The 121,896-nt window shown below is 34.7% G+C and overlaps 2 protein-coding genes across 2 annotated transcripts; both read left to right on the top strand.

Moving 5' to 3' along the window:
* Positions 1–233: 233 nt before the first annotated feature.
* On the top strand, positions 234–40,425 carry LOC145318784 (diacylglycerol O-acyltransferase 1-like). Its single transcript, XM_080160343.1, has 23 exons — positions 234–383; positions 1,369–1,434; positions 2,218–2,266; positions 2,587–2,633; positions 4,914–4,985; positions 5,396–5,498; positions 6,561–6,649; positions 8,877–8,962; positions 9,674–9,743; positions 10,790–10,871; positions 16,568–16,623; positions 18,583–18,648; positions 19,180–19,226; positions 20,231–20,343; positions 21,354–21,427; positions 25,441–25,464; positions 26,822–26,896; positions 34,783–34,834; positions 35,413–35,509; positions 36,112–36,148; positions 37,721–37,785; positions 38,496–38,567; positions 39,893–40,425. Exons 1-23 carry the CDS (start codon positions 325–327, stop codon positions 39,940–39,942), a joined length of 1,551 nt encoding a protein of 516 aa, XP_080016469.1. The 5' UTR covers positions 234–324; the 3' UTR covers positions 39,943–40,425.
* Positions 40,426–47,872: 7,447 nt separating this feature from the next.
* On the top strand, positions 47,873–68,117 carry LOC145319936 (uncharacterized). The gene is made up of 6 exons (XM_080162338.1): positions 47,873–47,953; positions 63,209–63,302; positions 64,686–64,750; positions 65,814–65,895; positions 66,780–66,897; positions 67,954–68,117. The coding sequence occupies exons 4-6, from the start codon at positions 65,851–65,853 to the stop codon at positions 68,115–68,117; spliced, it is 327 nt and encodes a 108-aa protein (XP_080018464.1). The 5' UTR covers positions 47,873–47,953; positions 63,209–63,302; positions 64,686–64,750; positions 65,814–65,850.
* The last annotated feature ends 53,779 nt before the right edge of the window (positions 68,118–121,896 follow it).

The following is a 121,896-nucleotide window of genomic DNA, read 5'->3' as shown; positions in this document are numbered from 1 at the left end:
CGATTTAGGAAGCGTAGAATTGTAGCAACTCTATAATCGTTACCAGAAGTATCTGAGCCGTTACAATTCCCCTCATGGACCATTCCTTTTTTCTTCAACAAATATAATTCAGGATGGCTTAGAAACCGATAAATATCCGCTGGATTAGAACTGGTTCTAGGCCATACTGAATAATCTTGTATTGTATAGTTTTCTACGAATAATAAAACAAAAGTCATTAATATGATACCCATCCTCTACGGGGCCAACAAACAGAAATTAAACTTCCTCTTATTATCCGCGGAAAGCTGTCTATAATACGATAAGTAACTATTAGATGATAAAATGACGTCAGATGAGGGCAGCACAAGGTTTAGACTGCGTAGAACTAACTCTACTTCCAGGTAAATTGAATATTATTCACGCTTCTTTTAAAAGTACACATTTTTCACTTTTTTGGTTATTTCAAAAGAACATCAAATCTTCCTCCATCCTAAAACCCAACCAAAGCAGGAAATCATAAAGGTTAACATTTTTCCCATCCCAGGAATAACTCCACCCATTTTTTCAACAGATTTCAAAATCCAAATCTCCATGATTTATGATATTTCATGAGAGTTGATTAAATTTTCGACAAACTCTAGGGATCTTAAGGGATAGGACAATGGACGAAATATTTAGAAGCAAAATCACCCTTAAAGTAGATTTAAGGGGGGAGGCGGTTGTGACAGTTTTTGAAACCAAAACTAGAAGTGAAAGGATCTCAACTAAAAAAAGAGTTACAGCACTAAAATTTGGTATTACAGTTGCTTTTAAGAGGTACAATGTGGAACTTTGAAGAAACGGCAGCGGAACCGCCGCTATAGCCATTTTTTTTTGGCGGGAAACGATATGGTAGCGGTGGTTTCACCAACTTTTCTTCACAGTTCCACATTGTGCCTCTTTAAAGCGAATGTCATTCCAAATTTCAGTGCTGTAACTCTTTTTTGAAGTTGAATTCCTGTAGTTTTGGTTTCAAAAAGTGTCACAACCGCCTCCCTCCTTTATAGGTTGAAAAGTCTGGACAATGCTATTGTTTGGAACCAACTATTTAAAATCTAATAAAAGTACCCAAAGTTTTTAAAGCCAACAAATAAGTACTTTGAATACCATTGTAATTTACAGTCCAATGACAATGGCAAAGACAATGACAGTAGTAGAATAAATATGTGTATTCCTTATTTTTTGTCTAGAGTTCTTTTCAATAAGGAATACACATATTTAGTGAAAATTATCATTCTACTACTGTTTTTAAGCCTTAAAACTCATACCTATACAGAATTTTAGCACAACTTACCTCCCCCTTTATTTTCAATCTAGTACAGCCGTTTTCTAGATCTTATATTACAGGGCAGAGGATATAGTAACAGAAGATGCTAAAGTAAGAAAATCTCAACCTGACAAACCAATCCACAGGTGGCCATCCATTTTTTAAAAGTAGCACAGCTACTATACATTTAGGTTCGTCAATACGTTTGTTTGTTCGTCAGTCCATAACGCTATGGAGGAAATATGATAATTTTGGTTGCTATTTCAATTAGATTGCGGATTTTTTCCCAATATCCTTACAATAGTTTAAAAGGATCTTGTCCGTCTCTCTGTCTGTACCAAGGGATCTCGCTAATCACTGAACCGATTTGGTTCTCCTTTACTGCGTAGCTTATGATAGGTCCTAAGAAGGTTTATAGCTATTTTTGGGGAGGGTACCACCATCCTTCCATAGGGAATCGTTAAAAATAAAAAGATATAACGAGAGCCGCTTTGCAGATATTTTTGGTAAACAGCTGTTCTTAATTTATACTCAAAGAAAACATTTTACGTATCCCTTTGAGTCTTCTAGGGTCTTAGCGCGAGTTTGCTTTTTGGGTTATCCATTTAAGATACCCATTCCAGCAAGATGAATATCATGAAAATACTAGGGTTGGACCGGATATCCGGGCATCTTCAATATCCGGCAGGATACCGGTTATTGAAACTATCCGGATACCGGAAATCCGGCTCGTTTATAATATCGGATATCCGGTTACCCGGCCAGATGTCTAGTAATTTGCCGGATATCCGGCGTTGGACAGATATTCGGCCGGATAACGGATATCCGGCATTAGAAACAGCCAGATATCCGGTATCCGGCAAAAAAAGTATCAAGCCTAACCCTAAAAAATACAATAAATAACTATAGATATACTTACTAATCTTTAGTCCACGAGATTCCTTGATATCATGGGGTTCAAACTTCAACAATTTTGAGGTAATATGTTTTTATTAATTGCGAGGATACTCTATAACTCAAAGGTCTGTCCGTCCGTAAAAAATATATGTAAAAAAGGATGAACTCGGCTGCTAAATAAGGGTTAAGATAATAGGGTTCATCCAAAATTATAATAAACAAAATTATCACTTTATTTAGATTAATATTTACGTTGAAATAATTTTGACACTGCTAGTAAATACCAACCAATCAAAATTCTATAAATTTCTCTAAGGTTTTAAGATTACAAATGTGAGGATATAAGTGCAGGAAAATAATACATTTTGTCAGAATAATGATCTGTAAATAGGACGTTTTAGGGAATGGTAAACTGGGCCTTTCTACTTCTAGCTATTGGAGGATTCAGGTAAGTTTGCTAGTTGCGATCTTATTGTCCTTGTTTTAAAAGCTTTATGAGGAGGGGGGCAATTTCCCCAAATATCCTCTTTGGTTCGAACGCCACTGACCTAATCGTCCTCGGAAGCAATTTTTCAAAATATCAAATTAAACAAAATTTATTAAACTAAAAATGTAGTCAAATTGTTAAAAAAAATCATCATCCTAATATATAAAAGTAACAGAATGTTTGTATGTCTTGTCTATACCAAAGGATCTTTCCAACAGTTTAATTGATATGGTTCTCCTTTACATGGATCTTCAATGAAGGTTTATTGCTATTTTTGGGAGAGTGCCACAACCCCCCTCCCATCCACTCTTTTCCCCCCTTCTCAAGTGCCCCTAGAGAATTTGTTTAAAATATTTAAAAACCTTACCTTATTGTTGTTATTGCTTCGCTATTTAAGGACATAATTGTCCATGTTGTTAATGTAGACAGTTAGGAAAATTCAGCTGTGCTATTTTTTTGATAACGCTAAAAATATCTATTAAAAAGGATGACAACATCCATAAGTAGCGAAAGACAAAAAAATCATGGAATGGACAAACAGAAAAATGGAGATATAGAGCAAATATTCAGTTGTCATAACAAAAAACAGAAAGGGAGAGCAAGAAACCTACGAAACCTCTAAAAAAAAGGTCTTTTAAAGCATAAGCGACAGACAGACTGACAAAACAATGTATAGACTTTTTACTGAAAATTTTTCTTGCCGAGAAAATCACATTCCCTCATAGCGTTACGGACTGACTACCTGACGGACAAATTGAATACTAGAGTTGCTATGCTACTAAATCTTGATAAAAAAGTGTACTTTTCTCTTGTTGATTATTCATCTCATATAATTGAGCTTTTTAAGTAGCACAGCTACTCTAGGATTAGGATATGCCGTACTGTACGTCAGACGTACGTAAAAGTAAAGAATAAGGGGGGGCTGCAGTAATATTGAATATATCTATAATACAAAGTAGAATGATGTCTCTCTGTCCGTCCGTCTCTTAAGACCACTGAACCTATCAGATTATACTCTTCAGGAAATATACCTACTGGTCCTGTGGTGATTTTAGACTATTTTCTTGGGAAGTGGGACACCCCCAACCCCCCCAAAAAATAAAAAATTTTTTTTTAATTTCCTCTTGTGGCAAAGCCCCTAGAGGCTAGGGGCGAAGTTGCTAGGTGCTACACAAAGAAACACTGTTAAAACTTTTACTAATAAATGTAATCTATAAATAAGGGGTAATTTTGTTTATAATAGTTATTAGGGATTTATTGTTTTATTTTCAACTAGCGACTTCCTTCTACTTCAATTTTAGCTTTTTTTAAGGGCGATTTCTCTGGGCAGGGGCCGTGGTACCCTCCCCAAAAATATTTATCAATTTTTCGGTACAGCTAGACTCACAGACATCATGTTTTAGCGGTTACGGCCCTAGAGAACTTGAGGAGGAGGGGAGTTGAATTCGATAACCCAATTATTTAATTTAGATTTAAAAAGAGCGTTTTCTCCTGGAAGGTTGGTGATACCCTCCTCCAAAATAGTTATGAACCTTCCCAGGACTTAAGAAAAACTACTCTGTAAAGGAGAACCATATCCGTCGAGCGGTTAGCGAGATCCTTCAGTACAAAGAGACAGAGAGACATCCTATTAATTTATTATTAGGATTCTCCCATGTCTTGAGATATCTTAAAACATAAATATTAAATATATCTGATTTTTAAAAGCGAAGCTTTTCTATAATTAGGGTCGGTCCGTCCGTCCGTACGTCCGTAACGGATAGCTTTTTTCGTTAATTTAGGCATGTTAGAATTGTCCTATCGATTTCAAATTTTGCATGGTGATTCCTTTAATAGCTAGGTACGATTTAGAAAGCGTAGCAACTCTATAATCATTACCAAAATGTCCGTACGTCCGTTTAAAACATGTTAATTTTTTTACTTTTTAACAAAAAATTTTTATATGATCAAATAATCCGATTGATCTGATTTTTGGTATATTGATTCCTGGGAGAACAAAGTATAATGTTATAAGCGAAGCAACTCTATAATCAAGTCCTAAAAATGTAGGTATGTCCTTAATATTATCCTGTATAAAGCAGTTTTTCAACAAATTTAATTAGAATTTTGCTTCGACTCTTATATATTTATATTCTGATTATTTAGTTCTGACAATATATAAGTGTTAATATCCGTTTGTCCTACCGTTTCAGTGCTTCGCTTTTATGGATGTTGTCATCCTTGTTTTTATACATGTTTTAGGCTATTTCTGGAGAATCTGAATAAATATGGAATAAGAGTAAATCCTTCGGCTCTTGTAAACAACTTTGTAGAGTAAGTCAAATTTATTTTTCAGTATGGCTTCGAAACCGATTAACATCCGTAGGATTAGAACCGGTCAGTCTGAATTTCAATCCGAGATCATTCGTTACAGAGAGACAGTGATCCTGTTACTTTTATATCAGGATTAAATAGAACACATAAAAGTGCTATTCGTGAAACTATCACCTTTTAAAAGCAGGGCTACTCTATAATTTGAAATGTCTGTGTGTCCGTCCGTATGTCTGAAATGTTTTGGGAGAAATGTGATTTTCTCGGCTACTATTGAAAATAGATATCTGAAATTTTTAGGGATTTAATAAGAACACATTCTACATATTTCCATTAAGATATGCGTTTTGGTTTGGGTGCTAGATCGATGCCTAGATTTATAAAATTTTGTCATTTTTTTTTTATTTATTTAGAAGTGTAACAGATGAAAATGCGAGTTTTATATCATTTTATCTTCTCCTTTACACCAACGTGCCAATTCTTCTTATTCTACTCATTGAAAAATTAATAGCAAAGGTAAAAACTTAGTAGCGAAGCTAATATAAATAACTAGGATTATGTCTGTACGTCCAACGTTAATACACCAATGTATCTTTCTTCTTATTTTATTCATTGAAAAATTGATAGCAATGCAATGGTAAAATTTTATATATAGTAGCGAAGCTTTTATATAACTAGGAGCATGTCTGTACGTCAGACGAAATCCCAATCAGGCAAATTGATCCACGTGAATTGCGGGTCCGCTTGAAATATAGCATTCAAAACATTCAGCTGTGGGCAAAGCTTTACTAATCCTATAATATAAAGTAATAAGCTTTTTTTGTTTGTAGCGAAGGATCTCGCTAACCGCTAAACCGATATGGTTCTTCTTTACAGTGAAGTCTTTTATAGACTCTGAGATGGTTTTAGGCTATTTATTTTTTTTCAAATAGGTCTGGGTATGGTTCTATGCTATTTTTGTGCCCTCCGAATACAGTGCCCCTAGATGCTAGGGGCATAGCCGCTAGTAACATAAATCAGATAAGCTGTATCACATATCTTAATCATCACAAATGTTCTTGCAATTAAAAATTTTATTAGAAATAGCGACTGCGTCCCTAGCATCTAGGTAAACAGCCTTAAAACATCCTAACACCTCTCTAAACAGTACAACCGATTCTTACTCGAGTTTTCCGAAATCTTCAGCTTCAGACAAATAAGCTTAGATTTTTATAAAATAGGGTAATACTTTGTCACTTAAAATGTATTTTATTTAAAAATTGAAATATTTTCTATTCAATGGAACTCATTATAGATGTTGTTAAATATCCTAAGAGAAAGATTTCAACTAAAATGCGTTGTTAACTGAAGTTCAAGAATTAATACAATTATGTTAAATGGTTTTTAATTTTTGTAAATTCACTTAATTTAGATATATGACATCCTGTTACATCTTAAGTATAACATAAATGTATTAGAACCAGTTCTCAGCCATACAGAAAAATCATGTAAAGTATTACTTATACCTAAAATTAATACCCCAAACTCCAAATTAAAAATGCTTGGACGTGCTTGCATTTATTTCAAATCTACTTTTAGGATGTTATTGCCTGGAGGTTGGGTTGTTTCATCCATATGACAAATCTTCTGCTGATGCTCTTAATTCCTATCATTGTCATCAATGTCAGGTAAAAACCAGAGCTGGATCTTTAAATCATTTCAATGGTGCGCCAAATCGAAGTGCGCCGAATTTCAGCCAATCATAGCGCGGCATTTCGTAAAATGCTGTGCTCTTCTTGGTGGAAAGTTGGCTCACCCCGATTTGGCGCACCATTGAAATGATTTAAAGATCCAGCTCAGGGATGGGACAATGGGTAATTAATTTGTGAAAGGTCGTAAAAACTAGAAATATCCAGAAAATGCAAATTTTTATCTAAACCCCGAACAAACATATTATGCAAATCTGAATTTTCAAAATAGCAGCTTGATTATTCATTTAGGATGATTTTACAATAAATATGAAATGTAGATGCCTCTTTTGGTTACAAAATTCCACTGTTATTTTTTAATTAATCAGCACCAATGAAGCACAAGATCTCAAAAACAGCATTTTGGGTAAAAACTGGTGAACCAAAAAGATATGCAAATCCAAAACAAATCAATGGAAAAATGATTTTTTTGCACTTTTCTCCTGTTTTAAAGATTGATTCTGATAAATTAACAATTTTTTTAAGGGATTTATGCATTAATTATTATGAAATGTAGTATAAGGTAGAAATTAATGATTTTTTAAAATAAAAAATATTAGAAAGAAAGAAATTAGACTTCTATCACTTTAGAGGACAGTTGCTGACCTCCAGTCTTATGGATGAAGCTAAGTACATATTAAAAATAATAATTACTCCCAAAAGTATACAAAAATGATTTTTAATGTGTTAAAAAATCCATTTTAAAATCTTGATTTTAAGGAAGATGGCCTTTAAGATGCTCCTATGGGTAGTGATAATGAGCCAAATGTTAGCAAAGTGCATGACCATGATGACAACTTATATATTGAACTATGGTCCAATTTTTGTATCCATAGCAGCCTCCAGCAAAGCAGTATTAAAAAAGAAAAAAATTGCAATTTCAATTACTCCAATGCATAAGGTAAATACTGTCGTTTTTAGAAGATGTTTATACTTCTTGTCATCAGGCTCCATTGGAGATTGCTATGACCACAAAAAATGGTACATAGGTTGATAGACAAGTTGTTGTAATGGGCATGTACTTAGATAACATTTGGCTCACCATCATCACCAACAGGAGCATCTGAAAGGACATCATTCTCAAAATCAAGATTTTAAAATGTTTTTTATTAACACATTAAAAAGCATTTTTGTATACTTTTCAGGGTAATTTTTATTTTAAACATGTATTAGGCTACATCCATTAAACTGGAGGTCAGCGGCTGACCTCTAAAGTGATAGGGGTTGAATTTCTTTTTTTCGAATATTTCTTATTTTTAAAAATCATTAATTTCTACCTTATACTACATTTCATAATAATTAATGCATAAATCCCTTACAAAATTGTTAATTTATCAGAATCAATCTTTAAAACAAAAGAAAAGTGCAAAAAAATCGTTTTTTCATTGATTTGTTTTGGATTTGCATATCTTTTTGGTTCACCAGTTTGTACCCAAAATGCTGTTTTAGAGATCTTGTGCTTCATTGGTGCTGATTAATAAAAAATCAACGGTGGAAACTTGTAACAAAAGGATGCATCTAAATATTATATTTACAGTAAATTCGTCCCAAATGAATAATGAAGCTGCAATTCTGAAAATTCGGATTTGCCTATTTTTTTGGTTCGCAGTTTAATATATGGTCAGACAAACTAATACTAAACAAATGTAGCTATGCTTTCTACATAGTACTTTTATAGGAATCATCATAAAAATATTCCCTTATTAACGAGCTATTTTTTACGGATCAATATGCAAAACATATAATAGCTTAACCTAAAAAAATGCATATAGTTTTATTAAACAACGTGCGTCATACAATGTTATTTGTGCTGCTTTTAACCAAACCTAAATTTATGTTGTAGATCAGATAATATTGGAGTAATAACAGCAACCTATGTCACTGGAGTTTATTCTATTTAACCTAACCTAACTTTATGTTTCAGATCAGATAATATTGGAGTAATAACAGCAACCTATGTAAGTGGAGTATATTCTATTTAACCTAACCTAACTTTATGTTTTAGATCAGATAATATTGGAGTGATAACAGCAACCCATATGACTGAAGTATATTCTATTTAACCTAACCTAACTTTATGTTGTAGATCAGATAATATTGGCGTAATTACAGCAACTTATGTGAATGAAATATATTCTTTTTTACCTAACCTAACTTTATGTTTCAGATCAGATAATATTGGAGTAATAACAGCAACCTATGTTACTGGAGTTTATTCAGTTCTTTTCCTGAAAATGTGGTCTTATATTCAAGGTGAAACAAATTTACAAATAAACAAGGATGACAACATTCATAAGTAGGGAAGCACTAAAACTTGATGGAAGGACAAACAGAAAAACTGAATTATACAGAAGATGTTTAGTTGATAAAGGTGCAATAATTCTTAGAAATCACGAAACCTTTCTGAAACATTAATAAAAATATTTTAATTTCGTGTTTGCATGACCAACAGACAGACGGACAAAGTAAAATAAACACTTAATGCTCATTGATAATCGAATTTAACCAAAGCGTTACGGACGCACAGTCAAAGTGAATTATAAAGTAGCTTTGCTACTAAAAACAAAGCGAATAAATAACATTTCAAAAAATTTTTAATAATGTGAAAATAATTTATTCATTTTAAAACGGGCATCATAAGATAACACTTGTAGGGTGTCATCGTAACTATATAAAAGTAACAGTATATCTGTCTGTCTGTTTGCACCAAAGGATCTCGTTAACTGCTAAACAAAGATATTTCTCCTTTACATGGGCCATTGAAGGTTTGTACCATTGCATTTTGGGGTAGTGTGCCACCCACCTCTCAAGAGATATCGTCCCTCAAAAAAATCCCCTCTCCAAAAAATATCTTATTACTTTCTATTCTAAAACTCTAATAAAAAGTGGGATAAAGTCACCCCTTCCCTCCCTAGAGGCCTCTACGGGCGTAGCTACAAGTTTAAAATAAAATTCTAATTTTAGTGAATCATTGGTGCAGATGTAGCATAACTATCCTTGGACAGAAAAGAGCTAGACATACTTCTATTTACAGGTTAGTAAAGCCCTAATTGGGATTTTCCAGGCAGAAAGGGAGGGGACATTGGACTGTTAATTACACTGGTACCCAAAGTATTGTTTAAGCCTGCATTATATTGCAATATTATAAACTAGCGGCTACGCCCCTAGAGGCCTCTAGTGGCATTTAAATGTTTTTATTTTAAATATCTAATTTGAGAAATAATTTGTCTATGTTATCAGCTGTTAAATTCATGTCTCTACGCAGCGCGACTACGCTAGCGACACTATGCGGCGGAAATATTTCAATTTTTTCTCGATTTCATTGTGATTTCTCTTTGGAGGGTGGTGGTACTCTCCCCCAAAATAGTTATAAACCTTCCCGGGACCTATAAGAAGCTACCCTGTTCAGTGGTTAGCGAGACAAACACAGACAAACAGACAAACATCCTGTTACTTTAGTAGAAGGATAAGTTTTGCTTTGTAAATCCTTAAAATACAAATTAAATTAAATACCTTCTCAATAAATTGGACAATTAGAACACTGTAAAGGAACAATCCATCCACATTATTGGTTAAAACGTGTACATATTATGGTTAAAAAAAGCACTTACTTTTTTATTTCATCCACATATTTAAGCAAGTTAAAAGTTTGGGCTATCTTAGGCTTTTAGAAAATTGGAGTATCTTTAATATTTTACCATAAAAGGTATTGTTATGATAAATTATATTATTGAAAATATGTAATAGTGTAAATAAAAAACCTGAAACCCCTTTATTTCGTTTTTAATAGCGGATTTACTCTATAAATCACGTTGTCCGTCAGTCAGTCCGTAAATATGATTTTCTCAGCTGTTATTCATGATAGACGGCTGATATTTATTGTGAAGATTCCCTATACCAATGCTTATTTACTTTGTCCGTTGGTTTGTAAGTTATGCTTCAAATTATAGATATTATAAAATCCAGAAATATGTGAGAAAGGTTTCGTTATTCTTTTTAAAATGCTCTTTATATAGTCCGTATTCCTTTCTTTGTTCTAAGCTAATTACGTATGTTTTCATCCTTGTTTTTTTTATCCAGGCAAGCCTCTATGTTGATGGATAAGAACCTATTCCACGCATCTACCCCTCAAAATCTTGCCAAGGTTCAAGAACAGCCTCAGGTAAATATTTTTCTAGTATGGCTTCAAATCCGATTAATATCCTGTGGATTAGAATTGGTTCTCAGCCACACTAAAAATCATTTATCGTAGCATGTTACATCCAGTTTTCTACGCATATTAAAATATTCGCACCAATCTTGTTTGGCTGTGCTTTCTACATCTTGGGGCTAACAAAACTGGTTTTAATTTTAATTTTATAATTATAAATTTTAAATTATAAATATACACCATAAAGCTGTTTATAATACGATTCGATAAATAACTACATTATGTCAGTAATAGCGGATAAGCCCCCTAGAATCCTCTAGGGGCACTTGTGGTTTAATTTAAATTTAAAAAAGCAAAAGTATTTTTTTGTTGGGGGGGGGGGGGGTTATTAGTGCGATTTCACTTGGAGGTTGGAGATACTCTCCCCCAAAATAGTTAAAAACCTTCCCTGGACCTATAAGAAGCTTTATTGCAAAGGAGAACCATATTGGTTTGGTGGTTAGCGAGATCCTAAGCTACAGACAAAAAAAGCTTACTACTTTATATAATAGGATTAAGGCCATCATTTATTTTTTTTTCTTTAAACTAAAGTAAGAGGATGTCTTTCTGTATAGATGTACATATGTCAAAAATATCTTGTCAACAGTTGAAAGTCATTCAAAAATTTGAAGGGGAGTTTTACATATAAATATGATATAAATGCATTTTTGTTTATAAATTCTTTTTGTACACTATCAAAGGCTTTGATGCTATCCAAAAATAACCCCATAACAAACTTAGTATTTAAGATCATTAACTTTCCTTTCATTATAGTAAAGTAGCAGGAGGTTTTTCTTCCTGTATGTTTATTGAATAGAATCTTGTGAATGGCTTATTTGTTTTACTTGTATATGTAATTCGAATTTGGTTTGTAAATTTTTATTGTACACGATCAAATGCTTTCCTACTATCCAAAAATCAAACTTAAAATATTTATGGTTTTAAAATTATTTCCTTTTTTTTTGGCTTCTTCACCAGGGCAAAACTTGGTTGTTGATTTATTCAATTTAAGAATCTAACTCCGTTTTTAAGGTCATCAGTTACTTTCCTTTCTTATACTAAAGTAACAGGATGTCTTTCTTCCTGTTTGAATGCATGTTCAATAGGATCCTGTTGACAGCTGAAAGTCATTAAAAAAATTTTAGGAGAGTTTTACATATACATAACTATAATAAAAATGCAATTTTGTTTATAATTTCTTTTTGTACACTATCAAATGCTTTTTACTATTCAAAACTCTTCAAATATTTATTGTTTTAAAATCATTTCCTTTTTTTGGCCACTTCACCAGGGCAAAAGTTGGTTGTTGATTTATTCAAAAGTTTACTTTTCTATAAGTTTTGACTTGGAAGAATGATAAATGTATTTGTTTTACAATTTTGTTTCTTTTTAAAGTTAAACAAAACATGTATAAGTATGAAGAAGTAACCAATATTTTGATTATTAATTTTGTTAGATATTAAAGGCAATGCAATGTTATAAATCAATGGCTACTTTGACATCAATAAATTTTAAAATCATTTTACATAGGGATGTTTGAAGTGGTGGTGGTAGAATTTTTCTCTCCATTTTTAAATTTTAGTTTCAAAAAGAAAAAGTGAAAGATATATTTTTTTATTAAGGTAAACCCTCCCCCCCTTTCTTATTGATTTAAAAAGTTAAACAAAACGAGGATGATTATCTACATACTGAAGTAGAGTAGCAATGACAAGCAAACAATATTTTGATTATTTAGTATTAGATAGTAATGCCAATTAAAGGTTGCACGGTTAAGACACTGATCTAGTTTATGCATATCTTTTGTAGATTCTATCATTTTTCTACTATTAACAAGAGCCGCGCAATTTTAATTTTAAAAATATACACATTTTTGTACACTCTATAAATTAGTCATGATCCAAAAATAGGTAATTTGAAAAATCCGGTTTTAAAGGCATAATTTGTTGAAAATATCTAAATAACCAATGAAGAAATTAAGATATAGATTATTTATTTCTGTCAATAGCAAGTGGGTCAAATTGAGTAATATTTTTGTCCTATTAAAAAAACACCCTGTATATGTAGGGAGGGAGGGAGGGGACAATGCACTATAAATAGTACTGTCCCCGAAAGTAGTTTAAAATTCGTTCTGTCCTTTGTTAGTATAAAATTTAAATTAAATTTAAACAAAACAAAACAGTTTCAATTTGTGTTTTGTTAATAATGTACATGGACGAAAAAAATTGCTGATGATGAGGGCAGTTTTGCCCTCGAAACGTTGAATAAAGGGGGGAGGCGGATGTGCCACTTTTTGAAACAAAAACTAAAAGTCAAAGGAACTCAACTAAAAAAAAGAGTTACAGGTCTGAGATTTTGCATGGCAGTTGCTTTATAGGGTTACAATATGGAACAGTGAAGAAACGGCGGCGCAACCGCCGAATACCGCCGAGAAATTGCAAAAAAAAATCGTCGGGAAACGGCGGTTTTCGGCGGTTGCGCCGCCGTTTCTTCACAGTTCCATATTGTACCCCTATTAAGCAACTGCCATGCAAAATCTCAGACCTGTAACTCTTTTTAGTTGAGTTTTTTTGTTGACTTTTAGTTTTGGTTTCTAAAAGTGGCACATCCGCCTCCCCCCTTTAAAAGTTTGATGCCTTGAGTTTTTCATTCTGAGGATTTTACATGTTGGGTCCGTTAACCATTCGTCTTACTTTTTACTTTTCATAATACAATGTGTGTACGATAAATTGATCTACACATCTGATTATGATAGACATAATCACCTCCTTTGTAAATAAAAATCATTGGAGGGATTTCAATGTTCCTTCCCTCCCCAGGTACTAAATGTCCGTACAACACAAAATCTAGACACATAAATATTTTAGAGAGGTGTTCTTGCAAAAAAGCAAATTTTTTATAACAAGATAATGCCTACATAAAGACATGTTTTTTTTAAATTTCATTGGATATCGGTCCAAACATTTACATTTAATGTACATGCAAAAATCCATCAGTTTTAGATCATAATTTCTAAATAAACCAGGAAAAAAGCCTAAAACCGCCCCAAGATATTTATGAATCTTCCTTGAAAAGTGCAACCCATTCGAACCAGTAATTTTTTAGATCTTTAGCTTCAAACAAAAAAAACCTTACTACTTTTTATAAAAGGATTGTAAAAACTCCATTCTGCAGCAGAAGGAAGCTAGACTTTTAGAGAATCAATTTTGAAAATTAAACTTTAGGATACAAAGAATTTTCGTCAATTTTCCCTTTTAACAATAAAATTAGTTTTCCCAGGAATGTAATTTATTTTACACTGGTACTTTATGTAAACACTAGCGGCTAAGCCCCTAGAGGCCTCTAGTGGCACTTTAAATGTTTTTTTTTATATTTAAATATGTCTATGTTGCGTTTGACGTTTATGTTTCGTTGAACTCTCTTTGTTAAATCGAGAAACATAGTTTTTTTTTTATTTTTGTGATTTCTCTTGGGAGGGTGGTGGTACCCTCCCCCAAAATAGTTATAAACCTTCCCGGGACCTATGAGAATCTACCCTGTTAAGGAGAACCTGATCGGTTCAGCGGTTAGAGAGATCCTTCGGTACAAACAAACACACAGACACACAAACAGACATCCTGTTACTTTAGTATAAGGATTATCTCATTTGTAGGCTTAAAAAATGTGGGAACTTACATTAAATCCTGATTAGTTGGTACAAAATAGCAGTGCTCTAACTTTTAAACCAATAAACTTGAGAGGGATTGGGGAGGGGGTGTTTACATATTTCTCATTATTTCCCCTCGCCCTATTTTTCTGTCATACTTTTTTCTCCCACTACCGGCTACGCCCCTAGAAGCCTCTAGGGGCACTTAAGGTAGGAGGGGGAAAAGTTGACTTCATCCCATTTTAAATTTGAGTTTCAAAAGAGTGAAAAAAAATATTTTTTGAGGGAAGGGGGGTGAAGACACCCTCCCAAAAAATAGTTTGAAACCTTCTCAGGACCTATAAGAAGCTTCTCAGTAAATGAGAACAATATCAATTCAACGGTTAGCGTGATCCTTCGGGACAGACAAAAAACGCTTACTATATATAATAGGATTACAAAATCTTTTAGGACATCCTAGTTTTGATTTTAAAATAAATATTGTTAATTAAGAGTATATTTTATACTTTGTAGTAATTTCAGGGAGGGAGAGGACATTAGGCTGTTAATTACACTAATTCCCAAAGTTTTGTAATAACGTTTTCTTATTCGTTGGCTTTACAACTTTGGAGATTTTAGTGAATTTTATTTTTTGTTTCAATAAGTTCAGTGTTCAAACATTTCAACCACTAATTTTACTTTGCAGAAAAGGTAATATTGTGTACCATCATTGGTAATGTACATCAATTTATCGGCATTTGTCTTATCCCTTTAGATCCCTGGCTGTAATATGTATTGTAAAATATTACAAGCAGAATATTGGAAAATAAACAATGCAAGGATTGATGGATAGATAACTTGCTTAACGTCAGGGAGGTGTCATGTTCGAGTCTTAACCAAACTCAAATTTTCAAAATTGAAAAAAAAATTTCTAAGAGGATATTACCCAGATTAAAAATTTAACATGGACAGTTCGTTCATCAAATAGAAGGAGAGGGATGAGGTTAAGGGGGTGGATGAAGAGTGATAGTTATTTTAGCCAGCTACAAGTTTCACTTATTCACTTAGAATACAAGCTTATTTAGTAAAAGATCCAAGTATTAATAAATCCATTATTTTGACCCATAAACAGGGCAACTCAAAATCATGTTCAGTTTGGACTTCCATGAAAAGATCGTGCAATTATTTTTTTGGTTTTCTAACATGAATTAATAGAATACATTAATTAATTTTATGATTTTATTTTGATATTCGTGGAAAACTGGCAATAATGCAATGCTATAAATGAATTTTTAGTATGGCTGAGAATCTGTTCTAATCCAGCGGATATTAATTGGTTTTGAGCCATACTGGAAAGACAATTTTCAAATCATAAACCTGTCCTTATATCCATTGTACAGTTTATATCCTCTAAAACAACATCAATAATTTGCAGACTTGTATACAGGGATAGTAAGGGATAAGACAAATATAAATTAGAATAAAAAGGGAAAAGTAGGTTGTGGATAAAATCCGTAAACGTTGTGAGTTTTTAGTTAAAAACAGTAGTAGAACGATTAATATTTATGTTAACTTTAAGAAAATTTTTTTTTTTGTCTATAGTTCTTTTCAATATGTAATACACATATTTAGTGAATATTATCGTTCTACTACTACTTTTAAGCCTTAAAACATACACCTTTACGGATTTTACCCGCAACCTACTTTTGTCTTTTAAAAGAAATTAAAATGGGAATATTGAAATTTTTGGTTATGTTTTCTCTTAAATTTTCAACCAAAATATAAAAAACTCTGAAATAACAAGAAAGCTAGATCTTAAACCTCAATGTACAAAGTAGTTTTTGGGATCTTTAAGAACACAAAGACATTCTCTTATTTCTAATGTCTATAAACATATACATATATATTTTCTACAAAAAAGGAAAAAAGGTAAATCATTAATTCTAAGAAACTTCTTTTTCTGTAAAACCATACTATACATGTCTTTTCATAATGGTTTAGAACTGGTTTTTATCCAGTAGAAATATATAAATAAAAATATTTTTAGGAACCGGAAAAGATTGGAACCAAACCAGTAACTTGGCCTGATAATCTTTCCATAAGGTAAACAATAAATTTAATAAGTACAGATGTATAACCCAGACAAATACCTGGCCCCTGTCTTGGGAACCTATTTCGTCTGCTAGCAAATTACTTTATGCTCTTTTGTTGCGACTTGGCTGTATTAATATTAATGATGCTATTGGCTGATATTCAAAGACCCAATTGAAAGTCGGCAGAGGGTCCACGGGGTGGGGACATACAGTTATTCAACCACTTGTCTCTATTATTTTACTCTAAAAGGTAAACTAAAGGAATTTCATTCTTTAAAAATCATAATTTCATTAATTTTATAAAAAAATTATTGATGCTACTATCCATAAAAGCGAAGATTATTGTTTTAAAACTAACATTTATTTCCCTAATTCATGATAACCCTTATTATTTATTTTATATGTTTACTATTTAAGTTTAAGTTAAAGAGAAGCTACACTATAAAAGTTTTAACAATCCTATAATAGTTATTTGTCGCTTCGAATTACATAGACAGCTTTCCAAGGATGCCAAAATAGGATTAAAACCAGTTCGAACACAAAACTGGTATTAATCATGATTTTTTTAGTATGACTAAGAACCGTTTCTAATCCATCAAATTTTAATCGGTTTCGAAGCCATAATGAAAAATGTATCAAAGTCTCAATTGCATGAAATTTTTATATCTACCTACTTAAAATAAAAGTACAGGTTTAATGCAGAATCAGTTATGTTTCATGAACAAAACACGCTTTAAACACTTGACATTTAGTTATAATCAAATATACGTAATTTCAATAAAATTCTGCTAAAATTTATATAAAATAGTAATTTTAAAAACGGATTTAGAACACATTTAATCTAGTACATACTAAATTTATATAAAACAAGGATGACAACATCCATAAAAGCAATGCTCAGAAGCAGCAGGACAAACGAACATTAACACTTGTAGAGTGTCAGAACTGAATAAGCAGAATATGCTTAAATATGGGAAGAGTAAATGGAAAAATTATTTCCTTCATTAATCTACCCCTGTATTTTTAGTATAATATCCAAGTGATCTTAAGGAATAAGAGAATGGGCGATAAGTTGATGTACATTCTAACTGACTATATACAAAATTAAACCTTCTGCAGATTACAATTAATGGTTGAAACATTTGGACACTAAACTTAATGAATTAACCAATCAAAATTCAAGAAAAGTCCTCATATTTGATAAGCTAACAAATAAGAAAATGTTAATATAAAACTTTGGAGACTTCTGATATCAACAGCCCAATGTCCCCTTCCTCCCTCATTATTCAGAGATATACAACCCTCCAACCCTCTTCTATGAACTTAAGTTTTAGTATATTTTTTATCCATTAACCAATTTTATGCAATTTTAACGGATTTTTTTTTGCTATTTTCATTTAAAATTTTATCAAACTGATGAAACAAATTGATTACGAGATATATACTACGTCTGGTTTCCTCCAACCCTGTGCTATGAACTTAACTTTCAGTTTACTGTTATTTTTTATTCAAACTCTTGTATTGCTGTGCTACAAATTAACATAAATATTTAGGGATATATACTACTTCTGGTTTGCTCCAACCCTCTACTAGGAGCTCAACTTTCAGTTTACTGATCTTTTTTATTTAAACTATTGTATTAATCTACTATTTATTAACCTAATTATTTAGGGATATATACTACTTCTGGTTTGCCCCAACCCTCTGCTATGATCTCAACTTTCAGTTTACTGTTATTTTTTATCAAAACTATTGTATTGCTGTGCTGCTTATTAACCTTATTATTTAGGGATATATACTACTTCTGGTTTGCTCCAACCCTCTGCTATGATCTCAACTTTCAGTTTACTGTTATTTTACCCAGCCAAAGTTTCTGGCCATTGGATATTTTTAATTTGTTAACCAATTTATCAGATTTTTTGCTATTTTTGATACAAATTTCATCAAACTTATGGACCTAATTATTTAGGGATATATACTACTTCTGGTTTGCCCCAACCCTCTGCTATGAACTCAACTTCCCCAGATCTACAAGGTAGGAAACAGGATGACCCCATAAAGTCTGTGTTTTTTTTTAAATCAACATTTTTTTACCTTTTTCCTTTCACATTTTATTAATAATTAGTCTTTTAGAAATGAGAAAGTTTTTATCCCGCAGATTTAAAAAGAATACATATAAGGCACCTAATTTTCATACTAGAGAATACATTTTTCTTTTTACTTAATTCTTAAAGTGATTACATCAAACTGATAATTAGGTAAACTACATGAGGAGAATTGTACCCCCTCCCAACCCAAGTTAAATAAAACTTGTATTTGCACAAATTCACTTTAAAAAAAATACTTTTTCTGAATAAACAGCAGTTTGACATCAGAGTAGCATTTGATAGAACTAGTTAATCATAACATATATTATATGACTGTTTCCTTTTAACAAGAATGGCTTCTTACCAAACATGTGTAGCAATTAAACATGTATGACTGTAGGACTGACTGACGGACAGACAAAGGGAATTATATAGTATCTACATTCTTTTTAAAATCAAATAAATTCATTTTATTTCAGGGTTAGAAAGTTGTTTTTACTGAGAAGATTCATAGAACTAGTTGTTGGTAAAATTATTTACATACATTTTCAAAAGCATAGTTTTCTATAATTCGGATCTGTTCAAATATTCTGTTGTTTGAACTATATTATCGTAACCAGAAAGTCCGTAGTTCCATTTGAAATAAGTTGATTTTTTTTACAATTATCCTATTCATCTGATTTTTTAATAATGATTCATGAGACAAAAGGTACAATGTTATTAGCAAATTATCTCTGCAATTATATCATAAAAATGCAAGTATGTTCTTAAACAGTTTCCTGTATTTAAGCAATTTACATACAATTTAACAATTAATTTTTCTTTTACTCTGCTTACTAAATTCTGACATTCTACAAGTTTTGTAATCGTTTGTCCTACTGTCTGATATTAAAGCTTTGCTTTTATGGATGTTGTCATCCTTGTTTTTTTTCTGAAAGTGACAGTTCTATGTAAAATCATTTTAAAAATTCAGATGTATTTTCCCTTGAATCGAACAGTGGATCAAAGAAAAATCCCCATTCCACTATCCCTCCTTGGCTCTCCTAAGACTTTTTTCTTCAATGGATAGTAGTCAACTTTCAGGCATTTGCTTGATTCAAATACATATAGTTTTTACTCTTTCCAAAAATTTAGTATTCCTTCTAAATATTTAAACTATTGATTTAAATTAAATTATTAGTATTGCTTAGTACAACAATATATAATTCCAAGCATAGTAAAATCTTTTTAGGCATTTGTATGATTGAAATACATATTGTTTGAACTTTTTCCATCTATCTATACCAACCTAATTAAGTATCGTTCTACCTTTCAATCCATCAATTTATCTATCTACCCATCTATTTATTTATATTAGGTGTAAATATGAGAATAGCTTTAGTCCATCAATACATAGTTCTAAGCCCTGTAAACTCGATTTAGGCATTTGCTTTATTTAAATACACATAGTTTTAACTTTTTCAATCCATATATATACCTACCTATGTTTGGAAAATTCTAGCTTTCAATCTATCTATCTATCTATCTTAGGTGTAAATGTGAGCATAGCCATAGTCCAACAGTACATAATTCCAAGTGTTGTTAACTCTCTGGTCCCCTTTGCTAAAATGGAACTGGGAATAGCTTCTGAACGCCTTTTAAAGGTAAGAAATTTTTGATTTTCACAATTTCTATATTGCTGATAAAAATCATAAAACCATGATTGGTTTATATTAGCTTAAAATAATTAAATATTGGGGGCATGAGCTATATGAAACTCTTCCCCCAGTGCAGGGGCCCAGTCCCAATATTGTATTGGGTATTAAAAATCATTTGATATTTTGAATACAGAGCAGCAGCTTATTTCATATAAAACTATTAAAATCTTCCTTTTTGATGATTTCAATTAAATAAATTTTTATTGAAATTTCTGATAATTTTATTTTAATAGCATAATTATGGTAATTTCTAATTGAAGATAATTGTTTCAATTATTATTTTGATGTAGACTGGAATTTTATATTTAATTGTTTTAATTTTCTTCTATCGTGTGTTTTACGTCATTAAGAGTTATTAAATTTGAGAAGAAAAAAATATTTTACATGTTATAATTTTAATTTCAGAAACTAAATCTCATTAAATTTATCCTATTTAATGAATTTTTTGACTTTGCAATTAAAGGAAAACCTCATGATTCTGCTTTTACAAATCTATACATGAAATATAAACTTACTGCTCATTCTTTTATGACCTATATGTCTAAATCCTAAGTTAAGATTATATTTTTTCAATTGCCAAGTTTACAAAAAAAATAATCTTGTTATTGTTTTTCAGTTTTGACGAGATTTTTCATTAAGGCAGGAAACCGGTTCTAATCCTGCGGATATGAACCGGTTTTGAAGCCATACTGTAATATATAATATTCCAGGATTGATTCAAAACAAATTAATATCGGGGGGATTAGAACCGGTTTTCAGCCATACTGAAAAATTATGTCTAGCATTATATTATATCCAGTTTTCTATGAATATAAAAATGTACAATCTTTTAAAACCAATTTTTTTAACCTTGGGATGCCACAGAAAGCTATTTATATCATGAAACAAGAAATAACTATTTCCTGTACTGCAAATGCAAAGTTTACAAAAAACTAATCTTGTTAATATTATTTTAGTTGGCGTTACCAAATCATCTGCTATGGATGATTGGATTCTACCTGTTCTTCCATGCTACACTTAACACATTAGGAAAGAAAAATATACAATGAACCTTTCTTAATGTTTAAAGTAGTTTGGTGTATGTCTGTCTGTCTGTTTGTCAGATCAAAGTTATGCGTTTTAAGGCAAGGAGGGAGGGGACATTGGACTGTTAATTACACTAGTCCCCAAAGTTTTATAATAACGTTTTCTTACTGGCCGTCTTATTAACTTTGGATCTTTTTATTAATTTTAATTGGTTGGTTCATTAAGATGAGTGTCATAACGTTTCAACAACTAATTGTAATCTACAGACGGGCTAATTTTGTGTATCATCATTGGGGATGTACATCAATTTATCGATCATTGTCTTATCAATTTATATCCATGATTTTAGGGGAGCTTTATGTTAGGGTGGGTCGATTTTGGACATTTTTTTTCTGAGACCTAAGCGGGGATCTGCAAATGATTTATATGTGTATAATACACCTCTGGATTATTTAAAATTTATCCCAAGTCTTAAAACTGCTGACAACCAGGCGTTCAATTGTATAGCTATTTGTAAATGGTTATAAAAAATTTATTGAATCAGAACTATGGCTTTATGGTGCTCCCATGAAAGGCATTGAGGAGAAGAATCACGAACTTTTGACCGTTTAAAAAATCTCATTCCTAGCCTGAGAAAACCTCATAAAACCTGTACAAATTGGACAATTCTCAATAAACCTTTAAAAATGATGGTTTTTAAGTAATTTCTAAGGCTAGGAACAAGCATTTTTGAAACGGACAAAAGTTTCTGATTTTACTACTCAAGGCTTTTCGGAAATTCATTATTAAACTGGAGAAATGCACAAAAATATTTAGCCCTCTAGCACTAATAGCAACTGAGATAATAAGTGGAAAGGACTTGAATGTCGTCTTTGCATATTTTTTATTAATGAAATACATTTTTACGTGGTCGCATTCTAAATCTCAATTTTTTAAAATTCTTTTTCGGTCACCCATTTTATTTAAGTTAGTTTTATCTGTTGCACATATCCCCTCTTTGTCTAATTCCGATATGAACCCGCCCTACGTGTATGTTATTGTATTATCATTGCAATAGGGGTTGGGAGGGGGGGGGGGGGGGGGGAGTGGCAATTAGTACAAAACATGCTTTTTTTGTCATCCACCTTTCACTAAAAAATTACCAGAACCAACTGTTAGCTAAGATAAAGCTAACTACATTTAAATTTTTTTTTAAAGCTAAGCTTTTCTATAATTAGGGTCGGTCGGTCAGTCCGTCTGTCCGAAAGTCAGTCCATCCATAAGTCACATAAAATTAGCTCTTTTCGTTAATTTAAACAGGTTAGAATTGTCTTATCGATTCCAAACTTTGCATTATGATTCCTGTAGTAGTTACAATTTAGAAAGCGTTCAACTCTAAAATCGTTTCCATAATGTCCGTAGTACGTTCATTTTAAACATATTTATTTCTAACTTTTTTTACAACAAATTTTTATGTTATAAAAGTATCCGATTGATCTGATTTTTGGAATACTGATTCCTAGGACAACAAAGTTCAATGTTATAAGCAAAGCATCTCTATAATCAAGTCCTAAAAATGTAAGTGTGTCCTTAAACAATATCCTGTATTTAAACAGTTTTTCAACAAATTCACTTAAAAATTTGTTTCGAAATTGTATTCTGTTCATTAAGTTCTGACACTCTACAAGTGTTAATATCCGTTTGTCCTACCATACCAGAGCTTCGCTTTTTATGGATGTTGTCATCCTTGTTTTAGAAATGATTTGACTTACAATATTGTTTTTCTTTCTTTTCTCAAATCTTAGATATTTTTATATTTTTGTAGTATTCCTCCATCATTGAAATATTAAGCAATTTTATTTATCAAATATTTGTTTTAATTATGTATTATTGGATTTAGCAGTTTCATAGAACATGCAAATGCTAGATATTTTAGGTTTTATTGGTGTTTTCCCATAAAGCCCCTCTCTTTATTTTTTAAATGAATTAATTACCCCCCCCCCCCCTCCTTTAGACCCAACAGAGCATCCTGAAAATTTTCTTTTTAATTTACAAGATAATAAAATTAAAAATAAAGGAAATAGGCAAATATGAAAAAAAAATCAGTTAGACAAACACATTACACATCCTACTACTTTTTGAAAAGGCATAATAAAAGAAAGTTAAGAAAATTATATGATAAATCAATACAAACTTAACCAAAGGGGGAGGTAGGCTGTGCTTAAATTCCGTAAAGGTGTGAGTTTTAAGGCTTAAAAACATTAGTAGAACGATAAAATTTTTGATTATTTTTAATAACATTTTTTTGTCTATAGTTCTTTTCAATAAGGAATACACATATTTAGTGAATATTATCGTTCTACTACAAACTCACACCTTTACGGAATTTTAGTACAACCTACCTCCCCCTTTATAAATATAAAAATTGGTGAAAAAACATTCCTGGATATATTATATAGATTTTCTTGACGTGAACATAAATTTATTCTAATATATTCAAAATCCCAAAGAAGTATACGGATCAATATCTAAATTGAAAAAAAATAAAACAAACCTTTCAATGAAAAACTACTGAACACCTTTTTTAGTATCAAATCTACTCAAAATTTTGAGTATTTCCGTCAATACAATTTAAAAAAGTTATGCCAAAAAATATATCTTTCCTATTTATTAGAATATTTTAAAAATTATAATTGCCTAAAATTAATGAGGCTTGTACCATCCTTGGCAATTTAGGATTGACCTTAGGATTTACAAGCGTCTACTAGAGGCCGCTAGAGGCACTTACGGCGGGGGCAGTTTAATTTGATAATTTTTTTTTTTTTTGATTGGTTGGCTCCAAACTTGTAACGTCCTATATATCTTGAGAAGCAGTATCATTGGGGATGTATTTAATTTTTTCTCCATTGTCTTATCCCCTAAGTTTCTTGGAACGTATTTTCTTTACAATATTGCCAATTGGGTTGGGCTGGATACTTTTTTGGCCGGATACCGGCTACCGGATATCCGGATCATTTCAAATTAAGGATATCCAGTATCCGGGCAGATATCTGGCCAACGCCGGATATCAGACAAATTACCGGATATCCGGCATTAGAAAAATTTGCCGGGTATACGTTATCCGGATAGTTTAAATGTCCGTTATCCGGCCTGATATTGAAAAAGGGCCGGATATTCTTCCAAACCGGATATCCGGCCCAACCCTTATTGCCATCCCTCTATTCCTGACTTGATATTTTCTTCTTTTTCCATATTTGAAATTGATATTTTTACACTAAGCCAGACATAAGAAAGGTCTGCAACATTTTGGGGGCTTTCACACAAGGTGATTGTTAGGCACTGAACCCTTCCCCCCCCCCCAAAAAAAAAAAGAAAAAGAAAAAAAAGATTAATCCACGCAGGGGCCTAACCCTGTATGACTTCCCAGTGCCAATATAAACTAACCTAAACTGATCTGAAGTAATAGACAAATCAACTTAAACTAACCCACCCATGCGTTAAATTTTATTCAACAAGGATGACAACATCCATAAAAGCGAAGCTCTGAAACGGCAGTACAAAAGGGAATTAACACTTGTAGAGTGTCAGAACATACATGCTTTCTAAATTGTACCTTACTACTACAGGGATGACCATGCAAAATTTGAAATCGATAGGACAATTCTAACAAGCCTAAATTAACGAAAAAAAACTATCCGTCACGGACGTACGGACGGACGGACCGAAGGACCGACCCAAAATATAGAAAAGCGTCGCTTTTAAAAATAAGGAAGGGAAGGTGGGGGGAGGGGGGGAGTTACCTGTGCTCTACATATTGCTTTGTGTGAAATATGAAACATTTTGTCTAGATTTAAACATTTTCAAACATATAGAAAAATTATTGGGGGGATGGGGATATTACAAGTTAAGAAAAACTTGTTTGCCATTCTAAATGATGATTTAGAAGTGGCGTTCGGACAGTTGGTTATAGAGGGACTGCTAAAAATGTAAAATTTCAATTATTTCACTCATTATTTTGTATATTTTGTTTATTGTAGGCGAAATATTACAATTTGCAGACAGGTAATATGGTTTTGGATATGTTGCCATTTGTATTATTTACCTACAATAAGGGGGGGGGGGGGTTAATGCAACCATCTCGTAATCAGTGAGCAAATGGCACTTAGAATTCAAATTTCGATCAGAACTTTTGCATGAGTAATCTTTGGTAGGTCTATTTTCCCTAAATCGAACAAAAAGTTGGAAAAGTAACGGCTGGCGGCTCAGCCGTTGAGCCGTTTTTTTGCCTATTTTCAGGGTAAATCCATTATTAATTACGTAGGAATCAACTTTTTAAAACATATTTTTGGTTTAATTCATGTTAACTGATAGCAATAACCATTTTCAAAACTTCTAGTACCAACAGCTACCGTCATGAATCGTTTGATAGCGTTTTGAAGTGGAAAAGAGTATTATGTGGAGTTAGGTTTCGTGACTAATTTGCAATATAGATATCCAAAAAATGGGAAAACGGCTGAGCCACCAGCCGTTAGCCGTTACTTTTTCAACTTTTTGTTCGATTTAGGGAAAATAGACCTACCAAGGGTTACTCATGCAAAATTTCAGATGGAAATTCGAATTCTAAGTGCCATTTGCTCACTGATTACGAGATGGTTGCATTAAAACCCCCCCCTTGATATATTATTACTTGGATGTTTCACCAGTGATTCTCGCAGCTGGCTAAAATAACGATACCCCCAACCATCCCCTTTATACCATCCCCTTCCCTTCTACTTGGTAAACGAACTGGCCAATAAATGAGATCACATTAGGAAGCTAAATTTACAAATTTCACGTGCCAAGTATGTTGTATATCATTATATATTAATACGCTATGATGAAACTTAAAAAAATATATTATGACAGACTGACGGACCATGTAAGTTATATACAGGATGCTCTTTAGTAAGATTTAGTAAGATGTATACCTCATAAAAGAAATCAACAGTCTATGTTAAATAGGACTGACTGACAGACAAAGTTAATCAAAGAGTACAAATTCTAATACAAAGGGGGGGAGGCGGAAGTGCCACTTTTTGAAACTAAAACTAAAAGTCAACAAAGGAACTCAACTAAAAAAAGAGTTACAGGTCTGAGATTTTGCATGGCAGTTGCTTTATAGGGGTACAATATGGAACTGTGAAGAAACGGCGGCGCAACCGCTGAAAACCGCCGTTTCCCGCCGAATTTTTTTTTTGCAATTTCTCGGCGGTTTTCGGCGGTTGCGCCGCCGTTTCTTCACTGTTCCATATTGTAACCCTATAAAGCAACTGCCATGCAAAATCTCAGACCTGTAACTCTTTTTTTTTAGTTGAGTTCCTTTGACTTTTAGTTTTAGTTTCAAAAAGTGGCACATCCCCCTCCCCCCCCTTTTTTTTAGGGATTTTTACCATGATTGGTGGAATGCGGTGAACACGGCCAAATTCTGGAGCACTTGGAACCTTCCAGTTCACAGGTATCATCCGGAATCAATCCATTATTAATCCGGTAGTAATCCGTTATCAATCCGGTATCAATCCGTTATTAATCCGGTTAAAATCCGGCATATATCCGTTATTAATCAGGTATAAATCCGTTATCAATCCAATATTAATTCGTTAAGAATCCGGTATCAATCCAATATCAATCTGGTATTAATCTGGTATTAATCCGGTATAAATCCTGTATTAATCCAGCATCATTTTGGTAATAATCCGGTAAAAATCCAGTATAAATCCGTTATTAATTCGATACAAATCCGGTATAAATCCGGTAAAAAGTAACAGGTTGTTTTATATGTGTGTGTCTGTCTGTATCTCTGTACCGAAGGATTTTGGGCTGATATGGTTCTTCTTTACAATGTTGCTTTTCATAGATTCTAGGAGGGTTTATATCTATCTCATAAGAAAGCTTACCCTCTATCTCTCCCTCCATTTTTTCTATTTAAAATTTAAGTTGAGGGTCACTTTCCCCCCGGATTAGTGATATAGATGCTTATATCACTTACAACATTGTACTTTGTTGTTCAAGGAATCTTTTTCCATAAACCATATAAAAAGGATGATAATCATACATAAGTATTAAATTAATTTAAAATCAACATGTTTTAAATGGACTTATACATTTTCTGGTACCGATTATAAAGTTGTTACCCTTTCTAAAAAGTACCTAATTTTTACAGGATTCACCAAGTGAGGTCAGGCAGTGGGAAAGTTTAGATAAATTATTGATCAATACTAAGATATTTTGGAGAAAATAAAAAAATAAAGTTTCCATTACACAATAGTACTTTTAATAATAATTAACAGATTATTATTATCCACGTACAATAAACAAGGATGATAACAGCCGTAAAAGAGAAGCTTTGAATTCCAACTGTAGAACAAACGAACATGAACAATTGAAGGGTGTTAAAATTTAATAAGCATAATATTGATCTTACAGTATTGTAAATAATTTTCTGCAAAATTGCTCCAGAAACATATTTAATTCTGTTCTTAAGTTTTTAGGACTTAAAGGGTGTAAAAATTTAATAAGCATAATATTGATCTTACAGTATTGTAAATAATTTTCTGCAAAATTGCTCAGATACATGATTCTGCTCTTACATTTTTAGGACTTAATATATTGTACTTTGTTTTCCTAAGAATTGTTCCAAAAATTAGATATATAATATGATTATTCCATACAGAAGGTTAAAAATCAGCATGTATTAGATGGACTTACAGACTTTCTGGTACCGATTATAGAGTTGCTACGCTTTCTAAATAGTACCTAATTTTTACAGGAATCACCAAGTGAGGTCAGACGGAGGGAAAGTTTAAATAAATTATTGATTTTTAAAAACTAAAATATTTTGGAGAAAATGAAAAATATAATTTTCCATTACACAATTTAGGAGACGTAAGAATTTTTTTTTAATTTAACGATTATATATAATTATCCACTTAAAATAAACAACGTATTCTTATTTTAATAAGCGAAGCATTTCATCGTCTGTTTGTCCGGCTGTCAATGGAGCATACTTATCAGTTATTTTAAGGAATGAGATAATTACCTTTTTTAAGATTTAAATTATTGGTTTAAAGGTTTGGACACCACTGCACTAGTTCGGAAGAAGAAAAATTTGTTTACCAATGTAATCAGAGTCTCTTTTTGTTCCTGAGATTTATTCATATAGGAGTTTTTCTACTCTTATTTCAATCCTTGTACAAAGATTCCTGTGCAGATTGGCATACTCACGGATCTTAAGGTATAAGACAATGGACGATAACTCCGATTATAAACAAAATTACCCTAAAGATTGGTGAAAAGCATGATTTATTAAAAGTCCCAAAAGTTTTTAAACAAAAAAGTACAATTTATAAAACATTACAAGACCAGTTTAATTTACATTCCTGGGTATAATGTTACACACGTTAATCTTTGTCTCATTGGTTAAGCTTCACTTATATGGATTATAATTAAGGTTGGACCGGATATCCGGATATCTGAATACCGGATAGCCGGGATATCGGATATCTGAATACCGGATATCCGGCTGATTTCTAATTCCGGATATCTGGGATCTGGACGGATATCTGGTCAATGTTCGATATCTGGCAAATTACCGGATATTTGGCCGGATAACCGGATATCCGGCGTTATAAGTCATCCTTATATCCGGTATCCGGATAGTTTCTATTTCCGGTATCCGGCCGGATATTGAAACCAGCCCTAAATGGATTATAATTCTATCCAAAAGTGAAGCTTTTCTATGATTGTTGCATGTTCGTCCTTTACCAATATTTCTTGTCGAATACTGATTACTAGGACGGCGTTGCTACAAAAGACCAACTCCTACAAAAGACTAACTCTACAAAAAACCAACGACTACAAAAGACTAACTCTACAAAAGACCAACTCTACAAAAGAACAACACCTACAAAAGACTAACTCTACAAAAAGACAACGACTAGAAAAGACCAACTCTACAAAAGACCAACACCTACAAAAGACAAACACCTACATAAGACCAACACCTATATATTATATAAACATCAAATATATTAATTAAGTAATACATAATCAATACATGGCTGCAGCGCTCGGCCCACTGGCCTGCCTAGCCGCGGGCACTCGGACCCCTTGCCTATAACCTAACCTAACCTTACCTAAATATTGTAAAAACAAATATTAAAAATTTGAAAAAATCAACCAACCGTTTTTTTTGTAAAATCCACGAAATTTTAAACTATAAATACGTTACTGTACATTAAACTTTCATACATAGGTTAGGTTAGGTTAAGTCTAGGCAGGCCAGGGGGCCGAGCACTGCGGCCATGACCTTCTAGCATTACGATTTTTTAAATGTTGGTCTTTTGTAGGTGTTGGTCTTATATAGAGTTGGTCTTTTGTAGGTGTTGGTCTTTTGTAGAGTTGGTCTTTTGTAGCAACGTTACTAGGACAACAAAGTACAATGTTATAAGCGAAGCATTTCATAATTAAGTCCTAAAATATAAAATTAAGCCTTTTGACTGTGTTATTTCTGCTTTTTATCATTTTTGCAATAAATTTACCTACAATCTTGTTTAGACTTCTACAGTTCTATTATGTTTATTCAGTTCTGACATTCTACTATTGTTAATATTCGTTTTAATCTAATCTTTCTATAATTACTTGAAAATGGTAATCTGAGAGGTCTTAAGTGTTCCCAAATTTTTTAAAAGCGAAGCTTTTCTATAATTAGGTTTGGTCCATCCGTCCTTACGTCCGTCCGAAACGGATAGCTTTTTTCGTTAATTTAGGCATGTTAGAATTGTCCTATCGATTTCAAATTTTGCATGGTGATTCCTGTAGTAGTTAGGTACGATTTAGTTAGCGTAGCAACTCTATAATCGTTACCATAATGTCCGTATGTCCATTTTAAGCATGTTGATTTTAACTTTTTAACTATAAATTTCTATGTAATATAATAGTCCGATTGAACTGATTTTTGTCATACTGATTCCTAGGACAACATTGTACAATATTATAAGCGAAGCATCTCTATAGTCAAGTCCTAAAATTGTTAGTATGTCCTGAAACATTATCCTGTATTTAAGCAGTTTTTCAACAAATTTACTTACATTTTGTTCGACTTTTATAAATTATTATTCAGTTCTGACACTCTACAAGTATTACTGTCCGTTTGTACTACCGTTTCAGAGCTTCGCTTTTATGGACCTTCCTTATAAACCTTCCCGGGACCTATGAGAAGCTACCCTGTTAAGGAGAACCCGATCGGTTCAGCGGTTAGAGTGATTCTTTGGTACAAACAAACAAACATCCTTTTACTATATTATAAGGATACACTAAAATAATTATTTATCGTATCGTATTAAAGATAGCTTTCCGTGGTTATTAAAATGAAAAATTTTAACATTTATAACAGTTTTGTTAGCCCCGAGGGGTCAAGGGCCAGGTTTGACAAAACTGGTATTTTTTTATGATTTTTATTTTAATTTTCGTGGAAAATTGTCTGAAATAGATTCTATACATGATTTTTCAGTATGGCTAACAAAACTAGTTCTTATCCAGCGGATGATAAAAGGTTTCCAAGCCATACTGGAAATATTTTTTTTATATATCTATAATACAAAGTAGAACGATGTCTGTCCGTCTGTCTGTCCGTCTGTCTGTCTGTCCGTCTGTCTGTCCGTCTGAAGCTTAAGATCTCAGTAACCACTGAACCGATTGGGCTCTACTCTTCAGGGAATATACCTACTGGTCCTGTGATGGTTTTAAGCTATTTTCTTGGGGGGTGGGACACCCCCAACCCCCCAAAAAAAGAAAAATACCCCCCCCCCAAAAAAAAAAATTTTTTTTTGCTTTTTCTTTTTAAATCTAAAATACGAAAAATTAGGTTGATCAAACCTCTTGGGGCAAAGCCCCTAGAGGCTAGGGGCGAAGCCGCTAGTATAATACAAAGTAGAACGATGTCTATCTGTTTTTATGTCTGTTTGTTTGTAGCGAAGGATCTCGCTAACCGCTGAACCGATCGGGTTCTCCTTTACAGGGTAGCTTCTCATAGGTCCCTGGAAGGTTTATAACTATTTTCTTGGGGGGGGGGGGGGTGGGACACCCCCAACCCCCCAAAAAATAAAAATACCCCCCCCCAAAAAAAATTCCTTTTAAAACTAAAATTAAAATAGTGGGGTCGGGACGTTGCCGTTCCTGCAACTGGCAGAAATACAGTGGATGTATTTTTGTCAAAATTGTTTGTCTGGATGTAAATTCGACAGTAATTTGCTATATATCGTAGGTATGCTGACAAATATACATCTAACACAGGCATTTAAACATCCAAAATTGTCAATTATACATCTATTTCTTGCCAATTTCACATCTAAACTTTTTTATATGTCATAAATACATTCTGTACATTTCAGGACGATGATTTTAAATAAAAAATATTGGATCCCATAATATTTCAAAGAAAGATAGGCATAATTATGTTTTTAAATAAAAATATTGAAATTAAAAAAAAACAGAAGAAAAGGGAAGTAAGAGAGGGGGACATTTAATCTTTAAAAAACAAAGAAAATATTTAAGCATAATGTAAAATTATCCATTGTAATAAACAAGGATGTCAACATCGAAGTAGCGAAGCACAGATAAATATAATCATTAAGCAAAATATCAAGAAAGTAAAAATAACAGATTCTTAAGATTTTCTAATTAAACAATAGCTTCACTTCAACAAGAAATATTTAATAAAAAGCAAGGAAAGGAAAACAGATGGATGGAAAAAGTGAGGTATAGAATGCTTTCCCATAAAGTGCATATCAAGCACTGAAAACACACTGATTAGATCTTTGAAAATCAAGAAGGACAACTCTGATATAAGAAACATCAATAATTTGTACAATATTTCATGTGCAACAAATAGTATGTACATTCCTTGTATTATGGTTACAATTATAGTTATCAAAAGTGTAAGAATTATAGATAATACTTACGTAAAATCTAATCAGTGAATTAAAGAAATATCTGACTATCTTTTTAAATTCTTTATTTTTGTACAGTCCCAAGAGAGGAAGACCATATTTTAAGAAATGGGTTGCTGCATTTTCCTAGCCCTGCTGTATTGTATTGATATCTTGTATTGATAATAAATGTCTACTATACAGTTCACTATTGTTTATTATTAATTAAAATGTATAGGATGTATTTATGACACATAAAAAATTTTAGATGTAAAATTGGCAAGAAATAGATGTAAAATTGACAACTTTGGATGTATAAATGCCTGTGTTAGATGTATTTATGGCGGTTACTTTAAGTATGACTGTATTTTTGGCAAAGTTTTTTACATTTTGACAAAAATACATCCAGATGTATTTCGGCCAGTTGCAGGAACGCCATGTACCCGTGGGGTCGACTATCCCCCCCCCCCATCTAAAATACGAAAAATTGGTTTGATCAAACCTCTTAGAGGCTAGGGGCAAAGCCGCTAGTCCATTATACAAAGTAGAATGATGTCTGTCTATTTGTTTGTTTGTACTGAATGATCTCGCTAACCGCTGAACCGATCGGGTTCTCCCTAACAGGGTAGCTTCTCATAGATCCCGGGAAGGTTTATAACTATTTTGGGGGAAAGTAGAACCACCCTCTCAAGAGAAATCGGCCCCTAAATTTTTGTTTAATCTAAATTTTAAATAATGGGTTTTGGGATTCAACATCCTCCGCTGCTGGTATTATATAGGGGGACTGCCATTTACACATCCAGCAAATTTACAGTGGATGTGTTTTCGACAGTGCACTGGATGTATTTATGACAAACTGAATTTTTACTGTATAAATGACAGTAAAATCGATTCTCATGCCATAAATACATCCAACACTGGCAAAAATACATCCAATATTTTTATACATATGTCAAAAATACATCCGACACTGGCATTTACACATCCATACTTTTCAATTATATGCCATAAATACATCCAACACTGGCATTTATACATCCATAGAAATTTAATATACATAATAAGAAAACTACACACTTGTATATTATTTGAGTTATAATATATTTCTCAGGTTAAAATAAAACGCATTATAAAGATTTAAACTATAATATATCCTTTTTTTAAAATACAAATAAACAGTTTATAAATCAACCAGTAAATAAAATATGTACAAAGATGGATAAAGTTGTAAACTAAAGAGTAGCTTCTAAATTAAGATAATTAAGATAGTTTGAATTTATATAAATTTGGGGGAGTAATAGGGGAAAGGGTGTATTAATGCTCATTCAAAAAGCACATCATTTTGAATCTAATCTAAATAAGCAGGGATATAGGAATAAGACAAGTAAAATAATTTTACCCAAATCTTTCCCAAAAGTCCAAGATTCATAAACTATGAAAGGTAAATCTAATAATCAGCCATGGATTCTTCAAAAAAAAAAATATTAAATTACTTTCATAATCTAAACTAAATTTAAGCAACAGCTATATAGGTCTGATTATTTAAAAGCAAATTGTACATTCAATGAATATCAATCCTTGTGTTTGAAATACACTGCATAGTTATATTTTAATTTATTATATATTCCTCTGAACATAATAGAAACTTTTGTTTTCCAAACTATTTATCCCTTTCTTACACCTTACCTTACATAAATCTTACAACCCTATTTTAGAATTTTTTCTAGAAAATATACAAGGCTTAGTCATGTCTACTACATTTTAATTAAGATTTATTTTATCGAATGTTTGTATTTTATTTATTGAAACAATGAAATCTGTTATTTCATCTTTAGTTATTTAACTGAATTATAATTTAATGAAATGAATTCAATTATGAACTTATAATGTAGTAAAGCATAACTTGATATGTTTAAACTTAAAATGCTTAAAGCTAAACCTAATTAAGAACAATAATTCAATATAACTCGAAGTTGTTCATTTTGTTGTTATAACTGAAAAGGAAAGAAGTATTGATGTTTTGTAGGGAGCATCTTGAGAAAGAGGGAAGTAAATAGGGGGAGAGTAACTAAAATTTGGCAAAAATTAAAAACCTATACATACTGTACAAAATCTAATTAATTGTCAATAAATTTTCTTATAAAGTAAACTGTACATTTGCCAGTGTTGGATGTATTTATGACATATAATTGAAAAAGTATGGATGTGTAAATGCCAGTGTCAGATGTATTTTTGACATATGTATAAAAATATTGGATGTATTTTTGCCAGTGTTGGATGTATTTATGGCATGAGAAAAAAGAAGAAAACATTTTGCCAAAAATACATCAACTGTAAATTTGCTGGATGTGTAAGTGCTATAGCCCCATTATATATTAAGTGCAGCAACTCTATATATACTTTATTCTATATTTAGATGGTGTGTGAGGCATTTGTATAAACCCCTTCTCCACGCTGGATGTACAAAGGTATAAAAATGTTAACATAGCGGAATGCACCTAGAGGCCTCAAGGGGGGGGTTGTTATGTAATCGACAATATCCACTTTCAATTTTGATTTAAAAATAAAAAATACAGAAAAGATTTGGGAGGTTTATTTTTTCTAGGGGCAATTTTCTTGGGATCGAGGTGGTACACCCCTCCTCCCCCCCAAAGTAGTTATAAACCTTCCCAGGACCTATGGGAAGATACATTGTAAAAAAAGAATCGATATCAGTTCAGTATTTAGCGAGTTCTTTCGGTGCAGACACACAAACATCCTGTTACTTTATTATAAGGATGGGTGAAATGAAAAAATAAATTTCCTTTCCTTTCGCTCGACCATTAAATTCGAGGGGAAATTGCAACCTAAATTGACAATAATTTTTCCTTTTCATAATACCACGTATATTCTACATCCATTTATCTTTGAAATGATTATGTTTTTTTTATTTGTATGTATGATATGATTCTTTTAATTAAAATTTGTTGTATGTTTACTATTTTATTATGTATGATTTTTCCATAAGAGAATAAATCATTTAAACACACATCCATTTATGTATTAGACAACTGGTATGCTCATTGTGTTTTTCACCTCTGCATTCTTCCATGAATATTTGATTTCTGTTCCACTCAGAGTTTTCAAAATTTGGGCTTTTATGGGTAAGAAGCAATTTTAAAGAAGTTGGATGTCTGTCTGTCCCTTAAGATCTCGGTAACCGCTCTACTACCTCCTCACTTTAATATTTAATATCTGTTCCCCTTAGAGTTTTCAAAATTTGGGCTTTTATGGGTAAGAAGCAATTTTAAAGAAGTTGGATGTCTGTCTGTCCCTTAAGATCTCGGTAACCGCTTTACTACCTCCTCTCTTTAATATTTAATTTCTGTTCCACTGAGAGTTTTCAAAATTTGGGCTTTTATGGGTAAGTAACACTTTAAAATAAGTTTGATGTCTGTCTGTCCCTTAAGATCTTGGTAACCGCTTCTCTCCTATATTCTATACAATGACTTGTTGTGTATTTTATTATAATTTTAGGGATCTCAAGGGATAAGACAATGAACGATAACTTGATATACACCTCCAGTGATTATCAACAAAATTAAATTATTGTTTTCAAGTTTGGAACATGGTTGTTGAGACAACGAATAAGAGAACGTGATTACAAAACTTTTGGTTACAATTGCAATGTTCTTTCTCTGTCTAAATAATTAAAATATTTTTAAACTATTTAATTGTCTAAATCCTAATAATACTATGTTTTAAGGTATGATGATCCAAGCCCCTCTATTTCCATTTACCAGGTCATTTTTTTTCATTGATTCTTAATTATTGAAAATAATACCAAAGATCATCCAGAATCCAATTTATTTTATCTGTCGATCATGGTACTTGGTGCTTCGCTACTTCTGGATTTTGTCATCCTTTGCTTATATACTTTTAAGAATCTAAAAGTTAATTATAGCAGGTATTGTATATAAATCTGTTGAATCACATTTTTTTTTTTCTCGTATTCATTCGAATCCGGTGGATAGGAACCGGTTCTCATCCATACGAAAAAACTATGTCTAGCATCGTATTATATCCAGTTTTCTACGAATATAGAAATGTACAATCATAAGATTAAAACCAGTTTTTTTAGCCGGTGCCTCCGGCACCTCGGGGCTAAAAAAACTAGTTTTAATCCTATAATTGTACATTCTATATCCGCGGAAAGCCGATTATAATACGATACGAGAAATAACTATTATTAAACTTAAAGAAAAACATTTTATAATAGATACAGTATAAATATTAATTAGGTACTTAAAATGCTCTTGAATAAAATAACAACTTTCTAAATTAAAAATAGATAAATAAGCATGACATTTTCATGTAAAAGAAAGTACAATTGTATTTGCCCCTAGAGGGAGGGGGGTACCCCCCTGATTTTATATTTTGTTAAAAATTATATGTTAATAGCTTTCAAGTGACCTTCTTTTAAAAGACTGATACCCTCCCCCCCCCCCTCCCCCTTTAAATTTCAAAAACCCCTGCAGGGCCTATGTTTTGGTTCTCTAACCCTACGGGGTTACTTATGGATGTTGTCATCTTTGTTTATTTATAAATAAGTATATTTGTGACATACCACTTAAAGATACTAAATTATAGCAGCTACTCTAGATAAGAATTGTTTATATGATTTACCAATTTAAAAAAGAATTTGATGATGATGAAAAATAATTTTCCTATTAATGTTTACTCTTAAAATATGTTTCAACAACATTTATTTCTTTAAAGTAAAATTAGCTTGATTCATCTATGTTTATCAAATGAGATTTTATAGTATTTTTTCCCAGGTTCTAAAGTGATAAGACAATGGCCGATAAATTAATGTACATCCACAATGATGATGCACAAAATTACCCTTTTTTTAGATTAAAATTGTTTAAATTTTTGAACACTCAACTTAATGCAATCAAAATTCACTTAAATCCTAAAAGTTGTTAATCCAACCAACAAGAAAACGTTAATATAAAACTTTGGAGACTAGTGTAAAAACCAGCTCTCTGATTTTTCTTTGTAGAGTAGATACTCTATTAATTATACGTGTCAGGAAGTCCTCTAAACGTTTAATAGTAAATGTTCCGTCATTTTACAATTCGATTCCAATGAACTTTACCATTTTTTTGGTATAAAATGTTTTCTACGCTAAATATTTTTTTATTGTTTTTCTATGGGCATGTGGTGGTACCCTCCCCTAAAATAGTTATTAACTTTCCCAGGACATTAGTACAGACATTAGACACACATACAAACCTGTTGCATTTATGTAAGGATTAGATTATTCTACTTATGGACATAATTTCCTGTTTTCTAAATAATTTTTTTTGTAGATTTGTCCAGAAGAATATTGGTCCTAGAATGGGAAATATTTGTGTCTGGATTTCTTTGATTGTAGGTAAAATTATTAAAAGGGGTAGTTACACAAAATGCATTTGAACTTAATTTAGTGAACCGCATTTTTTCCCTAGTTAATGGGTTAGACTACATTTATATGGCATATATTTGAAAGAATTTCAATTTTCTACCACATAGTTTTTAAAATATCAAGACTTGAAAATCGTCTTTTGTGATATATGCAATTTAAAAAGACGATTTTCAAGTCTTGATATTTTTAAAACTACGTGGTAGAAAATTGAAATTCTTTCAAATGTATGCCATTTAAATGTAGTTTAACCAATTAACCAGGAAAAAATATGCGGTTGACTTTGCTAAAAACTATAAGCCTAATTCATAAAACCTCTGAAAACTACAATTTGTGCTTTTTTCATCAGGCTGTGCCGATGAACTTTGTTTTTACACTTATACAACCTGCTTTGACATAGTTTTTCTTACACTTTTTATTGGTTTAATCAACTGTATGTCCCCTTTCTGAGAACCCTGTGCCGACTTTCAATTGCGTCTTTGAAAATCAATCAACAGCGTCGGGAATATTAACACAACCAAGTCTCTACAAAATAGTAGAAAGCAATTTGCTAGCAAACAAATAAGGTCCCTAATAGGGGGATACAGGTAGTTTTCTGGTTACATATCTATACAATACATTTATTATCAACACACTTTGTCAACCAATTGTATGTTAAACACTGAGTCAAACGCTTTGTTCAGGTCAACCCTTAGCAGTGATGATGTACTACCACGACTACGTTGTTGAACATTTCGGATCTGATCTTATTCAGGAAATTATCAAATATTTTTAATAAAAGTTGCGGAGCTACTCTAGAAGTTTTAACTAGCTGGTGGTCTGTTATTAATGTACTTGTCGCGTGATTGGCAACATGTAAACACACCCATTATACATCCCGAATTACTTTGATTTCTAGGTTAGGTTAGGTTTAGTCACATAAGTTTGGATTCTGCAGGGTTAATTCAAAGCTATTAGATAAACAAACTTCCTCTTATGTTATAAAAATGTAAGGGATAGTTGCACGAAGTTGGGGGTACTTGTAGAAGTAAACCTTTAAATGTTTTTGTGGAATATGATATCTATATAGGTTAGCCTTATATAAAAAAAATAAGCTTTTATCAGTAAGTTTTTGAGTTATGTCCAAAAATATCTAATTTGTGAAGGTAAAAGTCCCTATTTCAGTCTTGATATCTTTAAAACTATGTTGTAGAAAATTGTAATTCTTTGAAATACATATATGCCCTATTAATATAGTTTAAACTATTAAACAGGAAAAAATATGTGCTTCACTAAATTTAAGTTCAAATGCATTTCATGCAACTACTCCTTTAATAAAAAAACTACTTTTTAACCTTTAGAAATGTTGAAAAGTACAATAATTTGTTAATTAGACTTTAAGCTGCATTTAATCTGAAAATGCTTGAAAATATTTTCTTAAATGTTTGAATTAGATTATTTAGAAGTAAATATGCTATAAAAGTTGTGGTGTCTGTCTGTATATCTGTCAATCTGTAATGCACGTTTTCTGTTGTTTATGGACAGACATTTTCTCTGTCTCTCTCTTATATCTCTTTATAATTAAATCTCTCTCTCTCTATCTTTTTTTTACTTTTTTCTTGATCTTTCATTTAGTCTTTTTTTATCTTTTCCTTTTTTTCTAGTTCGCTCTCTCTCCTTTTTTGTCTTTTTCTTTATCTTTCATTATTTTTAAATATCTATCTATCTTTCTCTCTCTATCTTTCTCTCTCTATCTATCTATCTCTCTCTCCTTTTCTCTTTCTCTCTCCCTTTACCCTTCCCTCTCTGTTTATTTCTCTCTCTCTCTCTTTCTCTTTCTCTCTCTCTTTCTCTCTTTCTCTCTTTCTCTCTCTCTCTTTCTCTCTTTCTCTCTTTCTCTTTCTCTCTCATTTTCTTTCTTTCTCTTTCTCTCTCTCTCTATCTATCTATCTTTCTTTCTTTCTCATTCTATCTCTCTATCTCTCTCTTTCTATTTCCTCTTTCTCCTATCTTTTTGGCTTGAAACAGCTTTGCTGTTATTGGATATAAACGTCCGATTTTTAATTGAAAAAAAATATTTGATAATTTAATAATTTTTAGGCGTATGGACAAATATATTCATTCAACACTACAAAACAAATTATTCATTAAATCCAGTGGCGTCCACAGGGATTCACCAGGGAGTTGAAAAAATAGAAGGCACTGTTGAGTGTTGACTCCTCCCATTCGCCACTGATTAAATCATTTTTAATAATTGTTAGATATTATATGAATAAAAACAAGTACAGCTTTGTTAATATTAAGTAGCATAGCAGTATTAAGTTGAAATGGAAAAAATATTTACCTATGTAAAGCTTCACTGAGGAAAATAAGCATAGTTTGAAAACCGTGTCAAGATTCAATAAAAGTACCCAAAGTTTTTAAGCAAACCAATTACAGAACACCAATCTTAAACTTTAGGTTATTTATAATTTAAAGTCCATTATCCCATCCCTCCTAGTAACAGAATTAGTCAACTGAATTTAAAAAGAAATTGTTAAGATTTATTTAAAAATGTTTTTAGTCTTATGAATTTTAATTATATAAGTAAGTATGTATTTTACAAATTTTAGAAATAAATTTTAATAAGCAAAATGTTTTTCTTTAAATGGATGTATTTTAGCCCGCTGCATGTTTCACTTTATTAGAGAAAATAATATCTTCTGGAAGATCTAAGTAATAATTATTCACTTTTCTTCAGTCATTAAAAAAATTTAATTAATCCCTTACTTTTTTGAATGATAATTTTAAAAATAAGGATAACAACAACTATTAAATTAAAGCTCAACAGTTTAGGAACGTGCTTGGTAATAATTCAACATTTTTTATATGTTGAAAAAACTCCAAAATTAAAAAAATCATCTAATTATGTTTTCATAAATCAGAAATGGGTTTTGAAAGATGAATGCCGCGTTTTTTTGATTCGCGAAATTTAAACAGAGTATATAACTATTTATTTTATTATTTCGCTTTTGTTGGTACGGCCTTCATAGAAGAAAACAAATTATCTCCAATTCATTTTTGCTGCATAATAATTAATGCATCTTTTTAGAGCTGTAGTAGACATTATACAAATGGCTAAAATGATAATTTTAAAATTTTGAATTCTTAAGTTGTATACTCTGTTGAAATTCTATCGTCTTCGTTCAATCAACCAATGTCTAAAAAATGTCGAAAAAACGCGGCATTCATCTTTCAAAAACCCATCTCAGTATCTTTCTGAAGATTGCGAAAGTATGAAACTTAAGTATGATAAGTATAAATAAAATTGAAGTTAAAACGTTTTACTATAAAATAAGATAAGTCAATTTAACTTGAATACTATGAAATTGACCTTTAAACTACCTATTAAATGGTCGATAAAATTAAGGGAGTATGGAACATTGAAATATAAATTACACAGGTACTGAAAGATATGTGAACACTTTAATTCGTTTAGTTAAAGGGACTGTGAACGTAAATTTTTCTCATCTTAATATCAAATCTTAACATTATCTCATTCATAATATCTCACAGATAGAGCAAAACGCACTTTTGTTTGCTTAAAAAACGGCTTTTTCCGACGATTTTTATAAGGTACGGGGAAAGGAAGAAATTTTCCGTATTATATAAAATGTGCATTAAATTGCTTTTTTCTCCCATTATAGCTAAAATTAAACTTTTTCACATAGTTCTAGATTTTTCCTAACAGTTAAGCTGACTTTTAACATAATCCTTGCTTTAATCCAATGTATAGTTACTTAGAAATTGATAAAATAAGCAATATTATTTTATTGAAAACCAAATGCAATAACAAAGCCAGAAACAGGTTTTTTATTAGTATCCATTTAACTTTAAATGGCCCATCTCTCGCCCACCTTTAATATGTAAAGAAGTTGTATCAACTTTTTTTTTTATAGCTAGCCGGTCCTTTTAGTAAGTAGTAGATGTAAAATTTTTCATAGAATTCAGATATGCAATCGGTTTTTTTGTAGACCTCTTATTTTTTAAGTAATTTAAGTTTTTTAAAAAAAAAATTAAGTCGATTTTAAGGTACTAAAATGCAACAAAAAAAAAAAGAAAATGGCCATTATGAACAAAAATAGTAAGATCTTTAATTTGACACCTTACTTTTTCAATTCTGTCAGGTAATTATTGAAAAAATCGATTTTTTTAAACCCACGAGAATAAAAACTTTGAACTCAATTTTATCATTTCACAAGTAAAAAAATATGGGTTCATATATACCTTTAGAATCAGAAAAATATTACGAATCCATTGTAAGCAAAATTGAAAAAAAAAGTTTACAATATAGTATATAAACTACAATAAAAGGAATTATATGAAAATATCATATTATATTGTACAGGCAACGTCTTAACTCTTCAATTGAGTATGAAAATGGGAAGGGGGTATAGAGGGGGTAAAGAGGGGGTAAAAAAGGGAAGACGATAGTGTTGCCAGAACAAAAAATACAATTGGCTATTTTTTTATTTTTTTACTTTTTTTCAATTTTGCTTACAATGGATTCGTAATATTTTTCTGATTCTAAAGGTATATATGAACCCATGTTTTTTATGTCTGTTTGAGAAAATATTTAGGTCTACAGTTTTTATTAAACCGAGGTTAAAAAAATAGATTTTTTCAATAATTACTCAACAGAATTTTAAAAATAAGGTGTCAAATTAAAGATCTTACTATTTTTGTTCTTACTGGCCATTTTCTTCTTTTATTTTGTTGCGTTTTAGTACCTTAAAACCGACTTAATTATTTTTTAAAAAAACTTAAATTACTTAAAAAATAAGAGGTCTACAAAAAAACCGATTGCATATCTGAATTCTATGAAAAATTTTACATCTACTACTTACTAAAAGAACCGGCTAGCTATAAAAAAAAAAGTTGATACACCTTCTTTGTAAATAATAAAGACGCAATATTTCTTTATAAACAGTCTGATAAAAGTGTAAACTAATTCTCCAAAGTGGGTTATTTATTGTTCAACACAATAAAAAAGGATATTATTATTTTATATAACCTATGAGATTCAACCCTTTGTAGACAGTGAGGTATTTTTTTTGTCAATAATACGAATTTAAAATATGTCTTTATTACCTAATTACTACATTATAAAAAAACGAATTGGCAATTTTATAGCATAAAATAAATCCTTAACAGTAAGTAAATTGTTTCAACTATATATGACAAGTTAAATATCCCTACAAACATTATAAGAAACAAAAACGTTCAGATTTTCCCTGTTTTTCTTTTTTCCCTCTCAAAATACCATAAAATCAAGGCATTATTTCTGGATATTTTTGTGAATAGGACATTTTTGGTTGATCAGTGTAGTGAAATGTGCTTAGTAAATGTTAAGATTTGATAATCAGATGAGAAATTTTTACGTTCACACTCCCTTTAAAAACAATAGTTATTTCTCGCATCGTATTATAAACGACTTTCCGCGGATACAGAATGTACAATTATAAGATTAAACCTAGCTTTTTTAGCCCCGAGGTGCCGAAGGCACCGGTTAATAAAACTGGTTTTAATCTTATGATTGTACATTTTTATATTCGTAGAAAGCTGGATATAATATGATGCTAGACATAGTTTTTTTCGTATGGATGAGAACCGGTTCCTATCCACCGGATTCGAATGAATACGAGAAATGATTTTTATTAAATTTTGATTGATTAGTTTATAAATTAGAAGTTTCCAAACTTTTCAACAAACAATTTTAATTTACAGTAAGGTGTAAAACATCATTGGGGTTAAATAAAAATTAATCCTCCATTGTCATATCCCTAAAGATCCTTGATATTATATAAGGTCAGAAATTTTGTTTTGTTTCTATGTAACATGTTGATTAAAAGAAAACATCTTTTTTTAGCCTTTAAAAAAAGAAAAATTCTTTGTTTTTAAAGCTATTCTGAAGTTAGGTTATTTTTAAAGCAAATAGCTTTTACAAACAGATAGGCATTGTAGAGTCGTCCTATTGATTTCAAACCTTTTTTTTTTTAAAGATTCCTGTATCAACAAAGTATCTATGAGCGCAGAAACTCAAAATAAGGCGTTGCTACAAAAGACCAACAAGTAGTCCTACAAAAGAACAACACCTACAAAAGTCCAACACTACGAAAGACCAACACCTACAAAAGACCAACACCTACAAAAGGCCAACACCTACAAAAATCGTAATCATGGAAGGTCTAAAGCTGCAAATGGTCTACCATTATATCTGTATTTATCAAATTAATGAATATAATGAATAAAATGAATGCTTTAAAAAGATTATAAACGACACAATTACGAGAAAAAAAAATTATTTTTTTGTATCAATGTAATGAAATAATTGCTTGAAAATTATCTAAGTAAATTTTTTAAATCTTCCAATTTTAATGATAAAATCTTCCAATGATAAAAATATATATTTGTTGGTCTTTTGTAGGTGTTGGTCTTTTGTAGTGTTGGTCTTTTGTAGAGTTGGTCTTTTGTAGGTGTTGGACTTTTGTAGAGTTGGTCTTTTGTAGCAACGCTCAAAATAATGTCCATTAAAAACATCATATATTTAAATCCAGGGATTTTCAGGGATAAGACAATTGACTAAATCATTATCGTTGAAAACTTGCAATTATAATAAACAACAAATTGCCACCTCTTTAGATAAAAATTATTAAATTACAACCCAACCAAGAAAGCCAACTAATGGGAGAACGTGTTTATAAAATTTATGGGTCCAGTAAAGCATTACAATGCAGCTTATATCAATAACGAAATTAATTCTAAGAAATTCACAAAACCTATACGCGGTTTTCAGCTGTCGTTGGGGGGCAACACATCGTAAAATTGACGACCTCTCCATTTTCCCCCCAAAAATTATTTTAGATTTAATTTCCTTGTTGGTTATACCTTATACCTGATTCCAATGTCCCCTCCCTCCCTTAATAGAATCACAAAATAAATTAATAAATTGATTTAAGAAAATATGTTAAACGTTTTTTCAAAGTCTAACTAACAAAAATTAAATAATTCTACCTAATCTTTTCTTTCTAAATGACTAGTTGCTTCATTCTAGCCTCTAGGGAAGTGTTGATAAAACAACCTAAGACATTCATAAAGCTTCCCTGAAAAGCTTCCCCATTCTGTAACGTATAGCTCTTAATATGATGATAACCATTATATAATAATCATATATTCAATTGCCGCTACTACATTGAAAAAAATCCGTTCAAGATTCGTTAAAAGCCCCCAAAGTTTTTAAACCACTAAATAAGAGAACATTAGAGTTTAATGTTTCCTCTCTCTCTTCCCCCCCCTCTCCAAAAGTTGCAGCGATTGAAAATTATTTCAAATTCTATTTAAGAGAAGAGCAAATTATCATATAATAGATTTTTTAAGAGCAGTTTTAAAACAACTAGTATATATGCATCACGTATTGGATTATACACAGTTTTTATACATAGTTTTTTAGACAGTTATTCACGGATAGAAAAATTAAATGAAAATAATATTAATTCCGTTTTTGTTGGCCCAAGGGTCTTGCCAAAGGTCCTGAAAACAGGGTTTTATCCTGTTGTTTTTTATTTTATTTTCGGATCGTGGTAAATTCGGGTTAGTCCCTTTCGTGGCAACGCCCCTTAAGGAGCGTTTCTTCGTTTTTTTTCACAGTGGCTTTTTTCCTATTTCTAGCCCCTGTGTGGGGCTCTAACCCTGCGGGGCCAATTGCCTAATCCTTTTGGGCAATCACCTAACCCAATATAACCTAACCAAACTTAAAATAACCTACCAAAAGCCATTTTATAAATACGACGAATCGCCCCTGGAGGGGCGTTGGCACGAAAGGGACTATGCGCGTAAATTCTCACTATAGGCTAATATGGCTTAGAAACAATTTTAATAAATTTATCTTATGGTGTTTTTAATGAGGGTTTCATCATATGGGAAAAATGTAGTGAAATGTATATTTTTCGTATGGCTTAACATGTGCTTTTTGTTTGATAATTTTAAAATCCTAATGAAAAGAATTTTTCTTTATTAACACAAGGAAAAAGTGAAATCAAATTTCTATTTCCAGTATTATTATTTAGATTAATATTAATTTCCGCTAGATTAAAACTGGTTCTAGGCCATCCTTAAAAAAAAACATGTTTCGTATTAAAGACAGTTTTCCAAAATAAAAAAGTACCATTTTATGGTAATTGCTTTGAATTTAATGATTCGTCACATAAATATTATTTTATCGCTTATAAGTAAATTTAATAAATGGCACTATTTATCGCAATATAATTTGTGTTTTATAGTGAATGTTTTTAGTAGCGAAGCTACTCTATAATTTGAAATGTCCGTCTTTCTGTATGTCTTGTTTTGGGGAAAGCGTGAATTTTTCGGCTGCTATAAAAGATAAAAGTCTGAAACTTCCATTATCTAGGAGCATAATTAACTATAAAACATCATTGCAGTTGGAAACATTTTTAGCAGGTTTTGAGCTATTTTTATATTTTTCACATTTTCCCCATATCTTGGTGTTTATGGTCCGATTTTCAAAATTTTTGTAGTCAATAATATCAAAATTAAATTTCCCGTCGTTTTTAGAAAACACCAATGACGGTCGGACTGCCTTCAAGCAGGTTTTTTACTTATTTCCTCATATCTTTGGTGTATATTTGGTTCGATTTTTAAAAATCTTTTCTAGATTTATATTTATTTTCATTTACAAATTTTTATGCTTCGCTACTTATGGATGTTGTCATCCTTGTTATTTTTTATTTCTAAGTTATAAAACTAGAGTAAATAAGAATGAATATGACGAATATGTCTGAAAAGTATTTCTGGAAAGTCTGGGAGTTTGATGTCAATCTTATATGTCTTCCAAGAACTGACAAAGATTTAAGGTTTAAACTTATTATATGTATAGTAACAGGATTTTTGTCTGTCTATCTGTCTGTTTATGTAGAGAAGGATCTCGATAACAGCTGAACCGATATGGTTCTCATTTACATGTTAGTTTCTTAAAGATTGAAGAAAAGTTTATTACAATTTTGACTTTTTTAAAACTAAAATTTAAAGTGCACACCCCACCCCCTGAACTAAAGTGCCCCAAGAGGCCTCTAGGGACGTAGCCGCTAGTTTTAGATACTCCAGTAACAGGATGCCTGTCAGTTTGTCAGTTAAGATATTTCAATCGGATAGTCCAAACATTCCACAAAAAGAAATTTTAGAATCAGATTTAAGATGTTATTTGTTCAATTTTAATTAAAGCTTAACTATTTTCAAATAAATTACATTTTTATTTTGTTGGACTTAAAAGATTATTAACAAAAATCCTTTCTGATATGAAATGATAACGAATTCATTTTTAAAAAATTTCTAAGAATAAAATGATGTCTGTTTATATGTGTGTACCAATGGCTTACCACTGAGCCGTTATGGTTCTCCTTTACAACATAGCTTCTTATAGGTCCTGGGAAGGTTTTTAACTGTTTTTGGGGAAGGGTAAAACCAACCTCCTAAGAGTAATACACGTAGATTAACTTGAATAATAATAAAAAATTTGATTTAGAAAGTTAATAATCCAAAATAAAGAAAAATTGGGAGAAGGAAGCAATTTTATAAAAGTAAGGTGTCCCAGCCCCTGGAAAATAGCATAAAACCACCATAGAACCAATATGTATACAATTTCTAAGAAGCACACTCTCTTCGGTTCAGCGGTTACTGAGATCCTAATTTATAGACAAACAAACAAACAAAGAGATAGATAGACATCGTGCTACTTTTTATTATAGATTTAGAAAATTAACTTTTCAGTATGGCTTCGAAACCGATTAATATCCTGGATTAGAACCGGTTCTCAGCAATACTGAAAAATCATGTATAGTATCGTATTACAGACATTTTTCCATGAATATTAAAATAAAATCTTAAAAGTGATACCAGTTTTTTTAGCCTGGGCCTTTGGTCTCTTGGGGCAAACATAACTGGTATTAATCTTTTTAATTAATTTTTCATTTTTATATCCGCGGAGAGATGTCAATAATAAGATGCGATAAATAAATATTATTTTCAGCACAGATAGAAAAATAGCGCATGTGATATTCTGTATTTTTATCAACATTCTCTCAAACATTATATATGCAATTTTACGCAGGTAATTTTTTAAAAGCGAAGCTTTTCCATAATTAGGGTAGGTCCGTCCGTCCGTCCGTTAATTTAGGAATGTTAGAATTATACTATCGATTTCAAATTTTGCATGGTGATTCCTGTAGTAGTTAGGTACAACTTAGAAAGCGTAGCAACTCTATAATTAAAACCAGAATGTCCGTACGTCCATTTTTGACATGTTGATTTTTCAATTTTTTAACACCAAATTTTTATATGATCTTATTATCCGATTGATCTGATTTTTGGTATACTGATTCCTGGGACAACAAAGTACAATATTATAAGCGAAACAGCTCTATAATCAAGTCCTAAAAATGTGTTACTGTCCGTTTGTCCTACAGTTTCAGAGCTTCGCTTTTATGGATGTTGTCATCCTTGTTTTTAGTATAGTAAAACTACTCTTTAAATAATAAGCGCCTACACCAACTAGTGAAGGGGCCCTTGAGGGTAGTTTGGGGGAAGTCGACACCCCACGTTCGTTCAATTCTAGTTTTAAAAGAAAAAGTAAAAAATATATTTCGGGAGGTTATTCAGTGGCGATTTTTCTTGGGAGGGTGTTGATTCCCTTCCACAAATTAGCTATGAACCTTCCCAGGACCTATAAAAAGCAACCCTATATCGGTTTAGTTGTTAGCGAGATCCTTCGGAACACACAAAACAGATTATTATAAAGATATTGTCCTTAATTCCAGGAAGGACCCAAAGATTTGTAACAACGTTGTCTTATTCGTTGCTCAAATACTTTGGGTACTTTTATCAAAGTGTGTTGGCTGTTTCATATTTTATTTGGTGTAGTGTATCCCCCTCATTCCAATTTAACCTTATAATAAAGTAACAGGATGTCCGTTTGTCTGTTTGTGTGTACCGAAGGATCTCGCCAACTGCTGAACCTATCGGGCTCTCCTTAACAGGGTAGCTTTTCATAGGTCCCGGGAAGGTTTATAACTAATTTGGGGGAGGGTACCACCTACCTCCCAAGAGAAATCACAAAATAAAATCGATAGATAGGTATCGTAGAGACTTGACCCAAAAAAACCAAACATTTTAAGTGCCACTAGAGGCCTCTAGAGGCGTATCCGCTAGTGTAAAAATAATGTGGTTATGCTAGACTAGGCACTTTGAGGGGAAAAGGCATATAACTTGATTCTGTTAACGTTAGAACTACAGACAAATCCAACTAAATCTGCAAAATCTTAGCTATTTTATTCATATTTTATTTTATGATCAATTTCTGAAAAACTTTCGCTTGAAAAAAATGTTTCGTAACTTCAATTTATGATTTTATATTAAATCAAGGATGACAGCATCCATAAAAGCAAAGCTCTGAAACAGTAGGACAAACGAACATTAACACTTGTAGAGTGTCAGAACTGAAATAACAGTATGTAAATGTATAAAGTTGATACAAAATGGTAAGTAAATTTGTTGAAAAACTGCTTAATTACAGGATAGTGTTCAAGGACATACTTACATTTCAGGACTTAATTATAGAGATGCTTCGCTTACAACAGTATACTTTGTAGTCCTAGGAATCTGAATTCCAAAAATCAGATCAATCGGATAGTTATAACACATACTGTTGTTAAAAAAAGTAAAAAACATGTTTAAAATGTACATATGGACAATCTGGTAACGATTATAGAATTGATACGCTTTCTAAATCCCAACAAACTACTACAGGAATCACCATGCAAAGTTTGAAATCGAAAGGACAATTCTAACATGCCTAAATTAACGAAAAGAGCTAACCGTTACGGACTAACGGACGGACCGACCATACTTATAGAAAAGCTTTGCTTTTAGTAATATTACTAATATTCAGTTAAAAAGAAACGTGAAACAGAATTTACGTCAAAGAGTAGGTGGGTTATCTGCATTTTTTTGCATGTTTTGTCAGAGAGGTAGGAGGCATTAGGCTGTTTATTATACTAGTCCCCAAAGTCTCAAAATAACGTTTTCATGTTGTCTTAACAACCTTGGGGACTTTTATTTAATTTTTATTGGTTGGTTCGTTTAGTTGAGTGCTTAAACGTTTCAACCTCTAATTGTAATCAACAGAAGGGGTAATGATTTGTTTCATAATTGAGGATGTACAAAAATTTATCCACCATTGTCTGTTCTATGCATTTTAAAACTTTGGGATGTGCCTCTAGCTTATAAACATGAGAATTGAGGTGTTAACACTCCTCTCAAAATTGAAAATTGTATTCACTACCTTTGTTTCACCCCCTCAATGTTTACACCCCTCCAGGCAAACAAGGATGACAACATCCATAAAAGCGAAGCTCTGAAACGGTATGAGAGACGAACATTTACTGAATATAAAAATATGAATATATGAGTTTTGACAATATTATACATAAATATGTTTCAAAACTTCTTAAATACAGAATACTGTTTAAGGACATACTGACATTTTTAGGACTTGATTATAGAGATGCTTCGCTTATTTTTATTGTACCTTATTGTAATAGGAATCAGTACTCCAAAAATCAGATCAATCGGATGATTTTATAACATAAAAAATTTTTATTAGAAAAGTTAAAAACAAACATGTTTAAAATGGACTTACGGACATTCTGGCAACAATTATAGAGTTGCTACGCTTTATAAATCGTACCAAACTACTACAGGAATCATCATACAAAGTTTGAAAACTTCGCTTTTAACATCCATGACTTTTTAAAAAAACAATTTTTTCTATCATAAGGGTCGGTCCGTCCGTATCGCTGATCTCTTTTCGTTAATTTAGACATGTTAGAATTGTCCCATGGATTCTAAACTTTGCATGATGATTCCTACAACAGTTAGGTACGATTTAGGAAGTCCGTAGTCCATCTATAGCATGTTGATTTTTAACTTTTTCAACAAAATTTTTATATATGATATAATTATCCTATTGATCTGAATTTTTAAATAATTATTGTCGTACTATATAAATCTACTAGAGTTGGGCTTGATATAATTATCTCGCTATTGGCTAGGTTTATTCATTGTTTTATTTACATTCTTTTGGTTATCTGAATTCTGACTATTAACCACATTCTTCCATTATCTTCTCCCTGACGATTTCTTTCTTTAAACTATTTTAGGATCTTAATATTTTTTATTTTAAATTATCGTCCTGAAAGGGTTAAAATGTTTAGTTAACTGTTAAATTTTAGTTCAATATCTGACAACATTATGCACGTATCGCTAGTATCAAATTATATTAAAACTAAGTTTTCTTTTATTTACTATATTATAAATTTAAATTTTCTGTTTTATGGATAGAAATTTAATACTTCAATATAATACAAATAGCAACATGAAATTAAAAAAATGAATTTATGCTTTATACAGTAAAATAATGGGTCTTATTGTTCTGGTTAAAGGACGCCTGCAAGAAATACCACTCTTTAACTGCTGAAAGACTGCCACAAGTTCTAGGCATTTCAAAATAGCATTTTATGTACAATGAAATTTTTTAAAGATTTCTAATGCTTATAAAAGAAAAAAACAATATTAAATTACGTTGCCTAGACACAAAATTATAACCTTATCTTTGTCAGAAACTTAGATTGCTGGTAACTGATTACATTTTTACAATAAAAACACCACATTTCATAGTCAAAATCTATGAAAAAAATTCGATTTAAATTGCATTTTTAAACGAAAATCATAGCGGAAACAAAGGGGGAAACTAATACAATCTTAGCTGTGATTGGTTGTTAAGCTGATTCAGCCTTCTGATTGGCTACAGTACACTCGGTACAATACAAGTTAAAATTAATTTTTTTTAATGATTTTGACTATAAAAATGGGTATTTTTATTGTAAAAATATAATTAGTTACTGGAAACCTAAATTTATGACAAAAATAAGCTTATAATTTTGTTTCTAGGCTACGTAGGTTAATTTCAAAGTTTTCAACATGAGCATTGCAATTCTTTCAAAATTTTCATTGTACATAAAATGTCATTTTAAAATGCCTAGAACTTTTTTGTTATAGAAGCTGAAGGCTTCAAATTTGGGGTATTTGGTCTACTTGTGGCAGTCTTTCAGCAGTTAAAGCGTGGTATTTCTTGCAGGCTTCCTTTAATGAGAGTTTATTATGGATTATTGAAGCACTATGAGTTTTAAACATTTATCGCTTGGAAAACTTGAGCTCATATATAGACATTTATTTCCTATATAGATCTGTCATGGATCTTGATGCAATAAAGCAGGCTGTTTTGTAAATGTTAAAAATTGGAAGATTTCATTAAACAAAAGTTCCCGCAAATAGAAGAATTAAATAAATAAAATGTAAGTGTAATGCAATTTGTCCAAAGAATTGTAAAATTATTTCTAAATAAGATATTGTTATATAATTAAATTTTGAGAGGTTGTACATTTAATATTTTAAAATTTTTCATTTAATTTCATCTTTAATGTTAATGACAAACAAAAATAACTTTAGTTTAAAATACAAATAAAGATGAACTATATTGTATTTTTTATGATATTCAATAGAAATAATGTTTAAGCCCAAACAAGTATGATAATATCTATTTTACCCAGCTGCAATCTATCAATTACACCATACGGGCAAGGCTGCTGTCCATGACACTATAACGTCAGGTCCAAAAACCCAGAGCTGGATCTTTAAATCATTTAAGTGGTGAGCCAGAGGTGAGCCGATGGCAAGCCACAGCCACTGCTAAAAAACATTAATCTTTAAAAGATTTTTGACTCAGTGTTGCAAGATGGCTAGCAACACTCAATAAAATATCGATCTTTAAAACTTTTTTTTGGCTCACCCCCCCAAAAAAAAAATCTCCTACCTAATAATATATAAACAGAAAAATAATATTGCTGTCATAAATCCCCAAAATAACACATCTTAATTATATTTATAGCTTTAATGTTATAATTTCCTTAAATTGTCACCAATATGTTTTGCAGGCAACATATTCATACTTGACGGTACAATTTTATAACTTTTGGCCGTGTCAGTACAATATTTCATATATAACAATATTTAATTTATTGCTTTCACAATAGTTTTGCAATGAAATATTAAAACTAATTGAAAAAAATTTTAATTCATTAAATACGGCTCACCGCGATCCAGCTCGGTGGCTATACCAAACGAGTGTAGCCCGTGATCCTTAGGCGATCCACTTGGTGAGCTGGATCGGACACATTACAATCTTTCCCGATTTTGTATTACTTTTGCGGAACATGATTCCAGTTACGTAATATTTTTCTTTCCCGAAAAAGGGAAGGGGGAAAGAAAAAAAAGGGAAGGGGGGAAGGACAAAAGAGATGGGAGAAAAGGGGGTTTTCCCCATCTCTTTTGAAGAGATTTTCTTCCCCCCTTCCCTTTTTCGGGAAAGAAAAATATGACATAACTGGAATCATGTTCCGCAAAAGTAATACAAAATCTGGAAAGATTGTAATGTGTCGCTGGATCGCCAATGCCATTTTGATTTAAAGATCGATATGAGGTGCGCCAATCTGGTCAGGATAAATAAGGAGAGCCATATCTCTCCTTTTCCGCACAAACACCTGTGGTATTAGGTTAAGTAACACCCATCAGACAACAAACTCTTTGATTGCACAACCTTTGTCTATGAAGTCCTAAGAACTGTGCATGATAATGAGTTGCGCGGGCAAAGTATTTCCCAATACTCTAATTATTTATGTAGCGCACAAACAAAAAAAAAAACCCCACTGTCTCAACCATGACACTTTGGTTGAGTGTGACTTCCGAATTAGCGGGAAGTTCTAGAGATCTTGTTTGACGTACACACAAACCCCCAATACCAGGAACCATCAAGTTTCAACAGCAGGTTTGATTATAGATTTATTGAGGCAAACTATTTCAAAGTCCTGAAATTACAAAATCAATAAATACAAAATTCCAGTTTTTATAACCACGTAATCTTATTTGCTTTTTAAAATCTTTTTTTTCTACGGTTAAGAATCTTTGGAAACTTTGGCTTTAAAGGAAAATTATTTGGTTTAATAAATCATTGTTAAATGCAAAAATAAAGCACATAAAAAATTACTAAAACATAATAATTAATCATAATAAAGTTTCATGTTTAGCTGGCTAAAGCCTTTTAAACTAAATAAAATCGCCCTATACGCCATTCAATTTAAATAAAATTAACAAATTCTACCTGAAGTTCTTATGGTTTAAAGCCCCTGGTATACTAGGGTCGTTCACGCACTATGAGACCAATGATAGGCCCAACTTTGTTCTCCGAAATCTTCACACACTCACATATCATTCAAAAGTAAGGAACGTGGACGCATCAAAATATAAACAATCCATGCCGCGTCTCTTTAGAAAAGGAAAGTTAAACAAAGACGACATTTGCGCCTAATTTGGGATAATGAATAAGGAATTAATTTCGATCTTGATAAACACAAAGCTTCCTCGAAAAGAGGTTAAGACACACCCCCAGTTTGAAAGTCAAATTAACTTCCTTAACGAGATTCAAGGTTTTTTTTTTTTTGCGCTGAGCACTAGTAACATTTCTCACTAAACTCAACTCACCATAATCACTTGAGAATAGCCACATCCCAAAAAACATGACAATTTTTGCTCCTAACTAAATGAAACCCCGTGAAATGCATACACAATATTATACTCCTCACTAGGACTCATAATACCTCACATTTTAGGATAGAAGGATGGGGATTGGTTTGTACCATACAATATTCCAGGCACATGACACTCACAAGATCACATACACAAATCCTAAAATGGATAATCCTATTAATCATGATGTTGTAATTATAACAACTTATACTAATTAATAATCATTTCATAATCAATAGGTAATAAATCATTATTAATAAATCAATAAGTACCTACGAAATCTGGTTGAAATGTAAACAAATAATGGTAAAATATAAAACGAAATAAATCTTAGACAAGAAAATTAAGATTTATAGGTACTTAAAACTAAATTTGTTAAGCATCAAAAAGAGTAGTAAGAAAAAATATTTCAAAATCCTTGGGCAGAAAGTTTTTCAAACTTAATGAATAAGAACTGTAACTATCTTAATCAACAATAAACTTTTCAATACTTAGATAATGGCAAAATAATAATAATATCTTTGTTAGAATTTTCATCGAAATTATGAAAAAATACCAATTTTTTTCTTTGTAAAAAAAAAATGAGAATTTAAATATGAATTTTCAATCATTCCTTGATCTGAATAAAAAATGTTTTACTTGATTGAAATTCATATGTAATTTTAAAAAAATCTGCTAAAAAAAATACTTGATTTTTTTTCTTAGAATAAATATCGAATCACGCAACCTCGACACATTTATTCTTTTTTGGTAAACTTTTCAGGTAAGTTTTATAATGAATTGTACTTTTGAAAAGAAATTAAACTCAATAAAATTAATTTTGAGCATATGAAATAGAATAAAAATTAATCGCATTTCGCTTGATTCTTATTTTAGGCATAAAAATAGGCATATGAAAATGTGGCTTTTTTACTAAAAAAAATCTCAATTTCCATAAAATAAGAATCAATTATTAATCATAATTTTTAATAACTGCCTGACTGATACAGCATGTTCTTCCAGGGGAGATTTATCTGTCAGCCTGAACAAGACTCTTGCAGTCTTTCTCCCATCCTCAATCCTCGTCACACGGCCCATCTGCAGACACCTCATCAGCGGATTTGTACTCGTAACCAGCACTATATCTCCGTCAGCTAGCGGCTCCGCCATCTCATCTTTCCACTTGGACATCCTTAATATCTTCGGCAAAATCTCCTGGCGGTAGGAAGTCCAAAACTGGGCAGACAAATCTTCTAACAACTTCAACCTGGAGGAAATTTGGTCCTCAGGTTTCATCGCCACATTGCACAACGGCTGGCGGTCTACATTTCCCAGCAGCTGGCCAGGGGTAATCAGCCGCCAATTCTCCACGTCATTCGCAGCTTTATCGTCAATGGTCTGCTATTCATTAACTTGCTAACCTCTGCCAACAGCACCAGGAGCTCATTAAAATTAACAGAACTATTCACCAACTTCTTGGACAGCAATCTCTTGGTTAATCCCACCATTTTCTCAGCTTGCCCAATAAAATGGTGGGCTCGGGCCGGAATCTGGGACCAAGAAAACTCTACCTGGCTGCCCAACTTCTGCTCTAAAAACCTTGCGAGCAGCAGATAATTGTGTGCCCATGTCGCTTACTATAACCTTCGGCAGACAATGAACAGCCTCCAACTTGCGCAGGGACAACAGGATACTGCTGGTATCATACTTCTCCAAGGCATCCAGCCACAGCGCCCCCAAGAACCTGCAGACCACCACAAACACCCACACCTTCTTCATTGCTGTCTGACTCCTCGTTTTTGCGGCAGCTCTCCTCGTAACCAGCGGACCCATAAGGTCAACTTGCACAGCTTCAAATGGCCTGCTCGGAACCAACTTGTCAGGTAAAACATCCTTCATGGTAGTACGACATTCCTTGGCCACATAATTACCTCCGGGACCAACGACAGGCCAGGTCAATGATACTTCATGCACCAATGGATTCAATGACGAATAATTGCCTTTAGCGTCATTTATCCACTCATCCTGTTGGCTACATGACACAATGAAAAGTTCCGCCGCCGCCATAAAATTGTACAAAGACGGCTTGTACACAGAATCTGCGGCTGCTACATGACTACCAGCGGCTGTAGTCTTGCCTTCTTGTCTGCTCTTTAGCTTCTTCAACCAGGTGTTCGACACTTGCAGGACAGCTGCCATAATACGTTTGGCCTGTCCAAATGATCTCCTGTGCTTAAACCTAAAGACATCTTCAGCGGCTTCTCCGGTAACTTTCATTGAACACAACTTAACCATCTTGGTATTCAACTCCTCTGGTGGTAAATCCTGCTTGACTTGTTCGGCAGTTTTCACCGGCCACGCACTCTCGTCCTGGCGCAACCATTCTGGGCCCAATCTGTACCTGGAACCTGGACCCAAATCTGTTACCTTGCAGGTGCTTCTGGTGCCCAAATCTGCAACATTGTGTGTCCCAGGGACCCACCTCCAGTCATCCTTGTTGGTTGCAGATTGGATTTCTCCAATGCGATGAGAATTAAATGTGTTCAACATGGCACTGTTGGAAACAATTTGTGATAAAACACACAATGAATCAGTAAAGTACATCACTCTGATAACATCAAAGGGCAGGGCATCTCTGATGGACTTTGACAACCTGGTGGATATCTGGCAACCCATCAATTCCAGGCGTGGAATTGATTCAGTCTTGACCGGCGCAACTCTTGACTTGGTGGCTAGCAGGAACGTTTCAAACCCTTGCCTAGTTGGCCACCTCAAATATGCCATACATGCATAGGCCTCTGATGACCCATCCGAAAACATCATCAAGGATGGAAGGCCAGTTGGTTCCTCCGGGACCACACAACGGTCAAACTCCAATTTAGCGACCTCAGCTCTGTCCTCCAGCGACTTAACAAGTTCATCCCATAGACTCTTTGGAATGAAATCTTGCCAGCCCAAATTCAGCAAACATGTTTTCCGCAGGACAAGTTTAATTCTCAACAGGATAGGGCTGCAAAGCCCAAGCGGGTCGAAGGTCTGGGCGGCGAACCTGTGGACCATCTTCTTTGTCAGATTCTCGTCCAAGGCGTCCTGGAGGTTGTACAAATCAGCATCCTCTTTCACCTTCTTTCCCTTGACTTTACCATCTTGGTTGACTCTCGTGGCGATGGATAACACATCAGTGGCTGGCTTCCATATCAGCCCAAGAACCTTGGTTGGCTGGCAATCATCACCAGAATAAATGACTTGTTTGAAGGAAAAACTACCTTTGCTGATAATTCTGTCGGCTTCTTTCATCATCTCCTTGGCTTCTGGCACAGATCCTGCTCCCGAAATAACATCATCTATGAAGCTGTGCTTCTCAAGCTTGACTGCAACTGGAGTCTGAGGTAACTTGAAATTTTCCTCGGGGTAGGTAGGTATTTCTGGCTCCTTCCATAATTCAGGTTTTGCAACAATATCACTACCATTTATTCGTCCTTCTCCATACATCTCCTTGACCTCTGCTTCACTCTTTCCGCCGAACAGGCGGGACGTCAACTTCAGGGCTGTAACTGCCAGATTCCCAGCGGCCAACTCATCAAAATTCACCACTTTAGTCAGGTAAATTTCAAGTGGACCGTCTGGCGTCGGGGAAAATAAGACTCTCTTCATCTGGCTGTCGAACTCTGTGGCCGTGATGGAGTTATAAAACTTGGAAATGTCCGCGGTTAAACCAACCTTATAACCGCGGAAAAGCAACAAATGATAAAAAATCTTCTGCATTGGCGGCGGACCTCCCAGCATTATGTGATTAAATCTGGTACCCTTGAACGTCAGAGAACTGTTTGCACACAATCTCATAGGTGTGGAACTTGAATCCTCCTTGAAAGCAACCACTATTGATGAACAAGACTTGGGCCCTTCATACTTCAATTCTTCAGGCGTCGCTTTTTGAAAAATGCCTCTGGAGATGGCGTCATTGAATACCTGCACATACATATCATAGGTACCTTCCTTGACCATCCTGGCACGATCCTTTTCAGCAATTTTGCGGGCTAAACTCTCATTGTAGGGCAAAGTGTGAGGATCTTCAATGTAAGCATATTGACCTGTCCACTTGTTGGATTGCAAGTCTAGTGTTAAACCTGCCTCAATTATTCTCTGCCTCTCACGCTGGTCCCAGGTAGTGCCGTCGGCCATAGCCTTGCACTCTTGACAGGCAGTACATCCTGGACAAAGTGCCTGCGGCTGTACGCCAAACGATTCAGACGTCAAAAAGTCTGGCAAGGTGCCTCCACTAACACTGACAGCTTTATATGCCGATTTTTGGTCACCAGCTCCACCGTCAGCACTTGTACAGATAAAACCACTACCAAAAATGGTTCGCCACAACATAGACTGGCCCACTTTATGGTAGGTTGATGGAAACACGTCAGGATGTGTATTTCCAATGATGATATCTAAGCCTCCACTAATATATGTAAATCTTTCTGGCGGCATCTTAAATATTTCGGCGGCGGTTTCGGGGTGGACCGAGCGCATCTCGTTGGCCCCGCCGAGGGTAGGCATGACAGCTGCCTCAAACTCCCTCAAATTACCGTCCCTATCCTTCAGATAAAACACAACATTGCGGCAGGAAGTCTCACTGCTGTCAGCCACAGAAATAGTTGTATATCTGCCGGTAGATTTCAGCTTCAACTTGTTGGATAACTTCTCAGACACAAGTGGCAAATTTGCACCGGAGTCAAACATGAACTAACTGAAGTAAGAAGGTACAGGGGCTGGGTGCAGAACTTGACTTGTAGACTGTATTCACACCAGCACTAGCCTCATGGATCAACCGGCTATGATATCTGTCGCAATTATTGGTGCCACAAACACCAAGCTTATCCGATTTATTACACTTGTCAGCAGCATGGCCATCACACAGGCAGAGTTCACACAACTTCTTCTGCTGGACAACTTTTTTTCGGTCAACCACATCCATCTTCTTAAACGTGAGGCAACGGAAAATCGGATGTTTCTCCTTGCAGCTTTCAACAGGACATGTACTGTTCCACTTGGAAGTCTTGTCCTTTCCAGCCTTTCCATTTTTATTGTCGCTGCGGCCAGATACTTGCGCGGCGGCAGCTCTGTCATGATTTCTCTTGCCGGCGCTAGTGTCATAGGACATATCACCGGCCAACATTGCTCCCCTTGTCCTCTCCAGCAGTTCCACAATCTTCTTGATGTCTGGTTGGTTCATGCTACCTAGCTCCATCATAATTTTCTCTCTCAGGGCATCTGGACATTTGTCTTTGAAAATATGAATAAGAGTTAGGTGGTGGTAATCCTTAGCTTCAGAACCAACGATGGCTTCTACTTCCTGCATGGTGCTTTTGAAGGTAGCAATTGCACTAACCACGTCCACAGGTTTATCCACAGGTTTCATCTTGTTCAGCTTAGTTAAAATCTTCATGAACCGGCGGGTGTTTGATAAAAACATCTGATCCAAAAACAACCATTGTTCATTATGATCTCTAATTGCTGACACTTGCTTGCGTAGCTCCGGGTTGGTTATCACCTTCTCCATACACAACATCAGACTTAACCTCTGGTCAGAAAATCCGTAACCAGTGCATAGATCTTTAAAGACCTGTTTAAAGTTGGAGTAATCCGTGTCAGTACCGTCAAAGGACGGCAACAAACTGTTGTCCCAGCGCCCATACTGCGGGTTGGAACTCCGAATATCCACGGCAGACATACTTCTGGAGAGTATGGCAGGTGTCCCACTCTCATCCAAGTTAGATGAACGACGTTCCATCTCTCTAAGCCTTCGGTACATATCACGTACTTCTTGGCGCAACTCCATGGAAATTTTAAGCACTCCCATGTCCATCCTCACCTTCTCAATGACGTCGAGGTTCCTGGCGACAGTGCTCGACCTCACGTCGTCTGAATCATTGTCAAGCCAGTGCAGAATTTTCGTACACAGCACCAACGACGCATAAACTTTATCTGCAACAGTTTTCTGTTCACTAGCTTCATCCAAATCACGCTTGAACTCGCGCAACTCACTAGTCTCCACGGCAGGTTTTAGACTTTTTATTAGGTCAGATTGGTCCTTGACCTCACTAAAAATGTCACGAATTGATTTTAAATTCACATTTTCACATGAACTAAAACTTTGGCAGGCTTTTAGATTGTCATAAAACACTTTTAACTGTTCATCAAACACTTCTAGCCTTTCACTGCCAATAGCGATAGCTCGCTCAATTTTCTGCTTTTTGGTTAGTGGCATATTGATTCACTAGGTACTTATTTCACAGAAAAAAAATTGTCACAGTTTTTTGCATCAATAATCACTGGATGCTATTGATCTCTTGAAGAATGCTAACGCCTATTCTTCAGATACTTTGAAATTGTCTCAACCATGACACTTTGGTTGAGTGTGACTTCGGAATTAGCGGGAAGTTCTAGAGATCTTGTTTGACGTACACACAAACCCCCAATACCAGGAACCATCAAGTTTCAACAGCAGGTTTGATTATAGATTTATTGAGGCAAACTATTTCAAAGTCCTGAAATTACAAAATCAATTAATACAAAATTCCAGTTTTTATAACCACGTAATCTTATTTGCTTTTTAAAATCTTTTTTTTCTACGGTTAAGAATCTTTGGAAACTTTGGCTTTAAAGGAAAATTATTTGGTTTAATAAATCATTGTTAAATGCAAAAATAAAGCACATAAAAAATTACTAAAACATAATAATTAATCATAATAAAGTTTCATGTTTAGCTGGCTAAAGCCTTTTAAACTAAATAAAATCGCCCTATACGCCATTCAATTTAAATAAAATTAACAAATTCTACCTGAAGTTCTTATGGTTTAAAGCCCCTGGTATACTAGGGTCGTTCACGCACTATGAGACCAATGATAGGCCCAACTTTGTTCTCCGAAATCTTCTTACACTCACATATCATTCAAAAGTAAGGAACGTGGACGCATCAAAATATAAACAATCCATGCCGCGTCTCTTTAGAAAAGGAAAGTTAAACAAAGACGACATTTGCGCCTAATTTGGGATAATGAATAAGGAATTAATTTCGATCTTGATAAACACAAAGCTTCCTCGAAAAGAGGTTAAGACACCCACTTTAAGAATAAGTAGAGAGCGTTTCATTGCTCTATCTAGCACTTTAAGGGAAAATGAATAGTTAGATTTTCCGATGCTTGGTATGATAGATTACTTCATAGACGTACAGATTACCCGTTTGTAGAAAAGCTGTACTTATGTAAAATGTTTTGATTTTTTTACATTAAAATAAAGGAATTTTTTTGTATTACAAAATATAAAATTTTTTTAGGAAGAAACCTTAATTTTTATAGATGTGTATAGCAAAATTTTTTGAAACAAATATTTAAAACAAAATTAAAATATTATTTTATTGAAAAGGGGAGGGAAAAACAATAATGATTTTCAATAACTACTAGAGCATTAAAAGGTATTAGTGATATTATATTACCTTCATGTATCTCCAAGAGCTTTACTGAAATACCGACGGACAAAGTTAGTTATGTATTAGGGTGGGTCGATTTTGGAATTTTACATTAGTAGACATTGGCAAGGGTTACTGGGCCAATATAAAACCCTGTGAAACTTGAAAGAGGTTTTTTAATCCATAAACAACGGGCCCCCTTATAAAACCAAAAATTGAAATTCCTTCAAACACAGGCATATTGCATATCAAAATGACCACATTGAAATGCTGATTACAGATCTGAAAACCGTTTTGAAAAATATTGATTCAGTCTAAAATGATTTTCAAATAACCTACCAAAATGGTCAATTTTGACTAAATCAGCTGTTTTTAGGTACGTAATGAGATCTTATTCAAACTAGGAGCAATATTTTTCAAAACGGTTTTCACATTCGTAATCAGCATTTCAAGGCGGTCATTTTGATATGCAACATGCCTGTGTTGGTTTTATTGGGGGGTGGGCACTTTTTATACCCCCCGCGCGCCAGAAGCCATAAAAGCCAAGTCACTTTTGAAACTTGAATGGGGCTTATCATAGATATATGTGACTTCCGCAACTTATGATAACAGTAAAATCTAAAAAAAGGGGGAAATGGACCCACCCTATTATGTATTTGGTTTCTCCTTGATGAGTACCTAATGAATTATTTTTTTTAAAGAAGGCGTCTTAACTTTTTTGCTTTTTATTTAGAATAGCTAGCCAGTGCTTTTAGTACGTAGTAGATGTAAAATTTTCCATAGAATTCAGATATGCAATCGTTTTTTTTGTAGACCTCTTATTTTTGAAATAATTTAAGTTTTTAAAAAAAATAATTAAGTCGGTTTTAGGGTACTAAAACGCAACAAAATAAAAGAAGAAAATTGCCAGTAGAACAGAAATAGTAAGATCTTTAATTTGACACCTTACTTTTTAAGTTCTATTTAAATTCAATTGATACGCTGGGGTTGTATTAGATAATACTATAAAATGCACATTCTTTATTTAGTAATACATATTACTCCATAGAACACTAAGTAATACTCAATACAGTATTGGAATCTTCCTTATATCATAATAAGGTTTTTTTGCTAGAACGTATGGGATGATGCTATACAGTAATGAAATGAATATACATATAGTATTATCTGATGCTAAAATTTATTTTTATTTTTAACAGTGTAATCTTAATATCCCTGTTTTTTTAGGAGTATATCTGAGATTCCTAGGACGAATCAGTCTATTCTGGTTCATCTCAAAGTAACGAGATATTTTACTACATACGTTGTTGGTATTATTACTGTAAGTTTGTTTTCTAAGTAGCATAGCTACTCTATAACTCACTTTGTACATCGGTATGTACGTCCGTCCGTAACACTATTGGAAAATACCGAAGTCCACGAGATATTTCACTACATACGTTGTTAGTATTATTACTGTAAGTTTGGTTTTTAGTAGCAAAGCTTCTCTATATCTTACTTCATCGTTATGTCTGTGAGTACGTCCGTCCGTTACACTAATGGGGAATATTTAAGCTCACTTAGAGGCTACGAGATATTTTACTACATACGTTGTTGGTATTATAACTGTGAGTTATTTTAGTAGCGAAGCTACTCTCTAACTCACTTCATCGGTATGTCTGTCTGTCAAAAGTCCGTCACGTTTGTAAGTTATATCAGTGAATTGGATAGTAAAATGAATGATAAAATACAAAACGTCACAAATTCTAAATTTTTAATATGAAAATAAATTTTAATATTTTCAAGTGGTACTTTATACTTATATAAGACTTTATTTAATTATCAAATTTTAAATTTTAAAAATGTTATATATCTCTAATATAGATATATTACATCCAGTAATAGCCAGGAATCTTAAGGGATAAGACAATGGACGATATTTGATAATTTATAAAATTCCAGTTTTGTAGATAAAATCAATGGTTGAACAGTTTGGACCAATCAATCAAGATTTGATAAAGTACCCAAAGTTTTTAATCCAGCAAAATAGAAAATCAGGGATGAAGGATACATTGGACTTTTAATTATACTGGTACTCAACGTTTTATTAACATGGTCTCTTATTCGCTGGTTTATTAACTTTGGGTACTTATATTTAATAAGCTATATAAGTTGGAAAGAATTTTAATGTATATAAAAGATTTGAAATCTGCATAAAATTTTAAGTATTTTTTATAAAGTTAGTTTTTTGTATAATTCTTTATCTAAAAGCGCAAATACAATTTAAGTTAATTATTTTTGACATCTGTGATTGGTGGGTTGAAAAAAATCTGCGCTCTAATTGGAGAAGCTTAAGTTTCGTACATCATTCAACCAATTAGAGCTCAGGTAGTTTCCAATCTACCTATCCTATTGGTCAAAATTAATTAAATTAAATTGTATTTGCGCTTTTAAATAAAGAATTATATAAAAAAAACAATTTTATAAAAAATCCTTAAAATTTGATGAAGATTTTAAATCTATTGTATACATTAAAATTCTTTCCAACTTATATAGCTTAATATTTATAATCTTGATTAGTTTTAACAAAAAAGCATAGTTTATACTTTTTCATCAATAGTTTTAGTCTACAAAATAAGTAATATTATTTATCATCCATTGTCTTATCCCTTAAGATCCCTAATAATAACAAATGAAGATTGAAATAAAAAATAAATAATTTCAGACTGGTTTAATCTGTTTAAGAATCATTGTTGGACCTTTGCCCATTTTAGTGGCATTTTTTTTCAGGTAAATTATATTCAATTGTATCTAATTATTACAGGAATCATTATGCCAAGTTTGAAATCGACAATTCAACAAGCCTGCATAATAATCCACTATATAATTAACTTAGTCTATAGTCTTTTTTTTCAACATGTCTGTTTTTAAAAATATTTTGACTTTAATTTTTGTTTAATGCATCATTATACAATGATCTCGATTTAAAAAAAATGTTACCTAGATCGATAAGGCACAGTGTAACAAACGAAGCATTTTTAAAATTGAAAAAGTCTTTCTTTATTATAGTCTACAGAGGATGTAAGGCTTTTTAAAAGCGAAGCTTTTCTATAATTAGGTTCGGTCCGTCCGTCCGTACGTCCGTCCGAGATAGTTAGGTTTTATTCGTTAATTTAGGCATGTTAGAATTGTCCTATCGCGTTCAAACTTTGCATGGTGATTCCTGTAGTAGTTAGGTACGATTTAGAAAGCGTAGCAACTCTATAATCTTTACCAGAATGTCCGTACGTCCATTTTAAACATGTTGCTTTTTTATTTTTTTAACAACAATTTTTTATGTGATAAAATCATCCGATTGATCTGATTTTTTGATTACTGATTCCTATTACAATAAGGTACAATATTATGAGCGAAGCATCTCTATAATAAAGTATTAAAAATGTCAGTATGTTCATTAAACAGAACTGTATTTAAGAAGTTTTGCAACAAATTTACGTATAATTTAATTTTTCATATTTTGTATATTCAGTTCTGACACTCAACAAAAGTTAATGTTCGTCTGTCATATCGTTTCAGAGCTTCGCTTTTATGGATGTTGTCATCCTTGTTATCATGATTTCCAGTATGGCTTCTAAACCGATTACGATCTAGTGGATTAGACCGGTTCTCAGCCATAGTGAAGAATCATCATAGCATCGTATAATTGACAATTTTCCTCAAATATTAAAATAAATCAAACCAGTTTTGTTATTCCGGGTCTTCTGCTTCTTTGGAGCTAACAAGACTGGTTTTAAGTATGTACTTTTTTTTATTTTTTTATCTGCGGAAAGCTGTCTATAATACGATATTCTAGATATGTGATACAGTTTCTGGGATATTTTACAATTTCTATGACGATGAGCTTTTCCGTGTGTAGAACTGGCACTTTTTCTGGGGTAAGTTTTTTTTTAGGTCGGTTTCCTTCAAAATGCCTCGAGCCCCCCTCCCTCACATATTATTCTTATGTAAAAGTAACTGGTTGTCTGTCTGTACCAAAGGATCTGGCTAACCGATATGGTTCTCCTTTACAAGTTAGCTAATCATAGGACCTGGGAAGGTTCATATAACTTTTTTTGTATGGAGGTTACTGTGGTATTCGGCAACCCTGGGCCATGCTGCATGGCAACCCTGACCCCGACTCGTAGGAGGTCCAAGAGACCTCCCCTGAGTAAAGGGGGTACACCTGACCCCTCCCCCATGCTTTAAAAGTAATTATAGTTTTGACAACCCCATTATGGTTAATCTGATTTGCTTGGTTCCCCACCCCTTTCCAGGGATGGGGGATAAATGTTGTCCATTCTGTTTATTGTATGTATATCTATATTTAACCTTTGATTTAGTATTAATTATTCCAATCTGTGTATTGATTATTTGTTGTATTATAAATCAGTAACCTTTAGACTCTGAATAAAGTAACACCTAATTAAATTCTGTTTGTTATTTGGTGATACATAGAGAAGCTGGGCTTCTCTATAATTATACTTGTCCACGTCTGTTCACACTGCCGTAATCCTGAACTTGGGAAGCGGCTGATAAACCGCGGCCGCTACCACATTACCACCACCCTAAGAAGAATAAATCACCCCTAGAATAAAATGACCCACCCAAAAAATATTTTCTCTTCTTTTCAAAACTAAAATAAATTATAAATCAGTACGAGGGGGGAGGTTGCTTCTTGTTGTTTACTTAAGTAAATAATTTAATTTAATTTATAATAAAGAAAATAACTGAATTTATCTGAACATTTTCAAATAAAAAAAAGAATAAGCTTTAATTTTAGATAACAAATCCCCTCTTGGAGTTACCCCCGGCAACTTTATGGAAGAAAATTTGTCTTATTTGTGGAGTTCTGGTTTCCTTCCTTATAGCAGTGGCGTCCTTGGTTGATCAAATTACAGGTTCAAATATAGATAGATAGATAAATATGGCAGTGTCGTCCTTAGATAGATAGATAGATGGATAGATAGATAGATAAATATGGCAGTGTCGTCCTTAGATAAATATATAGATAGATACCCGCGGGAACTTTATGGAAGAAAATTTGTCTTATTTGTACAGGTTCAAATACAGATAGATAAATAAATATGGCAGTGTCGACCTTGGTAGATCAAATTACAGGTTCAAATATAGATAGATAGATAAATATGGCAGTGTCGACCTTGGTAGATCAAATTACAGGTTCAAATATAGATAGATAGATAAATATGGCAGTGTCGACCTTGGTAGATCAAATTACAGGTTCAAATATAGATAGATAGAAAAATATGGCAGTGTCGACCTTGGTAGATCAACTTACAGGTTCAAATATAGATAGATAGAAAATATTGCAGTGTCGACCTTGGTAGATCAAATTACAGGTTCAAATATAGATAAATAGATAAATATGGCAGTGTCGACCTTGGTAGATCAAATTACAGGTTCAAATATAGATAGATAGAAAAATATGGCAGTGTCGACCTTGGTAGATCAACTTACAGGTTCAAATATAGATAGATAGAAAAATATTGCAGTGTCGACCTTGGTAGATCAAATTACAGGTTCAAATATAGATAGATAGATAAATATGGCAGTGTCGACCTTGGTAGATCAAATTACAGGTTCAAATATAGATAGATAGATAAATATGGCAGTGTCGACCTTGGTAGATCAAATTACAGGTTCAAATATAGATAGATAGATAAATATGGCAGTGTCGACCTTGGTAGATCAAATTACAGGTTCATATCTAGATAGTTAGTTAGATAGTTAGATAGATATATAGATAAATAGATAGATAGATAAATCGATAGATAGATAAATCGATAGATAGATAGATAGATAGATTTATGATAGTTAAATAAGAGTTAAATAATGATGTCTGTACAAACTGACAAATAAATGAGTTTCATGTTAGCAGCCTAAAATTTTCCCCTGTCATAATGTCCAAGTATATTCTATATCCATATTCTTGATAGGTAACCCGCTAACCCCTGCGGACAGCTACCTAACCTGGTGCCAGCAGTACTCCATCATGCCTAACATAACCATCATAGTAAACTGGTTAGTCATAGCAGTTCTCATCATCATGGTCGGCTCGGTTCAGTGCTATATACAATACAAGGAAAAAGATAATTTATAATAAGACTAGCGGATACGCCCTTAGAGGCTTCTAGGCTACTTGAGGTGATAATGGCTTGAATTCGACCGCTCACCAATACTTTTTAGTTTCAAAAGAAAATGTATAAAAAGTATAGGGGGGGGGGGGGAGGGCCCGAGGGGGTGTTTGTAGCAGTGCAATTTTTAATCAAATGTCTGTAACATAACATGAGGATGAAATCAGGGAGTAAGGGAGGGGACAATGGATCGAATATTAATTTTTAAGAGTCTTAGACTTTGGTTACTTGCTTAAAGGGAATGTGCAAGAAGTCAGCAGGTTCTGCCTGACTTTGGGTACTATCGCATCAATGCCCCGCTAACTAGCAGACAGAAAAATTGGTTATTAGATGGCTGGTTTAAACAAATATTTTTCCCAAGAAAATGTCATTCTCACATACACGACCCCTTAAATAGTGGATGTAAATATTCTCTGTTCTGCACCACAAGCCTCGCACGACTGAAGTTCCCATGTCTATACAGTCATATTTATATGAAAATCTGAGAAAATATTTTTAGAAGATTTTTGAATATTTTTTTTGAAGATTTTAGAATTTTTATTAATTACTAAAAGAAAGCATAATTACCCCGGGGAAAAAATGACTACTTCGGAGAAATAAATGAAAATTAAAAACCAAAATTAAACCACATTTTAGCATAAGTTTTTGTTTAAATGGGAATGATATTCCTATCCAGTTTTTTGTTTAGGAATGAATATTTTTTGCCCTCCTGAATAAATATTCATTCCTAAACAAAAAAATTGGATAGGAATACCCCATTTTATGTATAGAAACTCTACTGTGATTTTTATGTATTAAACAATCTAAGAACCTCTTGAATTTAGGTGGCATTTAAAAATATATGAGAAGGGTTGACGAAGTTCTGAACACGATTTTTCTAGTGATTAAATACAGAATAATACTACATTGTACTGGTATTTAAATTTTCATGTAAATGATTTTTTTCTTAAAACAAATTTTGTTCTAAATTAAATTTTGAGAGAAGATTCAATTTCATCTCTGAACATATTTTTAATGAAGCTAAACAAAATGCTTTATTTACATGCAGTTTGACTAAATTGTAGCGTTTGATTTATAATTCTTTGAGGGGATGTTGAACTGTTAAAAAAAAACATTTTCTATTTTTTTGATCCAAAACCTTTGGGTACTTTCATTGAAATTTGATTAGTTGATTTTATAATAATTTTCTCCAGACTTTTCAATTAATAATTTAATCTGCAGAAGGAATTACTTTGTTTATCATCAATAGGTACATACATCAATTTATAGTCCATTGTCTCATCCTTTAATCCCTGAATATAACTCATTCATACCAAAGGGGGGAGGAACACTCCCGACAGGTGTCTAGACCTTCTGAAAAGGCTCTTCCACCCTCTGATAAACCACCCTAAAACATTAATAATTCAATTTATTGACCATTGTCTTATCCCTTTAGATCCCTGGAAGAAAGACACACAACCAGCTACTTTATATAAATTATCTTTGTTACTTAGGTCTCAATGAGAAAGTTCACATGTATAACCCTCAAATACGTTTTCCCCGCATTTATACTTTTTGGGTACTTTTCTGTCAACTTTCTACAGATCATCAGAAAATCCAGTGTTTTAGACACCATACCTGCGGGACTGTACCAACTAATCATCCTGCCGTTTCTCATAAATTTCGGAATTGTTATCAAAGAACGAGAAACTACGTTTCCAATTGTTACAGAGTTTTTGAAAAATTTTATTGGTCATAATAATGATGATCGGATTTATCCTGTAACTGCGTAGTTTTTTTTAGTAGCGAAGCTACTCTTAAAATCAATTTATGTATGTCAGTTTGTTGAGCTTTTACGTGTTTTAACGTATAGTCAATACTAGCCATTTCAACCCTAGCATTTAGGGGCTCTGTATTCAAAGAGGTAGGGAGAGGCAGAAAATATCTTGAAATCTCCCTCATGCAAAATAGATATATTTGAGAAGGTTTATTACAACGGAGAAACATTTCGGTTCAGCGGTTAGAGAGATCCTTTGGTACACACAGACACAGACCCTGTTACTTTTTTGGTGTTTATTCCTTTTTCTTCTATTATGACTAACTTCCCTTTTTCCTCAAATTACCCCCTTCTTTACCCCTTTACAGTTCTAATCCCCTTTTTTTATGGAACTATAGCTCCTCTTTCCCCCAACTTTCCCCTTTTTTGTTCGTCCTTTATTGTTTTTTTTTTGGTATAGCTGTGCTACTTATAAACTTAATTACCCTTGTTATCATTGTAATTCATAAAATACTATTTTTTTTATATAATTATACTGAAATGACATAATTAAATGATTTACTATTAACATTAATTATATATTTATTTTTAATAAAATTTCTATAAATAGCATGAATTAATATTTTCTAGAAAATAATTTTTTTCAGATGTTAAATGTAGCTGAAAACGAATCTATTTTTTAATAGCGAAGCTTTTTTATATTTAGGATCGGCCCTTTTTTCGTTTATTTATGCATGTTAGAATTGTTCTATCATGTTCAAACTTTATGTGATGATTCCTGTAACATTTAGGTACGATTGAGAAAGTAATTTTTTATATGGTTAACCTATCCGCCTGATTTTTGGAAATAAGATTCCTAGGACACCAATGTAGGTACAATATTTTAAGCAAAGACAATGGCCGATAAATTTTACATACCCAATTATGATACACAAAATTTCTGCATATACAAATGGTGGACTCTCAACTTTATAAACCAACCAATCAAAATTCAATAAAAGTCCCAAAAGGTTTAAAGCAAATCACTACATTATAAAATTTTATGAACTAGTGTAATGAACAGCCCAATCTCCTCCCTCGCTGGTACAATTATAACTACAGTGTGTTTTTTTTATGAGAACTTTTTTGGAAGCAATTTTGCCCCACTTATAGTTATCAGAATTTAATGATTAATGGCTTATTTTCTTCGTTTTTTAAGGCAATTAATAGAACACTAAAAAAATATTTCAGTTTTCATTTAAAAAGTACAGTAAAATCTAAAATTCAAAACTTAGGTGTCAACATCTAAAAATGGTTTTAGCGCATTTTTCTTATGCCTAAATCTTCTAAGAAACAAATTAGATTTTCTGTGGTCGACTTTGGGGGGCCAGTACTCCCTCCCTGGTTGAGATATGACCTTTAAACTTTGACATGTTCTAGTACATGTCCCTAATAATATCTGTATACATTTTTAGCTCTATATCTAAACTTTGAAGTGTTTTGCAGCCATTCTTGCAAAAGGTTGAATATTTGAGCATAAGAAAAATGCGCTGAAACCATTTTTAGATGTTGACACCTAAGTTTTGAATTTTAGATTTTACTGTTTTTTTTTAATAAAAACTGAAATATTTTGTTGTTGTTCTATTAATTGCCTTAAAAAACGAAGAAAATAAGCCATTAATCATTAAATTCTGATAACTATAAGTGGGGTAAAATTGCTTTCAAAAAAGTTCTCATAAAAAAAACTGTATTTAAACAATTGAAAGTACATAACCTAATTTGCCTACCATTGCCTCTAAGTGAAGATAAAACAAAAAACTGTAATTTCTCTTTGATACAAATTTGCCTACCATTGCCTCTAAGTGAAGATAAAACAAAAAACTGTAATTTCTCTTTGATACAAATTAATGTTATATTACATGATAAAAGTTATAATTGTGATGGATAGCTGGGTAATTATTTTATCTTAAAACAAGAATGGCAACATCCATAGGAGAAGGAAGTTTAAGATATTTTATTTGGTGGGGGAGTCATTTTTTTCTTGGGGCGATTTCTTTTGGGAGTGTGGAGGTACCCTCCCCTAAATCATTTACAAATCTTCTCTGGTCCTATAAGAAGTTACACTGTAAAATGAAAGGAAGCGGTTTGTGAGATCCTCACCAACATAAAGATGTTTATGCTGTCACTTTAAAGGATAAATACAGTGTGTTTTTTTTTATGAGCACTTTTTTGAAAGCAATTTTACCCCACTTATAGTTTTCAGAATTTAATGATTAATGGCGTATTTTCTTCGTTTTTTAAGGGAAATTATGAAACAACAAAAAAAATTACAGTTTTTGTTGAAAAAGTACAGTAAAGTTGAAAATTAAAAACTTAGGTGTCAACATATAAAAATGGTTTTAGCGCATTTTCTTAAAAAAATGGATTTTCTGTAGTCGACTTTGGGGGGCCAGTACTCCCTCCCTGGTTGAGATATGACCTTCAAACTTTGATATGTTCTAGTACATGTCCCTAATAGTATCTGTATACATTTTTAGCTCTATATCTCAACTTTGAAGTGTTTAGCAGCCATTCTTGCAAAAGGTTGATTATTTGAGCATAAGAAAAATGCGCTAAAACCATTTTTAGATGTTGACACCTAAGTTTTTAATTTTCAACTTTACTGTACTTTTTCAACAAAAACTGTAATTTTTTTTGTTGTTTCATAATTTCCCTAAAAAACGAAGAAAATAAGCCATTAATCATTAAATTCTGATAACTATAAGTGGGGTAAAATTGCTTTAAAAAAAGTGCTCATAAAAAAAACACACTGTATGTAAATAAGTTACAAGGATGACACCATCCTTAAAAGCGAAGCTCTGAAACGGTAAGCCAAACGAACATTAACACTTGTATAGTATCAGAACTGAATAATCAGAATATAAATGAATAAGAGTCAAAGCAAAATTGTGAATAAACTTATTGAAAAACTTATTGATTATAGAGTTGCTTTGCTTATAATATTGTACTTTGTTGTCCCAGGATCAGTATACCAAAAAGCAGAACATTCGGATAATTAGATCACATAAAAATTTGTTGTTAAAGAAATAAACATATTAAAAATTAACATACGGACATTCTGGTAATGATTAAAGAGTTGCTACGCTTTCTAAATCGTACCTACCTACCACAGTTATGGAATCTCAACGACAAAGATTTTTTTATCCAATCTTGACAAGTAAGGTATTTTTGGAAAGAGGAATATATATAGAAAACGCCTATGAAAATTAGAAAATCCGCAGAAATCATATTTGCAAGTTATTTGCAAAAATCTGCAATGCTAATTAGCAAAATTAATTTTATGCCTTAAATGACTTATTTAGAAAAAATCTTCTTATGAAATGTGTTTATTTATAAGTTTAGAACATACTTAGGGCAAAAAAAATTCTTTAGTGTTACTTTTTTCACCTTATATATGAAAAAAGCAGTTTCTCACATTTTATGATAAAAAAAGGTTTAGGAACAAAAAATATGATTTTTCTTGATGTAAACACAATAATTGGCATAAAATCTATCATCCTAAATGTAAAAATCAGATATAGAATCCTTTTTAGAGCTAATATAGTGCAAAAAGTAACCAAGACATTTTTGCAAAGTATGAAAATCTGATGAAAATAGTTCTTTTTGCTTTTGATATACATATCAGATAAATGTATATAAAATTAGTGATTAAAAACTATAAAACATGTTATAAGTTTTTTAAACATTGTCATTGATTAAATTGCACTTTTAGGTTTAAGAATTACCGAAGTAGTGCAAAAAAACTCTTTTTATGATGTAATTAAACAAAATAAATGCCAAAAAACCAACTACAAAATGGTCTACTGCATTATAAAAAACGCCTAATTGTTGATTGAATTTATTTTGTTTCATAACTTAATAAAAAGAGTTTTTATGTGCTACTTTGGTAATAAGTAAACCTAAAAGTGCATTTTAATCAATGATAGGGTTGAAAAAGTTATAACTTGTTTTATAGTTTTTGATCACTAATTTTATATACATTTATCTGATATGTATATCAAAATCAAAAAGAACTATTTTCTTCAGATTTTCATACTTTGCAAAAATGTCTTGGTTACGTTTTGCACTATTTTTGCTCTAAAAAGGATTCTATATCTGATTTTTACATTTAGGATGATAGATTTTATGCCAATCATTGTGTTTACATCAAGAAAAAACATATTTTTTGTTCCTATACCTTTTTTTATCATAAAATGTGAGAAACTGCTTTTTTCATATATAAGGTGAAAAAAGTAACACTAAAGAATTTTTTTTGCCTTAAGTATGTTCTAAACTTATAAATAAACACATTTCATAAAAAGATTTCTTTTTAAATAAGTCATTTAAGGCATGAAATTAATTTTGCAAATTAACATTGCAGATTTTTGCAAATAACTTGCAAATATGATTTCTGCGGATTTTCTAATTTTCATAGGCGTTTTCTATATATATTCCTCTTTCCAAAAATACCTCACTTGTCAAGATTGGATAAAAAAATCTTTGTCGTCAAGATTCCATAACTGTGCTACTACAGGAATTACCATGAAAGTTTGAAATCGATAGGACAATTCTAACATACAGAAATTAACGGAAAAAGCTATCCATCTCGGACGTACGGACGGACCGACCCTAATTAAAAAAAAAAAATAAGTATTTAAAATTTTTTTTTAGCTTTGTAGATTAAAAATCTTTGTAGGTAAAATGTGAAAATGACAATCAATGAAATCTTCCCAAAGGCTTTCAATCAATAGTTTGTAGGGACGTCTAAGCTTTTCATTTAAAGGAAGGGGGGAAATTAGGTGTTTCAAAGATTTGAGGGGGGTAATGTAATGCTTTTTTTAGAACTTTAAGATGGTAAAATGAGGGGTTTCAAAGTCTTTTACCCGTGGGCATCCATAATGTTTATCTTAATTGGGGGAAGATTAATTTGTTGTCTATTGCCCTATCCTTGATGTTATGTTATAAGAGAAAACTAATGCAGGGAGGGAGGGGACATTGGGGCTGTTTTTACACTAGTCCCCAAAGTTTTTATAATAACATTTTCATATTCGTTGGCTCAACAACTTTTTGAACTTTTATTTAATTATTATTTGTTGGTTCATATAGATGAGTGTCCAAACGTTTCAACCTCTAATTGTAATCTACAGAAGAAATGATTTTGTGTATCGTCATTGGAAATTTATTGTCTTATCCCTTTAGATCCCTGAAAAAAAAGAGAAAACTAATGAGATATTCAATAATGCGCCATTTTTTCAGGGAATGGATGTACAATACACGTGGATATATTGACAGGGAAACATTTCTCGTCATTTTAGGTTGCTAAAATGGACTTCAATTATTGGTCAGTTAGTTCATTTAGTAGGGGATGAGGGGATTGGATAATCGGTTTCGTTATTTTAGCCAGCTGCGGGTATCACTTTATACTTTAGAGTGCATAAAAATCTGGTAGAACATCCAAGTGATTATTATATCCATTTTTTAGGGTTATAGAAATGCAATGATAAAACATTTTATGTTATTCAATTAAAAATAACTCAGAAACCTTTCCTTTTTTCATTTATCTAATTCTTTATTTTTTTACATGAACATTATCTGACATTTTGACTAAACTTAGATATTAACAGATTTTCTTGATTTTAAACAAGGACAATATTGTTCACAAGTAGGTATAACACGCTAGCATTTTTAAACAAAAAGGTAAATCAGTCAGAGGACAATGGTCTATTTATTACACCAGTCAAGAAAGTCCTATAATAACCTTTTCTTATTCGTTGGCTTAACAAGTTAGGGGACATTTGTTGAATTTTTAGTTAGTCGATTCATTAGGATGAGTGTCCAAACGTTTTAACCACTAGTTGTAATCTACAGAAGGGGTAATCTTGTGTATTATCATTGAGGATGTACATCAATTTACCGACTATTGTCTTTAGATCCTTTAGAATAAACGTTCTTGTACCTGTTTATTGGCCAATGTATTCCCTTTGTTCCCCCTTTTTAAACTTAAAATGAATTGTTTTAATTTCTATGAAAGAGTTGAAATGTAAATGAATTTTATTTGCTTTTTAATTTGATATTACAATTTAGTTCCCAGGTTCTTACTGTCACAGTAAAATAACAGTACTGTAATAGTCTAGAACAGACAGTAACTGTACTGTCATAATAAGGTTTGAAAATATCTTAGGAAGGTTCTTATATCATCATTCTTCTTACTCTGCTAATGGTGTTCCCATAAAACGAAGAAAATAGATTCTCAGTTCTTCATATACCAGTATATCCTTTAAATGGATTTATCATACGTCAATACTATAAGAAATTTTTTCCTTAAATTAGGTTGATACTATAGTTCTAATTTATTGAACAGTATCTTTCTCAGTAGGACGGGAGATTACGTTACATTAGCCAGCTGGAAATACAATTTTATTATAGAAAGCAAAAATATTGTGCTATATCTAAGTAATTATTTATCGTTATCCCTTGTTTAGTCATTAAACACTTTATGGCATAAAAGTGGCCATTAATGAAATATTATCGATACTACGCCAATCTACAGTCTTTATTATAAAAACCCACCTTAGTGGCATTAAATACCTGTAATACCAGTAAAATAGCTGATAAGTTATTTATTGCATTGCATTGTAGACAACTTTCAACAGATATCAAATGAAAAATTGTAAGACTTATTTGAATTTTGTTAGTCACCAGGGGCCAACAAAATTGGAATTGATTTTATTTATTTTTATTTTATAATTCAAGGAAAATACAGTTTGATAGATGATTTTTTCATAGAGTTTCTCTGTAGTAAAAGTTGTCGCAAATATAGGAATTAAGTAATCTATTTAGCTGTTTTACAAAGGTATTTAAGCTTTCTAAGAGCCAGGAGAAAAAGCCAATTATCTTCCTTAGCAAGGAAAATGCTTCAGCTATTACAATTACAAATTCAAACATTACTATACAAATTTAAATATTGACCCACCTATCTTTTTGGCATATAAATTTCAGTGCCCCTCATAGCTCATCCATAGAATGTTTATAACTTACCCGTATGTCGCCAGTTCGAATCTTTTGTAATTGTTAAAAATGAAGAGTTTATGTGTATTAAAAGTTGTCGCAAATATAGGTATTAAATAAATTATTTAGCTGTTTTACAGGGGCATCAAAGCTCTCTGAGAGCCAGGAGAAAAAGCCAATTATCTTCCTTAGCGTAGGAAATGCTTCAACTATGGTCATAGAACAAACAATGGACGTGGAATATCTTTTTTGTAGAAAAAAGTAGAGATTAAGGGGAAATTATGTCAGGTTAGGTTGTATTTGGGATAGGGTAATGCTTGTTATAGGCTCCGTAAGAATGGGGGGGGGGGGGGGGCAGTCAGTGATCAAAAGACACTTAAAGGGAAAGCACCTATGTGTCTAGTCCTATGTTATTCCCATTGTCTTGTTGTAACCTGCAATATATAAAGAAGTGAGATCAGATATGTGACTAGTCCTATGTTATTCCCATTGTCTTGTTGTAACCTGCAATATATAAAGAAGTGAGATCACTTATGTGACTAGTCCTATGTTATTCCCATTACCTTGTTGTAACCTGCAATATATAAAGAAGTGAGATCACATATGTGACTAGTCCTATGTTATTCCCATTACCTTGTTGTAACCTGCAATATATAATGAAGTAAGATCACTTATGTGACTAGTCCTATGTTATTCCCATTGTATTGTTGTAACCTGCAATATATAAAGAAGTGAGATCACTTATGTGACTAGTCCAAAGTTCTTCCCATTACCTTGTTGTAACCTGTAATATATAAAGAAGTGAGATCACTTATGTGACTAGTCCTATGTTATTCCCATTGTCTTGTTGTAACCTGCAACATATGATGAAGTAAGATCACTTATGTGACTAGTCCTATGTTATTCCCATTACCTTGTTGTAACCTGCAATATATAAAGAAGTGAGATCACTTATGTGACTAGTCCTATGTTATTCCCATTGTCTTGTTGTAACCTGCAATATATAATGAAGTAAGAGCACCTATGTGTCTAGTCCAAAGTTCTTCCCATTACCTTGTCGTAACCTGCAATATATAAAGAAGTAAGAGCACCTATGTGACTAGTCCTATGTTATTCCCATTGTCTTGTTGTAACCTGCAACATATAATGAAGTAAGAGCACCTATATGTCTAGTCCAAAGTTCTTCCCATTACCTTGTCGTAACCTGCAATATATAAAGAAGTGAGATCACATATGTGACTAGTCCAATATTTTTCCCATTGCCTTGTTGTAACCTGCAATATATAAAGAAGTGAGATCACATATGTGACTAGTCCAATGTTATTCCCATTGTCTTGTTGTAACCTGCAATATATAAAGAAGTGAGATCACATATGTGACTAGTCCAATGTTATTCCCATTACTTTGTTGTAACCTGCAATATATAAAGAAGTGAGATCACATATGTGTCTAGTCCAAAGTTCTTCCCATTACCTTGTTGTAACCTGCAATATATAAAGAAGTGAGATCACATATGTGACTAGTCCAATGATTTTCCCATCACCTTGTTGTAACTTGTAATATATAAAGAAGTGAGATCACATATGTGACTAGTCCAATGTTATTCCCATTACTTTGTTGTAACCTGCAATATATAAAGAAGTGAGATCACATATGTGACTAGTCCAATGTTATTCCCATTACCTTGTTGTAACCTGCAATATATAAAGAAGTGAATTAATTACTCTTATCAATTTAATCACTTTAATTACATTTTCTTTACATCCGACACAGTATAGCGAGGGGATAGGTCATTTCAAGATAATTTAATTACGTTTTCTTTAAAGCCGACACAGATAGCAAGAAAGGGATAAGACAATGGCCGACAAATTGATGTACATCCCCAACGATTATTCTCAAAATTACCCCTTCTGTAAAATTACAAATAATGGTTGAAACGTAGAGACACTCAACTTAATGAAGTTACCAATCAAAATTAAAGAAAAATTCCCAAAGTTGTTAAGCAAAGATAAAGAGAACGTCATTATAAAACCTTATAAAAAGTGTAATAAACAATGGGCAATGAGGGCAGGAATATAGCTTAAAACCGATGAAAGATTTTTTTTGATTCAGCAATTTCAGAAAACTTTAGCTCCAGATAAAAAACTTACTGCTTTATATGATAGAATGGATGTAATTTTCTTATCTTATGCAAAAATAGTAGGATGTTCACGGTGAAATGTTCCTGGTAACGAATATTATCTGAAAAAAAATCTATGAACTTTAGCGGCTGCTAGCTGCCAAACGGCTGATCATATGTCAAAGGAATATATAAACGGTCAAAGTAAATTACACAACGAATGCTCATTGGTATAGGGAATCATCGCACAAAAAATTTTGCCGTCAATCTTGAATAGCAGCCTACGGATGGACTTTAAAAATTCAATTATAGAGTAGCTTCGCTACTAAAAGAGTGTTGTTTTTTGTTTGTTTATTACGATAGTTCAGGCTAACTTATCTTTTATATTTTAGGGCCCCGTAGGTATAAGGCATAAAATGCCTCCTTCCCTCTCCTTATTTTCAGTTTATTTAATTTAAATAAGGGAGGGAGTGTTCAATGCTCAACAAATACTTTGTGTGTTAGCACTATCATAAATTTGCTTAAATGATATGATTTATTACATGTTTTTTGTTACAATTTCATCTTATTTAAGAACATTCTAATTAAATAGATAAAGCAAAATTTATTTATGTGAAATTCTAACTTTAATTGTAAAATTTAAGATTAATTCCAATTTTAAAGGCCACAAGGGGCCTATGTCAGGGGTCATTAAAACTGGTATTAATTTTATGATTTTTTTTGATTTCATTATTTGTAGAAAATTGTCTATAATACGATACCAAACATAATTTTTCAGTAAAAAATAAAAACCAACTAAGGCATTTCTGTAGACTAAATTATTGGTTGAAAAGTTTAAAATTCAATCAACTTCTAAAAGATTAGATAACATGGTTGTAGAGCTTTGGGTACAGTATATTTTACAGTCCAATGTCTCCTCCCTCCCCATTATTAGCAGCCCCCCCCCCCCCCCCCAAAAAAAAACATAATTCACTTGATGATCTTTTAATAAGTGTGAGAAAATATAAATATTATCCCTCCCAGAATATTATATTAACCAGGGAGGGTGGGGGGCAATGAGCTGTTTATTACATTAATCCCCAAAGTTTATTAATCACGTGTTCTTATTCGTTTGCCTAACAATTTTGAGGACTTTCATTAAATTTAGATTGGTTTGTTCTTATGTTTAGTGTTCAAACGTTTCAAACACTAATTCTGAGATAAAGGGATTATTTTGTGTATAATCATTGGGGAGTTACAGTACATGAAGTTATTGTCTTATCCCTTTAGATCCCTGACATAAATGAATGACTTGAAATATGAAACTTTTTTTCCCCCCGACCCGAGAAAATGGTTAGCACTTGCAGGGGTGTGTAATGAGTAAGGGGATATAATAGAGTAAACGTTTTAGGTTATTTTCAAAACAAGGATGACAACATCCATAAGTAGCGAAGCACAAAAAATCGTAGATGGGAATACGTACAAGTAGATTTAAAAGGTTTTTACTAAAATCAAGAATAGATTTATTGGATAAAATAAACATTAAACCTTGTTTTATTTTGTATGATGATGATGGTCAAAGTAAATTATGTTAATGGTGTTCATAACAATGAGAAAAATCATTTTGATACTGATATCCCAAAAAAGTTTGAAAATTGGATCAAAATAAACAAAGATATGGGGAAATATGTAAAACATATAAAATAGCCAAAAACCTGATAAAAGGCAGTCTGGCCGCCATGGTTGTTTCTTAAAACGACAAAAAAATTAATTTTTAAATCCTTAACTTAAAAAATTTAGAAAATCAGACCATATACACTGAAGATATGGAGAAAAGTGTTAAATATATAAAAATAGCCTAAAACCTGCTAAAAAGGCAGTCTGGCCATCATGGTTATTTTCTTTAAAAGACGGGAAATTTAATTTTGATATCTATAACTGAAAAAAAATTGAAAATCGGACTATAAACACTGAAGATATGGAGAGAAATGTTAAGAATATAAAAAAACAGCCTAAAACCTGCTAAAAGGCAGTCTGGGCGTCATGGTTGTTTTCTTTAAAAGATGGGAATTAAATTTTGATATCTATAACTGAAAAAAATTTGAAAATCGGACCATAAACACTGAAGATATGGAGGAAAATGTGAAAATATAAAAATAGCCTAAAACCTGCTAAAATGGCAGTCTGGCCTTCATGGTTGTTTCTTTCAACGACGGGAAATTTAATTTTGATGTCTGTAACTGAAAAAAGTTTGAAAATCGGACCTTAAACACTGAAGATATGGAGAAAAATGTGAAAAATATAAAAATAGCCTAAAACCTGCTAAAAATCGGTCCGACCGCCAATGATGTTTTATAGTCAATTGTGCTCCTTAATGATGGGAATGTTGTCAAAAAATTTCAGAATTCTATCTTTTATAGGAGCTGAGTAAATCCCATTTCCCCCATAGCGTTACGGACTGACTGACTGACGGACTGACTGACTGACGGACAAAGTGAATTATAGAGTAGCTTCGCTACTAAAAAGAAGAGTAAAGTATGTTAAATTAATAATAAACATATTGATAATACAAATTTAGATTTTTTTTGATACCTTTTAAATGAAGTTTTCACTTTCAATCAAACCTACTTTTGGAACAACAGCATCCCCCCCCCCCATTAATCAATTTTAGACTTTTCATTTATACAGTTGCAAAAATTAAGTCGAGACATTCTCTCTCTTCCTCTCCTCCGGTGTATTAGATCAAGTAACACCTGAAAGACAACCGACTCTTTTGATTGGACGACCTTTGTCCTAACTTTGCAATATACTGAGTTGCGCTTATATTTTGATCCAAAGCATTCCCCCTACTATAACTAATAATGCGGTGTTAAGCCCGAGATTTAAACACATCACCTCTCCGACGACGAGCGGATGCGCTACGCTACGTGTTCGTGGGTACAGTGATCAGTCAATAATAACATTGTCTCATATGGTAACAGGAAAGTGTATAAACATATTTGATAACTGAATAATTATTTGTGATCATCCCTCCGATAATCACCAGGAGATGAGTAATTTCCCCCACCTCCCCTTCTTTTTTGTTTAGGGAGGGTGGGCTGGGGGGGGGGGGGGGGTGATAGAAGGACACTCCACTAGCTTCAAACCTTAGCCATATTATTTCTTTCAAAATGATTCCTAGAACATTTAGGTATTAAGTGAAATTGGAAGGAACTGTACATACGTTTTAAAAGTAAGCAATTTTATAGTAAGCATCATGCGTTTTTAATTTTGCTAAGATTTCTGTTTTCTAAAGCGCTTTATGATGAAGTAGCGGCTACGCCCCTAGATGCCTCTTTTTTTCTAGGGGCGAGTTCTCTTGGGAGGGTGGAGGTACCCTCTCAAAAAATAGTTATAAACCTTCCCTGGACCTATAAGAAGCTAACCTGTAAAGGAGAACCCGATCGGTTCAACGGTTAGCCAGATCCAAACAGACAAAAAAGACATATAGACATCCTGTTACTTTATTATATTCGTTCGTTCGAATTCTTACTAATAAAGCTTTAGTATTATAGATGTTGCCTTCCCTTGTATATTTATAAAGAAACAACACTATATGAGTATCCTTTCAAAAATTGAGGAGTGGAAGGGGGGGTATATAAATATTCGCGATAACATTATAATGCCGAGAACGTTTAGTTAGCATCTCATGGGGGAAGGGGGGGGGGGAATAATAGCAGAGAAAATAACTGATCATTTTAAAATCAAGTTACAAGAAAAAAAGAGCTTTATTATATACATCAGGAAGGGAGGGGACAATGAACTGTAAATTACACTGGTTTCCAAAGTTTTATAACCATATTATTTTATTCGTTGGTTCGTTGGTATCCATAAAAAAAGTAAAGCTAGCCTAAAAAAATTAACTAAATTTAACTTAAAATTTAACTAAATCTTTCCTATGGCTAACTAAAGGGATTCACTGATTAGAGAGAGATCTTATGGGACAAACTAAAAATCAATACAGATCTTTACAATAAAGGGATCTTAAGATTTAGCTCTCTATATCTAGTAGGTAGCAACTTCATATACAATATGAAAAAAATTTGGGGAATTTTGAATGATAACATTGTTCAACAATTATTCCCCCCCTTACACATAATAACTACCCCTCCCCCCCCCCCCCCAGCTTGTTTGCATTGCCCCACCCTTGTTATTGTTTTCTTTTCTTGTTTGCCCCTCCCAAGGGATGGTTAATTGTTGTTGTTAGGTTGGTTGAGGAGGGGGGGGGGGGGGTTGTTATTAGTGTGAGAACTGAACCAGTGGTTTCAAGTAGCAAATATATCTATCTATCTTTCTATCTAACTATCTATCATCAGTTTCTATCTATCTATCTATCCTCTAGGGAAGGTTAATAGTAGGTTAATAGGGTTGGCGGGGGGGGGGGGGAGGGAGGGGGTGTTATTATTAGTGTAAGAACTGAACCAGTGGTTTCAAGTAGCAAATATATCTATCTATCTATCATCAATTTCTATCTATCAGTCTATCTATTCTATCTATTTCTCTAGGGAGGGTAATTGTTGTAGGTTGGGGGGGGGGGGGGGAGGGGGTAGATGGTTATTAGTTTGAGAACTGAACCAGTGGTTTCAAGTAGCAAATATATATCCATCTACCTGTATCTGCATCTTTCAACCTATCTATCTATCTCTCGTCATTTTCTATCTATCTATATAGCCAGGGAGGGTTAATTCTATATAAAATGGGGGGGGGGGGGGTTAAGTGTGAGAACTGAATCAATGGTTTCAAGTAGCAAATATATTTTTATCTATCTATGTACCTTTTTATCTATCAGATATCTATCTATCCTCATATTTCAAACGAGGACGATAATTTGCAAATATTTAAAAATAAAATGAATAATAAAAATAGGATTCACCTTTTGTTAGCTTTTTCCTGAACAAATGTTGAGATATGTAGAATTTTAAACTTTTTGAAAACATAGCAAAATTTTAAAAAGTTCTTCAGAAAATGGCTTTATTTTTATTATATTAAAGAAGAACAAAAGAAAAACCTAAGCAGACATACACTCTTTTTAAATAGCCTAAATCCTGCTAAGGACCAATATAAAATTTTACTAAAAAATATAAAACAATAGATCCAGCTGTTTAAGTGATCCTAGCGGACACAAAAATAGACTGACAAACATTGTAGTCCTTTAGTATATATTTAGGATAAGAATAAAATAATTTTATGAAAATAATCACCAAACCTTTATAACAATTACCTTTATTCGTAATAAATTAGAAACAGAAGTTGAATTAAAAAGGAATAAAAACCAAGTAAAAAATAGCAAAACTTTTTTAAAAATTACCTTGATGTTTTGTTATAATTCTTATTTGAATTAAATTGAATTATTGGATTCCATTATAAAAAAAAAAACATACACGGTTTCAACAAAAGATCATTTTGTTTTTAAACTTTAGGAAATACAGGGAGTTGTGAAGACGAAGAGAGTCCCTCAAAAAAATCAGCATGTTACGTCATAAAAACGAGGGATTATTCATTTTTTTTTTTTTGGGGGGGGGGGGTTCTTTTTCCACTCCTACTCTCCTCATCCCTCATTTTTTATGACGGCATTGAGGGACTTCGTCTTCGGAGTTGTGTTTACCATTAGACACAAAACCTGCTATATCCCACCTCTGGTTCTTTTACTGTTTTACAAAAATAGTATTACAGGGAGGAGTGTAAAAATATAGAACAAAAACCTATTATGTCAAACACCAGGTTCTTATACAGTTCTCAAATAGTGTTTCAGGGAGGTGTTAAATATATAGAAAAAAATCACGTATTACATATTAAATATAATAATGTTAGCGAGAAGTAAAAACATCTAGTAACAAAATTTGAGTAGAGTTTCTTTCGTTACAACGCCTCTAAAGGGGCGTTCCGTCGTTTTTCCTACTTAACCTAAAATAACCTATCAAAAGCCACTGTGAAAATACGACGCAACGCCCCTTAATATTTACCACATCAGGTTGTTTTACTCTATTATCAAACTAGAATTCCAGGGAAGTGTGTAAATAAAGATGGCTGGATACGTGTACAATATAGAATTCTTAATTTAAAATTCTTACTTCATTTTAACAGGAATCAAAGGGGTAAATATTTTGAATAAATTATATGATTTAGGGAATTTAGTTATAAAAAGATAGATGCAATAAAATTTTCCATAAATATTTTTAAATACTTTTTTGCTTAAGATATCTACAAACAGAGAAAAATTATTTTACTTTATATTATAGAATGAAATCCTAGTTCAGACCAATATAAATCTTCCTATAAACTAGAACATATAGAAATATAGTCAGAACGTAAAACAGACATATATTTACTTTATTTTCTGATATTTTACTTTTTCCTATTTTCTCCATTTTTCTCAACAACAAAAAATTCAATTTTCTTAATTGAGTTTCTTTATGTGTATGAAGCAAAAACATGTGTTTTAACAGGGATCTAAAGGGATAAGACAATTGCCGATAAATTGATGTACATTAATAATGATGATACACAAAATTACCCCTTTTGTAAATGGAAATTAGTGGCTGAAACGTTTAAACACTCAACATTAAAAACAAACCAATAAAACTCAGTAAAAGTCCCTAAAGTTGTTAAGCCAAGAAAACGTTACTATAAAACTTTTGGGACAGGTGTAATAAACAGCACACTTTCCCCTCTCTTTCTCTCTGTTTTAAGAGGATAGCTACATAGTATATTAAGGTCGACCCCCCCCCCCTTATTTTCAATTTTAGGTTTAAAAACAAAAGAAACATTTTTTATGGGGGTTAAATATTTTTTAAGGGTCGATTTCTCTAGGGAGAGTGGTAGTATTCTTCCTATTATAGTATATTGCTAAAACCTTTCCTAACCTAATACTAAACTTTCTAGAGAAATTTGGCCTATAGACGTTTCGAGCTTTTACTGGACATATATAGTATGTATACTTTACAGACAGACAAGAATCCTGGCACTTTAATACATAGAAAATAAATCGATCCTCCATTTTCAAAGTATAGTAACAATTTTTTTTTGACGATAAATTGATGTACACTGTTAGTTTAGAGAAGGGGTAATTATGTGTATCATCATTTGGGATTTACATCAATTTATTGGCCATCCATTGTCATATCCCTTTAGATGGATTCCTTAAATAACTTATCTAATACAAGAATACAAAAAAGCATAAGGAGCGTAGCAAATCTCAACTATTAGCTGATTATATGTATCAATGGTAAACACATTACTAACATACAAAACCATAAGCCATGACAAATTAATTGTGTTAGATTATCAGGGTTGGAGGGGATATTGGATTGTAAATTACACTGGTACCCAAAGTTTTTATAATACGTTTAATTTAATCTTATTTGGTGGCTCAAAAAGTTTGGGTACTTTTATATAATTTTGATTGGTTGATTCCAAACTAGTTTTGCCCTAATTTTTCAACCAACAATTTTGGAGATGTGTATTTTTTTATTGTTCATTGTCTTATCTAATAAAATCCCTATAAATTAAGGATAAACGCGTGCAGATGATTCTTAAAAAGGCAGGGATCTTTAGGGATAAGACAATGGACGATAAATTTATTTACATTCCTAAAGATACCCAATAATACCCCTAAAGTTAGACTTGTTTTAATGCTTAAATAGTTTTGATACAACTATTTTGAACCAACCAATTGAACTTGACACTCAAATGAGCCAACGTGTCTATAAATCTTTGGGTAATATGCAGTATAATCTATAATGGCAAATGGCTTAAGCTAAAAAACTTTGGGTACTTTGTATTTAATCATGATTGGTTGGCTTATACTAGCAGTGTACAAAATTTTCTACCAATGATAATCACAGGTATTATAAAGATAAGACAATAGAAAATAAATTCACATACATCCTCTAAGATGGTAAACAAATTTACCCCTTATGTAGATTACAATCAGTGGTTTAAATGTTTGAATACAACTAGTTTTGATACCAACCAATCAAAATTCAATAAGGTTACCCATAGTTTGTGGTTATAAAACTTTATTACCAGTGCAGTGTAATTCAACGTTCAATGTACACTTCCTACCTGGATTTTTAAAGTGTAAACCCAAGAATCTAAAGCAATAAATTGATGTACATCCCTATTGAATCCCTATACATCCCTATAAACTACAATTAGTGGATGAAACGTTTTGACACTCAAGTAATTGAACCAACCAATCAAAATTGAATAAAAGTCCCCAATGAGAAAACGTTATTATAAGACTTTAGGGACTAGTGTAATATACATCCCGATGTCCCCTTCCTCCCAAATAAACCAAATTATTTTCAAAATCTCATAACAACACAATATGTAATTTTATATTCTTAAACAAGAGCAAAGACAAACTTACATACCATTGTCCTATCCTTTAATAACCTCTGGTGTGTGTCAGACTAAAGATAATGAAAACTAATGTGGCAAAAACGAGGTGAACAAGTCATAGCAAAATCTACTTTAAATTCTTCTGGACCCTTCAAATATTATACTCCCCCTTCATCTAAAGGGATAAAACAATGGCCGATAAATTGATGTACATCCCAAATGATGATAAACAAAATTTCTCCTTCTGTAGATTACAATTAGTGGTTGAAACGTTTGAACACTCAACTTAATAATCCAATATATCAAGTTGGATATAGTCCCCAAAGTTGTTGAGCATACGTATAAGAAAATATTAATATAAAAGTTTGGGGACCAGTGTAATAAACAGCTAAATGTCATCTTCCTTCCTCCCTGACTCCCTCTCCTTCCTTTCTAATCCAAGCACAAAAATGATGGATGGACAAACGGACAAAGTGAGTTATAGAGCAGATGTTCAAAGGGACATGATACATAGTTGAAAATCACCAAAATTTTATCTGAAAAAAATTTATGTTTTAAAGCATGGCTGACAGACAGACAGACCAAGTAATTTGTATACTGAATTGTGTATCCCAAGTAAAAGCCAAAATTTTCACTAATTCCCTATAGCGATACGGACTGACGAACGGACAGTCAAAGTTAATTATAGAGTAGCTTCGCTCCTAAGCAAATTGGAATTTAAAATATGTGGGGCTATTTCTCTATTAGGGTTGACCTATGCTCCTTTTGATCTTTAAAACGGCTTAGAAAGGCCAAAAATATTATTTCATTTTTTTTAGTTAAAAATGTTAAAAGAGGATAAAAACGGGTCAAATATATTTGCCTTAGTTTCTTGTAAAGTTCCAAACTAACAAATTTATTTACTGTCTTGACAAACATAGAGAGACATACAGAGTAATACATAGTAGAGGGGACATTTGTGCTACTCTTTATTCCATTTGTCTGTTCGTCTGAATGGACAAACGGACATAGTAACAGCTGCAAAGATTTGTACCAAAAAAGGCAAATAGTCTAAACCAACAAAAGACCTCATTGAAGTTTCCCTAAAAAGGAGAAGTAGTAATTGAGGTCTTAAGCTATAGACACTAAAATCTTACTACTTGACATTTACTTATCAAATCTTAAAATAACACATTCCAAGACCTAAGTAAAGCTTGCAAAAGATGAGAAATCAACCAGTTCAGTTGAGATCTTAAGTTTTAGACAAAAAACTTACTATTTTACATGATATACATTTTATAAAAATAAGAATTTTGTAAACCATTTAGCTGAAGTTAAAAATCTTGAATGTAATATGATCTAGTTTTAAACAGAGATCTACAGGGATCGATAAAACAGTTGCCGACAAATTGATGTATGTACAATGTACAACACAAATCATGAAAAACAATATTACTCCTTCTGTAGATTACAATTACTGGTTGAGACGTTTGGACACTCAACTTAATGAAACAACCAATCAAATTCAATAACAGTTCCCAAAGTTGTTTAGCTAACGAATAATAAAAATTTAGTGACTAGAGTAATAAAAACCCCAATGTCCCCTCCCACCCTGAGTTTAAAAGGAGTTTAGAAGGTGTAGAATTACTCTTTGCTCTGTCTCATTTAGTCCCAAGAGTATATGTGGTATCCGCCTTGGTTAAATGGCAGACACCCGAGTTCAAATGACTACGGCAGTGCGAACAGACGTGGATACATATATTATAGAGAAGCTACACTTCTCTAGCAATCACTAAATAATAAACAGAGTCTATTCAGATGTTACTTTATTCAGGGTCTAAGGTTTACTAAAGATGTACAACATAATATAAATACATATGGATTAGGAATAGAGATAGTTAAAGGTAAATCATACAAGTAAAACATAGATAGTTGCAATGGTTAGGTAGATGGCTATCCCTGTCCGGGGGAGGCAGGATAGCCCATGGAACAGCACCATAGGTAGATAAGAATAGAGGGGTTGAGTGGTAGGTCTGGGTACTAAAAGGGAAGGTTTGATGATTACTGTGACAACAACAGTCTGTGTGGGTGGTGAATCTATCGGGTGAAGGAAGGCTTAGAACCTTTATCCTCAGGGCTGAGGTGGTGCTGATAACTTGGTGATTGAAGGGGAAGGTTCCGGTGCTTAAGAAGGGAGAGGGAGGGGTCACACCCCTCCCTCCACTTGCAGGACAACTGAGAGATGAAATCAATACCGTTATCTTATATATTTGCAGGTGGCTTTACAATTGTAGAATAACAGGATTAGCTGGGTGCGTAGCATCACTATAATATCTTGGATTCCGCATGGCCCAGAGCTGCCGAATACCACAACTCTCCCCTCGGAAGGCTGGGAGGGGTTGTCTGCACCGCCAGACTTCCGACAGTGGTTGAGGCCTTCAGTTTGTTTTCCTTGTGGAATGGGTCCGCCAGGACACCAGCTGCTGAACAGTGGTAGACTCCAGCCTTCCCCAGGTCGAACAGGATCTGCTATATCTGCTGGAGTAGCTGGTTCTGCTGGATGTTCTGGCCGTTGGATGTGTACTTCTGAGGCCACCCTGGCAACCTCCAGGGGTGGCACAGCACATGAGGGGGCTTGGACCAACAGCCGCATGGTATACATCTCTTCAGGTTTCTCTACTGGGCTGGTGGTCTCCATCTTGTTGGTCACCTTGCTGCTGGCAGGCTGGTTACTGGATGCAGGCACAGCTTCTTCGCCCTCGGGGTTGGTCAGGTTCATTCTGCTCCCAGGGTCTCTGTCAACGCGGGCAGGTGGTGGTTGCCATACTGTAGGAACGTTGCCTCCCTCAGGCTCATCCTGGACATTGGCAGAGTGGTGCATGGCAGTCAGACCTGCAGGGTAGGGGAAGGTAACAGTCCATCCCCTGTGCCGGAGGCTGTCTTTGATCTGCAAGGTTGGCTCCGCTCTAATTGGCTGGGGGACAGGCCAATCCACGGCCACTGCTGCTGGTGGACCGGAGGCACAAGGCCCCGGATTTCCTCCCCTAGCATGAAGGTGTCCAGGCACATCGTCTCCATCTTGGGTAGGCATAATTGTTGGGGATCCTCTACTTCTATGGTTAGGCTCGGCACTTGATGCATCTAGTTTAGTTACTCCCCAGGCAGCGGCCAAAGCTTCCTCAGGTTGGCTGGTAATGGCTGATATTCTGGTTCCCGGGGCAGATGCAGGAGGCGCAGGCAAGTTTGACCCAGCACAAACTTCCTGGTACACCAATGCAATACAATTACCCTGGCTTGGTTGAGGGGGGTAGACAGCTAAACGCAGTTGAGGGTGAGGGACAGCTGGACTCTCCCTGCTGGCTGGGGGCTCTGGCTGACTGGGGGTGACGGGTGTCACCCCTTCCTCTGAGGCTGCGGGGTCCAGGTCTCTCGGTGGCGGCGACGGTTGTCGCCCCAGGCACCAGCGTGGGGGCGCTGGATAGCACCCCCCAGTCTTCACAGGGGTCCAGGTCTCTCGGTGGCGGCGACGGTTGTCGCCCCAGGCACCAGCGTGGGGCGCTGGATAGCACCCCCCAGTCTTCACAGGTGGCGGCAACGGTTGTCGCCCCAGACATCAGCTTGGTGGTGCAGGGAAGCACCTCTTGTTCTTCCCAGGTGGCGGCGCCGGTTGGCATCCCATACATCGACTCAGACTCGCTGGCTAGCGCCTCTTGCCTCTCCCGCTCGGCGGCCGCCAGGGCCTCCCCGTACACCGTCCCGGTGGCGCTGGGTAGCGCCCCTCGGCTCTCGCTGGGGGTGACAGGGGTTACCTCCTCCTTCGGGGGACGCGGTCTGACGGGTACCATCATGTTGAGGCCGAACGGCAGAGGCCGCAGGACTTCTGGCTCCGCAATGTTGGTTGGCTGCACGAACTCCGGTCCCATGTGGTTGAGGCTGAAGCCCAGGCCAACCCGGTTGGGTTCAGCCGCTCCTCCCCGCACGTTGATCCTGGCCACTATGGTCCCAACCTGAGACACAGACTCCTGGGTAGCCGCAGCCCCAGCGGCGGCAGCTGGTTGGGGTGACGGCTGTGCATCTCCCTCCAGGTAGACCTGGGTGTCAGACTGGTTGTATGCAGGTTGTTGGGCTGCCTGGTGTTTCTTCATTGCCTGGTCCCAACCGGTTCTACACTTGGCAGCTGTGTGGCCGTTGAAGCAGCAGCGCTCCTTCGTCCAGCTGGGTCCCATCAGTCCGGCTTCCACAGGGTGTATCAACCTGCCAGGTCTCTCATCCTCCAGTTGGGGCACCAGCTGACAAGCAGGGTCTCCCCTACTAGGGGTCAGGCAGTGCTGGGCTGCTTGTGGTGGCTCCTTGGTTGCATTCAGCCTTCTCCCCATACACACAGGTCCTTTCCATACAACAGCGGCTCTCCTCTCCTGGGTGGCGAGGCCAGCCTCGGCCTTAGCTTCTGCAGGTGCTTCTCCACATGAGGGATCCTGCCTCCAGTTACTCCAGGTAGTTGGTAGCAAAGGCCGTTGATGGTGCCAGTTGGAAGGTGGGCTATGATCTCTGGGGGGTATCTGTGGCCAGTGTGTGGACAGGTACCCACAGTGGAACCGGCAAGGGCCAGAGGATGCCATACTGATGGTAGCCTGAACTGGGTTCTGAACTGCCAGCGGGCTGTTGGTAGCTACCTGAGTTAGGCCAGAGTTGCCAGCTGGTATTGCGTCCCTGCCAGGCTCTGTCAGCTGCTGGTGGGGACTTGGCTGGGTCATGTGCAGTGGTTCAACAGAGTAGAGGCATCTGGTCTTGGAGTGTGGGGGAACAGCCTCACTGCTGCTGGTCAACCCTGCTCCCTCCTTGCTGGGTAAGGCCTTCCACTGCAGCAGGTCACCATTCTCCATCCTTAGGCCGGTCCCCAGTCGTTCCATGCCTGGGGGCTCCCAGGGAGGCTTGGGTGGCGGCTCTCCCACCCCCAGGTACATGTCGGGCATCTGGGTGAAGAGCCTATTCCCCTGGGACAGCTCCGCATCCTCCAGGTTGGTGATGCCAGCGCCAGGGAGGACCTTTCCACCCCAGACACAGGTGGTACTGGCCCTAGGGCTGGGCCTCTTTGGCGTCTCAGTTCTGGTGGAGTCAGGTACATGTTCCAGTTCTCCGGGCGCAGGGCGACACAGTTTAGTGTCCATGGCGGTAGTGTCCATATTGGGGCTGGCCACTAAGTCTCTGAAGCTTGTCACCTTCTCATTGGGCTCAGCCGCATCGTTCAAAACTCCAGGGAGGACACATACAGGTTCAACAATCCCCAGTCCAGTATCTCCATTTCTCGTGCGTTGAGCACCAACTGTACAGGAGCTGTGCAACGGACATTCAGTCATCCTTCCAGACAAGGGCATCTCAGGGACCAGGGGTCTGTGACCTTGCATGTGTTTTATGTTCACTGTACTCAACACAGTAGACCCAAGTAATAACAGAAGCAGCACCTTGTATGAAGAAGCAGAGAGTGGTGGTGTACAGATGTTGGTGGTTATGATCCAAATGAAGGCTTCTGTCCACCACAGTGCCAGCAGTATGCCTAGGCACACAGTTAATGCCCAATCAGGGATGTCTTCTATTGCCGCACGTCGGGCTAGGGGCTGACAATTTCTCATCTTGTAGATATAGGAGCAGAGTAGAGTAGCCGCGCCGCAAAGAGGCTCGAGCCGGCTCACCCCTATTACAGATACTATAGCTGTGTAATTAGGGTGGTAGTCCACGTAGCCGTAGACTCTGTCCTCCTGGCTCAAGATTTGCGGTGGCTGGAGCGTCCCCATGATAAGTAGCAGGGGGTTGGTCTGTTGGTGCCAACGGCTTGTTTAACTGTTGAGCCTAAGTTGTTCTCCTTTCCAGTATAGCTCTTAATTTCTGTGATAACCAGCGGATCTTAGCTTAAAGATAAAAGGGAACATGTTAGGTGTCCATAGATGTCTCTAGGAGCGTATCCACTAGTAGATATATGGATATGTAGGCTATCTATATATGGCTGCACTCCCATATATATACGTGTATAGGAATATCCTCAGAGCTAGCTGGCTTTCCTTCTTGCTCCAACAAAATGCACGCTTCCTCTGTATATAGTTCACAACTATGAGGGTCTATGGTCAAGGTACACACCACCAATGCCCAGTGTGGGGCATCAAGTCAGGCTATTTCCACAGGGTGGGCGTACTTTCATTAAGTTTCCATATCAGTGTCCAGTGTCGTATGGTGAGGTTAATATTCACTTACTTGCAACCATGACACAAAAAAAACAACACTATTTATCACTTGGTTGCTGCACAACTTAGTATTGAGTTGTTAACACTTATGTATTTATATATACATATATTTTGCTCACTAGCCACTCAGCTTTGAAGTAGGGTTGGCAGAGCTAGGAAGATGTTGAGGGTCTGAGTTGGTCTAAGGAACTGATTTGGTTTTCCTTATCACACTGTAGATAGGGAGGGAGGAGCTTGCAAGTTTTTTTTTTCTAAAATATCTCTGTTGTATGCTATAGAGTAGCTCCTCTCCTGTGTGTGTGTGAAATCCCCTTTTCTTGCAACGCGCCTACGCGCCGTCAGAGTGCGCACACTGGTAAAACGCGCATCTATCCCTCAATCTGCTCTCTCATTGGTCCGCTTTATCTCCTTTTTCCGTCGAATTTTCGTTGCGTCCCAAGCTCCGCTGCGCAACCCGTGAAATGCGCTCCGTTCTCCTGGTCGCTGTCTCCGCACGGTAGACGGACTTATCCAAGTGTGGGGAGAAGGGGGAGCGCGTGAGGGGACGGGGTAAAGCCGTCCTTCCCCAGATGGGGATGGGGGTGCTGCAGGTTTGAGGTGACTGGGTGGTGAGGTAATGGGGCTTCTCCCTTAATCCTTGGCTTATTCTTATGTCACCTCAATTGTATTTGCTTCAATTTATGGTGGGCCCCTCCCCTTCCGTTGGGATAAGGGGGTGTATTTGTTGTGTTGCAGGTTTGGGGGTCAGATTGTTTACCAATGCATTGTTATCTTACATCTAGGTTCTATTTTTGGCTTTATCACAATACACAACAAATTATTTACCAAGCCCTGCCCATAAATCTATTGTTTAGCTTTCACACCAGGGTGGTAATCCATAAAATCTGATATAATATCTGTTTTTCTCAATGGATGGCTGCGCTGTAGCCTCTCAGGATACTTGGAAATCTGGTATAATATCTGTCTTTCTCAATGGTTGGCTGCGCTGTAGCCTCTCAGGATACTTGGAGTTAACGTAGTTTTTCTTCTGCTTGGTACACTACACTCGTATTTTCGCTCACAGCTCGCAGATATTTTGCTTGTTTCAGCCAGTCGGCGGCAGGGAATGTCCCGTCCTGCAGCGCCGTGGGTCCGAATCCGGGTGGTGGCGGCAGGGAATGTCCCGTCCTGCAGCGCCGTGGGTTCGGATCCTGCTATCTTTTGCAGTAAATGGTGGCCTATTTTCAGCCGTTTGCAATTATTTGGCCTGTTTCAGCCCGTCCGCAGGCCTGTTTCAGCCCTTGAGCGCTCAATCCTCCGTTAGATTTCGGCGCTCTTCGCGGTTCTCCGTCAAGTTTCGCTGCTCTCCGCAGTCTCTCGTCTGATTTCGCTGCTCTCCGCAGCTCTGGTTCCGCCACTCTCCGTGGTCTTTCGCTAGGTTTCGCTTCCACAACTGCCGGATACAGAGTTAGACCTTGCTATCCAGGGTGGGTAATTCAGGTTGCTTGTGTCAGTTTTGCCAGTTTCACTGCTGGGAGTACCTTAGCCTCAGCTGCGCGTCTGCTCTACACTTGTGGTTTGCTGTAATCTCACACAGCTGTCACCAAAAGTTGTGGTATCCGCCTTGGTTAAATGGCAGACACCCGAGTTCAAATGACTACGGCAGTGCGAACAGACGTGGACACATATATTATAGAGAAGCTATACTTCTCTAGCAATCACTAAATAATAAACAGAGTCTATTCAGATGTTACTTTATTCAGGGTCTAAGGTTTACTAAAGATGTACAACATAATATAAATACATATGGATTAGGAATAGAGATAGTTAAAGGTAAATCATACAAGTAAAACATAGATAGTTGCAATGGTTAGGTAGATGGCTATCCCTGTCCGGGGGAGGCAGGATAGCCCATGGAACAGCACAATAGGTAGATAAGAATAGAGGGGTTGAGTGGTAGGTCTGGGTACTAAAAGGGAAGGTTTGATGATTACTGTGACAACAACAGTCTGTGTTTGTGGTGAATCTATCGGGTGAAGGAAGGCTTAGAACCTTTATCCTCAGGGCTGAGGTGGTGCTGATAACTTGGTGATTGAAGGGGAAGGTTCCGGTGCTTAAGAAGGGAGAGGGAGGGGTCACACCCCTCCCTCCACTTGCAGGACAACTGAGAGATGAAATCAATACCGTTATCTTATATATTTGCAGGTGGCTTTACAATTGTAGAATAACAGGATTAGCTGGGTGCGTAGCATCACTATAATATCTTGGATTCCGCATGGCCCAGAGCTGCCGAATACCACATATACACCATACATTCAATAGATGAATAATATAAGAGGAAGAATAGGTAGATTTATAAATAATTTTTCTTTGTCTTATTAATTGCAAAGAGTATACACAGTGCGCATGAAGGTGCTTTGACTTTTGTGTTAGAACCTAAATTGGAACATAGTGTATTTCATTACCCTAGGTTAGGTAACTTCATTTCACTTTTCAATAAAGTCTAAAATGCAGCCGTTTTTGAGAAAATTTGATTTGAAAATTTCAAGTTCAATTTTTATCCACTAGGAGTTACGGCATAATCATGACAAGAAAAGCAAATGTTATTTATTTAAACTTTTGAACAACTTTGCTTTTATAAAGTCTGTCATAAAACCTCTTTATATATAATTTATTTAAGGTTGAATTTTCATGACCTTAGAAAAGCAACTGATAAAAAAGACATTAATCAACTCACTTCAGAGCTGGATCTTTAAATCATTTCAATGGTGCGCTAAATCACCCCGCGCACCATTGAAATGATTTAAAGATCCAGCTCAGGAGTGGTTTTTGAAGAACTTTATAAAAGCAAACTTGTTCAGAATTTTAAATAAATAATCTTTGCTTTTATAAAGTTCTTCATAAACCACTCCTGAGCTGGATCTTTAAATAATTTCAATGGTGCGCAGGTTGATTTAGCGCACCATTGAAATGATTTAAAGATCCAGTTCAGGAGTGGTTTATGAAGAACTTTATAAAAGCAAAGATTATTTATTTAAAATTCTGAACAAGTTGTTCAAAAGTTTAAATAAATAACATTTGCTTTTCTTGTCATGATTATGCTGTAACTCCTAGTGGATAAAAATTGAACTTGAAATTTTCAAATCTAATTTTCTCAAAAACGGATGTGTTTTAGATTTTATTGAAAAGTGAATTGAAGTTACCTTACCTAGGGTAATGAAATGCACTATGTCCCAATTTAGGTTCTGACACAAAAGTCAAAGCACCTTCATACGCACTGTGTATACTATTCACTATACATTCCATAGATGAATAATATAAGAGGAAGAATAGGTAGATTTACAAATAATTTTTCTTTGTCATATTAATTGCAAAGATTATACACTATGTATTCCATAGACAAAGAATATAAGAGTAAGAATTGTAGATATATGAATAATTTTTCATTGTCTTATTAATTGCAAAGAGTATACTATTCACTATACATTCTATAGATGAAGAATATAATAAAGAGACAAGATAAAAATATATATAATTTTTCTTTGCCTTATCAATTGCAAAGAGTATGAACTATACGTTCCATAGATGAAGAAAATAAAAGAAAGAATAGGTAGATTTGTAAATGACATTGAAAACCTTTTGATTTTTATGGCGTCAAACGTGACACTTTCCATATCTCCAATTATAATAAATAAAATTACATCTTTAGAGACTACTAGTTTGAACCAACCAATCGAGATAAAATAAACCCCTTAATGTTTTAAAGCCAACTAATAAGATAATTTTATTAGTACAATTTAAAGTCCAAATTCCGCTTCCTTTTAAATAAATCTTTAATCTGGTAAACTTTTATAACTTTTATTTTACTTCTTGTTTATATTCATTTTATTTCTTTGTATAGTACAACATTGAAAAAGTGTAAAGATATAATACAACTTAAGTATATTAGAATACTATACAGTAAAGTATGAAACTTTGGAAAGTGTCATGTGTGACGTCATAAAAATAAGTCTATTATCTATCTCTTTTTTAGAATTTTCCTTTTCCACTTTTCCACTTCTCCTCTCATTCTTCCTTTTAAGACGCATTTGTATGACGTCAAACATGGCACTTTCCAGCGCTTTGTAGAGTATTAATTTTATTGGCCTTATTAAAAACATTAAAATTTTGTATAAATCTTAAAAACATAATCTACATGTCTAACATACATTTTTTCATACAAACTGTATTTGTTGTTAGCATGCTCTATGTTAAAACATCTAGTATTGGATAAGCTTAAAAACTGTAAGAAAAAGAGAATAAATACCTTCTTACCCCCCCCCCCCAAAAAAAAAGACCTTAAAGTTTCCATACGGCATAAAAATACTATCCTATTACATGAAGAAGTAAGCTTTTTTGTCTGTATAGGGATCTCGCTAACCACTAAATATGATTCTCCTTTACAGTGGAGCTTATCATAAGTCCTGGGAAGGTTTATAACTATTTTTGGGGAGGGTACTACCACCCTCCCAAGAGAAATCGCCCCAAGATTTTTTTAAAAATTTAAAATAAAAAAATATGGGTTTTGGGATTTAACTCCCCCCTCCTCAAGTGCCCCTAGAGTTGCTACGCTTACTAAATCTTACCTATTTGTTAAAGAAATTATCATGCAAAGTTTGAAATTAAAAGGTCAACTCAACATGTTTAAATTAACGAAAAGAGGTAACTGTCCTTGACGAACGGACGGACCGACCCTAATTATAGGAAAGCTTTGCTTTTAAAGTACATAATACTCCAATAGTAAAGTTTTTAATATACATCTATTTACCCTTGTCTTATCCCTATATCCCTGCAGACTAAAGAAAAGAACTATAATATATGCTTTTTTATGCTTTTTTATGCTTATTTTAGATTAAGTTGATCTTCAAATAGAATTTAGTATTTTATATTTTAGGGTTATTTTTTTTCAAAGAGAAGCTTTTCTATAATTAGGATTGGTCAGTCCATAGGCATGTTAGAATTGTCCTATCATTTTTGCAGGTGATTCCTGTAGTAGGTATGATTTAGAAAGCGTAGCAACTCCATAATTGTTACCAGAATGTCCGTATGTCCATTTTAAACATAGAAGAAGTCTAAACCATCTTTTTTTAGGGCTTCGCTACTTATAGATGTTTCGAACTTGTTAACTTTTTATCCAATGTCTTTTTGTAAATTCTATAATTTCTTTGTTGAGAACTTTTTTCTATCCAGGGAGGGACTGTAAATTACAGTGGTACCCAAAGTTTTATCATCACGTTATCTTATTCGTTTGTTAGCTCAAACTTTGGGTACTTGAGTTCAAATAAAATGGTTGGTTTTAAATTAGCCATGTCCAAATTTTTAACCCAATAATTTTAATCTATAGAAGGGGAAGTTTTATTCATCATCATTGAAAATATATTTATTGTCCATTGTCTTATCCCTCAGTTCCCAGGTTTACCTCTTTATACAACACACAACAATACAACAAAATATCTTCATAAGTAGCGCAGTCATGATAAATGACTGAAATATTTTGGAGCGGTAAGGGAAATTATTTTTTATCTTCCATTAATATAAACTTGTTGAGAATTTTTAAAGTCCAAAACGTTTGTTTATCATCATTGGAGATATATACCAATATATCTTCCATTGTCTTATTCCAGAGTAAATTGTTTTACAGTAAGTTACACTGGTACCCAAAGTTTTATAACAACGCCTTCTTACTCGTTAGCTCAAAAGAATTGAGATTGGTTGGTTCCTTATAGTAGTGTCTAAACTTTTAAACCAATAATATTAATCTACAAAAAGATTACTATTTTTGTCTTCATTGGAGATGAATATATCAATTTATCTTGCATTGTCTTATCCTTTAAGAACCCTGACTAAATTGGAGCATGTGTGAATCACGCCTTTCAATCATTTTCTCGTATTCATTCGAATCCGGTGGATAGGAACCGGTTCTCATCCATACGAAAAAACTATGTCTAGCATCGTATTATATCCAGTTTTCTACGAATATAGAAATGTACAATCATAAGATTAAAACCACTTTTTTAGCCCGTGCCTTCGGCATCTCGGGGCTAAAAAAAACTAGTTTTAATCTTATAATTGTACATTTTATATCCGCGGAAAGCCGTTTATAATACGATGCGAGAAATAACTATTACCAATTTTTACCCTACAACCCGTACAATATGTTCAGTTAATTCTTATACTAAAGTAACAGGATGTTCGTTTGTGTGTCTGTGTTTTTGTACCGAAGGATCTCGCTAACCGCTGAACCAATCGGGTTCTCCTTAACAGGGTAGCTTTTCATAGGTCCCGGAAAGGTTTATAACTAAATATAATGGGAGGTGGAACACCCCCAACCCCCCCCCCCAAAAAAAAATGAAAAATCCCCCCTACAAAAATTAACAAAAATTTTTTTTAACTTAAATTAAAAATGAGGGGGGGGGGGTGTGGGGCAGTCCCCCCATTTTTTTTACTTTTTCTTTTAAAATCTAAAATAAATTGGGTTGTCGGATTCTACTCTCCCCTCCTCAAGTGCCCCTAGAGGCCTCTAGAGGGCGTAGCCGCTAGTATGTAATAAAGAAACAGAATGTCTATCTGTTTGTTTATACTTTATTACATCTTCATCCGAGGAAAGGGGAATATATTTACAGCTTTGATTTAGTCCTTCTTGGTCATAATAGGAAGGAACTTTGAATAGTTCAATTATGCCATGAAGGAATTTAAATTTTTTTTTCCTGGGGGTTTTACATACCTTTTTTTATTTCCTATCTTTTTTATGAAGGGGGTTTCTATAACCCCCATATACACAAAAAAACGCAGGAATTGTTTTTTATCTCATTGTATTATAGATAGCTTTCCGCGCATATTAAAATTATACCCATAAATGGGTATAGTCCTTTCCACGACATCCCTCCATAAGGGGCGATTAGTCGTATTTTTAAAATGGCTTTTTATAGGTTATTTTAGGTTAGGTTAGGTTATATTGTGTTAGGTGATTGCCCCACAGGGTTAGGTAATTGGTCCCGCAGGGTTAGAGCCCCCCGCAGGGGCTAGAAATAGGAAAAAAGCTACTGTGAAAAATACAAAGAATCGCTCCTTATGGAGGGATGTCGTGGAAAGGACTATACCCAAATAAATTGTTGATTTTGTAAATTTAATGCCTCTTTTTTTCTTTAAAAGAAAATTAAAACTAGTAATGATTATGTAAAAGTTAGAATTTATGTTATAGTGAGAATTAAGATTATTATACTTAGATGTGAGAATAGTTATTTATCGAAGTTCCGGGCTAACAAAGTTTTTATAATTTTTTTCAATATACATACGTGGAAAAGTGTCTGTAATACGATGCAATTAATAACTAATCTCATACATTAAATTTTAGTTTAGGTTAGGTTATATCGGGTTAAGTGATTGCCCTGCAGGGTTAGGAAAGGGACTATACTCGAAAAATTTAATCTTTCACGAAGGTAATATTCAAACTCTGTGTTTGCAATTTTAGGAACATGGAAGAATTAAGGGATCATGGAAAGAAAATGGAGGGGTTCTAACCCTACGGGGTAATTATTAACATATACCTAACCAAACCTAACCAAACCTAACCAAACCTAACCAAACCTAACCAAACCTAACCAAACCTAACCAAACCTAACCAAACCTAACCAAACCTAACCAAACCTAACCAAACCTAACCAAACCTAACCAAACCTAACCTAACCTAACCTAAAATAAAATAAATAAAAATAAATTAAGAATTTTAGGAAAATTAATTTAACACCCCTTGTCCTATCCCTGTATCCCTGGATATGACAAGTCCATTGATTAGTTAATGTTTGTTTATGTTTCTGTCAGGGATATAAAGGGATAAGACAATGGCCAATAACCTGTTATGCAACCCCATTGATGATTAATAAAATTACCCCTTCTGTAGATTAAAATATTTGGTTAAAAGTTTAGACATTACTAGTATGGAATTAAAATTCAATACCCAAAGTTTTGGAACCAAGATGAACGTGGTCACAAAACTTTGGGTACCCGTTCCTCCCTGGGTTCTGTGGACAGTTAAAGGATTGATTAGTGACGTGTCCGTGTCATTACACATCATACACAATTACCAGGGATCATAAGGGATAAGACAATGAAGGATAAATTTATATACATCCCCAATTATGATAAACAAAGTTGTCCCTTTTGTAGATTATGCTTATTGTTTGAAAGTTGAGGACACTCAATTTGATGAACCAACCAATCAAAATTTGAAAACAGTTTTTGAGCCAACGGAAAAGAAAAAACGACACCATAGAAACTGTCCCAATTTTGTATAACTTTTGCGGAACATGTTCCAGTTACGTCATATTTTTCATTCCCGAAAAAGGGAAAGGGGAAAGAAAAAAAGGGAAGGGGGGAAGAAAAAAGAGATGGGAGAAAAGGGGGTTTTCCCCATCTCTTTTGAAGAGATTTTCTTCCCCTCTTCCCTTTTTCGGGAAAGAAAAATATGACGTAACTGGAACATGTTCCGCAAAAGTTATACAAAATTGGGACAGTTTCCATGGTGTCAGAAAAAACGCTATCTAAAAATTTGAGTACTAGTTTAATTTACAGTTCAATGTCTCTTCCCCCCCCTCTCTCCCCTGACAATCATACATATGGTGTGCTTTCAATTCAGCAAATTATCACCTTCTCGCACCTTCATATTCACAAACAACAATTATTTTATTAAAGTAACAGGATGTTTATGTGTTTGTTTGTACCAGAGAATCTTGTTAACCGCTGAACTGATATAGTTCTTGTTTACAGTGCAATTTCTCATAGGTCCAAGGAAGGAGGTTTATGCTATTTTGGGGCAGGAAGCCCAAATCCTACCAAGAAAAATCGCCACTGGAAAAATATGACCCCTCAAAAAAGTTTTTTTATACTTAAAAAAACTAAAATTCAAAATGAGCGACGATCGTCTTAACCTCTTAAAGTGCCCTTAGAGGCCTCTAGGGGCGTAACCTCCGGTAATAACATAAATTGAATCACTGACCAGTTAACCATTTCTTGCTAATTACCTAAAAAAGTTGTTTTGGATGAACGTCGAAAATTAGGTTTATATGGTTAATCAAAATAGAGATAAGGGGTTGGGTCATACAATAGGCGTACCTTCATATGGGGGGGGGGGGGGTTGTAGGGATGTTATTGGGGGAAATTATATATTGTTGTTAATATTAGGTTTTGATGATTTAGGGGTGGGGGGGGGGGGGGGGGGTGGTTGTCATAGTTTCTGTTACGGTCTTAATATTCAATTTTAGACATATGTTATTTATATTAAAAGTAATTCTTTTCCAGTATGGCTTCAAACCATATAATATAATAATTTTAATTATTTTTTTGTTATTAGCTTTACAAACTTACAAAGACAGAATTTTTATCTGGTGTATGATATTTAGATGAACTGAAATTAGTTTCCGAATGTGAACACATTTTCCTAGGTGTTTCCCAATCCTATCTCAATATTTGCTACTAGCTAAAATACCTTCAAACTTCAAAAAAAAAATCAAAATTTGAATGTATTAACGATTTATACATTATACATTCAAAGTTTTAATTTTTCAAATTTAGATTTTTTTTTTGGAAGTTTGAAGGTTTTTTAGCTAGTAGCAAATATTGAGATAGGTTTGGGAAACACCTAGGAAAATGTGTTCACATTCGGAAACTAATTTCAGTTCACCGATATTTAGACATACATACGAACAAGAGAATTGCTTAACTAAAGCGCAAATTTTTTTTTGCTTAAAAAATTGTTAACTTGAACCCAATTGGCTGTTTTAAAGGAATAGATTTATAGTAGGGTTTATTCAGCCCGTTTTATTTTACCGGAGGGTTGGGTACAACCCCCCCCCCCCCCTTAGGCACGTAACTTTAATAAAGCTCCTTCTTTATAATTTTAAATTCAATTTATTGTTGTTAAACATGATGTTTTAGTCGAAACTACTTAAATTACCAAGTACTGTATATGACAAAGATTTGGATTAGAAATTACACTGGTTCCCAAATTTTTAAAAAACTGTGTTATCCAGGTAGGAAGATGACATTGGATTGTAAATTACACTGGTACCCAAAGTATATATAATCTTAATAATTGTCTAAAAACTCTGGTTACTTTTATTGAACTCAGATTATTGGTTTCAAAATATAATTTTAAACAAAGAAGGTTTAATTTTGTCAATCGTCATTGGTGAAAACGTATATCAATTTATCCTCCATTGTCTTATCCCTTAAGATCCCTGATTGTAAGGACAACTAAACAAATGGCAAGCAATCAAAGGGTTGATTATATGAGGTTTATATGAAGACATACAGAAAGTAAAAGTAAGACATTTGTTTGATGATACAAGATTGACATAATTGGACATATGTAACTCAATTTTATACATATGTATTTATATACAAGAATAACAAGATCCATAAAAAACGAACAATAACGCTTGTCGAGTGTCAGAATATCAATTTATAGGTTTAATCAAAATTGCAAAAAAATGTATTGCCATATTGCTTAAAAACTAAAAACTTATTATGGACATTTTTAGAGTTGATTATAGAGTTTCTTCGCTTCTTGTAACTAGCGACTTCGCCCCTAGCAACTAGGGGCTCTATATTAGAAGGAGCAGAAAGAATAGAGAAATAGCCTGAAACCATCCTAAGAAACAGTTTAAGATCATCCATTTAGTAGTTTTTAAAATCTTTCGCTACGGGCAAAAAACTTTAAAACTATTTAATTTGACTGATTAAATAATTGAGCCATCGCCGTTGTGTGTTGAAGTACAAATAGACGTACAGACATGCCCCTAATTATAGAGTAGCTTCTCTACCAACAAACAATGATAGATAAATCAAATGGACGTACAGACATGATCTAATCATAGAGAAACTTCGCTACTGACCAATAAAGATAGATAAATTAAATGGACTTACAGACATGATCCAATCCTAGAGAAGCTGCGCTACCAACCTAAAGAAATAGATAAATCAAATGCTCTAATTAAGTGATTTGTGTTTGTGTATCAATATTGTCAGTATATCAATCATAAGCATTCAGAGATCTTAAGGGATAAGACAATGGAGGACCATAAATTGATTACAACCCCCAATGATGATCAACAAAATAGCCCCTTTTGTAGAATAAACTTTTGGCTCAATTGTTTGCACTCTGCTTGATAGAACCAAAAAACTAACTAAAGTTTGGAAGTCAACAAATAAAGAGCATGTTTAAAAACTTTGGGTGCCTGTATAATTCAGATACCAATGTCTCCTCCCTCCTTGATCAATCATAAATCATATTGTTCTGCTGCATTGGGGATGCACTGATTGGGCAACGTAAGGCAATAAATTCTTAGGCAATCGTTTAAAAATTGTATTTGTTCTCATGCAAGCCTTAAAAATAAACCATTTAAACTCAGAGAAGGGAGGCATACATTGGGCTGTTAATTTCACTGTTAGTTGTAACTAAAGTTTTATAACCCCTTTACAGGAAAAGCTGTTACAGGAAAAAAATGAAAAAGGATGATTCTAACATGTATGAATTAATTATTACGAACAGATCAAACCTAAATATAACAAGCTTCGCTTCTAAAAAAGACATATTTTAACCATCTGTTTTAAGCATGACGAAAATAACAATATTGCTCCTGTCATAATTAATAGATAGATAGATAGATAGATAGATAAATAGATGGATAGATAGATAGATAGATAGATAGATAGATAGATAGATAGATAGATAGATAGATAGATAGATAGATAGATAGATAGATAGATAGATAGATAGATAGATAGATAGATAGTTAGATAGATAGATAGATAGATAGATAGATAGATAGATAGATAGATAGAAAGATATGTTTTGAGCATGACTAATAGGACAATATTGCGTGCTCCTGCCATAACTAATACGACAAAATTATTATGACTGGTTAATACAGAAGCTGATTTTGTACATTAAAAACTCTGTACATACTACATTTTACAAAATCCTATTAAATAAAGTGGTAAGGCTTTTTCGTCTGAAGCTTAATATTTACTGGATACACACTGAACTGATTGAGTTTTCCTTTTTTAGGGAAGCTTCAAATAGGTCACGGGATGGTTTTAGTCTATATTTATTTCTAGATTTTGCTCTAAAGATAGTTTTAGCCTTTCTCCCTCTTTCTAGTAAATATAGTATTTCTGTTTATATCCAATAAAGAGCAGCTTTACATTGTTCTTTTAGTGGTCTTAAGCTATTTTATCTTAAGATTATAGATTATGGTTTTAGGCTATTTTCAATCTCAAAATACAAAACCCTTAGATGCTAGGGAGCAGCCGCTGGTATTCAAATGAATGGTTATGCAACTTTTGCTTTTATGATTTTGAAAATGGAGTACATTTTCGTGCTACTGAGTAACTACCACCCACCCAATATTACCTGCCATATTGCAGATTAGAGAAAGGGGTACAACCCATGTATTCACGGTTCGAGACCCAGCTGATGGAAAAGGCAGGGATCTAAAGGGATAAGACAATGGCCGATAAATAGATGTACATCCCCAATGATGATACTTTTAAACACTCAACTTAATAAACCAATTAATCAAAATTCCCTAAAGTACCCAAAGTTGCTAAGCCAACGAATATGAAAACATTGTTATAAAACTTTGGAGACTGGTGTAATAAACAGCCAAGTGTCCCCTCCCTCCCTGGAGTCACGGTTCGAGGCCCGGGTGATGGAAAAGGCGTGCATGAAGTTTATGAACACCGCACAGATGGTGAAAATATTTGTTTGGGGTGTGACATCGTTACAACATAAATTTAGATTTTGAAATATTAGTTATTTTATAATTTTTCAAAAGACAATTTTATTGTTTTGAAATCTGAATGACATAACTTGTTTTTTAATAATATTGGTTTATTGGCAACAAGCGACTCCGTCCCTAGCATCAAGGGGCTTATTGGGGAATAAAAGAGGCAGAAAAATAGCTAAAACATTCTCAAAGCCTAAATAAAAAAAATGCCTAAACCATACCGGGACCTATGTAAGACTTCCCTGTAATAGAGAACCCAATCAGTTCAGAAGTCTCTTTCTAAAACATTTTAGCTAAGCAAATGAAAAAACTAGTTTATCTTTGTTACATTGTAACTTACATCTATATTGAGCATTTTGATAATGTTACTTAACCAAATGAAAGGGTTGCCAAGATAAGGGATAATTATTAATAAAATAAAAAATAATATAACAAAATAGATAGTACTATAGTCTTAAATTAAAGACATATGACTTTCGAGCAATTTTAATGACAATCAAATTCAGTGCATTTTAGTTAATTTTGTACTGTATGTATTTACATTAATGTACAAAATAAAACATCATTAATTCAACGTTTAGAAACAGTGTTTTAGTTGTTATTTTGAGTCTTTGAAATTGCATATTTTCAGAATACCTATCCATGCAGATGGTTAAAGTGAACAAGAAAGATCATTCAAAACGGAGCGGGTGAATTGAGCCGTGAACATTTGTTTATACTAAGGGAATATTACTTTCTGGTATTAGATAATTAAAACCTTTGCAAGGTTCTGCCGCATCTTTTTATCATCATAGAAAAGTAACAGGATGTCTATGACTACCATATGTCTGTCTGATGTAGCGAATGATCTTGCTAACCGCTGGACCGATATGGTTCTTCTTTACAATGACCCATCTTCTGGATTTTTTTTTACTTTTTCGTGTAAAAACTAAACTTGAAAGTTAAGTGTAGACTTATCCCTGCCCCCTTTCCTTTAAGTGCCCCTAGAGGCCTCTATGGGTGTGGCAGCTTGTTTTGAATTTGAATCTGTTGAATAACAATTGGCGGCTTACTGACAGCTGCCGCACCCTTGTGCTTTGTTGTAAACCAGGAATTTAAAGAGATAAGACAATGGCTGATGAATTGATGTACATCCCCAATGATGATACACAAAATTACCTCTTTAGTATATTAAAATTAAAGGTTGAAATGTTTGAACACTCAAATTAAAGATCCAACCAATGAAAAATTCACTGAAGTCCCTAAAGTTGTTCGAATAAGAAAACATTATTATAAAACTTTGGGGACTAGTAAAACAACAACCCAAGTCCCCTCTCTGAGTGTGATGTGAGCATATTTAGGTTAAGTTTACATAAAAACTTTTCATATACCATATCATTAATCATACAACAATTGCGCTAAAATACTCAGTTTTTAAACAAATTTAAATTTTATAGAAATTATTTAAGATTGGGATCTTTATGAATAAGATGGACGAAAAATGTATGTACAATGTACATCCCCATTATTAATAAACAAAATTACACCTTGTATACATAAAAATTATTGGTTGAAACATTTGGACACAAAAAGTTTGAACCAACCCATCAAGATTTAATTATAGTAACCAAAGTTTTTTAGAAAACGAATGAGAAAATATGAATATATAACTTTGGGTACCATATTATTTAAAATGCAATGTCGTTCATAGACAATTTACATTTTTAATTCGCCTGACATAACAAAAAAAGGTCAAATCTTATATATCTCAAACATATGAGTATTGTTATTGAATTGAAGTAAATTTGCCACAGAGGGAGGGGACATTGAATTGTAAATTAAACTGGTAACAAGAGGTTTCTAACTACATTTTCTTATTCGTTGGTTTCAAAACTTTGGATACTTTACTAAATCTTGATTGGTTGATTCCAAAACCTGCACTGTACAAAATCATCTAATAATTTCAATCTACAGAATGGGTAATTTAAATATAATTGGGGATGTATATGAATTTATCAACCATTGTCTTTTCACTTAATATCTTTGGAAATGGCCAATAGGATATTGTTTAAAAACTGTATCGTATAAAAAGGTGAATCTTTGAGCTCCACACACAGAAGACTCAGTGTATATTCACTTCCGCACAATTTACGCATAATCATTTTTTGGAGGTTATTTTAGAAGTATTGTGGTAATACGGCAACAGACGGACGGGTAGTTTACAGAGTTGCTACGCAGTGGCTTATCATGTCAAGCCTTCTGCACTAATCCTATTATATCACCATTCACCTCATGACCGCAGATGACCCCGTTGCGCAGCGGTCAAACTGGACTTGCTAAATAGGGGAGGGGCACGGACACGCAGCAATCACGAGACGGACAGCTAAGTGCTGGTCTCCCTGAGAAGGCAATGTGTGGCTGCGAAGCTTCAGCACACAAGTAAGGCCTACCACTGCGACGGATAGCAGAATTTGAGCCAAAGGCACGGCAGGACGGGACATTCCCTGCCGCTGCCTCCCAGGATTCGAACCCGAGGCGCTGCAGGAAGGGCCATTCCCTGCCGCCATCTTTCGGGATTCGAACCAGCGGCACTGCAGGACGGGACATTCCCTGCTGCCGCCATCCATCTGACCCTTGCAGGACGGACATTCCCTGCTGCCGGTGCTTCCAGAATCACACCTAGAGCTCCTAGTGATAACTACACATAAGTGTGTATAAATGTCAACTAAGTGATAAAAAGAAATATAAAATTGTTGACCCAGTGATAATTGATAAGCTCTAGTGATTCGAAGCTACAGTATAAGCCACCACCAGCGGTCTACACACACACTATGGTAAGCGATACTACCATAGCTGCGGTTCGGCCACCCCTCGAAGTTTCTGCCGACCCCAGCTGAGCGGGAGGCCCCCCTGTCTCAAGGGCAGGACCTCCACTTCCCCTGCCACATCAGGGTGAGGTTTCCTACTCCTGACCCTGCCCAGCACGTACAGGTTGATGCCATGGTAGATTCTGGCAACCGTGTACCAGGGTCTGCCGTCATTTCTGAACACCTCATGCACGCAATGGGCGTGCAGCGCATGTTGGTTCCAGACAACACCCAAATCCTGACTGCTAATGAGGAAGGGCAACCCCTTCAGGTAATTGGAAAATTATATGAATTATATATGGCAGTTTCACACACTCTTATACTCCATCTGTACCACGTGACTGTGGTACGGAATCTCTCACACCCTCTGAACCTAGGAGGGTACTTTCTCAAGGAGTTCGGAACTAGGCTCTGTTTCGACATGCAACCCCCCTGCTTGTGGGTGCGTGGGGAGTTTATCCCACTCCGTGGCGTTCCCATAGACCGGGAGACAGCCGAGAGAGAGTTGAGTTACGAGGGGCCTCTGCCAGGCCCACTGCCAGAGCAGCCGCGTGTAGTCGAGAAAGGCACGCACTGGGTGGATGCTGCACTGAACGCCCACAGGGGAACCAACCTGCTAGCCATGGGGTTGCCCCCAGTACCCAAGGTGCCTCTGGAGAACCTGCCAACGACGTTTCCCGAGATTTCCAGCCCTCCAGAGCCTATCTTCTCCGCCGACACCTTCATCAACGGCCAGCCGTGTCCACCTGGCCCCCTCTACCTGGGGCCCCCAGCAATCCAACCGGCCAAGTCCGAGCCCAGGCCCGTCAAGTCGCGGTCTGATGCACTCGGAGCCACGCTCAGCCCCCAGGAACCAGCCTCTCCCGGCGCCGTGCCCGTCAAGTCGTGGCCGGACGCCCCCGGAGCCACGCATGGCTCCGATGCCTCAGCCTCTCCCGGCGCCGAGCCCGTCAAGTCGCGGCCGAACGCCCATGGAGCCAAGGCTGGCTCCTGCACCATGGACTCTCCCAGCGCCGAGCCCGTCAAATCGTGGCCGGGCGCCCTCGGAGCCACGCATGGCTCCGACACCTCAGCCCCTCCTGGCGCCGAGCCCGTCAAATCGCGGCCGGTGGCTCCCGGAGCTGAAGCTGACTCCGTGCCAGCCACGTACAGGCTAAGCGCTGTCACTCCAACCGATGGACAACCACCCCAACTCCGTACGGCCAAGAGGGTGGTCTTGCCTGGCCGCGGTGTCATGGCTGTCCCTGTTGAGCTAGTGGGACACCGTACCAAGGATGCCATCCAACTATCTGCCCCAGAACAGAGGTTTGGGGAGTATCTTGTCATCCCAGAAGGCCTGTATGCACACAGGCCTGGCTCCGCCAACGTGTTCCAAGTGCTGGTGGTAAATGAGGGGGAGATGCCTCTCCTGCTGAACGCCGGTCTCCCCGTGGTTGGGGAGCTGGTAAAGCCCGACATTCTGGAGGTTTCTGACAAGCCTCCCCCTTGTATCCATTCGTTCCAAGAGCCTGTTGAGCCCCCAGATATGCAGCAGCTGTGGGCAGCCCTTGAGATGGAGGAGAACGAATTTCTGCGCAAGGACCCCCTGCTCAAGAAGGAGGTCTGGACCATGTTGTCAGAGTACAGAGATGTCTTCTCAAACTCTACCCCCGGCTGCACTGATGTAGTAGAGTTACAGCTGCGCCTCAAGCCAGGGACCCAGCCGATCCGCCAGAGATTTAGGGATCTGAACCCGCGGCAGGAGGCTGAGCTGGAGAAGCAACTGGACACCTGGCTGCAAGAGGGAGTCATAGAGCCTTCAGACTCCACCTGGAGCAGCCCCCTGGTGCCCATCAAGAAGAAGGACGGGAGCACCCGCTGGGCCGTCGACTACAGGGCCCTCAACAAGTGTCTTGAGCTGGACAGCTACCCCTTGCCCAGGATCCAGCAGCTGGTAGAACGAGCTGGGGGACACTGCGTCTACAGTGCCTTAGACGCGGTGGCTGCGTACTACACCATTCAAGTGTCCGAGGACAGCCGGCCCTGCACCGCCTTCACCACCCCCAGAGGCTTGTACCAATGGAAAAGGATGCCCTTTGGCCTAGCTACAGCACCATCTGTCTACTCCAGATTTATTGCAGGGGTCCTGAACCCATTAGGCACGGCCAACCTCCAGTCATATCTTGATGACGTCCTGACCTTTCACCAGGACACCTGGGCCCACCTGGCTAGGCTCCGGGAAGTCTTGGAAGCCCACCGCAGGGGAGGAATCCGCCTCAAGCCAGCCAAGACCAAGCTGTTTCGAGCCAAAGTAGACTACCTGGGCCACACCCTCAGCCGTGAGGGGATAGCCATGCAAGAGGATTATATTGACCGCATCCTTGACTGGCCGGCCCCCATCACCCCCAAGGACCTGCTGGCGCTCCTGGGGTTCTTTGGCTACTACCGCTTGTTCATCCCCGAGTATGCCGACCTCACCTACGAGATGAATCAGCAGAAAACGGCCAAGACACTGACCTGGACGGCCGAGATGGAAGCCCAGCTGGTACAGCTCAAGGACAAGTTTCCCCAAGCCCCCATCCGAGCGCCACCCAGGTTTGACTTACCAGCCGTGTTCCAGCTCACCACAGACTTCAGCAGCCGCGCCATCTCTGCCATACTCAGCCAATGCCAGGACGGCAAGGAGAGGCTCATTGCCGCCGTGGGGCGCAAGACAACCGACCCCGAAACTCGCTACCCATCCTGGAAGGGAGAGATGGCCGCCATCATGTATGGAATTCGGAAATTTCATGGCATCTTGTCCTACCGTAGTTTCCAGATCAACACTGATTCCTCAGCCTTGCTACAGATGAAGTCGCTGAACACATCCACAGGGATGGTGGCCCGCTGGCAGGAGGAGCTAGCGGCCCTAGATTTTACTGTCTGCCATCGTCCTGGCACCCAGAATACCAATGCTGACGCCCTCAGCCGCCAGGAGGACGATAATATGCCGACAGCCACCGCCAAAGAATTAGCAGAACAGGCTGAATACCTTCACACCCTTTGCCAGCTATGGGAGCCCGCAGCTGGCAGACCCTCCGCAGCACGGCTGGACCCGGCCCGAGTCTTAGAAGCACAGACACAGGATCCCCTCCTGCTCCGTGTCCGCCAGTGGGTGGCCGACGGAAAGGCCCCAACTAAGGCTGAGCTGCAAGGCAAGGACCGGGACGAGCAGCAGTATGCCAGCCGCTTCGCAGCCCTGGGACTCGACGAGCATGGCTGCCTCACCACCACCGACCAGACCCTGACAGGGGAGAGGACAAGATACCTGCTGCCTTCGGCCCTCCAGCAGGACGCGTTTTTTCTGGCCCATGGGACCCCTATGGCTGGGCACTTTGGGATGGACGCCACTATTGCCCGCGTCGCCATGCATTTCTGGTGGCCCAACCTGTCCCGTGACGTCCGCCTGATGGTTCAGACTTGCCCTGAGTGTGTACAGAAGGTCACCAAGGAGAGGCTGAAGTTAGGAATACACGTGCCCTCCCGCCAGGGGTATCCACAGCAAGTCCTGTTTATTGACCTGGTGGGGCCCCTGCCAGAGACACCAGCCGGGAACCAATACATCCTCACCTGTCAGGATGGGTTCAGCCGGTTTGTCAGCCTCTACGCCATCCCCAACAAGCGCACTCTCACGGTGGCCGAAACCCTACTGCACCGCCACCTGGCCACGTTCGGATGTCCCTTGAAGATCCACTCCGACAATGGGATGGAGTTCACTGGCCAGGTATTCAAGGAACTGGCCTCCAAGCTTGAGATTGGCCTGACACATCCACCGCCCTACAACCCGCAGTCCAACCGGGTGGAGAGGTTCCATCGGACGCTCAACACAGGCATGCGGCTGTTCCTGGACAGAGACGACAACAACTGGGAGCCACACTTGCCTGCCATTGCCTTCGCCTACAATACCAAAGCCTGCAGATCCACGGGCGTGACCCCTTTCCTAGCCTACTTTGGGAGAGAGGCCAAGCTTCCGGTGGACATGGTACTCCGGCTGCCAGACACTGAATATGCCTCAGTCCCAGCCAACGTCCAAGCTCTCCTGCAACGATACCATGCAGTGTAGGACGCAATCCAGCAGCAAGAGGAGGGAACCATCCAAAGGAGCGCGGCCGCCTACGAAGGCACGGCCAAGTACGAAGTTGGAGACCTGGTCTGGTATCTGGCCCCCCGCCTGGTGCCAGGGAAGTCAGCCAAGATTACCAAGAGGTGGACTAGCCCTTGGAAGGTAGTGAGACAAGCCACAGACGTCCATTACGTCATCAAACCTGCCTCTCCAACAGCCAAGATCTCGGAAATCACCGCGCATGTAGGCTGACTGCGCAAATACACCGGAGATGTAACTGCCCAGCAGATTCCAACAGACATCCAAGGCGACCTGGACGGTGACGAGGACGCCACTGAGCTGCCAGCCGGAGCTGCGGCGCTGCCAGCTAGTGACCCAGGACAGTTTCCAGTGTACCAGCCGGCAGCCGCCGCCCCACAGCCTAGCGGCCAGGATCGTGACCCGGTAGAAGAGAACCTGCAGCACCAACCCAACGAACCACCGCTGCCACTGCCAGCCCCAGAACCGCCTAGGGATGCAATCTGGAACCCTGATGCTGACATGGAGCCCCTGCTGGCCAGCAGCGAGCCTACAGGAGGAGAAACGGCCACTGAGATGGAAGTGGCGGCCCCAGAGGGTGAAGCTGAAGCGATGTGTCCCCTACTGATGACAGCTGTCCCCATCCGGGTGGGAGCTAAGAGGCCGAGCAACCTGGACCAGGCAGGCGCCCCCATGGAATTCTACGTGCCTTCCTCCATCGTTGTTCCCCCCTTGGGAGCCTCTAGAGTGAGCCTAGGCCTCCGTGTTCAGTAACCAGCCGAGACAGAACTAGTCCTGCAAACAAGGCCAAACTTCCAACGACGGGGCCTGGCTGTCGCCAACCCGCGGCTGGAAGCCAACCGGGAGTTGACAATGCTGATATCCAACCACAGCCAGACCAAGCAGCGAGTGTCCCGCGGAGCCTGTATAGCCAGAGCTGTCCTGCACCGAGCTGTGCCCCAGGAAGATGTTGTCGTTCGCAGACAGAGGCTGCCGTATCCCCAGGTTCAAGGCCTGGTGGCTTGGGAGCCCCGCAGCCCTTGAAGGGGAGGTTGTGGTAATACGGCAACAGACGGACGGGTAGTTTACAGAGTTGCTACGCAGTGGCTTATCATGTCAAGCCTTCTGCACTAATCCTATTATATCACCATTCACCTCATGACCGCAGATGACCCCGTTGCGCAGCGGTCAAACTGGACTGGCTAAATAGGGGAGGGGCACGGACACGCAGCAATCACGCGCCCCTCAGGCAACTATACAACCGGGAGATGGTGCCTCCCCTTTTACCACAGCTACCCCCACAAACTGTCTACCGCCGCGTGCTACGCCCTTGTCTCCCACACCCCCTTCAAACCTAACCTATTGTTATAATCTATTTGTATATATATATAGTAACCACCCATTGTAAATGTATTCAGTTAAATATATAATTTCTGTATGAGTAAATCCTGCTAGTTTGTTTTGGTAGAATACTTCAAGGCTAGGGCTCGTTGGATTCGAACTCACAACCGGTGAGCTGAAACGCTTCGGCTTACCACAGTATCACTAGTAACGTTTCTGTCCTTTAGATTGTTATTAGAATAAGAATAAGTTTTTAGACCCAATAAAAATAAACTTATCTTTAACAATCTTATTATTCTCTGGTACTATTTTAGTTCATCATGTCCAGTAAGATTAGTTTGCCTTGACAAAACTTTCAGCGGAACCTTATGTGCTAGTCTTAGCCAAAATAAGAAATGTTGCATTAGTTCTAGCATCCAATTTCGAAGGCAATGAAAATGAATTTTAGACCCATTGTCTCATCCCTAGAGTCCTGCATATTGTTGCAATAGAAAAAAAATGACGTTAAGTTCACACTGCTACTATGTCAGATGCGAGACAATAAAAGTAAGTTTAAGAAGAATGCCGTGGCCATAAACAACTTATTACCATGCATAGATTTCCAGAGTTGGTTGTCTGATTGGTGTTACTTAACTTCGGATATTTAAACAGAAAAGGAGATGTTGGCTCCTTATCCACGGTTGTTTTACCTTACTTTAAAATGCACGTAATTTTTTTTATTTTCAATCTATATCAAGGTCATCTCTATACCATAAAAATATGTTTTTTCTCCGATAGATGGGGTTAGTTATGTTGTTTTGGGTTCTAGCTGTTTACCAAAAATATCAGCTAGGTGGTACCCTCCCTCAAAATATCTATAAACCTTCCCAGGACCTATGTAAAGCTACCCTGTAAAGGAGAACCATATCAGTTCATCGGCTAGAGAGATCCTTTGGTACAAGCAGACATACAAACATCGTATTACTTTATTGTAAGGATGAATTACTCTGTCGGTGTTACAGTGGTATGCGGAAATAAAGTCACACCAGAAGGCTCAACATGTTTCCACGTCTTATGGGATACAGGGATTTGGCAATAGAAGATAAATATCAATATGTAAGGGACATACTGGACTAAAAACGCTAGATACTTTTATCAAAGCTTTATAAGTTAGTTTCAAACTTTTCAACCAATGATTTTAATCTACATAAGTGGGAAGTACATCAATTTATCTTCCATTGTCTTATCCCTAAATCTCCCTGTAACTAATACAATGTATAAACAAAAACCTTACTCCTTCTCTCTCTCTAAAGAATAAATAATTACTAGAATTCTATAGAATACAAATTTTACAAAACAAATAAATGATAAATTATATTTTGAACAGTAATAAAAGCAGAAGTAATACGAAAAGAATTGTAATAGGAAATTGAATAAAAAAAATTACAATACAATTATATTGTTAAGTAAAACAGAGCTTTTGATCAGAATTTTTTTTCTTCTCAGAATTGCTTCCAACCGATTAATATCCGCTGGATAAGAACTGATTCTGAAAAATCATATACCATATCGTATTATTTCCATGAATAATAAGATAAAAAATGAAAATTTGAACCAGTTTAGTTGGCACAGGTTTTGGTCCCTTGATCTTTTAACTTTATTATCCGCGGAAAGCTGTCTATAATATGATGCGATAGATAAACAACCTTTATTTTTAAAATCCTCATGTAAATAATGACGATCACTGCAAAAAGAGCTGCTTATTTAGAAAAGGAGACAAATAAAAGTAAGATTTTTATTAGAGACACTGTCAAATGCTTTTCTTAAATCAAACTCCGAACAAAAGTGCAAATAAAACTTTAATGTTTAATTCGGCAAAAAATTACTAAAGATATTGATATTTGTCAAATGTTATTTATTATGAATGTATAAAAAAAAAGCAAATTCTTTTTATTGTCATTGATGCTTTTTAAAAAGATATTTTCTATATAAATCATAGTTTTATACAAAGTATTTTAACGATGAAAGCAAAATTTATTTTTACAAGATTATTTTCTGTCTTAAAATACTTTCCACCAATTGTTTTACACAGTTAATTTTCTGTCCGTTTTTAGTCAGAGATCTTAAGGAATAAGACAAAAGACAAAAAATTGTTATACAACATTATCTATGATGATAAGCAAAGTTACCCCTCAGGTAGATCAAAAATATTGGTGGAATAATTTGAACACTGCTAGTTTCAATATTTAATATAAATCCCATAGTTTTAAAGCCATAAAGTGAGATCATTTTTTCATAAAACTATGGGTACCAGTATAATTTTACAGTCAACAGTCCCCTCCCTCCCTGGTTTCTCTAGTTGAAGAAAGATGAAAAACTCTGCAGCATTTTCATTTCGCTAATTGTTTGTTTCTCTAACATAAGTATACAGGGATAGGACAATGGAAATATATATTGATTTACTTCCCCAATGATATCAAACAAAATTACCCTTCTTTGTTGGTAGAAAAGTTTGGAGACTTTTCGTGTGACATCAACTAATTACAATTTGGGGCACTGAATTCTATGGAAAAATGTGTTTATAAAACTTTGGTTACCTGTGTAATTTACAGTCCAAAGTCCATTTCCCTCCCTGAAGGTGAGGGTTGGACAATATAAGAGTACCTTCTTAGCAGAAAAGCTTTTCACAAAAAGAAACTTCCTTAACTTGGTCCTCATATAAATCTCAATTTAAAATTATTATTTCAAAGATATTCTTTAAAAAATGTGGAGGTTAAAATGTGGGGTTTCAAAGTAAACACCCCTCTACCCCCGCCCACATTTTACGTGCCCCTAGAGGCTTCTAGGGGGCGTAGCCGCTAGTATATATTGTAAGCACAAAAGAAAGAGAGTAGTTTTCTATTTAAACGGATAATTAATGATCTATCCTTCCTTTAAATTATTTCAGTAAAGTGTACAAATTGTTTAATGCATAAAAAAATATTAATATACAATTTAAAATTTGTATTTCTTCTCTGGACGGCCAATTGAATAAATCCTTAATGGTTATAAATCATTGGTTGAAACGTTTGAATACCACTACTTCTGAAATTATTATTTTATTCTTTGGTTCTAAAACTTTGGGCACTTTTATAGAATTTTAATGATTTGTTCATTACTGATAGCGTCCAAAGTTTTCAACCAATAATTTTGATTAACAGATAGTTTAATTTTGTTTATCATCATTGGAGTTGTATATCAGTTTATCGTTCATTGTCTTATCCCTTAGTATCCCTGTATTGTACAGCTAATCTGGAAGGGAGGGGACAATGAGCTGTTTATTACACTTGTCCCCAAAGTTTTAAAAAAATGTTTTCTTATTAGTTTGCTAATAACTTTGGGGACTATGGTAAATTTTGTTTGGTTTATTCATTAAGTTGAGTGTTCAAACATTTCAACCACTAATTGTAATTGTGCAGAAGGTTTATTTTGTGCATCATCATTTGGAATGTACTTCAATAAATCGGCAATTGTCTTATCCCTTTAGATCCTTGACAACTTATATAGTAAAGCATATGGCCAGATGTCATAATTGGTTCTGCCTACTCAGTTTTGTTTACACACAAACATGAGTGTGTGTGTGTTGGTGTGTGTATGTGTGTGTGTGTGTATTATGTATGTTTCATTTTAATCAAGTAAATAAAACAGAGCTGGATCTTTAAATGTGTAGCCGTAGTCGTAACCGTAGCTGTAGCCGTCGCCACTGCCAGTGCTGCTAATAAAACATGGATTTTAAATGTTTAAAGTTTTTACTTATCATTATTATTATTTGTTTCATATTTTTACTGAAAATTTAAAAAGTGGTTGTGATTTGAAGATCGCATAAAGCTGTGGCCACGCGTAGCCAATTTGATTTAAAGATCACTATTAGGTTAGTATCTGTACCTCTGGCAGCGGCATCGGCTAAACATTTAAAGATCCAGCTAAACATTTAAAGATCCAGCTAAACATTCAGAAGCATAAGTAGTGAATTCCAAAATAATAATGGATGAATAAATAGAAAATGGAGCAGTTTCCTTTTAAAAGGCCTAGTCGAGAAAAGAATCCCCCCTTATGGTGGGGAGTGGGGGTGGTTTGGTGGGTCAGCGCAGTGTAAATGAAAAGAGAAAGAGATAACTGGGATTTTTAGATTGCTATTAAAGATAATAGACATCTGAAATTTTCATTGAAGATTCCCCAGTTCCCTGAAAATTATGGTACAATGTTATTATCTATTTGAAAGTGAATCTAATTTGTAAATTATGCGTGGATGATAAATAAAAGATAAACATATGCAAATTATTAATATTAAGGACTATCTTCTAGCAGGGAATTCAAGAGATAAGACTATGGAAAATAAATTCATGTAAACTCCCAATTATGATAAACAGAAATACCCCTTGATTGCGTAGATTAAATTTATAAGTTGTAAAGTGTGGACACCAATATAGTTTAATAAAAGTAACCAAAGAATGATTGATCGTGTTTATAAAACGTTGAGTACCGATACAATCAACATTCCCCTCCCTCTCTGCCTGATATTCTATTGAAAATAGCACCTGGATTAATTTTTTATGCTCATCTTTGATTATTACAAATGGCTTTGTATTGAACATAGCCTCTTGTAGCCTTTTGTAGCAGTTAGGTTAATTTAGGAAGAGTAGCAACTCTAGAATCATTAACAATTATAATCTAGAGAAGAATAAACTTGTGTATCATCATTGGGGATGTACATAATTTGACATGCATGCCCAATGGAGATTACCTCTTCTGTACATTAAAATTATCGGTTGATACGTTTGATCACTAAAAGTTTGGGACCAACCAATCAAAATTTAATAAAAGTAGCCCTAGTTTTTGAGCCAATGAAAAAAATATTGTGGTAATAAAACTTCGGGCACAATTATAATTTACAGCCCAATGTTCCCTCCATCTCTGTGAGAAAAAGAAAAAGGAAAAAGGTCGAAATAGAATTAGAAGAAAAGATAGAGAAAGAGAGAAATAGATAAGATAGCTAGAAGATTTAGTTGAATATGTTTATAGAATATTAAATAACATAAGGTACAATGTAAATAAATAAATAAACAAGGACAATTATATCCATAAGAAGCGCAGCAATAACTGTATTACTAGGATATAGAATTAAGTATTAGGGTAAATATGTATGTTTATAGAATATTAAATAACATAAGGTACTATGAAAATATAAATAAACATGGGCTATTATATCCATAAGAAGCGCAGCAATAACTTTATTACTAGGATATAGAATTAAGGATTTAGGTAAATATGTTTATGGAATATTAAATAACATAAGGTACTATGAAAATAAATAAACATGGACAGTTATATCCATAAGTAGCGCAGCAATAACTTTATTACTAGTATATAGAATTTAGGATTTAGATAAATATGTTTATAGAATATTAAATAACATAAGGTACTATGTAAATAAATAAACATGGGCTATTATATCCATAAGTAGCGCAGCAATAACTTTATTACTAGGATATAGAATTAAGGATTTAGGTAAATATGTTTATGGAATATTAAATAACATAAGGTACTATGAAAATAAATAAACATGGACAGTTATATCCATAAGTAGCGCAGCAATAACTTTATTACTAGTATATAGAATTTAGGATTTAGTTGAATATGTTTATAGAATATTAAATAACATAAGGTACTATGAAAATAAATAAACATGGGCTATTATATCCATAAGTAGCGTAGCAATAACTTTATTACTAGTATATAGAATTTAGGATTTAGTTGAATATGTTTATAGAATATTTAATAACATAAGGTACTATGTAAATAAATAAACATGGACTATTATATCCATAAGTAGCGCAGCAATAACTTTATTACTAGTATATAGAATTAAGGATTTAGATAAATATGTTTATAGAATATTAAATAACATAAGGTACTATGTAAATAAATAAACATGGGCTATTATATCCATAAGTAGCGCAGCAATAACTTTATTACTAGGATATAGAATTAAGGATTTAGGTAAATATGTTTATGGAATATTAAATAACATAAGGTACTATGAAATTAAATAAACATGGACAGTTATATCCATAAGTAGCGCAGCAATAACTTTATTACTAGTATATAGAATTTAGGATTTAGTTGAATATGTTTATAGAATATTAAATAACATAAGGTACTATGAAAATAAATAAACATGGGCTATTATATCCATAAGTAGCGTAGCAATAACTTTATTACTAGTATATAGAATTTAGGATTTAGTTGAATATGTTTATAGAATATTTAATAACATAAGGTACTATGTAAATAAATAAACATGGACTATTATATCCATAAGTAGCGCAGCAATAACTTTATTACTAGTATATAGAATTAAGGATTTAGATAAATATGTTTATAGAATATTAAATAACATAAGGTACTATGTAAATAAATAAACATGGGCTATTATATCCATAAGTAGCGCAGCAATAACTTTATTACTAGGATATAGAATTAAGGATTTAGGTAAATATGTTTATGGAATATTAAATAACATAAGGTACTATGAAATTAAATAAACATGGACAGTTATATCCATAAGTAGCGCAGCAATAACTTTATTACTAGTATATAGAATTTAGGATTTAGTTGAATATGTTTATAGAATATTAAATAACATAAGGTACTATGAAAATAAATAAACATGGGCTATTATATCCATAAGTAGCGTAGCAATAACTTTATTACTAGTATATAGAATTTAGGATTTAGTTGAATATGTTTATAGAATATTTAATAACATAAGGTACTATGTAAATAAATAAACATGGACTATTATATCCATAAGTAGCGCAGCAATAACTTTATTACTAGTATATAGAATTAAGGATTTAGATAAATATGTTTATAGAATATTAAATAACATAAGGTACTATGTAAATAAATAAACATGGGCTATTATATCCATAAGTAGCGCAGCAATAACTTTATTACTAGGATATAGAATTAAGGATTTAGGTAAATATGTTTATGGAATATTAAATAACATAAGGTACTATGAAAATAAATAAACATGGACTATTATATCCATAATTAGCGCAGCAATAACTTTATTACTAGGATATAGAATTAAGGATTTAGGTAAACATGTTTAAAGAATATTAAATAACATAAGGTACTGTGGAAATAAAT

Source organism: Acartia tonsa, chromosome 5 (assembly GCF_053477335.1).
Source record: "Acartia tonsa isolate MP-2025a chromosome 5, ASM5347733v1, whole genome shotgun sequence".
Taxonomy (NCBI): domain Eukaryota; kingdom Metazoa; phylum Arthropoda; class Copepoda; order Calanoida; family Acartiidae; genus Acartia; species Acartia tonsa.
This window is presented reverse-complemented; position numbering and strand designations above follow the sequence as displayed.

Bases quoted from the DNA above. Each gene is read 5' to 3' on its own strand.
- LOC145318784 (XM_080160343.1), top strand. From the start codon at position 325: ATGACGTCAGATGAGGGCAGCACAAGGTTTAGACTGCGTAGAACTAAC. The intron at 9,744-10,789 runs GTTAGTAAAGCC...TTTTTTATCCAG, and splicing joins AGACATACTTCTATTTACAG to GCAAGCCTCTATGTTGATGG. The intron at 18,649-19,179 runs GTAGGAAACAGG...ATTTTATTTCAG, and splicing joins AACTTCCCCAGATCTACAAG to GGTTAGAAAGTTGTTTTTAC.
- LOC145319936 (XM_080162338.1), top strand. From the start codon at position 65,851: ATGACGATGAGCTTTTCCGTGTGTAGAACTGGCACTTTTTCTGGG. The intron at 65,896-66,779 runs GTAAGTTTTTTT...CTTTAATTTTAG, and splicing joins GAACTGGCACTTTTTCTGGG to ATAACAAATCCCCTCTTGGA. The intron at 66,898-67,953 runs GTTCAAATATAG...TATTCTTGATAG, and splicing joins CTTGGTTGATCAAATTACAG to GTAACCCGCTAACCCCTGCG.